The 144,179-nt window shown below is 49.6% G+C and overlaps 1 protein-coding gene and 3 pseudogenes across 1 annotated transcript; 2 read left to right on the forward strand and 2 right to left on the reverse strand.

Moving 5' to 3' along the window:
* The first annotated feature begins 23,414 nt into the window (after positions 1-23,414).
* LOC135965518 (complex I assembly factor TMEM126B, mitochondrial pseudogene) lies at positions 23,415-24,134 on the forward strand (annotated as a pseudogene).
* An 8,195-nt stretch (positions 24,135-32,329) lies between these two features.
* Positions 32,330-35,111, reverse strand: LOC135965517 (mediator of RNA polymerase II transcription subunit 28 pseudogene; annotated as a pseudogene).
* Positions 35,112-37,285: 2,174 nt separating this feature from the next.
* LOC135965520 (uncharacterized) lies at positions 37,286-71,413 on the reverse strand. Its single transcript, XM_074003211.1, is given in 6 exon segments — positions 37,286-38,951; positions 39,673-40,825; positions 54,884-54,979; positions 55,315-55,441; positions 58,105-58,180; positions 71,288-71,413. Coding segments are annotated over 5 exon segments (2,268 nt in total). The 5' UTR covers positions 58,153-58,180; positions 71,288-71,413; the 3' UTR covers positions 37,286-38,107.
* Positions 71,414-124,068: 52,655 nt separating this feature from the next.
* On the forward strand, positions 124,069-141,272 carry LOC135965268 (uncharacterized; annotated as a pseudogene).
* The last annotated feature ends 2,907 nt before the right edge of the window (positions 141,273-144,179 follow it).

Raw genomic sequence — 144,179 nt, forward strand, 5'->3', positions numbered from 1 at the left:
GGTAGAAGAAATGAGGTACACGAGCAGCAGTGGGTGAGGTTGGTGGCTGGTCCACCTGCTCCTGGCACACCCTTGCAGAGGTGGCTGGTTGCTCTTTGAGCCAGCTTGGCCTTGCCTGGCATGCACAAGCCTCAGTGCAACAATTGTCTTACAAATGGAGCCATATTGAGGAAAAGAGCAGCAGGCTCAGGAGCAGGGTATGAGATGCCTTTAGGGCTCCAGTCAATGCCTCAGTGCTCAGATGGCACTGCGGGCTTCTTCTTTGCCAAGAGGCAGACCACAGGCCATCTTGAGGAGGACTTTATTATATTCAAGTGCAGAAAGCAGAAAGAATTTCCACCCAGGGGCCTAGGTCTTCTGTGGCCCTGACCAGACTTAGAGTTTGGCCTCAGGCAGGACAAGCTCACCTGGAGCAGGTGGAGCAGCTGCCAACCTCACCCACTCAAGGAAGCAGCGATGGCCAGTTTCCAACAGCCTGAGTGGCTGCCACCTGATGGCTGATGGAGCAGAAGCCTGAGGAAAAGCAGATGGCACTGGGGCCCTACCTCTATGGTAGAACTGATGTACCATGAGCGGCAGTGAGTGAGGTTTGTGGCTGGTCCACTGGCTCCTGGCACACCCTTGCAGAGGTGGCTGGTTGCTCTTTGAGCCAGCTTGGCCTTGTGTGGCATGCACAAGCCTCAGTGCAACAATTGTCTTACAAATGAAGCCGTATAGTGGAGAGGAGTAGCAGGCTCAGGAGCAGGGTGTGCACTGCTTTTAGGGCTCCAGTCAATTCCTCAGGGCTCAGATGGCACTGCGGGCTTCTTGGTTGCAAATAGGGAGACCACATGACGTCTTGAGGAGGACTTTATGTTCAAGTGCAGAAAGCAGCCAGGATTTCCACCCAAGGAACTCGGCCTTCTGTGGCCCTGGCCAGACTTAGAATTTGGCCCCAGGCAGGACAAGCTCTCTCAGAGCAGCACTTTGGTACCTGCAGTCTGTGCATGCCAGGCAAGGCCAAGCTGGCTCAAAGGGCCACCAGCCATCTCTGCAAGGGTGCACCCGGAACAGGTGGAGCAGCCATCAACCTCACCCACTCAAGGAAGCAGGGATGGCCGGATTCCAACAGCCTGAGTGACTGCCACCTGATGGCTGACGGAGCAGAGACCTGAGGAAAAGCAGATGGCACTGAGGCCTTACCCCTGGGGTAGAAGAAATGATGTACCCTGACTGGCAGTGAGATTGGTGGCTGGTCCATGGGCTCCTGGCACACCCTTGCAGAGGTGGTTGGTTGCTCCGTGAGCCAGCTTGGCCTTGTCCTGCATGCACAAGCCTCATTGTGACAATTGTCTTATAAATGGAGCCATATAGAGGAAATGAGCAGCAGGCTCAGGAGCACGGTGTGCCCTGCCTTTAGGGCTCCACTCAATTCCTCAGGGCTCAGATGGCATTCTGGGCTTCTTTCCTGCCAAGGCTCAGATGACAGGCCATCTTGAGGAAGACTTTATGTTCAAGTGCAGAAAGCAGCCAGGGTTTCCACCCAGGGGCCTAGGTCTTCTGTGGCCCTGGCAAGACTTAGAATTTGGCCCCAGGCAGGACCAGCTCACTCAGAGCAGCATGTTGGTGCCTGGGGTCTGTGCATTCCAGGGAAAACCAAGCTGGCTCAAAGAGCAACCAGTCACTTCTGCAAGGGTGCACCTGGATCAGTTGCAGTAGCCACCTACCTCACCCACTCAAGGAAGTAAGGATGGCCAGGTTCCAACAGCCGGACTGTCTGCCACCTGATGGCTGATGGAGCTGAGGCCTGAGGAAAATCGGAAGACACTGGGGCCCTACCTCTAGGGTAGAGGAACTGATGTACCCGACCGGCAGTCAGTGGGGTTGGTGGCTGGTTCACCAGCTCCTGGCACACCCTTGGAGAAGTGGCTGGTTTCTCTTAGAGTCAGCTTGGCCTTGCCCCGCATGCACAAGCCTCAGTGCAATAACTGTGCTACAAATGGAGCCATATAGAGGAAATGAGCAGCAGGCTTAGGAGCAGGGTGTGCAGTGCCTTTGGGGCTCCAGTCCATGCCTCAGGGCTCGTATGGCACTGCGGGCTTCTGGTTTTAAAGAGGCAGACCACAGGCCTTCTTGAGAAGGACTTCATGTTCCAAAACAGAAAGCAGCCAGGATTACCACCCAGAGGACTCGGCCTTCAGTGGCCTTGACCAGACTTAGAATTTGGCCCAAGGCAGGACAAGCTCACTCAGAGGAGCATTTCAGTAGCTGGGGCCTCTGCATGCCAGGTGAGGCCAAGCTGGCTCAAAGAACAACCAGCCACCACTGCAATGGTGCACCTGGAACCGGTGGACCAGCCAGCAACCTCACCTACTGAAGGAAGCAGGGATGGCCAGATTCCAACAGACTGAGTGGCTGCCACCCGATGGCTGATGGAGCAGAGGCCCGAGGAAAAGCAGATGACACTGAGGCCTTGCCACTAGGGTAGAAGAAATTATGTACCTTGACCAGCAGCGAGTGAGGTTGGTGGCTGGTCCACGGGCTCCTGGCACACCCTTGCAGAGTTGGCTGGTTGCTCTTTGAGCCAGCTCGGTCTTGCCTGGCATGCACATACCTCAGTGCAACAATTGTGTTACAAATGGGGCCATATACAGGAAAGGAGCAGCAGGCTCAGGAGCAGGGTGTGCGCTGCCTTTAGGGCTCCAGTCAATTCCCCAGGGCTCAGAATGCACTGCGGGCTTCTTTGTTGTCAAGAAGCAGACCACAGGCCGTCTGAAGGAGAACTTTCTATTCAAGTGAAGAAAGCAGCCAGAATTGCAATCCAGGGGTCTAGGCTTTCTGTGGCCCTTTCCAGACTTAGAATTTGGCCTCAGGCAGGACAACTCACTCAGAGCGGTACGTGGGTAGCTGGGGCCTGTGTATGACAGGCAAGGCCAAGCTGGTTCAAAGAACAGCCTGCCACCTTGGCAAGGGTGTGCGTGTAGCAGTTGGACCAGTCACCAACCTCACACACTGAAGGAAGCAGGGATGGTCAGGTTCCCACAGCCTGAGTGCCTGCCACCTGATGGCTGCTGGAGCAGAGGCCTGAGGAAAGCAGATGGCACTGAAGCCCTACCTCTAGGATAGAAGAAATGATGTATCCTGAACGGCAGTGAGTGAGGTTGGTGTGCTGGTCCACCGGCTCCTGGCACACCCTTGCAGATTTGGCTCATTGCTCTTTGATCCAGCTTGGCCTTGCCAGGTATGCACAAGCCTCAGTGCAACAATTGTGCTGCAAATGGAGCCAGACAGAGGAAATGAGCAGCAGGCTCAGTGGCAGGGTGTGTACTTGCTTTAGGGCTCCAGTCCATGCCTCAGGACTTGTATGGCACTGCGGGCTTCTTGGTTACCTCCACAAGCCATCTTGAGGAAGACTTTATGTTTTAAAATGCAATTCAAATGAGCATAAAATATTTACAGCCTAGGAAAAGGCTTATGGCATTAGAATCCTTATTTATATGATTATTTTGTGTTTTTTTGAGATATGGTCTTTGTCTCTCATCCAGGCAGAAGTGAAGTAATTTTGTCATAATTCACCACCGCCATGAACTCTGAGTCCAATCCATCCTTTTGCCTTGGTCTCCCAATTAGTTGGAGCTGCAAGCATAAGGCACCATGCCTGGCTAGTTTTTTAAATGTGGTTTTGTTGTTGTTGAGAGTATAGTATCATTATGTTGCTCTGGCTGGTCTCAAATTCCCAGCCTAATGTGATCTTTCTGCCACAGCCTCCTAAAGTGCTGGAATTACAGGCATGAGCCACCATGCCTAGCATAGAGTAGTACATTATTTTCAAAGTCTTATTCTAAGATCCATTTATTGACTTTGGCCTAAATAACTCAATATAATATCTCAGAAACTTTTTTTTGACAAATTTTGGGGCATGATGATGAGAGAAGGGGGTTCAAAACTTTCTAATAAGAGTTAACTTGGAGCCATTTAAGGAGGAACAAACACAAATTATCAGAAAAATAAAAGAAAGATCAAGTGCAGAAGTTCTGTGGCAAAGATGATAGTAAAGAATATATGATTGTGACTCATGGTGGCTTTTACTTTCTTCTTGAATTTCTGAGTAATTTAAGGGTTAACATTTAAAGAATGTATGTTATAGATAACATTTTATTGCAAGTAAATATATTTCAAATTTTGTTACTGGTTTTGTATGAGATTATTCTCAGCCTCCTTCATTATCAAGCTGTATTATTTTATTAATGTAGTTTGATGATCTTACAACACAGCTGGGAGCTGTATCTTCAAAATATGTCTATTTGACTAAATAAAATCAAGTTATTCAATGGGAGTTACTATCTATGAAAAAAGTACAACAGGAATGTAAAAAATTTCAGGAGGATAAAAATATGTTGGAAGAAGAAATATTAAATCTTAAGATGTTTATGGAAAAAACACACTGGTGAAGACAAATTGGTGACGTACAAAATTATAAATTGGATCTAGAAGAAAGCGCATTGCAGGCAATAGAAAAATGAGTAGAAATCCCTTTACAGGTTAGTTTGTAAAATCAGGTAAGTTTATTTATAATGTGCTTCTATTTATTTCACTGCAAATTATATTTTGGAGATATATATATATTTCCTCTGCCTCTCTAATAGCAATTTGCCTTGTAGAATTCTAGCAATAAGGTGGCATCTGTTTTTACTTTCAAGTATTTAAATTTCCATCATTATAACAAAATTGATTTTTCAGAGTAATGATTCTCACTGTGGAGTCATTTGATTAATAAGACCCATTGGCATAAGATTACATCCTCTGACTACAAAAATCCTGGAAGAAAAACTAGGAAATATTCTTCTGGACATTGCACTTCGCAATGAATTTGTGGGTAAGTACTCAAAAGCAATTGCCAGAAAAATGAAAACTGACAAGTGGGATTTATTTAAACTAAATAGCTTCTTCTGCACAGCATGAGAAACTATCATGGGATTGAACAGACAGCCTACAGAATGGAAGAAAATATCCACACACTATGCACCTGTAATCCCAGCTACTCGGGGGGCTGAGGCAGGAGAATCATTGGAATCCGGGAGGCGGAGGTTGTAGTGAGCTGAGATCACGCCATTGCACTCCAGGTCGAGACTGCGTCTCAAAAATAAATAAATAAATAAAATAAAAACAAATAAATAAAAGCTAGAAGTTCTATGAAAACATTAATGCACATATAATCTTTTAAAAATGTTCATTGTTTCTCTAGAGAGTTCAATACCTATTCTAGCTTATTACAGTAACCTACAGTTTATATTATATCAACTATGGCATAAAAACCTTAAATTGTATATTTCTGTTTCCTCCCTCCTTTACACTATTTATGTCATGCACTATAGTCTCAAATATTATGAATTCCATGATGTGAAGTTACTCTTTTAAAAAAAAAAATTTAGACAATCCATGATCTTTAGAGCAATGTAAAATAATTGGGCTACATATCTTTATATCTTCCCTGGCACTCTTTATTTCTTTGAGTAGTTTCAACATTCATCTGCTTCCATATTCCTTTTGCCTCAAGAAATCGTTTTGACGTTTATTTTAGTGCAGACCTGTTAGCAAGGGACTCTTCCAGTGTTAATCTGAAAATGTCTTCATTTAATTGTTATTTTAGTTATATAGTTAATGGATATAAGATTGGGGACTGATTTTTTTTTAGTTATTTAAAAATTTTGTATCATTGGTTTGTGACTTGTAGAGTTGCTGACAAGCAGTTCACTGTAATGTTTGTTTTTGTTTATCTCTGTACACAATGTTCCTATTTTTCTGTAACTGAATTCAAGATTTATGCTAATCGTTGGTTTTCATCAGTTAGACTAGTGTGATTATTCTAGCATTCTTTAAATTTTTTATTAATCTTTCTTGGAGCTTTTTGAGGTTGCTTGGGGGCCTCAGTCATCTTTTTCCAATTTTTCTTCTCTCACACTCTGTTTTTAATCTCCTTCTGGAATTCCAATTAATTGTATTTTAGTTAATTTCGTATTGGCAGAGAATTCTTGGACTCACCGGAGTATTTTATTTGCTTGGTTCATTGGTTTATTTTGTTTTCCTCTTTCTTCCCTTTGTGCTGCCATTCAAATAATTTGTGTTGGCCTAGTATAAAATTAGCTGCTTCTTTCTTAACTCTGATGACCAGTCTGCTAATCAGCTTGCTGATGTAATTCTTCATCTCTGTTCTCAAGCTTTCACTTATTTCTAGCTTTTGCCTTTTACTGTTCCCATCTCTGCTGAAATTCCTCATTTTTCGATGCATGTCTTTTTTTTTAACTAGATCCTTTAACATTTTGATCATTATTATTTTAAATTACTTGCATTTAGTTCCAACATCTGAATTATCTCTGAATTTGATTCTGTTGACTTTTTATCTTTTGAAAATATTATAACTCATAACTCAAATTTCTAACTTGCTTTTATGTGTCTCCCAATTTCTAAAAAATGCAAATCATCAGATGTACAAAAACAGTAGTTCATGAGATAATTACTTATGTCAAGATTGTTTTATGTTTCTGTTTCATTTTGGTTTGTGTCATGCTATTAGTGTGGGCAGGAACAAAGGCTGGTTTTTGCTGTGGTGTCTGAAACATTCAGTGAACCATGTAACTTCAATTTCTCCAGCAGTAGGCTGCCATACCTTGTGCCTTGTGTGGGGCCTTAGGCTCTGCAGGGCATATGACAATGCTCCTGTTCCACAGTTACCTTCCGGTAGTCCTTACCACCTATGTCACAGAGAGGGTCTCTCTCCACTTTCTTGTTCCTCTCTAACTGTAGAACATCATTTCTTGTGTGTGTGTGACTACGCAGAAAATTGAGGTTGGGAGCAGAGGGATGATTCATGTTATTTTGGAGCCAGTTTCAACATTAGAGTCTCAGAGAAGGGATATTTTTAGCACTTCGTGACTCTTATTCCAGTGGGAGTCAAACTGTCCCTTATCTGTGTTGGTTTTTCAGGAAGAAATAATATCTTGCCTCCTCCCACCTCAGTGGTAGAAAACCTTTGATTTATATCATTGAAAGTTTTCAAACCCACAATAAGGGCTAACTCTTTTCTTTCTCCTTCCATAGGAACAATGCACCTTTGTCTGTGGTCACTGGATGGAGATTTTCCAACCCTTTACCACAGTAGCACGACTCTGCATTAGTGCAAAATCCTGGGCCCCAAAAAATCCTTGTTCCTCTCCTGATGGAGAAGTATTTTTCCTCCATCCGTGCCCTAGAAGCAGTGATCCTTTGCCTGGTCTCAGGTGGGGTGGAGTAGGGTGTGAGAGGTTTCTTAACCTTCTCTGAAAGCTGATGTGTTTTGCTTCTTCTTATCTCCCAGAAACAGTAGACTTTTGCATGGCTTGTGGACCTAGATGCTTTTAAGCCACAGCAAATTAAGCGTTTTGATTCTTAGGAGAGAAGCAAATGTTCATGTAGTCAATTTTTTTCTTATTTATTTTTTGCTTTGTTTTCTTATTTCAGTCATGATGAGTTGAATATGATCATGATTTTCCAGTTAAGCCGCTTGCATTTCTAAAATTTTATTAGTCCCCCTTTGGCCTTTCAGCACTAAATCAAATGCAGATAATCATCACTTGTGTGAATAAAGTGTTTTTATTGAGAACAGAATTGTTCATATACACACAAATGTGGATATTATCTACTTAGCACAATATGTCATTGTTTCAAAATGTAAAATCTGCTTTAGGCTGAACAAAGAATGGTTCTTGAAACTATTTTCCCTTTGTGATCAATTCAAAAAAACCAGTGCTTTCTATCTCATGGGTAGATTATTAAAATAATTACATACCTGATCTTCATTTTATGTTCTCTCTCTTCGAGATATTTCCTTCAAAACTACTTTGACTGATTAGTCTCTTTTGGATTTCGTTATACTCTGTATTTTCTTCACAAGCTCATCAGGGTAAATCCTGCATTTACGTTTGTTATAAAAATTCTCTCTTTTTTTTTTTTCCAAATCTTATTTGAGCTGAAAGCTCTCCACCAAATGTCTCCTATGCCACAAAGCCTTATTTTACTGATCTCTCCTGTCCTCCTTGCTCAAGCTCATTTAGGAATTTTTTTTATGAAAATATTCAAGGAATACTTTAAAAAAAAAGTATGAACACATAGTATTTTCAATTTGAACACAAAATACTGCTCTACTTGAAAACAAGTTTTAGAAACAATTAAATGTTTCTAGAAGGAGAATCAACAGTGTCATAAATATCACAATCCAATTTTCCTGTTTGTACTAAAACACACATTAGCAAATATTTACTGAGAAATTACTATTTGCCTTAAAGTATAATGCTTTTGATACACGTTATAAAAACTAGGTACTATTATTAGCAGTATTTTAAGAGTAAAAATATCGAGTCTTAGAGATGTTAAGCAATGTGCACAAATAGCATAGGGAAAGTTGGAGTTCTGAAATTGTGACTATGCTGTATGTATGATAGGAGAATCAATTCTTGTCAAATGTAACTGTCAAGTCATTGTGCAGATTCGGAGGTCTCTGATTGCTAGGGTCAGTACACTTAAATCATGTCACAACTTAGTTAAATCTATTTTATTAAAGCAAAATTCCATGTATAATTTCACAAAGATTATTGGCACCAAAAACATTATTTTTCCTTCCTTCCTTCCTTCCTTTCTTTCTCCTTCCTTCCTTCCTTCCTTCCTTCCTTCCTTCCTTCCTTCCTTCCTTCCTTCTTTCCTTCCCTCCTTCCTTCCTGCTTTCTTGCTTTCTTTCTCTTGTTCTTTTGTTCTCTTTCTCTTTCTTTCTTTGAGATAGGGTCTCAGTCTGTTGCCCAAGCTGGAGTGCAGTGACACAATCATGGTGCACTGCAGTCCCAGCTTCCCCAGGCTCACGTGATCCTCCCACCTAATCCTCCTGAGTATCTGGGACTACAGGCAAGCCACCACACCTGGCTTTTTTTTTTTTTTCAAGATTGGGTTTCACTGTACTGCCAAACCTGGTCTGCAACTCCTCAGCTCAAACAATCCACCTGCCTTTGCCTCCTAAAGTATTGGGATTCCAGATGTAAGCCACATGCCTGGCAAATAATGTTATTCGATAAGTTCAATTTAACTATTAGATTTTGGACAATGAGAGATAGAATTTTCTATATCATAATTCATCTTGTGTTCTTATTTGAAGTAATATATAAGGATTTCAATTCCACTCAAATATATTTATTAGCAAATTAAATTTCTTTTTCAGGATTCCAAACTTTTGTTCAAGACATAAATGCTAAATGATGTCACTAATTTTAATTAGATTAACAGAAAGGTATTCTGGTGTTTAATAACAGTGACAGAATGGGCTATTGATTTTAGTTTCTTTCTCTTTGTCTCTTTCCCCTTTTTAAAATATTTTACTTTTTAGTCTCTTTGGAATCCCAAAGATAGAGTTTTAAGAATTAAACAAAACACTCACAGAAACTGCCAATGCTAGGATGAAATATATTGTTACTGTGCTTTGGGATTAAAATAAGGAACTACAGTTTACAGAACTTTTATACTGATACACAGACACTAAAAAGGGAAAGGGTTTGGATGAGAAGTTCTGCTATGCAATCAAGAATCTCAGCCACTCATTTCTGTAGGAGCTGCAGGAGCTCCCTGTAAAGAGAGGTTAGGGAGAATGTAGCTTCAGAGTTTCTCCATTTTTTCCAGAGGTTCCCCCAAAAGGTCATGACAGTTTATAAGAATGCTTCACTTGTGAAAAACAAATATCAAAGTCTTCTTGTAAATTATATTTAAGGACAAATCTTCATTCCATGTTTAATTTATTTAGCATTTTATATGTGCAAATGTGTAAAATATCATCACCTAAAGCTATATAACATGTTCTATTTCTATACTGTGATTACAGGTTTATAATTCTGGAAAGATGTACAGAACAAAAGATTTACGTTTTTAATCACTTTAAGTGCACGGTTTTGTGGCATTAAGTATATTTGCACTGTTGTGCAACAGTCACCACCATAGACCTCCAAAACTTGTCTTCTCCAACTAAAACTCTGTACTCATTGAACACCAACTTCCTATTCCTCTCCCTACCCCTTCCCGTAGCAATCACCATTCTACTTTCTGTCTCTACAAATTTCACAAAGTATCTCACAGAAATGGCATGATATAGAATGTTTGAATTTCTCGAACTGGCTTATTTCACTTGGCATATCTTCAAGTTTCATCTATTTCATAGCATGTTCAGAATGTATTTTAAGGCCGAATATTATGACGTTGCCGTATATACCACATTTTTTTAACTACTCATCCATCAATATTCACATGGGCTGCTCCTTCCCTTTGATTATTGTGGATAATATTGCTCATGGACACACTGCACAAACATCTGTTTGGTCCCTGCACTCATTTATTTTGGATATGGATTTGCATTTTAATACAAAGGAGAAATTATGCAGCTTTTTTGAAGTGTCCAAATGAAAAGGAGCACAGCATCAGTAAAATATTAGAAAGTAGATTATTGGAAAAAGTAGGGAGAGAATTGAACCAAAATTTAATAAGCAGTGTAAGAGAGTTTCAAGAGGAGGGAAAAAATCGACAATATAAACAGAGAATTAAATAGTGAAAGGTCGATGTTTAGAAAATTGTCACATGTACCCATATGTTGCCTGTGAGCTGATATTTACATTATTGTTTTATTCCAGGTTTACAAAAGTCAGTGCAATATGAGAGTTTCATGATGCTAAATAAACTGAAACATGATACATATTTTGATGTATTGTCCTTGAGAGCAGGCTGGTGGTAATTAGTGCAATTTTAAATTATGATATGATAGTGGAGTCAATCTGCCAAACTGAAAAAAATGTATATATACAATGTGTATACGTTTCTCAAAACCCCGTTTTATCATACAATTAAATTATGATTTAAAGCTACCTGACAATTACTGGAGGAAAAAATGAAACATTTACATTAATATTACCATAATTTTGATATTATTGCAAATATCAAAGCGTGTAGTACTTAGGGATAAACCTGCAAGAAAAAGAAACGTTTGAAAACTACGAAACTACAAAATATTGTTAAAATAAATAAGAGACCTCAATCAATGGAATGTATGAGTCATAAATCTCAATACTGTTAAAATGTCTATTCTTCCCACATTGATCTATAAGAATTCCAATCAAATCACAGCTGTATTCCTTATTTTAGAAATTGAGAAACTAAAATTCTGAAATGTATGTCGATGGGTAGAGGACCTATAAAGGCAAATTACTTTGAAAGGAAACAATTACTTAGAATTTTTTTCCTATTTCTGTGAAGAATATCATTGGTATTTTCAGAGGGATTGCATTGAATGCGTAAATTGCTTTGAGTAGTATTGTCATTTTAACAATATTAATTCCTCCACACCATGAGCATGGAATATCTTTTCATTTTTGTCTTCTTCTATTTCTTTCATCAGAATTTTATAGTGTTCCTTTGTTCTTTGTATGGACCCTTCCTTCCTTCCTTCCTTCCTTCCTTCCTTCCTTCCTTCCTTCCTTCCTTCCTTCCTTCCTTTCTTTCTTTCTTTTTTTTTTTTGATGGAGTCTCGCTCTGTTGCCAGGCTGAAGTACAGTGTCACGATCTCAGCTCACTGCAACCTCCACCTCCCAGGTTCAAGCGATTCTCCTGCCTCAGCCTCCTGAGAAGCTGGGACTACAGGCGCATGCCACCATGCATGACCAGCTCAATTTTTTTTTTTTTTGTATTTTTAGTAGAGGCGGGGTTTCACCATGTTGGCCAGGATGGTCTGGAACTCCAGACCTTGTGATCCACCCACCTCCACCTCCCAAAGTGCTGGGATTACAGGTGTGAGCCACCGTGCCCGGCCTTGTATAGATATTTCTTCTCTGATTAGATTGATTCCTAGGTGTCTTATGTATTTTGTAACTATTGTAAATGGGATTGCTTTCTTTCTTTTTTTTTTTTTTCTTTGAGATGGGGTTTTGATCTTGCTGCCCAGGCTGGAGTGCAGTGGCCCGATTTCAGCTCACTACAACCTCCGCCTCCCAAGTTCAAGCGATTCTCCTGCCTCGGCCTCCCGAGTAGCTGGAATTACAGGCATGTGCCACCATGCCTGGCTAATTTAGTATTTTTAATAGAGACAGGGTTTCTCCATGTTGGTCAGGCTGGTCTCGAACTCCTGACCTCAGATGATTTGCCCACTTTGGCCTCCCAAAGTGCTGGGATTACAGGCATGAGCCACCATGCCTGGCCCTGCTTTCTTGATTTCTTTTTCAGATCAGTCACTGTTGACATATATAAATGCTCCTGATTTTTGTATGTTGTTTTGTACCCTGCCACTTTACTAAATTCATTTATCAATTCTAATAGTGTTCTTGGTGGAGTCTTTAGGTTTTTGTAATTATAAGATCATGTCATCTGGAAACAAGGCTAGTTTGACTTCTTCCTTTCCAATTTGGATGCCCTTCATTTCTTCTCTTGCCTAATTGCTCTGGCCAGGACTTCTGGTATTATGCTGAATAATAGCAGTGAAAGTAGGCATCCTTATCTTGTTATAGCCTTTAGAGAAGGGCCTTCAATTTATCTGTATTGAGTATGCTATTAGCTATGGGTGTGTCATACATGGCCTTTATTATTTTGAGGTAGTTTCTCCTATACCCTTTTTGATGAGTTTTTTTTTTTTTTTAAATCATATAAGGATGTTGAGTTTTATCAAATACTTTTTTGGCATCCATTGAAGTAATGGTTTTTGTTATTGACTCTGTTAATGTGATTGTATCATGTTTGTTGGTTTGCATGTGTTGAACCATCTTTGTATCCCTGGAATAAATTCCACTTGATCATGGTGAATGACTTTTTCAATGTGTTGTTGAATTTTGTTTGCTACTATTTTGTTGAGGATTTTTACATTATGTTTATCGTTGATACTGGCATGTAGTTTTCTTTTTTTGGTTGTGTCTTCCTCTCATTTTGGTATTAGGGTAACTTACGCTGCCCTTGTAGAATGAGTTTGGAAGTATTCCTTCCTCTTCGGTTTTTTTGAGGAGTTTGAGTAGGATTGGTATTAGTTCTTTAATGATACAATTCAGCAGTAAATCCATCAGGTTCAAGGCTTTTCTTTGATGGGAGACTTTTTATGATGGCTTGGATCTTATTGGTTTGTTGAGGTTTTCTATTTCTTCATGGTTGAATCTTGGTAGGTTTTATAGGTTCAGGACTTTATCCATTTCTCTTAGGTTTTGAAATTTGTCGTATAGTTGTTCATAATAGTGTTGTAGTCTCAGCGATGCACGAAGATGTAACAGTCTCTTCTTGTCTGAGATAACACCTGGAGTTCTTTGTCCTACCTCCAAGATGATTAAGGAGTACAGACACAAAGGTCAGGTTAGAGCAAAAGTTTAATAAGCGAAAGAAGAAAGCTCTTTGCCAGCAGAGAGGGGGTCAAGTGGGGTGCCCACTATGAGGCTGGGCTCCCAGGTTTTATGGACTGGGAAGGGGAAGGAATGTGCTTAGTTCCTGGGCTGTCTTGGAGAACACGTGACTCAGCTTGGCCCAGGGACCTTGGCCGACCGACCAGTCAGGAGCTGAAATGATGATTCATAGCTGCTGCTCAGCTTGGCCCAGGACCTGTCAGAAGCTGAATTGAAAGCTTGGCCCAGGACCTTAGCCTGGGACCAATCAGGGGTTGAAGTGATAATTCATAGAAGCCGGACTTACAGTCCAAATAAAGGAAAATAGAGTGCCCACTAGAACCCACCGAAACCCACTGTGCCCATGCCCACAAAAGGAGAAGGAACTTTTTCTCAGAACCTGCTGGGTATACAATGGACAAAGGCATTTCTGTGCCAGGCCTTGTTCTCTTATCTGAGTGAGCTGGAGGTTTGTGCAGGTTTGTATCCAAAAGGGCCAGAGGTTTTACTATCTGTGCCACCATGGGCATGTCTCTAGGCACAGCACCCTGTGTTAGTTCCCTTATCAGCCTAAATTTTTTCTCAGGCTGCTTTTTTGCTTTTTTTTTTTACTTTCTTTCTTTTTTTTTTTTTTTTTTTTTTTGAGAGGGAGTCTTGCTCTGTCGCCAGGCTGGAGTGCAGTGGCGCGATCTCAGCTCACTGCAACCTCTGCCTCCCAGGTTCAAGCGGTTCTCCTGCCTCAGCCTCCAGAGTAGCTGGGATTACAGACGCGCGCCACCACGCCCAGCTAATTTTTGTATTTTAATAGAGACGGGGTTTCACCATGTTGGCCAGGATGGTCTCGATTTCTTGACCAGGTGATCCACCTGCCTCCTCCTCCCAAAGTGCTGGGATTACAGGCGTGAGCCACCGCTGGCCTCTCAGGCTGCTTTTTATGTTATGTGAGAATGAGGCATTGACCATGGGCCAGGGATTCTCTGGCACCCTTCCCTTGTTATCTATCTAAGGCAAGCTAAATAACTCCTTTCAAATAGTATCTAATAATCCTTTCTAAGGTCTCAGTTGTTGTATCTCCTTTCTCATTTCTGATTTTATTTATTTGGATCTTCTCTTTTTCTCTTAGTCTAGATAAAGTTTTGTTGATTTTGTTTATCTTTTCAAAAAACAAGGTCAGGCATGGCGGCTCAGGCCTGTAATCCCAGCATTTTGGGAGGTTGAAATGGGCAGATTACTTGAGCTCATGAGTTCAAGACCAGCCTGGGCAACATGGCGAAACCCCATCTCTATAAAAAATGCAAAAATTAGCTGAGTGTAGAGGGGCACACCTGTAGTCACAGCAATTTGGTGGGAGGATGGCTTGAGTTTGGGAGGTGGAGGTTGCAGTGAGCGGGGATGGTGCCACTGTACTCTAGCCTGGGCAATAGAATGAGACCCTGTCTAAAAAACAAAAAACAAAAACAAAAACAAAACAAAACAAAAAACAAACCACCAAACTACCTTTTCATTTTGTTGATTTCTTTTCATTTATTTCTGCTCTGATCTTTATTGTTTCTTTCCTTCTACTAATTTTGGGTTTGGTTTGTTCTTGCTTTTCTAGTTTCTTGAGGTGTATCGTTAGGTTGTTTTATTTGTTTTTCCTCTTTTTTGATATAGGCATTAGTTGCTATAAACTACCCTCTTAGTATTGCTTTTCCTGTATCCCATAGGCTTTGGTATGCCATATTTCCATTTTCATTTGTTTCAAGAAATTTTAAAATTTCCTTTTTCTAGGCCAGGTGTGGTGACTCACTCCTGTAATCTCAGTGCTTTGGGAGGCCAAGGTAGGTGGATCTCTTGAGTCCAGGATTTCGAGACTTGCCTGGACAACATGGCAAAAACAGTCTTTACAAAAATAAAAATAAAAAATTAACCAAGTGTGGTGGCACATGCCTGTGGTCCCAGCTACTCAGGAGGCTAAGGCAGGGAGATCACTTGAGCCTGAGAGTTTGAGGCTGCAGTGAGCAGTGATCACATCACTGTACTCCAGCCTGGGCAATGGAGCAGGACCCTGTCTCAAAAGAGAAAAAAAAATTTATTCTTTTATTTTTTTCTTAAGAGATGATCTTGCTATGTTGCCTATACTGTGTTGCCTGGACATAGCTCATTACTGATCAGCATGCAAGTTTTGACCTGCCCTGTTTCCAACTTGGGCCACTTCCCAGTCTCCTTGGGCAACTTGATGATCCCCTGCTCCCAGGAGGTCACTGTATTGATGCTGAAATTAGTGTGGACACTTAATTGACATACCACACTATAGCCCAGAACTCCTAGATACAAGTGATCCTCCAGCCTCAGCCTCTTGAGTAACTTGTACAAAGGCATGTACCACTGCACCAGCTCTTTCTTAACTTTTTCTTTGACCCATTGGTCATTCAGGAGCATGTTGTTTAATTTCCATGTGTTTGTGTATTTTTCTGAGATTCCTCTTGTTATTGATTTCTGTAGTTTTATTCCATTGTGGTCAGAAAATATACTTGATATGATTTCTATTTTTTCAAATAGAAATCAGACTTGTTTATTTTTAATAGAAATCAGACTCGATACAGACTTGGTTTGTGGCTTAAGGTATGGTCTACTCTGGAGAATGTTCCTTGTACTGGTAAAACTGCTGCATTTGATAGCAGTTGGGTGAATTTTTTTTTTTTTTTTTTTTTGTCACCCAGGCTGGAGTGCAATGGTATGACCTCAGCTCACTGCAACCTTTGCCTCCTGGGTTCAAGCAATTCTCCTGCCTCAGCCTCCCGAATAGCTGGTATTACAGGCATGCACCACTACACCTAGCTAATTTTTTTTTTGTATTTTTAGTAGAGATGGGGTTTCACCATTTTGTCCAAGCTGGTCTCGAACACCTGACATGAAGTGATCCTCCCACCTTGGCCTCCCGAAGTGCTGAGATTACAGGAGTGAGCCACCATGCCCAGCCGAAATTTTCTTTAAATGTCAGTTAGACCTATTAGATCTTGTGTAGTTTAACTGCCATTTATTTGTTAATTTTCCATGTGGATGATCTGTCCATTACTGAGAGTGAGGTGTTAAAAGCCTCTACTATTATTGTATTATAGTCTAACTTTCTCTTTGGAGCTATTAATGTTTGCTTTATATACTTGGGAGCTCTGGTGTTGGGTGCACAAATTTATTTATTTATTTATTCATTTTTATTTTTTTCGAGACAGAGTCTTGCTCTGTCGCCCAGGCTGGAGTGCAGTGGTGCAATCTCTGCTCACTGCCATCTCTGCTCACTGCAAGCTCCGCCTCCCAGGTTCACGCCATTCTTCTACCTCAGCCTCCCAAGTAGCTGGGACTACAGGCACCCACTACCACGCCCGGCTAATTTTTTGTATTTTTAGTAGAGACGGGGTTTCGCCGTGTTATCCAGGATGGTCTGGATTTCCTGACCTCATGATCCGCCCACCTCGACTTCCCAAAGTGCTGGGATTACAGGTGTGAGCCACCGTGCCCGGCCAGGTGCACAGATATTTATAACTGTTATATTCTCTTCCTGAACTGATGCCTTTATCATTACATAGTGACCCTCCTTTTCTTTTTTATAGTCTTTGATTTGTAGCATATTTTATCTTATATAAGTATAGATAGTCCTGCTTTTTAAAATTTTCCATTTGCATGGAATATCTTTTTCCACCCCTTCACTTTCGGTCTACATGTGTCTTTAGAGGTGAAATGGGTTTCCTGAAGGTAGCATGTAGTTGGTTTTTGCTTCTTTATCCATTCAGTCACTCATGTCTTCTAGCTGGAGAAGTGAGAACATTTACATTCAGTGTTATTATTGATAAGTAAGGACTTACTACTGCTATTTTGTTGCTTGTTTTCTGGTTGTTTTGAGACTTGTCTCTTTCTTCCTTTCTTACTGTCTTCCTTTGTGATTAAGTGATTATCTCTTGGCATGTTTTAATTTGTTGCTTTTTACTTGTAGTGGATCTATTATAAAAACTGTGCTGTGGTTACCATGAAGCTTACAAAACAGTTTTTATAGATATGAGTTATTTAAAAGAGATGACAACTTATCTTAGATCCCAAATAACAGAAACAAAAAAGTCCAAAACCCCCACAAAAGTTTTACAGTTTAATTCCTACCCCCACGTTTTAACTTTTAGTTGTCTCAAATTTATACTTTTTTTTTTTGAGATGGAGTCTCACTCTGTCTCCCAGGCTGGAGTGCCGTGGTGCGATCTCAGCTCACTGCAACCTCTGCCTCCCCGGTTAGAGCAATTCTTCTGCATCAGCCTCCCGAGTAGCTGGGATTACAGTTGCCCGCCACCACACCCAGCTAATTTTTGTACTTTTAGTAGAGATGGGGTTTTGCCATGTTGGCCAGGCTGGTCTCAAACTTGTGACTTCAGGTGATCTGCCAGCGTCAACCTCCCAAGCTGCTTGGATTACAGGCATGAGCCAATGCTCCCGGCCAATTTATACATTTTTATGTAAAATAATAAGTTTTCTTTTGCATGTTAGTGTTTTTTTCTTTCAGGCTGAAGAACTGTCTTTAGCATTTCTTGCAAGAAGGGTCTGGTGGTGGTGAATTCTATCTGGGAAATACTTTATCTCCCCTTAATATTTTAATGACAGTTCAGTTGGATACGATATCCTTGGATGACAGTTTTTATTTCTTTGAGTACTGAAAATGTCATTCCACTCCCTCCTGTCCGGTATGATTTCCATTGAGAAGTCTGTTGCCAGACATATTGGAGGTCTTTTATATGTTGTTTCTTATTTCTCACTGGTTTTAGGATCTTCTCTTTGTCCTTGACCCTTGAGGTTTGCTTATTAGATGACTTGGGATAGTCTTGTTGGGTTGAATCTGTTTGATGTTCTAATGCCTTCTTGCACCTGGATATTTACCTCTTTCTCCTGTTTTTGGCATTTTCTGTTATCACTTCTTTGAAGATTTCTACCCCTTGCTCTTGGTCAGCTTCCTCTTGAACATCATTCTTAGATTTGGTCTTTGGAGGTAATTTTCTCTATCTTCTTTCTTTCTTTTATTGAGGCAGAGTTTTGCTCTGTTGTCCAGGCTGGACAACACGTGGCACAATCATGGTTCACTGCAGCCTCAACCTCCTGGGGTCAAGCAATCCTCCCACCTACAGGTGCCAGCCACCACCCCAGCTGAATTATTGTATTTTTAGTAGAGATGGGTTTTCACCACATTGGCCAGGCTAGTCTGGAACTCCTGACCTCAAGTGATCCGCCCACCTCGGCATCCCAAAGCACGGGGATTACAGGCTTGAGTCACCACTTGCCCAGCCAAAACTGCTATTTTGAATTCCTGGTCAGAGAGCTCACAAGTCGCCATCTAGATAGGGTCACGCTCTGGATTTTTGCTTTGCCCTTTTGGGGAGGTCATATTCCTCTGTTTGCTGTTGTTTCTTGTGGGCATATATCTATGTTTTTTGCAATAGAGGATTAGTTATTTATTCTAGTTTTCTCTGGCTTGTTTTGCTTTTTATTGAACATACTTGCTTAGTGAATTGTCACTGCCTCCTGTGGCTCTAGGTGGCGCATTAAGCCCAGGTTTAACTCTTCTAAGTGATCAGAGTTCTGCCTGTCTTAAATGGAGGAGGTCCTAAAGAGATTACCCTAGCAGTGAGGAAAGATTGTCTAGGTGTTCGTGTCCAGGGGACCTGGGGAACTCCCTCCTGCAGCATGGTGCTGGTGAACAGACACCCTGATTTGGCAACCCCTTTGGCTGAGTTACAAAGCGGTTTCTGAGGCTGGGGATGGTAGTCCTGCCTACCCTGTTTGTTTCTGCCTGTCCTTAGGGTTAGTTTTCTGTTCAGGCAGTCACGAGGCTACCCATGGGTTAAAGCATGGAGAGGTCTCCTGCCTGGGAATCCAAGAAGTTGGAGGAGTGGTTGACCACCTCAATTTCACTTTTTCCATTGTAGAAACCATGAGCTGTGGGGAGACTGGTGCCAGGTGTAATAGGGGGAGGGGCATCATGGATATGGAAGTCTAATTCTCCTGTCCTTTGCTTGAAGTTTTTCCCCTTCTCTGTGGCCCTGGGAACGGTCTCGCCCTTGTACCTGAGCTCTGGGTTGTTGCTGGGGAGGATTTTGGAGGTGCATATTTGGTTTTGGTTTTCTGTGGTGGGGATTGACGCCAACTTGGAACTTCTTGTCATGTGTTTTTAAACACATCTATTTATAAGTGTAATATAAATAGTAAAAAAAAAGTATATTTTGTATGTTTTCTTTACATATATAATTTAGTAGATGTTTTAAAATAAAAATGAGACGATATTAAAGAGTATGAAACAGTAGAAAAATTAAAATGAGATGAAATACAAACAGTTGATTTCTGTGTATGTGTATATACATACACACACTTTCCTTTTAGATACTACAGTTTACTCTAAAACATGAAAATTCAGAAGACCTTATTAGGTACTTGGTTTCAAAAATAAACTATAAATTTGAAAAGGCAGAAGTAATGCCTTCCAAATGACACTGACCATAATGCCGAAATTTAAAAGTGAAAGATAACAAAAAATATATCCATTTGGACATTGAAAACATACATTGGAGTCTTAGCTTAAAGAAGAAGTAAAAGTAAAAACTGCAGCATAAAGAAAGGAAATGACATTCAGTGTACAGTTTAGAAACTTAAAGGTATTTTGATAGAAACAAAAAGAAGCAAATAAATGAGTTTAATACAAATGTAAGAAGCTGGAAAAGGACCAAAAGGCCAGGCATAGTGGTTCATACCTGTAATTCCAGCATTATGGGAGCCTGAAGTGGGAAGATCACGTGGAGCAAGGAGTTCAAGACCAGCGTGGGCAACAGAGTGAGACCCTGTCTCTACAAAAAGTACAAAAATTAGTCAAGCGTGGTGGTGCTTGCTTATAGTCCCAGCTAATTGGGAGGTTGAGGCAGGAAAGGATCATTAGAGCCCATAAGTTCGAGGCTGCAGTGAGTTGTGATCACACCATTGTATTCCAGCCTAGGTGACAGAGCAAGACCAAAAAAAAAGAAAAAAGAAAAAAAAAAAAAAGAAAGAAAGGGAAAACAATAAAATAGCTCAAAGAAGTTACCAAGAAAATAAGTAAACATAAAAGTGCAGGTTAACAAACTACAAAACAAAGAAGAGAAGTGAATTAGTGATCAAGGAAACAGAAAGCTAGTTATTTGATGAAAATGAAAATAGAAAAATATTTGGCAAGAATAGTTATAAAATAACATGAGAAACAAAAATGGCTGGGCATGGTGGCTTACACCTGTAATTCTAGCACTTTGGGAGGCCAAGGCAGGAGGATCACTTGGAACAGCCTGGGCAACATAGCAAGTCCCCCATCTCTTAAAAAAAGAGAAAAAGAAAAAGAAAGCCAAAAGTAAGACATAAACACAGATGTGGAGGAGAGTATGTAATTGTAAAGAAATAGAATATAATCTTTGGTAAGAATAAAATTAGGAGAAAGGTATGTGCTTCTCTAGGAAGGACATGCCTGTTATTAAAAAATGTTTAAAGAATAAGGAAAACCTTTGATTCACTAAACTGCAAGTCACTTCTCGGTAGTTTCAAACAGCACTTACTTTTTTGTGTCGGTATTGTTTATTTGGAATTTTCCTCTATAGTTTGTTTAAATATCAGTAAAGATCTGAATGGCACTGTGTTTTTACTTCATCATTTGTACATAGGATGTTCACTCATTGTTGAAGAAAGCATTTTGTTTAGGAGAGAGTGTCTGTGTACTGTGGTGTACGATGGTAGATGTAATTATCACTGAAGGTCACTGAAATGTGAAAATCCCTGGTAATGTCTTGACAGCTGTGTGGAAATAAAACTGTCAAATGGGAACAGTCAGGGCCTACTTAGAAAGTGCTTGCTAAAGCAAGAGAGTCAGCCACTTTTGACAAAGTGGGAAAGCTTTGTAGTGAACAAAAGGGAAGGCGTCAGATGTGCTGTTGACTGCAGGCTATTGACATGGGACACTGGAAGTGTCTAATAAGCATTGAGGCATCTCATATGATTGGCTATGGGAGTACATTTGGCTTTCTCTGCTTGGTCCTGAGTTCAAAGCTGGGGCACAAATTAGAGAAGCTGCATCACTGCCCTTTCCTGACTGGTGTGGGTTGGTTGCTACAGCAGTTTCTGGTTTGCCTTTCTGAGCTGATTGCTGCAGAGGGTGTGGGTCAGACCCTGCTCAGATTCCCACTGACAAATGCAGGCTTGGGAGTGAATGGAGAGGAAGCCATTTAATTGTGGGGCCAATGAGTCTCTGCCTTAATCATGGGATTTGACATTCAGTGTTCTATACACTGATTGACTGATTTCTTTCTTTATTGAAGTCAGATTTATATAATATAAAACTAACCATTGTAAAGAGAATGACTCAGTGGCAGTTGGTAGATTCACAATGTTGCTCAATTATCACTTCCATCTAGTTCCAAACAATTCCATGTCAAAATATAGCTGTGTACCTACCTGTTAAGCAGCTCCTTCTTATTTCTCACTCCTCCTAGCCCCAGACAACTACCAGTGTTCTTTTCATCCATATGGATTTACTTACTCTGAATGTTTTAAATGGAATCATACAATATGTGACCTTTTGTGTCTGTCTCTTTTCCCTAAGCATAATGTCTTCAAGGTTCATCCATATTGTAACAGATGTTATGATTACTTTCTTGTAATTTTCTTTCTCTTTCTCTTTTCTTTTCTTTCCTTTTTTTTTTTTTTTTTTTTTTTTTTTTTTTTTTTTTTTTTTGACACAGGATCTCACTGTGTACTCAAGCTGGAGTGCAGTGGTGCAATCTTGGCTCACTGCAGCTTTGACCTCCCAGGCTCAAGAAATCCTCCCACCTCAACCTCCTGAGTAGCTGGGACTACAGGTACATACCACTACACTTGACTAATTTTTTTTGTTTTTTTGTAGAGACAGGGTTTCACGATGTTGCCTAGGCTGGTCTCGAACTCCTGAGCCCAAGTGATCCTCCTACCTTGAACTCCCAATGTGCTGGGATTACAAGCATAATAAGCCACTGTGCCTGGCCACTCTCTTGTAATTTCCTTTCAACCTTTAAGTATATTTTTCTCCTGGGAGTATGGGAAGAACAGTATGGTGATCTGGGCACTCTTTTTGTTTGGAAACATCTGGAATTATCCAAAAACATGAAAGGTAAGGCACTGGTTCCAAGCTTTCTAGGTACAGACTGGAAACTAGTCAAAGCGTTAAGACATACGGGACTCAATGACCCTACTATTAATGCTTTTGCTTTTGGAGCCATTCCCAATCCTGCATACATTTGTTAGTGACAAGTCTGGTGGGTTGCCCAGGATATGTCTATTTTGAGAGATTCTGCAGTGGGCCTGGGACAGAGAGGGAAGCACTGAGCCTTGGGAGGGTGAACCAGAGGGTGCAGTCTGCTCTCCTGTCCTTTCAGGGAACTTTCCAGTTCTATCTGTTGCATGCCTCCCATTTAGAATCTAATGATCCAGAATTCATATTTATTTAAGTACTTACCATTTGAGTTCTCATGTAGTATGGCAGTTTTATGTCTCCTGTAAAGCATTCAAAAATTTAAAGACCACTAAATCAAACTTTAAAACTTCTGTGTATCACCGGATATGGTGGCTCATGCCTGTAATCACTTGAGGTAGATCACCTGAGGTCAGGAGTTCAAGACCAGCCTGGCCAACATGGTGAAACCCTGTCTCTACTAAAAATACAAAAAATTAGCTGGACGTGGTAGCACATGCCTGTAATCCCAGCTACTCAGAAGGCTGAGGCAGGAGAAATGCTTGAACCTGGGAGGCGGAGGTTGCAGTGAGCCGAGATTGCACCACTGTACTTCAGTCTGGGCAACAGAGTGAGGTTGTCTCAAAAAATAATAAATAAATAAATAAATAAATAAAACCACTGTGTATCAAAGAATATAATTTATAAAGTGAAAAGGCAACATACAGTGTAGGAGAAAATATTTACAAATCATATATCTGATAAGGGGTTTATGTGCAGAATGTATAAAGAATACCAAAATGGCAGTGTTCGGGTATGAGGCTGGGGCTAAGCTGAGGGATTCAGGTGTGGTGCGGGTAGGAACTGAGGAAGCGCCCAAGGATGTCAAGATGACCGCATCTATGCATGGTCAACCCAGTCCTTCTCTAGAAGATGCAAAACTCAGAAGATCAGTGATCATAGAAATCATAGAAAAACATTTTGACTACCTTAGAAAAGAAATGACACCAAATATATATCAAATGGCATCATTTGGGACAACAACTGGTTTCTCTGGAATATTCTCAAACTTCCTGTTCAGATGCTGCTTCAAGATAATATAAGCAAGGAAAACTGTGTTTTCAGAAGCTCACTGATTGGCATAGTTTGTGGTGTTTTCTACCCCAGTTCTTTGGCGTTTACTAAAAATGGACGTCTGGCAACCAAGTATCATACCGTTCCACTGCCACCAAAAGGAAGGGTTTTACTCCATTGGATGATGCTTTGTCAAACACAAATGAAATTAATGGCGATTCTTCTAGTCTTTCAGATTATGTTTGGAATATTAAATGGTCTACACCATTATGCAATATTTGAATGGACACTTGAGAAAACTATACATGAAGAGTAACCAAAAAAATGAATGGTTGCTAACTTAGTAGAATGAAGTTTTTATAAAGAGGACTCAGGCATTGCTGAAAGAGTTAAAAGTAACTGTGAACAGATAATTTGTTTCTGTGCCTTTTGCCTGGTATATAGCAAATACTAAAAAAAATTCAATAATTCAATCAATATAAGTTTCATCTTACATATAAGTTACAGGTTTTATCTCCTGATAGTGTGTCCATTTTGCTTGGTACATAACAGATAATAAATATTCAGTATCAATAAATGTAATAATAATTTAAAAAAAGAATTACAACTCAACAACAAATAACATTAAAAATAGCAAAGGACTTGAATAGACATTTCATCAAAGATGATATACAAATGGCCCAGAAGCATATGTAAAGATGCTGACCATCACTGATCATTAAAGACATGCAAGCCAAAATTCTGTTGGGATACCACCTCATACCTATTAGGATGGCTACTACAAGAAAAACAGAAAATAACAAGTTTTGGTGAGGACGTGAGCATATTACAACCCCGTGCGCCTTTTTGGGGATTGTAAATGGTGCCACTGCTTTGGAAAGCAACATGGAAATTCCTCAAATAATTAAAACTGCCATATGATCCAACAATCCCACTTCTGGGTGTATACCCAAAATAATTGAAAGCGGGGTATTGAAGGGATGTTTACACACCCATGTTATAGCAGCACTATTCAGAACAGCTAAGAGACAGAAGCAACCCAAATGTCTATCAACATATGAATGGATAAGCAAAATGTGACACATTTTTCCCTCAGTATCTGTAGGGGATTAATTCCAGGATACTCTGCAGATACAAAAATCCACAAATGCTCCAATCCCTTATATAGTGTGGCATAGTATTTGCATATAATCTAGGCACATTTTCCCATATACTTTAACAGCGGTCCCTAACTGTTTGGCACCAGGGACCGGTTTTGTGGAAGACAATTTTTCCACAGACAGGGTCAGGGGGATGGTTTTTGGATGAAACTGTTCCACCTTAGATCATCAGGAATTAGTCTGATTCTCATGAGGAGTGTGCAGCCTAGATCCCTTGCGTGTGCAGTTTAGAATAGGGTTCATGTTCCTATGAGAATCGAATGCCACTGCTGATGTGACTGGAGGTGAGGCTCAGGCGGTAATAATTGCTGGCTTCTTTGTTCATCTCCTGCTCTGTGGCCCGGTTCCTAACAGGTTAAGAACTGGTACCCATCCATGGCCTGGGGCTTGGAACCACTGCTTTGAATCCTAGGTTACTTATAATACCTAGTACAGTGCCTACATATAACTTTATTAGTGTGGATTTGACTTAGTATTTGACTCAGGGAAAATTCAAGTTTTGCTTTTTGGAACTTTGTGAAATTTAATGTATTTTTGAATATTTTAAATCTGAGTTTGGTTAAATCCACAGACACAGAACCCATGGATATGGAAGGCCCATAATATATACACAATGGAATATTATACAGACTTAAAAAGGAAGGTAATCCTGTCTCATGCTCCAACATGGATGAATCTTGAGTGCTAAGTGAAAGAAGCCAGTCACAAAATGACTGTTTGATTTCACTTACATGAGTAATCTAAAGTAGAAAAATTCATAGAAACAGAAAATAGAATGGTATTTACTAGGGTGTGGAGGGAAGGGGAAAAATGGAGAGTTGTTTAATGGCTATAGAGATTCCATTTTGCATGATGCAAAAGTTCTGGGGATCTGTTCCACAACATTGTGAATGTATTTAATGGTACTAAAATATATGCTTAAAAATGACCAAGTTGGTAAATTTTGTTGTGTGTTTTAATATAATTTTTTTTGAAACAGGGTCTCACTCTGTTGCCCAGGCTGGAGGACAGTGGCACCATCTTGGCTGACTGCAACCTCAGCCTCCTGAGCTCAGGCGACCCTCCCACTTCAGCCTCCCAAGTAGCTGGGACTACAGGCATGCACCACCACACCCAGCTAATTTTTATATTTTTTTGTAGAGATGAGGTTTTGCTATGTTGCCCAGGTTGGTCTTGAATTCCTAGGCTCAAGCAATCCTGCCTCAGCTGGGATTACAGGCATGAGCTACTGCATCCAGCCTGCAATTTTTAAAACATCAAAATAAATGTAAAGGCTACGTCTTAGATATTTTTTTTAACCAATTAAAAATAGTAAAATTTTCTCTTATAGCACAGTGGTCATGCCTGTAATCCTAACACTTTTGGAGGCTGAAGTGGGAGGATCACTTGAGCCCAGGAGTTTGCGACCAGCCTGGGCAACATAGGGAGACCCTCGTCTCTACAAAAAATGCAAAAATTAGCCAGGCATGGTGGCGTGTGCCTGTAGTCCCAGCTACTTGGGAGGCTGAGGAGGGAGGATCACCTGAGTTTAGGAGGTCAAGGCTGCAGTGAGCCAAGATTGCACCACTGCACTCCAGCCTGGGTGACAGAGCAAGTCCCTGTCTCAAAAAATAAAGTAGTTTAAAAAGTATAAGCCAAATTGTGAGTGAATGAGAGAGAGACAAGTGGGGGTTGGGTGGGAGATGTGTGTGTGTGTCTAGATAAATATTTGATCAGTTTGTGGAGGCAAATGAATTTCATCATCAGGGAAGATTTATTGGAGAAAGTTTTGCCATGGTGAGGGTATTTCCTTGGGATAGGAATGAAGTAGGGAAATACTAATTTGTGACTCTGGTTATTTAAATTATTCAATGACAATCTGTTTAGATGTCTTTGCATAGATAATGCAAATTAGATTGGGAATTGCCAGAATTTGGTGCCTGAACTATATAATTTTTAAATTTTTTAGATGAGAACATAATTTCTATTTCCAGCTCTATTCAGACACTGAAGACTTAGGTTGGCCAATTCAAGGTCACTTCTTTTTTTTTTTGAGACGGAGTCTTACTCTGTCACCCCGCTCTGTCACCCAGGCTAGAGTGCAGAGTGCAGTGGCACGATCTTGGCTCACTGCAAGCTCCACCTCCTGGGTTCACGCCATTCTCCTGGCTCAGCCTCCCAAGTAGCTGGGACTACAGGCGCCTGCCACCACACCTGAATAATTTTTTGTATTTTTAGTAGAGACGGGGTTTCACCATGTTAGCCAGGATGGTCTCGATCTCCTGATCTTATGATCCGCCCACCTCGGCATCCCAAAGTGCTGGGATTACAGGCGTGAGCCACTGCACCTGGCCACCTCTTTTTTTTGTATTTGCATTTTGCAACTTTGTTGAATTTATTTATTAGTTCTAACAGTTTTTTTGTGTGGAATCTTCTACATATAACATCATAATTACAAACAGAGATGATTTTTCTTCCTTTCAAAATTGGATACCTTTTCTTTTTCTTGCCTAATTGCTCTGGCTAGAAATTCCAGTACTATGTTGAATAGAAGAGATAAAAGCGAACATTCCTGCCTTGTTCCTGCTCCTAGAGGAAAAACTTTCGTCTTTCACTGTTAAGAATGATGTGAGCTGTGGGTTTTTATAGATGGCCTTTATTATGTTTCCTTTACAGAAACTACCTTCCCATGACATAGTTTCCTTTTATTCCTAGTTTATTTAATTTTTTTAATCATAAAGAGGTGTTGAATTCTGTCAAATGATTTTCTTGCATCAATGGAGATGTTTATGTGGTTTTCTCCCTTCAATTTGTTAATGTAGTATATTGCATTGATTGATTTTTGTATACTCAATTATCCTTGCATTCCAGGAATAAATCCCACTTGGTCATGGAGTATAATCCTTTTAAATTAATTTATTTATTTATTTGAGACAGGGCCTCGCTTTGTCACCCAGGCTGGAGTGCAGTGGCACCATCTTGGCTCACTGCAACCTCCATCTTCCGAGTTCAAGCGATTCTCATACCTCAGCCTCCCAAGTAGCTAGAACTATAGGCGTGCACCACCATGCCCAGCTAATTTTTGTATTTTTAGTAGAGATATGGTTTCGCCATGTTGACCAGGCTGGTCTTGAACTCCTGAGCTCAAGTGATTCGCCCGCATTGGCCTCCCAAAGTGCTGGGATTACAGGCGTAAGCCACTGTGCCTGGCCTAATCCTTTTTTAAAAATAACATTTTATTGAGGTATAATTTACATACTTTGAAATTTAACCATGGAAAGTATTCAGTTTGATGAGTTTTAGTTCATACAGTTGTGCAGTGATCATCATAATTTAGTTTAGAGCACTTCCTTCACTCCCAAAAGTTCACTTTGTAGTCATTCTTCATCTGACCTTCCCACCCCTAGGCAACAACTAATATACTTTCTATTTTTAAGATTTGCCTTTCTGGAAATTTAGTAAGTAAACTCATACAATTTGAGGTATTTTATGTCTGGTTTCTTTGTTTAGCATAATAGTTTCCTTTAAAAGTTTTATTGATACATAATAATGATACATATTTATGAAGTACATGTGATATTGGAATGTATACATACAATACGAAATGATTAAATCAGAGTACTTAGGCTGTTTTTGTCTACGTTTACTGTTTTTGTGTTGGGAACATTTCAAATCTTCTTTTTTAGCTATTATGACATATACAATATATTGGTGTTAACTATAGCCAACCTACTGTGCTATCAAACACTAGAACATATTCCTTCCATCTAACTCTATGTTCCCATGCATTAACCAATGACTTTTCATTCCCCTAGGCCTGCCCTGTTCCCAACCTCTGGTAACCATCATTTTACTTTCTACCTCCATGAGATCAACTTTCTTGTCTCCTACATATGAGTAAGAATATGTGATGCTTGTGTTTCTGTCCCTGGCTTATTTCACTTAACATAATGACCTCCAGTTCCATCCATTTTGGTGTAGAATAACAGGATTTAATTATGTTTTTATGGCTGAATAATATTCCACTGTGTATATATAGGATATTTTATTCATTCATCCACTGATGGATACTTAGGTTGATTCCATGTTTTGGCTATTGTGAACAGTGCTACTACAATAAATATTAGGGTGCATGTATTCCTTTGGTATACTGATTTCTTTTTTTTTTTTCTTGAGAAGGAGTCTTGCTCTGTCACTCAGGCTGGAGTGCAGTGGCACGATCTTGGCTCACTGCAACCTCAGCCTCCCAGGTTCAAATGATTTTCCTGCCTCAGCCTCCCAAGTAGCTGGGATTACAGGTGTGCGTCACCACATCTGGCTATTTTTTGTATTTTTAGTAGAGACAGGGTTTCACCATGTTGGCCAGGCTGGTCTCGAACTCTTGACCTCAAGTGTTCCACCAGCCTCAGCCTCCCAAAGTGCTGGGATTATAGGCATGAGCCACCATACCCCGCCTGATTTCCTTTCCTTTGAATAGATACCAAGTTGTAGGATTGCTTCATTGTATGGCAGTTCGATTTGTAGTTTTAAAAAGAACCTCCGTATCATTTTCCATAATGGCTGTACTAATTTATCTTGCCTTTTTTTTTGTCACTTTATTGAATTTGTTTATTCTAAGTTTTTTGGTGAAGTCTTTACAATGTTCTATATTTAAGATCATCTTGTCTGTAAAGAGGTATAATTTGCCTTTCTGTTTTCCAATTTGGATGCCTATTTCTTTATCTTGCTTGATTCTAAGACTTCCACTACTATGTTAATAAGAGAGGTGAAAGTAGGCATTTGATTCATGTTTCAGTTCTTAGAGGAAAGACTTTCAGCTTTCCCCTATTCATTATGATGTTAGCTGTGGGTTTGTAATATGTGGCCTATATTATGTTGAGGTATGTTTTTTCTATGCCTAATTTGTTGACAGTTTTTATCAGGACGGAATGTTAACTTATATCAAATGCTTTTCCTGCATCTATTGAGAAGATCACAGTTTTTGTCTTTCAATCTGTTGATGTGATATATCACATTTATTGATTTGCATATGTTCAACCTCTTTTGCATCCCTGAGGTAGAGCCCATTGATCATGGTATCTTTTTGATGTGTTGCTAGGTTCAGTTTGCTAGTACTCTTGAAGATTTTTACTGTATGTTCGTAAGGGACTTTTTGGCTGTTGTTTCCTTGGTATCAGAGTAATGCTGGTCTCATAGATTAAGTTTGAAATAATTTCTGCCTCTTCATGTTTTTGGAATAATTTGAGAATTAATGTTAGTTGTTCTTTTGAAGTTGAATGTAGCAGCAATGCCATCTGGTCCTAGATTTTTCACTCTTGGGAGACTTTTTATTATGGATTCAATCTCGTTACTTATTATTAGTCTGTTCAGGTTTTTGTATGCCTTTTTTTTTTCAAGATTGAAAAATTTCTATTTATTTTAAAAAAACTTCTGAATTAAATAGGGAAATGGCAATAACTGGTATATACATTAATTCAAAATATTTTCACTGAGCACTAAATAGTTCACTGAGAATAGTTTCCAATCTTTTCACTAAAAACCCCTTTTAAAGAATGCCTAAAACTGGCCAGGCGTGATGGCTCAGGCCTGTAATCCCAACACTTCGGGAGGCTGAGATGGGCAGATCACGGTCAGGAGTTTGAGACCAGCCTGGCCAACACAGTGAAACCCCATCTCTACTAAAAAATAGAAAAAAAAAAAATTAGCTGGGCATAGTGGCAGGCACCTGTAATCCCAGATACTCAGGAGGTTGAGGCAGAATTGCTTGAACCTGGGAGGCTGAGATTGCAATGAGCCGAGATGGCATCATTGCACTCCAGCCCTGGCAACCGTGTGAGACTCTGTCTCAAAAAAAAAATAATAATAAAATAAAGAAAGGCCGAGTGCGTTGGCTCATGCCTGTAATCCCAGCACTTTGGGAGGCCAAGTTGGGTGGATCACAAGGTCAGGATTTCAAGATCAGCCTGGCCAAGATGGTGAAACCCCGTCTCTACTGAAAATACAAAAAATTAGCCAGGCGTGGTGGCACGTGCCTGTCATCCCAGCTACTCTGGAGGCTGAGGCAGAGAATTGCTTAAACCTGGAGGGACGGAGGTTGCAATGAGCCAAGATCGCGCCATCGCACTCCAGCCTGGGCAACAGAGTGAGACTCCATCTCAGAAAAAAAAAAAAAAAAAAAAAAAAGCCTAAAACTTAGTTTATTTAGGTCTTTAATCAAGAAATCTAAAGCTGCTAATCAGATTTTTGAATCACCATTAGATGACTAGGCTAACAACCTTGAGGTAATATAATGTGGGTTTTAAAAGCTTTGTTTAAACTATACATTCTAACAGACGGGATTCATTGGTCTCAGGCAATTAATCATAGGTTCAATGCCAGATACTGTATATACACAGACAAAACAGAGTAATAGCTATCATTTATAAGGATAAATAACATATGGTCCTGGTATATTCAAAGGGAATAATGTCTAATATTTATGGGTGTACAATTAGTGATGGGCAGGGAGACAGATACAAATGACTAACCCACAAGGGAGAACCTAAAAAGGACGATAGAAGAGATAAAAGTCCTGTGCCCTAGGGATGCAGCAGAAAAGGTGCTGGGAGGCTTTAGGGACCAGGTGGCATCTAGGTCAGATCAAGAGATGAATGGATGTCAGTGTGTGTGGGAGGGACCTTCAAGGCTGGAGAAAACAAAGTGAGCCAAACACTGAGCCACAGGAGTACTCCCTGCTCAGATGACAGTGAAGCATTTGTTCTGAGTAAAAAGACGTAATCTAATAAAAGACTGCATAAAACACTGGAAAACCTCACGCAATGAGAGCCTGAAACAATGCTTGTATTTCTTAACAGCAATTCAACAGAGTATCTGAGGTGGCCTGTGGAACGAACGAGAGAGCAAAATATCTTCCCAAAGGCAGAGGCGCCGCATGCTCTTGGTGGAGGTTAAGTAGCCAAGGATCGCACCCGCAAGCCCACCTCCACCCTGAGACCCCGGTCCCTTGGAATCAACTCCACAGCAAAAATCTTCTTAATGGAAAATCTCTCTCTTCCCAAAATGTAAAATAAAAACAATATAAGCAAACAAAACTGAAAACAAAAAAAGATAATCAGAGCAAGCTTTAGCCTCTCATACTTCACCTATGCCCCAACTGTCATGTTACTGAGAACAGGGTCTGCCCCATTACTTAAATGGATTCCTTATTGCAGAACATGACAAAATTTAGCATATCACTGATCCTACTATGTCCCTCCCTATAAAAAAAAAAAAAAAAAGTAAACCAACACCACACAAAATATAACCTTACCCTGAATAAAAGTCAGCCTCAACCTAAGGATCCTACCGTAATGTGACTACCCTAACCCAGGAAACCTTAATCCTATTCTGACCTATTCACACAAAAAATCCCCATTCTAAGAGCTTTGGACGCATTACAAACATGGTTGCATTAGATTCCTCTTCTGAAGTATTCTGAAGTCTTGAAACAGCAAATTTACATATTTTTCTATACTACCACTGAAGGGTAATTATCATAAAAGGCCTACAACCAAAATCCTAATCCCCTGATTCTCAGGCTATTGCAATTTTTTTTCCCTCAGATCAAATAATAGGAAATACACACAAAAAAATGAAAAGTCATACAAACATAAAAACACAGAATCTATAAGTGTCACCACACTGACAGTCTTAACTGTGCTAAAGAGAAAAAGAATTTGGTTTACTCAAGCTCTGGGCATTGTGTAAAGTACTTAAGACATTAACAGCTTATAAAAATAGTGAAAAAAATTTAGGTGGGAGCATAAAACTAACTCCTTCATTCAAAATCCCAAGTTCACGAGAAGGGATTTGTGGCTAACTGTCTGCACAGGGCGGCCTCAGACACCAGCCCAATCTTGGGCTGATGGCCTTGACCTTTGTGCTCAGGTCAGCTTCTGGGGTGCAGGGATGTTGGCAGATGCCTGCTTGAGGTACACGGAGGAGCCCTGAGGGCTGCTGGCTGGTGTTCTGTGCTGCACATTTGATGCCCTTCAGCCCCTGTTGCCAATGCCTCAGCTTTGTCAAGTGCTTCTGGACAGCGTGTGTTTCTGTTGTAATTCATTCCTTAGTTCTGAGATATCCTCTTTGGTAACTTGCTCTGGTGTCTGGACAAATAATTGCAATCGTTTTCTGTAGGAAAACATTCTGCCTGTGTTGCAATATCCAGAAACTCCTAGATATACTGATCAACACCAGTTTAAATGTTTTCCTGATCAATGCCATTGACATAGTAGTCCTCACTCACCAGAGAAGCTAAGCAAGCCTTGAAAGATGACTCCAACTCATCCACCCGGTACTGTTAGAAGGTCTCAGAGTATCTGGTGCTGCCTGAAGAAGTGAAGCCTGGCCCCGGAGCTCCAGTGTGGGTGGTGGGATCCCTGGTAGCTGCTAAGAGAACATATCACCTAGTGGAGCCACCATGTCTTGAATAGCCTGTATTTCTTTATGATTCAATCTTGTTATATAAAATGCATCTAGGAATTTATTCGTTTCCTCTAGGTTTTCCACTTTGTTAGTGTGTAGTTGCTTATAAGAGTCTCTAATGATCCTTTGCATTTTTGTGGAATCAGTTGTAATGTTTTCTTTTTCATTTCTAATTTTATTTATTTGAGCTTCCTCTTTGTATTGTTGGTTAGTCTGGCTACTGGTTTATTGATTTTCTTTATCTTAAAAAAAAATAAAACAAACAAACAAAAAAAACACACAACTTTCCCTGTGATTGTTTCCTTGTAGATTTTGTCTCTATTTTGTTTTATTCTGCTCTGATCTTTATTCTGTCTTCCTTTTACTAATTTGGGGTTTGGTTTTTCTTTCCTTGAGGTGTCTCATTAGGTTATTTGAAGTCTTTCTGCTTTTTGACTCTAGTTATTAATTGTTACAAATTTCCCTCATGGCAATGCTTTTGTTGTATCCCATAGGTTTTGAGATGTGTGTTTCCAACATTTTTTACTTGAAGAAATGTTTTTATTTCCTTCTTAATTTCTTCATTGACCATCATTCAGGAATATGTTAATTTTCATGTATTTGTAGTTTCTAAAGTTCCTCTTGTTATTGATACGTAGTTTTATTCCATTGTTGTCTGAGAAGATACTAGATGTGATTTAAATTTTTTTTTTTTTTTTTTTTTGAGATGGAGTCTCGCTCTATCGCCCACACTGGAGTGCAGTGGCGGATCTTGGCTCACTGCAAGCTCCACCTCGTGGGTTCATGCCATTCTCCTGCCTCAGTCTCCTGAGTAGCTGGGACTACAGGTGCCCGCCACCACGCCCAGCTAATTTTTTGTATTTTTACTAGAGACAGGGTTTCACCATATTAGCCAGGACGGTCTTGAACTCCTGACCTTGTGATCTGCCCGCCTCAGCGTCCCAAAGTTCTGGGATTACAGGCCTCAATTTTTAAAAATTTGTTGAGGCCAGGCTTGGTGGCTCATGCCTGTAATCCTGGTGTTTTGGGAATCTGAAGCTCCTCAAGTGGGAGGATTCTTTGAGGCCCAGAGTTTGAGACAAGACTGGGCAACATAGTGAGACACTGTCTCTACAAAACGTTGAAAATTAACTAGGCATTGTGGTGTGCACCTGTAGTCCTTATTACTTGGGAGGCTGAAGAGGGGATCATTTGAGCTCAAGAGTTCAAGGCTGCAGTGAGCTATGATAACAGCACTGCACTCCTGCCTGGATGACAGAGCGAGACCCTGTCTTTAAAAAAAAAAAAAAAGTTGAGACTTGTTTTGTGGCCTAATGTATTAGGTTTACCCTGGAGAATGTTCCATGTGATGATGAGAAGAATGTGTGTTCTATAGCTGTTGGATAAAAGATTCTGAAATATCTGTTAGGTCCATTTGGTCTAAAGTGCAGTTTAAATCCAATGTTTGTTGATTTTTCTGTTTAGATGATCCAATGCTGACAGTGGAGTGAAGTTCTCAATAGTTATTGTCTTGGAATCTTTATTTTTTATAGTATTTGCTTTATGTATCTGAGTGCTCTGTTGTTGGATACATATATATTTAGAGTTGTTATCTACTCTTACACTCCGATAGCATTTTTGCTATGAAGTGAATCTCCTGGGTTGGATGTTATATTACTTGGTATTTCATGTCTTTGGATCAGGCATGAGTAATAGTGCTGGCTGAGCCTTACAGGACTAGAAAGGCAAATCCATGTTTGGAATAAATCCAGGTATTTATCCCTGTGAGGCTGAATCACTGTTTTTTAGAGGCTGGCAGGTGGCTGATGTAGTCAGTTTGTCCCCAGGTAAATAGTTTATTTTCTTGAGGAATACTGTCATATTAGGGACTCAACTTTCTGCTGATACATGCTGGGTAGTTCTTGGCAATTTTTTTTTTTTTAGATGGAGTCTCGCTCTGTCACCCAGGCTGGAGTGCAGTGGCGCGATCTTGGCTCACTGCAAGCTCCACCTCCCGGGTTCACACCATTCTGCCTCAGCTTCCCGAGTAGCTGGGACTACAGGCACCCGCCACCACACCTGGCTAATTTTTTGTATTTTTAGTAGAGACTAGGTTTCACCATGTTAGCCAGGATGGTCTTGATCTCCTGACCTCGTGATCCACTTGCCTCGGCCTCCCAAAGTGCTGGGGTTACAAGTGTAATCCCAAATATAATTATGTATTTATATAATTATATTATATATATGTGTGTGTGTGTACATATGTATTTGTCGAGCTTTCCTGTTCATCATTATATTGTGCATTGCCCATTTAATCAGCACAATCAGTGAAATGACAGTTTCTACTTTGTTGCTCCTATTAGGATGTGTTTTTTTTTTAGAATGTTAGAAATGTTGCAGAAACTAATTCAACCTTTTGTTTTTGTTTTTGTTTTTGTTTAGACAAGGTCTCACTCTGTTGCCCAGACTTGAGTGCAGTGGTGTGGTCACAGCTCACTGCAGCCTCAACTCCCCAGCCTCAGGTGATCCTCCCATCTAAGCCTCCCAAGTAGCTTGGACTACAGGCATGTGCCACCACACCTGGCTAGTTTTTTGTAGAGATGGGATTTTGCCACTTTAGCCAGGCTGGTCTTGAACTCCTGCACTCAAGCGATCCACTCAACTTGGCATCAGAAAGTGTTGGGATTATAGGCATGAACCACTGTGTCTAATCTCTAATTCAACTGTTTTACTTCACTTCTCCATATGCACATTCTACCAGTGCACTAACTTCATGTTGAGTAAGAAACAGGGAAAAAGTAGCTATGAGTTGCCTTATGTTTCCAATCCCATCTGTGTGATCATTTTCCTGCTCAAAAGGAACTTGAGCAGGAAATGCGTTGACCAGGTTCCTTGGCTGTTTATGCTAAGATGTTGTCTTCTGAATTCAAATCAAATTCTGGGTCCAAATGGACAGTGGTGTCTCTTGGGGCTGTCAGTGTCCCTGATTACTCAGATGTAAATGTGTTTAATACGGAAGAGAAGCACAGAATTCTGGTGAACCCACAATGTATAGTGAAACTCAAAATGAGTATGAGGAAAGTTATGGAAGTTGAAGGGCAAGCATCACAAATACCGTTTACAAAAGGATAGGCATATTGCATGTATCTTCCCCGTGCTGGACAGGGGTTGTGTACAGCTATGTAGGGCACATGTGCATTAAGCTGGCCTTAATTGTGAAGGTTCTGTGGTAATGAATGGTGGAAATGCTATTCATAAGGAAGGATGGGACATTTCTACACACTCAGATGGTCTGTGGCTGGGAGCATGGCAGAGGCAATCTTGGGCATCCATGGAGATGTTCCTGTATCATTTTTCAGGATCCCAGATTTTCCTCACAAAGGGTCTGACCTCTACAAAATAGACATGCATTGGCTAAGCATTCCAACATCTGTAGAGCTCTGCCACTGTAACTACAAGGCCTTCAGCCTACATATTTGGGCAATGATTCTGCCTTCTATCCAAGAAAATAAAGGCCTCGTAAGCACTCATCAAGGAGTCCTGGTTTACTTAACCACTGTTTGCTAATGGCTGAATGACGTCTTCAATTTCTCAAGGTCCTTCTGCAGGTGGTAATGCAGATCAGCGATAATCAGTCTACTCCGCTCTTTGTAGGCACTTTCTCTACATTTTCTAAGGCCTGCATCATCACACATGCCACAGCATTCTCTATCATTGAAGCATTTTCTCAGGAAATCACCTGTGAAATATTTTGCAGCTAACCACCTACCTGTGCCCCACTAGCCAACCTGCTTTACTCCTGCCAGGCAGGTGAGTGGTCCCCAGATCCCTATTTTACCACCTGTTTTGTCAGACTGTTCTTGGTATCACTGTGTTGGAGGGAGTTCTCTGCAAAGACCAAGATGGGACTGCATGTACAGAGATTTTATTTCAAGATATGATTGTGAGAGAATGATGAGGGGAGCAGTTACTTAGTCTATTTGAGCTGTTATAACAAAATACCACTGGCTAGGAAATGTATAAAGAGGACTTTATTTTCCCAGAGTTCTGGAGGCGAAGTTCATCATCAAAATATCAGTAGGTTCAATTGTCTGTTGAGGGCTCATGTCTGTTTCTAAGATGATGCCTTCATGCTGCATCTTTTGGAAGGGAGGAGCATTGTGTCCTCACAGAGCAGAAAATAGAAGGGCCACAGGACAAACTCCCTCTATCAAGCCTTTTCATAAGGGCACCTGATCCCATTCACAAAAACTCTATCTTCATGACTTGACTTAATCACTTCCCAAAGGTCCCACTTCCTAATACTGTCACACTGTTTCAACAGTAAACAGTTTATGTAGCGTTTCAACATAAATTAAGGAGGGGACAAAACATTCAAACCAAGGAAGGCTGGGAGGGCAGCCAGAGCGAAGGAAAGTGCAAGAAGAGGTTTGGTGGAGGTGTCCTAGATTGCCTGCAGTCCAAGGAGGTTGGGGAGATTGTCAGTAACAGACTTCCCTTGGTATCCCTGCTCTGCAGTCACTGGCTAAGAGCAGTCCTTAGAAAAAACAGCCTGGCACAAATACAAGAACATGTGCTCAGTAGGAAAGAGACCATATTTCCCCAATAGCCCAGATAATGCCCTCCCCTCAACTGGCATCTCTGTTCCTTAAACATTGACCTCTTTTCTCCGAATCTCTTGGGGACACATGGGTTGAATTCAGGTTCTCTGTGGCCCTCTGGATTCTGTCTGCCTTTGTTATATCTTCACAAACAAGTTATGCAGCCTCAACTGAAGCTTGTAACAAAGCAAAGTTACTCTCCTGTGTGTGTCCTCTGATGGCTGGTGAGATATGGCTTCAAGATGAAGCCTCACCCACACTCCCTGTACAAAAACCCTTCTCACGTAAGTGTCTCTTTAAGTGCTTACTGTAGTATGACTTATTGCTAAACTTTCGTCCACACTCTTGGCATTCATAAGGCCTCTCTCCTGTGTGTATTCTTTCATGCACAGTGAGGTCTGACTTACTGGTATAGCCTCGCTTACACTCCTGGCACACAAAAGGCTTCTTGGAGTGTATCCGCCAGTGGTGTCTGGTGAGACTTCTCTTCCAGCTGAAGCCTTGTCCACACACATTACACACGAAGGGCTTCTCCCCTGAGTGTGTCCTCTGGTGTGTGAGGAGATTTCCCTTCCAGTTGAAGCCTCGACCACACTCCTTGCATACAAAAGGCTGCTTGCCAGAATGTGCAAGCTGGTGTTTCACAAGGTTTGACTTCCAGATAAATCCTTGCCCACATTCACTACAGATGAAAGGCTTCTCCCCCGAGTGTGTCTTCTGGTGGAAGAGGAGAGTTGACTTTAGGATGAAGCCTCGCCCACAATCCTAGCAATTAAATGGCCTTTCCCCTGAGTGTGTCCACTGATGCCTAAGATTTGCCTTCAAACTAAAACTTTTCTCACACTGCTTGCACATGAAGGGTTTCCCTCCTGAGTGTGTCCTCTGATGTATGGTGAGATTTGGCTTCAAGGTAAAGCCTCGCCCACAATCCCTGCAGAAAAAACGTTTCTCTCCCAAGTGTGCCCTCAGGTGCTTGTTATACGAGGACTTATCCCGAAACCTTCGCCCACACTCCCGACATCCATAAGGCTTCTCCTCTGAGTGTGTCCTCTGGTGTAATGTGAAGGTTGACTTTTGGATATGTGGGGAAAAGGAAGAGATCAGCCTGTTACTGTGTCTATATAGAAAGAAGTAGACATAAGAGACTCCATTTTGTTCTGTATTTGTGATGCTGTTAATCTGTGACCCTACCCCCAACCTTGTCCTTTGCAAGAGACATGTGTTGCGGTGACTCAAGGTTTAATGGATTTTGGGCTGTGCAGGATGTGTCTTTGTTAAACAAATGCCTGAAGGTAGCTTGCTGGTTAAAAGTTATCACCATTCTCTTAATTTCAACTACCCAGAGACACGTACACGGCCAAAGGTCGCAGGGACCTCTGCCTAGGAAAGCTAGGTATTGTCTAAGGTTTCTCCCCATGTGATAGACTGAAACTATGCTGCCAAAAGGTTTATGGAGATGTTTACATATGCATCTCAAGGCACAGCATTGTCCTTTGAACTTATTCATGTCACAGAGGTTTTTGTTCATATGTCTTACTGCCGATTTCCTCTTTTTTCTTTGATCCTATTGTCCTGCCACTCCCCTGTCTTTAAGATGGTAAAGATAATTATCAATAAATACTAAGGGAACTCAGAGACTGGGGCCGGCGTGGGTCCTCTGTAAGCTGAGCGCCGGTCCCCTGGGCCCCCGCTTTTCTTTCTCTATACTTTGTCTCTGTGTCTTATTTCTTTTCTCAAGTCTCTCGTTCCACCTTACGAGAAACACCCACAGGTGTGGAGGGGCAGGCCACCCCTTCAGGATAAAGCCTCGTCCACAGTCCTTGCACACAAAAGGCTTCTCCTCTGAGTGTGTGATCTGATGTTTCATGAGGGTTGACTTCTGAATAAACCCTTGCCCACATTCTCTACAAACGAAAGGTTTCTCCCCTGAGTGTGTTCTCTGGTGGTAGATGAGAGTTGACTTTTGGCTAAAGCTTCGCTCACAATCCTTGCACACAAAAGGCTTCTCCCCTGAGTGTGTTCTCTGGTGTCTGAGGAGACTTCCTTTCACGCTAAAACTTTGCTCACACTGCCTGCACGCGAAGGGCTTCTCCCCTGAGTGTGTCCTCTGGTGTGTGATGAGGTGTGACTTATTGCTAAAGCCTCGGCCACACTCCTGGCATCTGTAAGGCTTCTCTCCTGAGTGTATTCTCTTGTGCACAACGAAGTATGACTTATTAGTATAGCCTCGCCCACACTCCTTGCACACAAAAGGCTTCTCCCCTGAATGTGCCTTCAAGTGCTTGTTGTATGAGGACTTATCATTAAACCTTCGCCCACACTCCTGGCATTCATAAGGCTTCTCTCCTGTGTGTGTTCTCTCATGCACAGTGAGGTATGACTTACTGGTGTAGCCTCGTCCACACACCTTGCACAGAAAAGGCTTCTCTCCTGAGTGTGTCCTCTGGTGTCTGAGATTTGCTTTGAGGCTGAAGCCTCGCCCACACTCACTGCATACATAGGACTTCTCTCCTGTGTGTGTCTTCTGGTGCAAGAGCAATGCTGACTCATTTCTAAAGCCCTGGTGACACTCCCTGCATGTAAAAAGTTTCTGCCTGGAATGTGCTTTTTTGTGTATGATTACTATCGTCTTCTGGCTGAAGTCTTGCCCACGCTCTGCACACCTGAATGCTCCCCATCTTGAATTTTCTATTCCTTTCAATACTTTGTCTATTTCTGTAGGATTTTCCCTCTGGCCTTGACTAGACTCTATTTCCACTACACTGTTCCTCCTCCTTGAGCTTACTGCATGTCTTAGGGGTGGGCTGGAAAATGCCATGGGCTTAGAGCTTTTTTCTTTCTCTTGACCTTCAGCTGTGTCACTCTGGAAGCTTTGATCAGAAAATTGTAGTTGCTGTTGCCTCTGATGTGCAAGTCCAAGATTCTTGGGCCGCAGGACATGTTCTGCATATATTCCTGGAGAACAGACCAACAATGAGACTGAATCAGTAATGAAAAGTCTTCTATCAAATAAAAACCTAGGACCCAATTGCTTTACTGCTTAATTCTAGTAAACTCATAGAGAACAACAAACATCAATTCTTCTCAAACTATTCCAAAAACCTGAAGCGGGGCGGGGAGGAATTCTTCCTAACTCATTCTACAAGACCAGCATTATCCTGATACCAAAAACAGACAAGAACACAACAAAAACAGAGAACTACAGGCCAATATCCCTGATGACGCTAAATGGAAAAATCCTCAACAAAATACTAGCAAACCCAATCCAGTAACACAGAAAAGATAATACACCATTACCAAATGAGATTTATCCCAGGTATGCAATCATGATTCAACATACACAAATCAATACTTGTGATACATCACATCAACAGAGTGAAGGACCAAAAGACATATGATCATCTCAACAGATACAGAAAAGGATTTGATATAATTCAAAATCCCATTATGATAAAAACTTTTGTTTTTTTGAGACAGGGTCTCACTCTGTTGCCCAGGCTGGAGTGCAGTGGCATGATCATGGTTCACTGCAGCCTCGACCTCCCAGGCTTACACGATCCTCTCACCTTAACTTCCCGAATAGCTGAACTCCAGGTGCCTGCCTGTAGTCAAGCCACAGGTGCCACTGCCTGGCTAATTTTTGTATTTTTTGTAGAGATGGGATTTCGCCATGTTGTCCAGGAAAAGTACTCCAAAACTTGTCGCATATATGATTATATGAGCTTTCCTACATCATCTGTATAATTTCTAATTTTTCTGATCACTCGGATAATGAGAGTTAAGTTTGCTGATTCTGTAAAGTTACAGGGTAACTTACAATGGTGTTATTTTGGCACTACCCACATACACCCCATCTTCTCATACCTGCACTGAACCAGCTTTGTCATTCTGCCAGTAACCTCACTTATGAGTTAAATAAAATCCTAACATGTACTCCCATTACATTAAACATTCACACTTTCAGAAGTCAGTGGTAGACAAGAAGCCTTTTATTTTAATTGACAGACAAATCAGCAAGCAATTAATATGGGGGCGAGAGAAGGGAGTTGATAATGGACTGAACGTTAGCATCCCCCCCAAACTCATATGTTGATGCCTTAACCTCCAATGTGATGGTATTTGGAGGTGGAGTTGTTGGGAGATAAACAGGTTTAGTTGAGATCATGGGGTGACCATGAGAGGACACAGCAAGAAGGTCGCAGCCTGCGAGCCAGGATGGGGACCCTCACAATGAAGCAAAGGTGCCAGCACCTTCATCTTGGAATTCCCAGATTCTAGAACTGTAAGAAATAAATGTCTGCTGTTTAAGCCTCCCAGTCTATGATATTTTGTCATTTCTATGATATTTGAGATGACTAAGAAAGGAGTCTCTTCCCACCTATGCAAACTGAGGGAGTGGCACCGATCATAAATCCAAAAGCAGAGACTTCATACCCATGAAAACACAGACCGGCTCCAAATTTCTCAGTGGATGCCCCCACATTTTTTATGGGGTGGTGGGAAGCAAGGAATGAGAAAGAACTCCACAGTCTGTATGAACCTGCTTTTTTGGGAAACAACAGGACAAAGTCAATAACAATAACCATAAAAAAAAAATCAACCTGCTAATTTTCTGACAGAGAGTATACTGTGTAATTCCACTTACAAGAAGTTCTAAGATAGGTGAAATTAAGGCATATTGAACAAAATCCAAATAGTGATTTTCTCTGGTGGATGTGGGGGCAGGAAATGACTGGAAAAAGGCATAAGAGTACTTCTGGGGTGAAAGTAATTGTTATGTGTTGTCATAGGGGTCCAGATTACATAAAGATATGCATATGTCAAAGCTCACTGAATGTTACACTTAAGATTTATGCATCTTACATAAGTCCTAAGAAGAACCACAAAGAAACATTATAATATTACTTATTGATATGCATGCTGAAGTGTTTATCAGTAAAGGATAATGATGTCTCCAATATTAAAGAGCATCAAAAGGAAGATGGACTTATGGAGAGAGCAATGTACAGCTGGATAAGTAAGTGATAAAGAATATGGAGCACAGAGCTAAATGCTGACTGTAGGTGGTAGACTGACAGGTGTTCATTCTATAAGCCTTTCAACTTTTTAGTATCCACCAAAATATAATTGTTTAACATTTGCTTCACAAAAAAATGCTGGAAGAAAGAAAGTATTATAGGATGTAAACTCAAAATATACATGCCATGAAATAAGGAAAGTTAAATGAGCATTACAGTCACCAAAAATATCTTAAGAACTAATATTAATATTAAATGAAATAGATAATAATATAGTAACTATTATTATGTTTTACAAATGAAATATGATGACCAGGATTTGCTTCAAAATAATCCAGGAATGGGAGATGAGGGTGAAAGTACAGAGGACACAAGATTCCCTGTAAGCCAATAAAATTATAATTCTAACCTTGCATGTATTTAATAGTAGACTAAAATATATAAAGTAGGTCCTACAAAACTTAGTAGATATAGAACAATCCACTATGAATATAGAAGATGTAAAAACCATCTTTTCAAGTATTGGATAGTTCAAACTGCCCTCCCTAAAAAAAATCTGTAAAGACACAGAAGAGTTAAGCAACAACAACAAAAATTTTTATATATAATTGGCCAAGCATGGTGGCTCATGTCTGTAATCCCAGCACTTTGGGAGGCCGAGGCGGGTGGATCACCTGAGGTCAGGAGTTCAAAACCACCCTGGCCAACATGATGAAACCCATCTCAAGTAAAAATCCAAAAAAAATTAACCAGGGGTGGTGGTGAGCACATGTAATCCCAGCTACTCAGAAAGCTAAGACAGGAGAATTGCTTGAACCTGGGAGGCGGAGGTTCCAGGGAGCCAAGATCGTGTCACTGCACTCCAGTCTGGGTTACAAGAGTGAAACTCCGTCTCAAAACAAAACAAAACAAAACAAAACTTTATATCTTTAAATCTTTGTATCTTTATAAACTTGATCTACGAAGGGTTTCTTAAACAAGACATAAAGAGACTTCTAAGTACTCGAGGAGAACTGCAGCTAAGTAAGGCTACATCTGTCCACACATTCACTAAATAGGATATAAAGGTCAATAGAAACAGATGACCCTGAAACTGACACAAAACAAGACAGAGAGAACTAAATTTATCATTGTCATAAGCAGAAAACTTAACATCACTTTTTAGCAGTCTCCTGTGGTCTCACTGTGAGGAGTGAGGGAAGCCAGTAAACTAGAATGAAAAGAGAAGAGAGGAAAACAGGGCCTAACTGTGAACTAAAACTGCTCCAAGAGAGAACAAGTCCACCCTAGAGGCAAGAATCATCATCATCATCGTCGTCGAGGCAAGAATCATCATCATCATCATCATCGAGTCCTGATGATCATCATTATCATGATCATCATGAGTCCTGATCATCATCATCATCATCATGAGTCCGGATCATCATCATCATCATCATGAGTCCTGATCATCATCATCATCATGAGTCCTGATCATCATCATCATCATCATCATGAGTCCTGATCATCATCATCATCATGAGTCCTGATCATCATCATCATCATCATCATCATGAGTCCTGATCATCATCATCATCATCATGAGTCCTCATCATCATCATCATGAGTCCTGATCATCATCATGAGTCCTGATCATCATCATCATCGAGTCCTGATCATCATCATCATGAGTGCTGATCATCATCATCATCATCATGAGTCCTGATCATCATCATCATCATGAGTCCTGATCATCATCATCATCAGTCCTGATCATCATCATCATGAGTCCTGATCATCATCATCATGAGTCCTGAGCATCATCATCATCGAGTCCTGATCGTCATCATCATCATGAGTCCTGAGCATCATCATCATCGAGTCCTGATCGTCATCATCATCATGAGTCCTGATCATCATCATCATCATCATCATCATGAGTCCTGATCATCATCAACATCATGAGTTCTGATCATCATCATCATGAGTCCTGATCATCATCATCGAGTCCTGATCATCATCATCATCAGTCCTGATCATCATCATCCTCATCATCATGAGTCCTGATCATCATCATTGAGTCCTGATCATCATCATCATGAGTCCTAATCACCATCATCATCATGAGTCCTGATCATCATCATCATCATCATGAGTCCTGATCATCATCTTCATCATCATCATGAGTCCTGATCATCATCTGCATCATCATCATGAGTCCTGATAATCATCATCATCATGAGTCCTGATCATCATCATCGAGTCGTGATCATCATCATCATCATGAGTCCTGATCATCATCATCATCATGAGTCCTGATGATCATCATCATCATCATGAGTCCTGATCATCATCGAGTCCTGATCATCATCATCATGAGTCCTCATCATCATCATCATGAGTCCTGATCATTATCATCATCATCATCATCATGAGTCCTGATCATCATGGAGTACTGGTCATCATCATCATCTTCATCATCATGAGTCCTGATCATCATCTTCGAGTCCTGATCATCATCATCATCATGAGTCCTGATCATCATCATCATGAGTCCTGATCATCATCATCATCGTTAATCATCATCATGAGTCCTGATCATCATCATCATCATGAGTCCTCATCATCATCAGTCCTGATCATCATCATCATCATGAGTCCTGATCATCATCATCATGAGTCCTGATCATCATCATCATCGTTAATCATCATCATGAGTCCTGATCATCATCATCATCATCATGAGTCCTCATCATCATCAGTCCTGATCATCATCATCATCATGAGTCCTGATCATCATCATCGAGTGCTGATCATCATCATCATCATGAGTCCTGATCATCATCATCATCGAGTCCTCATCATCATCATGAGTCATGATCATCATCATCATCGAGTCCTGCTTATCATCATCATCATGAGTCCTGATCATCATCATCATTGAATCCTGATCATCATCCTCATCATCATGAGTCCTGATCATCATCATCATCATCATCATCATCAGTCCTGATCATCATCATCATCATCATCATCAGTACTGATAATCATCATCCTCGTGATCAGGACTCATGAGTCCTGATAATCATCATCATCATCATGAGTCCTAATCATCATCATCATCATGAGACCTGATCATCATCATCATCAGTCCTGATCATCATCATCAACATCATGAGTCCTGATCATCATCATCATCGTCATGAGTCCTGATCATCATCATCATCATGAGTCCTGATCATCATCATCATCATCATCATGAGTCCTGATCATCATCAACATCATGAGTTCTGATCATCATCATCATGAGTCCTGATCATCATCATCATCAGTCCTGATCATCATCATCCTCATCATCATGAGTCCTGATCATCATCATTGAGTCCTGATCATCATCATCATGAGTCCTAATCACCATCATCATCATGAGTCCTGATCATCATCATCATCATCATGAGTCCTGATCATCATCTTCATCATCATCATGAGTCCTGATCATCATCTGCATCATCATCATGAGTCCTGATAATCATCATCATGAGTCCTGATCATCATCATCGAGTCGTGATCATCATCATCATCATGAGTCCTGATGATGATCATCATCATCATCATGAGTCTTGATCATCATCATCATCATGAGTCCTGATCATCGAGTCCTGATCATCATCATCATGAGTCCTCATCATCATCATCATGAGTCCTGATCATTATCATCATCATCATCGAGTCCTGATCATCATGGAGTACTGGTCATCATCATCATCTTCATCATCATGAGTCCTGATCATCATCATCATGAGTCCTGATCATCATCATCATCAATGTTAATCATCATCATGAGTCCTGATCATCATCATCATCATCATCATGAGTCCTCATCATCATCAGTCCTGATCATCATCATCATCATGAGTCCTGATCATCATCATCAACATCATGAGTCCTGATCATCATCATCATCATCATGAGTCCTGATCATCATCATCATCATGAGTCCTGATCATCATCATCATCATCATCGAGTCCTGATCATCATCATCCTCATGAGTCCTGATAATCATCATCATCATGAGTCCTCCTCCTCCTCATCATCATCATCATCATCGTGGGTCCTGATCATCATCATGAGTCCTGATCATCATCATCATCGAGTCCTGATCATCACCATCATCATCATGAGTCCTGATCATCATCATCATCATCATGAGTCCTGATCATCATCATCATCATAAGTCCTGATCATCATCATCATCATCATGAGTCCTGATCATCATCATCATCGAGTCCTCATCACCATCATTATCATGAGTCCTGATCATCATCATGAGTCCTGATCATCAACATCATCATGAGTCCTGATCATCATCATCATCATCATGAGTCCTGATCATCCTCATCATCATCATCATGAGTCCTGATCAAAATCATCATCGAGTCCTGCTTATCATCATCATGAGTCCTGATCATCATCATCATCATCATCATGTGTTGATCATCATCATGAATCCTGATCATCATCATCATCATCGAGTCCTCATCATCATCATCATCATCATGAGTCATGATCATCATCATCATCGAGTCCTGCTTCTCATCATCATCATGAGTCCTGATCATCATCGAGTCCTGATCATCATCATCATCATGAGTCCTGATCATCATCATCATCATCGAGTCCTGATCATCATCATCATCATCATCATCATCATCATGAGTCCTGATCATCATCATCATCATCAGTACTGATAATCATCATCATCCTCATGATCAGGACTCATGAGTCCTGATAATCATCATCATCATCATGAGTCCTAATCATCATCATCATCATTGAATCCTGATCATCATCATCATCAGTCCTGATCATCATCATCAACATGAGTCCTGATCATCATCATCATCATGAGTCCTGATCATCATGAGTCCTGATCATCATCATCATCAGTGTTAATCATCATCATGAGTCCTGATCATCATCATCATCATCGAGTCCTGATCATCATCATCGAGTCCTGATCATCATCATCATCATCATGAGTCCTGATCATCATCATGATTCCTGATCATCATCATCATGTGTCCTGATCATCATCATCATCATCTTGAGTCCTCATCATCATCATGAGTCCTGATCATCATCATCATGAGTTCTGATCATCATCATCATCATCGAGTCCTGATCATCATCATCATCATGAGTCCTGATCATCATCATCATGAGTCCTCATCATCATCGAGTCCTGATCATCATCATCATGACTCCTGATCATATCATCATCATCATCATCATGAGTCCTGATCATCATCATCATCATCATCATCATGAGTCCTGATCATCATCATCATCAGTCCTGATCATCATCCCCATCATCATTAGTCCTGATCATCATCGAGTCCTGATCATCATCATCATCGTGAGTCCTGATCATCATCATCATCATCATCGAGTCCTGATCATCATCATCATCATCATGAGTCCTGATCATCATCATCATCATGATTCCTGATCATCATCATGTGTCCTGATCATCATACTCATCATCTTGAGTCCTCATCATCATCGAGTCCTGATCATCATCATCATCGAGTCCTGATCATCATCATCATCATCATCATGAGTCCTGATCATCATCATCATCATCATGAGTCCTGATCATCATCATCATCATCATGATTCCTGATCATCATCATCGAGTCCTGATCATCATCCTCATCATCTTGAGGCCTCATCATCATCATCATGAGTCCTGATCATCATCATTATGAGTCCTGATCATCATCGAGTCCTGATCATCATAATCATCATGAGTCCTGATCATCATCATCATCATGAGTCCTCATCATCATCATTGAGTCCTGATCATCATCATCATCGAGTCCTGATCATCATCATCATCATCATGAGTCCTGATCATCATCATCATCATTATCATAAGTCCTGATCATCATCATCATCATCATCATCAGTACTGATAATCATCATCATCCTCATGATCAGGACTCATGAGTCCTGATAATCATCATCATCATCATGAGTCCTAATCATCATCATCATCATGAGTCTTGATCATCATCATTATCAGTCCTGATCATCATCATCAACATCATGAGTCCTGATCATCATCATCATCTTCATGAGTCCTGATCATCATCATCATCATGAGTCCTGATCATCATCATCATCATGAGTCCTGATCATCATCATCATCATCATCGAGTCCTGATCATCATCATCATGAGTCCTGATAATCATCATCATCATCATGAGTCCTCCTCCTCATCATCATCATCATCATCGTGGGTCGTGATCATCATCATGAGTCCTGATCATCATGATCATCATGAGTCCTGATCATCATCATCATCATAAGTCCTGATCATCATCATCATCAAGAGTCCTGAGCATCATCATCATCAGTCTTGATCATCATCATCATCATCACGAGTCCTGATCATCATCATCTTCATGAGTCCTGATCATCATCATCATCATGAGTCCTGATCATCATCATCATCATGAGTCCTGATCATCATCATCATCATCATCATGATTCCTGATCATCATCATCATGTATCCTGATCATCATCCTCATCATCTTGAGTCCTCATCATCATAATAAGTCCTGATCATCATCATCATCATTAGTCCTGATTATCATCATCATCATTATCATGAGTCCTGATCATCATCATCATCATCATGAGTCCTGATCATCATCATCATCATGATGCCTGATCATCATCATCATGTGTCCTGATCATCATCCTCATCATCTTGAGTCCTCATCATCATCATGAGTCCTGATCATCATCATCATGAGTCCTGATCATCATCATCATCATGAGTCCTGATCATCATCATCATCATAATGAGTCCTGAGCATCATCATCATCATCGAGTCCTGACCATCATCACCATCATCGAGTCCTGATCATCATCATCATCATGAGTCCTGATCATCATCATCATCATCATGATTCCTGATCATCATCATCATCATGATGCCTGATCATCATCATCATGTGTCCTGATCATCATCCTCATCATCTTGAGTCCTCATCATCATCATGAGTCCTGATCATCATCGAGTCCTGATCATCATCATCATCATGAGTCCTGATCATCATCATCATCATAATGAGTCCTGAGCATCATCATCATCATCGAGTCCTGACCATCATCACCATCATCGAGTCCTGATCATCATCATCATCATGAGTCCTGATCATCATCATCATCATCATCATCATGATTCCTGATCATCATCATCATGAGTCCTGATCATCATCGAGTCCTGATCATCATCATGAGTCCTGATCATCATCATCATGAGTCCTGATCATCATCATCGAGTCCTGATCATCATCATCATCAGTCCTGATCATCATCATCCTCATCATCATGAGTCCTGATCATCATCATTGAGTCCTGATCATCATCATCATGAGTCCTAATCATCATCATCATCATAATGAGTCCTGAGCATCATCATCATCATCATGAGTCCTGATCATCATCTTCATCATCGAGTCCTGATCATCATCTGCATCATCATCATGAGTCCTGATCATCATCATCATCATGAGTCCTGATCATCATCATTGAGTCGTGATCATCATCATCATCATGAGTCCTGATCATCATCATCATGAGTCCTGATCATCATCATCATCATCATGAGTCTTGATCATCATCATCATGAGTCCTGATCATCATCGAGTCCTGATCATCATCATCATGAGTCCTCATCATCATCATCATGAGTCCTGATCATTATCATCATCATCATCATCATGAGTCCTGATCATCATGGAGTACTGGTCATCATCATCATCTTCATCATCATGAGTCCTGATCATCATCTTCGAGTCCTGATCATCATCATCATCATGAGTCCTGATCATCATCATCATGAGTCCTGATCATCATCATCATCAATGTTAATCATCATCATGAGTCCTGATCATCATCATCATCATGAGTCCTCATCATCAGTCCTGATCATCATCATCATCATGAGTCCTGATCATCGAGTGCTGATCATCATCATCATCATGAGTCCTGATCATCATCATCATCGAGTCCTCATCATCATCATCATGAGTCATGATCATCATCATCATCATCATCATCATCATCATCAGTACTGATAATCATCATCCTCATGATCAGGACTCATGAGTCCTGATAATCATCATCATCATCATGAGTCCTAATCATCATCATCATCATCATGAGACCTGATCATCATCATCATCAGTCCTGATCATCATCATCAACATCATGAGTCCTGATCATCATCATCATCATCATGAGTCCTGATCATCATCATCATCATGAGTCCTGATCATCATCATCATCATCATCGAGTCCTGATCATCATCATCCTCATGAGTCCTGATAATCATCATCATCATGAGTCCTCCTCCTCCTCCTCATCATCATCATCGTGGGTCCTGATCATCATCATGAGTCCTGATCATCATCATCATCGAGTCCTGATCATCACCATCATCATCATGAGTCCTGATCATCATCATCATCATCATGAGTCCTGATCATCATCATCATCATAAGTCCTGATCATCATCATCATCATCATGAGTCCTGATCATCATCGAGTCCTCATCATCATCATGAGTCCTGATCATCATGAGTCCTGATCATCAACATCATCATGAGTCCTGATCATCATCATCATCATCATCATGAGTCCTGATCATCCTCATCATCATCATCATGAGTCCTGATCAAAATCATCATCGAGTCCTGCTTATCATCATCATCATGAGTCCTGATCATCATCATCATCATCATCATGTGTTGATCATCATCATCATGAGTCCTGATCATCATCATCATCATCATCATCATGTGTTGATCATCATCATCATGAGTCCTGATCATCATCATCATCATCGAGTCCTCATCATCATCATCATGAGTCATGATCATCATCATCATCGAGTCCTGCTTCTCATCATCATGAGTCCTGATCATCATCGAGTCCTGATCATCATCATCATCATCATCATGAGTCCTGATCATCATCATCATCATCATCGAGTCCTGATCATCATCATCATCATCAGTACTGATAATCATCATCATCCTCATGATCAGGACTCATGAGTCCTGATAATCATCATCATCATCATGAGTCCTAATCATCATCATCATCATTGAGTCCTGATCATCATCATCATCAGTCCTGATCATCATCAACATCATGAGTCCTGATCAACATCATGAGTCCTGATCATCATCATCATCATCATCATGAGTCCTGATCATCATCATCATCATCATCATCGAGTCCTGATCATCATCATCATCATCAGTACTGATAATCATCATCATCCTCATGATCAGGACTCATGAGTCCTGATAATCATCATCATCGAGTCCTAATCATCATCATCATCATTGAGTCCTGATCATCATCATCATCAGTCCTGATCATCATCAACATCATGAGTCCTGATCATCATCATCATGAGTCCTGATCATCATCATCATGAGTCCTGATCATCATCATCATCATCATGAGTCCTGATCATCATCATCATCAGTGTTAATCATCATCATCATGAGTCCTGATCATCATCATCATCATGAGTCCTGATCATCATCATCATCGAGTCCTGATCATCATCATCATCATCATGAGTCCTCATCATCATCATCATGATTCCTGATCATCATCATCATGTGTCCTGATCATCATCATCATCATCTTGAGTCCTCATCATCATCATGAGTCCTGATCATCATCATCATCGAGTCCTGATCATCATCATCATGAGTCCTGATCATCATCATCATCATGAGTCCTCATCATCATCATTGAGTCCTGATCATCATCATCATGAGTCCTGATCATATCATCATCATGAGTCCTGATCATCATCATCATCATCAGTCCTGATCATCATCCCCATCATCATTAGTCCTGATCATCATCGAGTCCTGATCATCATCATCGTGAGTCCTGATCATCATCATCATCATCATCGAGTCCTGATCATCATCATCATCATCATCATGAGTCCTGATCATCATCATCATCATGATTCCTGATCATCATCATAATGTGTCCTGATCATCATACTCATCATCTTGAGTCCTCATCATCGAGTCCTGATCATCATCATCATCGAGTCCTGATCATCATCATCATCATCATGAGTCCTGATCATCATCATCATGAGTCCTCATCATCATCATTGAGTCCTGATCATCATCATCATAATCATCATGAGTCCTGATCATCATCATCATCATCATCGAGTCCTGATCATCATCATCATGAGTCCTGATCATCATCATCATCATGAGTCCTGATCATCATCATCATGAGTCCTGAGCATCATCATCATCATCATGAGTCTGATCATCATCATCATCATCATCATCATGAGTCCTGATCATCATCATCATCGAGTCCTGATCATCATCATCATCATGAGTCCTGATCATCATCATCATCATCATGAGTCCTGATGAACCACTGCAGTGACTAAGGGGACTTAAGAGAGTGCACAATTCTAGACCACAGCCCCACTCAGGCAGTACTTCTGGGGGAAATGGGGGAAGGAGGAAGGTGAAGTGACCTCTGGCAACAGTAGTACTGCTTAAAACATTAAAAGACAAGGAAAAAAGCTATGGGAATTGAAGAAGAATAATGGACAGAGGTTTTAAGAAGCTAAAATAGAACTTAAACAAATTTACAAAAAAAAAAAAAACCCCATCAAAAAATGGGCAATGGATATGAACAGACACTTCTCAAAAGAAGACATTTATGCAGCCAACAAACTTAGAAAATATGCTCATCATCACTGGTCATTAGAGAAATGCAAATCAAAACCATAATGAGATACCATCTCATGCCAGCTAGAATGGCAATCATTAAAAAGTCAGGAAACAACAGGTGATGGAGAGGATGTGGAGAAATAGGAACGCTTTTACACTGTCAGCGGGAGTGTAAATTAGTTCAACCATTGTGGAAGACAGTGTGGCGATTCCTCAAGGATCTAGAACTAGAAATATCATTTGACCCAGCAATCCCGTTACTGGGTATATACCCAAAGGATTATAAATCATTCTAGTATAAAGACACAGGCACATGTATGTTTATTGCAGCACTGTTCACAATAGCAAAGTCTTGGAACTAACCCAAATGCCTATCAATGATAGACCAGATAAAGAAAATGTGGCACATATATACCATGGAATACTATGTGGCTATAAAAAAGGATGAGTTCATGTCCTTTGCAGGAACATGGATGAAACTGGAAACCATCTTTCTCAGCAGAGTCACATAAGAAGTGAAAAATCAAACACTGTATGTTCCCACTCATAAGTAGGAGTTGAACCATGAGAACACATGGACACAGGGATGGGAACATTATACACTGGGGAATGTTGGGGGTTGGGGGGCAGGGGGAGGGATAGCATTAGGAGAAATACCTAATGTAAATGATGAGTTGATGGGTGTAGCAAACCAATATGGCACATGTATACCTATGTAAGAAACCTGCATGTTGTGCACATGTATCCCAGAACTTAAATTAAAAAAAAAAAGAAAATCAGTATATAGAAGAATGAGATCCAAATTATGTCAAAAAATTTATATTTACTTATACGGAAAAATAAATAAAAAACAAAACAAAACAAAAAGAAGCTAACATAGGAATACCCTGACAGTATCAGGAAGGGGCGACAGACTTAGGCTTGCAGTCGGGCAGTCACGAGGAAAGTCACAAATGAGGAGACTGAGTGGGAGAAAGAAGCCTAGCAAGTAGGGGGAAAGGAGGCTTCCTGGGAGAAGGAGTCCAGGGGCCCCAAGAGAACCCCTCACTCAGCAAGGACTGAAAGGCAGGCAGGGCCAGGTGGTCTGAAGAGCAGCCAAGGAGGCCAGAACAGCTTCCAGGTCCCCTGGCCTCAGAGAAGCCTCCTCCCTCCTGAAAGGCTGAGTGCCTTGTGCTCTGTCTGCCCTGTCTATCCCCTCACCTGCACGGGGGCCTGGCCGGCATCTTCTCTCTTCTCCCCAGGGCGCTTCCCCTTGCCCTAGCCACCTGATGAGTTCTGGTTTAGGATGGAGAATTCCTGCTCACAGGGAAAAAAACCATAAGGTGACTCCTGGTTGTAGGCTCCAGGGGCCATTTGCTGGAGCCACCCAGGGCAGGAAGGGAGGGAGACTCAGAGGGGGAAGGCTCAGGAGGACCCTGTCTACCATGCTCAGAGTACAAACCCCCAGGGGGAGCCGCAGGGTGGGGAAAGAGGCCTGCAGGTGCCCAGTGGCAGTCAGTATGAAACTTTACCAAAGGTAGACCTTCCTCAGGGGAATAGAGAAAACAACATTCTTGTCTCTGAACCTAACCCTATGGCAACATCAGAGGCGCCACAGGTCAAATGTTAGGCTCGAGGGAAGCCACGCTTACCTAGTGAGACCAGGTGGCTGTAGTTCTCCAGTGTCACCTCCCTGTACAGGGCTCTCTGAGCAGGATTCAGCAGCCTCCAATCCTTCTGGGTGAAATCCACAGTGACATCCCCAAATGCCAAGAAAGCCTGTAACACAAAACCCAGGCATGCTCACCAGGGACAGTGTTGCACTCAGGCAGTTGGAGGATTCCAGGTTCTGCCACCTGTGCCTGGAGTTCCAAGACCTCCGTCTCTGCCTGGCCCCAGTATTTATGGTGCTAGGTAGTCTTAATGGGGCTTCCTAGAAGCACAGAGAGTTTCAACTGCATGGAGCTTTAAACCTAGGCAGGGAGAAGAGGGAAACTCAAAAAATTAAGTAACAGTGTTTCCTACAAACATATGAACAGTAAATAACACATTACTAAAGTTTTACGGTACCCTGAGCCATGTTCTGAGTTAGATACTCCATGAATTTCTAAATGAGCAAGACACAGCTCTCATGGATCTTCTGATAAAATGACAACCGATCATTTGGGACCTGCGCTGGAAAATGTAAATCTCCACTGCAGGATCCCAGAATTCAGATCCAGGTTAGATCTGATTTCTACCAAAAATCCAGTGCTGTATAGGGCAGTCTGAGCACATCTGAATTAGTGGATGGAGCACTTTTGAAAGAGCCCTTCTCACAGTACATCTGTTCTGCAACTACGCACGTGACCAGTTTGGCATCTCTGTAGGTGCCTGATGAATTTAAATTCCATTTGTGGCCAGGCACGGTGGCTTGTGCCTGTAATCCCAGCACTCTGAGAGGCTGAGGCGGGCGGATGACTTGAGGCCAGGAGTTTGAGACCAGCCTGGCCAACACGGTGAAACCCTGTCTCTACTAAAAATATAAAAATTAGCCAGGTGTGGTGGTGCATGGCTGTAATCTCAGGTGCTTGGGAGGCTGAGGCAGGAGAATCGCTTGAACCTGGGAGGAGGTTACAGTGAGCTGAGATTGTGCCACACCACTCCAGCCTAGGCGACAGAGCAAGACTCTGTCTCATAAATAAATAATCAATTCGTGAAGCTCATCAGACTACTAGACTCATGAGTCAGAAAGCCTCTCCTTTGACCCTTAACTGTCAATCCCTATTTCCCCCAGCACTGATCTATCATGTCACACCTACTGTAAAGATCCTCAAAATCCAGGCAGGCTGGGCATGCTGGCTCATGCCTATAATCCTAGCACTTTGGGAGGCTGATGCAGGATTGCTTGCATCCAGGAGTTTGAGACCAACCTGGGCAAAATAGCGAGACCCCAACTCCACATACACAAAAATAAAAAATTAGTTGAGCATGGTGGCAAGTGCCTGTAGTCCCAGCTAGTTGGGAGGCTGAGGTGTGAGCACTGTTTGAGCCTGGGAGGTCAAGGCTGCAGTGAGCTATTATTGTGCCACTGCACTTAGCCTGGGCAACAGTGAGACCCTGACCACCATCCCCCCAAAAAACCCAAAAGAAAAACCAAGAAAACCCCAGACAGCTTAAAGACCAAGTTGGGCTCCTCAGGCTGGCATCCAGGCCTCTGTCCTCAGGAGGGTCAGAGGTAGCCAGCAGTCTTTAGGAATAATCAGATGACAGGGGCCAATGAGGGAGGTAGGTGGGAGCTATCTCAGCAGTTTAGGCCACGCTGTGAGGAGTCTGCAGGAAGTGGCAGAGCTATGGGAGGTGGCAATCCTACACTGTCAAACCGTGAGGACCCTGGTGAGCTTGGGCATCTGTGGCCAACTGACAATGCAGGCTCGGCACAGGGCAGTGACTGCTCCTCAGAGACGTGGCCGATCCAGGGCTGTAGGTGCAATCTCCCAGTTTGGTAATGCTGAAAGCCCATCTAACCATCCAACATGCTGTCTGCCAAACCAGAGATATTCAGGTGCCCTGTGTGACTCTGCACCTCCACTAGAACACACAGAAAATCAGCTGTGGCCACCCCAAGCCAGCACCTGGCAGACTTCTGAGTTGGGAGCCTAAAGGACCACAGTCCACTCCTGCACCCACATCTAGGCCATGCTTCTCGCAGCTGTTCCAGGCAGTGGCCATGCATTTTAAGGACATCAAGGCAAGCCCCTTCCGATCCAGGCGCTCCTCTGATGGCCCACTATGGCTTGAAGACCTGCTGGCCTGGCTGAGCCTCCCAAGGCTGTACTTGGTCTCCGATACTTCCACGCAATTTTATCCCCCTCTCCTCACTGGAGTCTGATGAGGCTCCAGTCATCCCCTTTTCTCTCTTGCAGGCCTTTCCTCTAACATGAGCCCAGCCCATCTCATTGCATCTTGGGATCTGCTTCTCCTAGGACCTGGATTCATCCACCAGCCGTCTGTGAGAACGTTGACTGCTAAAACCCTTCGTCCCTGCAGTTGAGCAGTCTGCCCAGTGGCGGCCTGAGATTGAGCACACTTCTGCCTCTTCCCCATCTCCTGTACTTGCCACATCTCTCGCAACTGCCCAGGGAGCCCCTCCCACTGGAGGCCTTTGTGACCTCCCTCTCTGCCCTACCTTTCATTGACACCAACCCAACATCATCACTGGACACCTGAGTGTGGAGATTCCTGTCTTTGGCTGTAAATGCTCCCTGGGTGTTGTACACAGATCACTACTTGATAAGTGACACCCACAGGCCAGTCACTTGCTGGAGGACGCCAGGAAAGACAGATCACTCCCCAGGAGCGGTGCTGGCCTTGGTCCTGTGCTAACAATGTGACTGCTAGGGCCAGTGAAGGAAATGAGCCTATCCTGTGACAGCAAGAAGGACAGTTCTGGGAAGTCTCACCTGTCTCCTGGCTCCCTGGGGTCCCATGACTGTCTTCCTGCTCTCCATGGAGAAGGGAAGCTTGCAGATGGCTGATCTGTGGGAGGAGAGAAGTCAAAGGGTGGCTGGGTGCAGCTGCCCTCCCCACATGTGACACAGGCCTGATTCCAATACCAACTGGGGATCTGGGGAGAGCACATCTGCACAATCCCCCTGTGGGGGTCTGGCCAAAAGGTCTAGGGAGCCAGGCTCCCTGCAAATCCAGGACAAGCTCATCTGGGAGTGAAGACCCTGTGTCCCAGGAGCTGGGTGAGGTTTGTTGCTTACATCACTGAGGGGCTAAAAGGATGTGCAACACCTGCAGATGAGGTCTTGAGTTTAAGGTTAGGGCTCAGAGTTGCAGGTGTTCTTTGCATTGGACAGAACACACAAAAGCTGTCTGCCTCTTCTAGCCTCCGTCTACCTGGGTTTAAAGTCAGGATAATCACAGGGGCAGACAAACTTAAGAAGGCCACAGGCAGATGGCATTGGCAGTTATTAAGTACTGTACAACACCAAAGCCTGTAACAAATTAATAGCATGGGGAGTGTGAGCCTTCAAGAATAAAAGTCCTCAGACATGTGGTCAATCTAAGGCAGTGAGTGATCCAATGCAATTTGGATCCTGATTGCGACAAAGAATACGTGAGGAGTTTTAGCAGCCAGTGAAATCTGAACACTAATTGGATATTAGATTATCAAACATTGATTTTGTTGTTATAAAAATATTTTGGGTTTTAAAAGCATGAGCCCTTCCTTGTATACAAACTTTCAGAACATTCATGAGTGAAAATGATGTCTGGATGTGCTTAAACACCCCTTCTCACCCTCAAAAGTCAATTGAGCATTATTGGCCACACTTGATAATTTTTAGAACTGAATAATGTGTACTGGGTTCATTGTACTATTTTCTCTGAATTTTTGGAAAATAATTCCAGTAGAAATACAGGAAAAGAATTAATTGTAAATTAAAGTGGTGAGTACAATGATTTCATTAGAGTACTCACTATACTTTTTAAGTGAATGTTTTGATAAAAAAAAAAATTCAAAGTAAAAACAGACATACAAGGGTGAAAAGAAGGAAATGTGAAGGAACAAAGATGCTATCGTGGTGATTATGATGAACACAGCATACATCCACTGGCCAGCAACTTTGAGACAGAAGAAGTGAACAAATACTACGGTGTTATGAAAGGAAAATAAAACTAGGGACCCCAGTCCACTATGCCAAAAGGAAAGCATGTAAGAAGCTGCCTTTTCTTTTGTTCCAAAGGAAATAGCTACAGATAAAAGGTTAAGTATCTCCATAGTAGCTGCTCTATGCACACCTTATCTTACATAAAGTGCTGATTTACTGAGTGTGAGATGAATACATAACTGATTATTCTCCTACCTGCTCCTTTTCTCTTGCCACAGGTGGATTACCATACCCTCCCTCTTTCCCCTCCAGCCTACTTTTCCCTTTTAAACAATGAAGCTCTCAAACTCATCTTTGGGGAAAGCCACTGACCTCTCTCTGGGGCATGTGCTCAACCTTGGCAAAATAAACATCTATTAGCACATCAAAAAGCTTATCCACCATAATCAAGTGGGCTTCATCCCTAAGATGCAAGGCTGGTTCAACATATGCAAATCAATACATGTAATCCAACATATAAACAGAACCAAAGAAAAAAACCACATGATTATCTCAATAGATGTAGAAAAGGCCTTTGACAAAATTCAACATCCCCTCATGCTAAAAACTCTCAATAAATTCGGTATTGATGGAATGTATCTCAAAATAATAAGAGCTATTTATGACAAACCCACAGCCAATATCATACTGAATGGGCAAAAACTGGAAGCATTCCCTTTGAAAACTGGCACAAGACAGGGATGCCCTCTCTCACCACTCCTATTCAACATAGTGTTGGAAGTTCTGGCTAGGGCAATCAGGCAAGAGAAAGAAATCAAGGGTATTCAGTTAGGAAAAGAAGAAGTCAAATTATCCCTGTTTGTAGATGACATGATTGTATATTTAGAAAACCCCATCGTCTCAGCCCAAAATCTCCTTAAGCTGATAAGCAACTTCAGCAAAGTCTCAGGATACAAAATCAATGTGCAAAAATCACAAGCATTCTTGGCCGGGCGCGGTGGCTCAAGCCTGTAATCCCAGCACTTTGGGAGGCCGAGGCGGGCGGATCACAAGGTCAGGAGATCGAGACCACAGTGAAACCCCGTCTCTACTAAAAATACAAAAAATTAGCCGGGCGCGGTGGCGGGCGCCTGTAGTCCCAGCTACTCAGGAGGCTGAGGCAGGAGAATGGCGGGAACCCGGGAGGCGGAGCTTGCAGTGAGCCGAGATCGCGCCACTGCACTCCAGCCTGGGCAACAGCGTGAGACTCCGTCTCAAAAAAAAAAAAAAAAAAAATCACAAGCATTCTTATATACCAGTAACAGACAAACAGAGAGTCAAATCATGAATGAACTTCCATTCACAATTGCTTCGAAGAGAATAAAATACCTAGGAATCCAACTTAAAAGGGATGTAAAGGACCTCTTCAAGAACTACAAACCACTGCTCAGTGAAATAAAAGAGAACACAAACAAATGGAAGAACATACCATGCTCATGGATAGGAAGAATCAATATTGTGAAAATGGCCATACTGCCCAAGGTAATTTATAGATTCAATGCCATCCCCATTAAGCTACCAATGACTTTCTTCACAGAATTGGAAAAAACTGCTTTAAAGTTCATATGGAACCAAAAAAGAGCCCACATTGCCAAGACAATCCTAAGTCAAAAGAACAAAGCTGGAGGCATCACGCTACCTGACTTCAAACTATACTACAAGTCTACAGTAACCAAAACAGCGTGGTACTGGTACCAAAACAGAGATATAGACCAATTGAACACAACAGAGTCCTCAGAAATAATACCACACATCTACAGCCCTCTGATCTTTGACAAACCCGAGAAAAACAAGAAATGGGGAAAGGATTCCCTATTTAATAAACAGTGCTGGGAAAATTGGCTAGCCATAAGTAGAAAGCTGAAACTGGATCCTTTCCTTACTCCTTATACGAAATTAATTCAAAATGGATTAGAGACTTAAATGTTAGACCTAATACCATAAAAACCCTAGAAGAAAACCTACGTAGTACCATTCAGGACATAGGCATGGGCAAGGACTTCATGTCTAAAACACCAAAAGCAACGGCAACAAAAGCCAAAATTGACAAATGGGATCTATATTAAACTAAAGAGCTTCTGCACAGCAAAATAAGCTACCATCAGAGTGAACAGGCAACCTACAGAATGGGAGAACATTTTTGTAATCTACTCATCTGTCAAAGGGCTAATATCCAGAACCTACAAAGAACTCAAACAAATTTACAAGAAAAAACCAAACAACCCCATCAAAAAGTGGGCAAGGGATATGAACAGACATTTCTCAAAAGAAGACATTCATACAGCCAACAGACACATGAAAAAATGCTCATCATCACTGGTCATCAGAGAAATGCAAATGAAAACCACAATGAGATACCATCTCACACCAGTTAGAATGGCAATCATTAAAAAGTCAGGAAACAACAGGTGCTGGAGAGGATGTGGAGAAATAGGAACACTTTTACACTGTTGGTGGGATTGTAAACTAGTTCAACCATTATGGAAAACAGTATGGTGATTCCTCAAGGTTCTAGAACTAGAAGTACCATATGACCCAGCCATCTCATTACTGGGTATATACCCAAAGGATTATAAATCATGCTGCTATAAAGACACATGCACACGTATGTTCATTGTGGCACTATTCACAATAGCAAAGACTTGGAATCAACCCAAATGTCCATCAGTGACAGACTGGATGAAGAAAATGTGGCACATATACACCATGGAATACTATGCAGCCATAAAAAAGGATGAGTTCATGTCCTTTGTAGGGACATGGATGCAGCTGGAAACCATTATTCTCAGCAAACTATTGCAAGAACAGAAAAGCAAACACCGCATGTTCTCACTCATAGGTGGGAACTGAACAATGAGATCACTTGGACTCGGGAAGGGGAACATCACACACAGGGGCCTATTATGGGGAGGGGGGAGGGATTGCATTGGGAGTTATACCTGATGTAAATGACGAGTTGATGGGTACAGCACACCAACATGGCACCAGTATACATATGTAACAAAACTGCACATTATGCACATGTACACTAGAACTTAAAGTATAATAATAATAATAAAAACATCTAAATTGGTACTTGATTCTGATACTTTTTGGTTTACACGCAGTTAGAGAAGAAAAGCAGTGAAATTTCTTCTTCTGATGGCAGTTGAAAGGCGATTTATAACATTTATTTTTGTTGTTTCTGTACACTTAAATAGTTTACATCCTTGCATGTCTCATCTGTGCTATCTTTACCTATTCCAAAGTCACAAAGATATTCTCCTACATTCAGTCTTAGAAGTTTAAACATTTTGTTTTTGGTGGTAGTATAAATATGTATTTCATTTTTTAACTGTTTGCTGCTAGGTTACAGAAATACAAGTGCTCTTTAAAAATACTGACCTTATTTTCTCAAGTTCCTAAACTGTGTGTTACTAGTATCTAGTTGTTTAACTACAGATTCTTCCATGTACACACTCACATCTGTGAATAAAAAGTTTTTCTTGTTCTATTTCAACGTTTATGCCTTTTATTCCTTTTTAATACCTTAACAAATTACCTTGATATTCTAAGATAATGCTAAAGAGTGATGAGAATCAACATTAATGCTTGTTCCTGATCTTAGTGTGAACACACTTCACCATTAAATATGATGATTGCAGCCAGGCTGTCACACATAACCTTTGTTTTATTAAGGGAAATTCTTTCTATTCCTCATCTGCTGAGAATTTTTACCCTGAATAGGTGTGAAATGTTATCAAATATTTTTCTGCATTAAGATACTCGTGTAGGTTTTTCTCTTTTGCTCCCTGAAAGCAGTGAAAGGAAAATAAAAACGTGGGAACTCAAACCACTCTGCCAAAAGAAAAATATTAAGCTGAAAGCTGATTCATGCAAGAAGCTGCCTTTCCTTTCCTTCCTGAGCTGAGAACCACAGATAAAAGGTAAAATATCTCCGCCGGGCTCAGTGCGGTCGGTGGCTCACGCCTATAATCCTAGAACTTTGGGAGGCGGAGGCGGGTGGATCATGAGGTCACCATCCTGACCATCCTGGCTAACACGGTGAAACCCCCTCTCTACTAAAAATACAAAAAAATTAGCTGGGCGTGGTGGCAGGCACCTGTAGTCCCAGCTTTTAGGGAGACTGAGGCAGGAGAACGGCGTGAACCCAGGAGCAGGCGGAGCTTGCAGTGAGCGGAGATCGCGCCACTGCACTCCAGCCTGGGTGACAGAGCGAGACTCTGTCTCAAAAAAAAAAAAAAAAAAATAGCCGGGAGTGGTGGAGGGCGCCTGTAGTCCCAGCTACTCAGGAGGCTAAGGCAGGAGAATGGTGTGAACCTGGGAGGCGGAGCTTGCAGTCAGCAGAGATTGTGCCACTGCACTCCAGCCTGGGCGACAGAGACTCAGTCTCAAAGAAAAAAAAAAAAAATTAGCAGGGCATGGTGGCAGGTGCCTGTAGACCCAGCTACTCGGGAGTCTGGGGCAGGAGAATGGTGTGAACCCACGAGGCGGAGCTTGCAGTGAGCGGAGATCACGCCACCGCACTCCAGCCTGGGGACAGAGCAAGACTCCGTCTCAAAAAAAAAAAAAAAAAAAAAAAGTTAAATATCTCCACAGGTAGCTTACTCTATGTTCACCCTATCGTTGGTTTTTTAGGCACAAACTCCATTTGGCTAGAATATATCATCCTTTTCATGCATTGCTGGATGCTACTTGTCCATATTTTGGTGAGAATTCTTGACTATTTTCCTCTAGAGTAATTACATATAAGGGCACATGAGAACTCTGTTGAAATGTTCTGTATCTTGATTGAGGTGATAAGTGACCTGTGTCAAAACTCATTAAAGTATACAGTTAAAAGCAGTGCTTCTTATGGTACCCAAGTTACACCTCAACATTGATTAAAAATCCTCTCAGAGACCAAATATATATGGGTAAAATAACAAGACATCTGGATTTGTTTAAAATACTTTGGCACATAAACAGGGGGAAGGGATAAATCTAACAAAACTATCTATGGTTTTAAAATTTATCGAATCTGGATGAAGGCAACATGGGGATTCATATTACCATTCTCCCAATTTTGCTACCCATTTGAGATTTTTCATAATACTAGTTTACAGAAAAAGCATTAATCATATTGCTAATTCTATGCTTACCAAAAAATTGCCTAAAATAATCTTATAGGAACAAACTTCATTTGAAAATACTCAAAAGTCCCCAGTATTCAAGAAACTGCCCAATCAAGAAAAAGCCACATTAGAAACAGGAGGCAGTTGGCTGGGCACAGTGGCTTTCCTGTAATCCCAGCACTTTGGGAGGCTGATGCATGTGGATCGCTTGATCCCAGGAGTTCAAGACCAGCCTGGGCAACATGGCAAAGGCTTGTCTCTACAAAAAATATAAATATTAGCCATGTGTGGTGGCACGTGCCTGTAGTCCTAGCTACTCCTGGCTTGAGCCCAAGAGGTTGAGGCTGCAATGAGCTTTGTCACTCCAGCCTGGGCAACAGAGCAAGACACAGTCTCAGGAAAACAACAACAACAACAACAACAACAACAACAAAAACAAAACAGGAGACAGTCATATTTGCAACCCAATACTCCTTATTCCCAGTGTTCTATCCTGTCCAAGTGCTGCCTAACGGAAAAATCTCATGGTGAACTTGCCTATAGATCCCTGGGGCAAAAAATTACAGGTGCAGAATACAACAGAGCTTCTAAAGCAGCATCCCAGTTTCCACTTCCTTCCCTCAAATCCGAGAAAGCAGAGTAGACCTTTCTTACAAGGTTCTAAGCTGTTGGAGGCTGCCTGAGGGACTGCTCTCTCTGTTTTGAGGATCTCACACCTTAGGGAGGAAAAGCACTGGATCATGCTTGGCAAAGATGCAGACAGACTGAAAAGCAGATGCCTGGGGCAAGATATTATGGGTAGAGACATGCAACAGACCATCAAGGGCCCAGAGGAGAGACTCTTGGGACAAATAAGTATTTAAAAGCAGTTGCCTATGAGCAAATGGAAAAAGCCACAAGCAAAGGTAAGATCCATGCTCAAAAAAGGCCTGAGAAAATCTTAAACCTTCTCCTCAGACTGATCCCAAAGCTTAGAACCAATGCCAAGGTAATAGCAAAAATCCTCCCTGGAAAAGAGTCAGTCTGCAAAAATTGGAAAAGGAGGTTGTTTTTTCCCACAATGCCTAATTTCTAACAACAACAACAACAACAACAAAAACAACTCAGAAAACATGGACCAATAGTGGAAGAAAATAAAGTGATGCAAACCTTCCCTGGAGAAACATAAGCTTCAGGCATACTAGACAGATTTTAGACTGTCTAAAATATTCTCAAAAACTCATGTAAACACATATAGAGAAAAGGAAATCAGGAAAATATATATGAACAAAATAAAAATATCAACAGAGATTACAAAAAGGAAGCAAACGAAAATTCTGGACCTGAAAACATAGTAACTGAAAAATTCAGTAGAGGGGTTTAACAGCAGATGAGCAGGCAAAAAAAAATAATCAGTAAACATACAGGGAAGAAATTACAGAGACAGAGAAGCAGGAAGAGAAAACAATGACATAAAGTAAACAGAGCCAAGAGAGTTATAAGGCACCATTAACTGGACATATATATGGGTGTCTAGGAGAAGATGCTGATAGATTACTGAAGAAATAATGGCCAACACTTCAAAATTTGAAGACAGACATGAATCTACAAGGCCAGCACACTCAACAAACTCCAAGAATAAATTCAAGGAGGTCCCTACCCACACTTCACAACTACGCTTACATGAAACCAGCTTCAGGAACACAGGACTGGCGGGGGGAGAGAAGTTAAGAATAGTGGCATCATGCCTCTCTCAGGGATAAACTGTCACAATAGACTGAGAACTGGAGAGGGAGAGGGTTCCATCTTGTCATTTTCACAGCCCATAGTGGAGTTTCTCTCAGAGCGGACCAAAATGGGGGTGGGGAGGGTAGCAGTTTGTGTGTCAAATGTTACAGACTCTCACTGTTCTCAGAAAGGCTCGGTTGATTTTTCTGAATAAATGTTTCTCTAAATTCCTGAGTGGTCTTAAGACAAATTCTGTGTAGTTTAAATGGTTGTTTTTGGTTTTCTAAATTACAAGTTACGGTGTTTTACTGGAGATATAGTCCACATAGCTCCTCACTGCCATTTCAGAATCCACATTTCTGATTATAGTTGGGACCAGAACTAGGGCCAGGCAATTAGGTAAGTGGCTGTGATCATTATTTGTCCTCATGGGCAGAGAGGCAAAAGACAGTGGAGAAGTAGAATTAGGAGATGAGCCTGGCAGGCAGAAGGAGGAAGCGGAGGAAAAAGCCATGACAAGGAAAGCATGAACAAGCCTCAGCACCTAAGCAAGCAGATGGGTAGTTTGCCAAGGTAGGGAAACTTCCTTTACCTAGATCACAAAGAGAGAAGTAAAACAGACAGGGGGCACTACTGAGCTGGTTTCTAGATGTTTCTTCTCTCATGCTTCCCATCTTAATGAACCTGAGTGTGAAATCTGAATTGTGAGGAGAAATTTTTGAGACCTGGACAATTTCCGCATAAACTGGGTAATGGGTGAAATTAATAAATTGCTAATTTTGTTGAGTGTGATTCTGGTACTCTAGTTATGTTAAAAAGCAAAACAATAACAACAAAAATAGTCCTCAGAGAAGCAGCTGCAGTAAATTTACAGATAAAATGGTGTCTTGGATTGGCTTCAAGATGCTCTATCCTGAAAACAGAAAGCGTGGGGTGGGGAGGGGGTTGGATGAAGTAAGAAGAGCAAAGTGTTAAGGTGCAAGTAGGGAACAGAGAGATTTGTTATATATTCTCTCTACTTTAGTTCCTTCTTCAATATTTTTCATTGTAAATTTGAAAAAAAAAATTGAATATCCCTTCCAAGATAATTTGGAGAGGAAAAACAGAGGAAACCTTCATTTCCAGGGTGTGAGTGGAGAACACTGCAAACTGTTTGATCTCACTCCTGCCATCTGTTGACATCTGTGGGACTTAATATCCAGTAGGAACAGAAACTGAGAGCCAGAAGAAAGTGGTTTAAATTAGTTACCAATAAATTAGATATGAACATAAGGCAAACTTGAAACATTTAGCTCCTCCACATACATTTCATTAAAATTTTCCTAAGATTAAAAAACAGCTCCTACATTTTTGGGGATGAAAAATGTTCATATGTTGATTTGAAGATCAAGACTTCACTATATACATTTCTTAAAACTCATTAACTAGAACTTAAAATGTGAGAAATTTTGTCTCAATTATACCTCAGTGAAGCTAATTCTTAACAGAAACCCCCAAAATCCCAGCTTTCTCCACAACCCAGTCCACTTGATCCCAGATATGTTACATAAAGTAAAAATTATTATTTTTTGAGACAGAGTCTCAGTGTCCCCCAGGCTGTAGTGCAGTGGCATGTTCTCTGCTCACTGCAACCTCCATCTCCTGGATTCAAGCAATTCTCTTGCTTCAGCCTCCAGAGTAGTTGGGATTACTGGCGTGAGCCACCATGCCTGGCTAATTTCTGTATTTTTAGTAGAGACGAGGTTTCACCATGTTGGCCAGGCAGGTCTCGAACTCCTGAGCTCAGGTGACCTGCCGACCTTAGCATCCCAAAGTGCTGGGATTACAGGTGTGAGCCACCATGCTCAGTCGTGAAAATTATTTCAACTGATTAACACACTACTTCTTAGTCTGGGAAATGGGGATTCCAATTCTTAACTTCCATACTGGTTGAAGAGATGAATATGGCAATGACTATAAAGCCCTGTCCCTGGGACAGGACAATGGCTCAGCACATGCTGACAGAATAATTTTTTACAAGACCTGGTCTGCACCATGAATGCAGCAGCCTGAATAAAGCACTGAGAGAAGAAATGTAGGGACAATGATGGAAGTGCCCTGAATGAGGGCATCAGATCTGGGGAACCTTCCCCACGAGGAGAACCAGCTGAGAGGTTCTGAGCCTCAGACGGGACAGTGTAGGGCACAAGATGTCAGACATTAGCAAAGGAAACCCATGATGGTTTAGGGCAGAGAAGGCACTGCAGGAAGGCAATACATAAGAAGTCCCCACCTGGGGTTGGGCTGTCCTCCCTTACCCTGCAGGCAGTCCTCTCATGGGTAACATGGGAGTAGAGGAAGAGGAGCTGGGGACTACAATAGTTCTAAAATTAGCTCTGTGATCCTCAAAGGTGGCCTTGGAAATCCTCAGTACCAGGGTAGAGCCTCTTCTTGTTAAAAAAAAGGACCCAAAGTCTTCCAGAGAAGAAAACCATTGTAGGCAGGTTCCCAGGAACAGATTCCGAGTGTGGGCATCACAACAGAGCCTGTCCTGAAACGATGCTTACACTAAACACAGCTTATCCTGTCGGTGCTTCCAGAATAAGGAAGTGTTGATATTCATTATAATATTTAACACATTGAGAATTTAATATATGCCAGGGACGGTTCCAGGCATGGCACAAATTTTTCTGCATTCAATCTTCACAAATGTTCTATGAAGTGACTATTACCCACCAATTTCAGATGATGAAACAGGCACAAAACATTTAAATACCTTTCTCAAAGCAACACAGCCAAGAAAGTGATAGAGCCTGGGTTTCAGTTCTCACTGTAAAGGGTTATGTCTTAACCAGTAGGCAGGGCTCTGACATTTCTCAATGAATCTGCACAGGTTAGGAGGGGATCTGGGTCAAGCTAGATTAGCTTGCAAGGTCATGAGGTATATCTTGACTGATGGGTCTCTCTACCATGGGGTTCTGCTTACAATTTTTCCATAATGAAATGATTAAAATCAGTTATTTGGCCAGTCCACAGCCCCAGAGGCATTTAAAAAAACTGCTGGGCCCAATGGTTGCTGTTACTCCCACTCCACTAACCAAGGAAGCCCTACCAACCTGGTGAGGATGAAACTCACCTTTTTTCCCTTGCCCAAATGTGTATATATGGGGCTTGGGGAGTCCTGTCCTAGAAACCATAAAATCTAATCAGATGAGTTTTATTACTCTTATATAATGTGGCTCACTTTCCAACCTGACTCTGGTACAGCATCACATGACAGCAGATGCTGAAGGAATTTATTTTAGCCCAAAATATACTTCTTTGACAAGTTTTGAAGTGGCTGCCACAGGCGCAACATACTGAAATGGATAGCCCCGCAAAGCTGCCTTTAGTGGGAAAATTTGCATCTGTAGCAAATCTCCACTAATGTAGCCAGATCTCCTTCGTTCTAAGCCTTTCCTAGGCTGGAAGAGACAGCCAGTTTGACGCATGGTGGCTCACACCTGCAATCCCAGCACTCTGGGAGGCCGAGGCAGGTGGATCACCTGAGGTCACGAGGTCAAGACCAGCTTGAGCAACATGGTGAAACCCCATCTCTACTAAAAATACAAAAATCAGCCAGGCGTGGTGGTGGGCATCTGTAGTCCCAGCTACTCAGGAGGCTGAGGCAGGAGAACTGCTCAAACCGGGGAGGTGGTAGTGGCAGTGAGCTGAGATCACGCCACTGCACTCTAGCCTGGGCGACAGAGCAAGACTCTCTCTCAAAAAAACAAAAACAAACAAAGAAACAAAAATAACTGAAAACATACATTTACCATCTATTCTGTGTGCTGCCAACTAAGAGGCTTCATCTACATAACAAGAACTTTGATCTATGCAATCCCCTTAACTCTGGCATACTTCTGATTCCAGTCTTTAGGCAACAGCTTAAGTCTCTCAACCAATTGTCCACTAAAGAATACCTAAGTGCCCCCATGAGGTGTAAACCCGTTTGGAGATACTGGATTTTTGGGAGGAACCCATGTGTATCTTTCTCACATTGATTTATGATTTTCTGAGGCAGGATCTCGCTGTGTTGCCCAGGCTGGCATGCAGTGCAGCCAACATAGCTCGTTACAGCCTCCACCTCCCGGACTCAACTGACTGGGCCACCGAAGTAGCTGAGACCACAGGCATGGGACACTACGCTCTGCTAATTTTTTTTTTTTTCTAATTTCACGTAGAGACAGGGTGTCTCGCTGTGCCACCCAGGCTGCTCTGGAACTCCTGACCTCCCACAGTGCTCAGGCTGATTTATGATTTTACCTGAAATTCCTGTCTCCCTGGATTGTATAAGATTAACCTGCAAGCCGACCACCTCGGGCACTTTCTCAGGACCTCTTGAGACTGAATAACCTGGGCCACAGTCACTCACACTGACTCAGAATAAACCTCTTTAAATATATTTTGCCATCATTAGCAGGGCTCCAGGGAAGAGGCCACCTGGGTCCCCACAGCTACCTCACCTCCCGCGGACGCTGCCCCACGCAGAGCCCCCCACACACGTCTAGAAGTGCCCGTGCCAGGACATCTGGTCCCGGCCTACCCTCCCACCCAAGGAAGATAGTCCCAAGGCGGGCTGCCCCCAACCCAAAGCAGCGACCCTTCCCCAAAACACGCGGGCGAAGTCCTCCCCGGTCCCGCCTCCCACAACAAAGTCTGGAGCATCAAGAGTCGGAGGGAACCCGAGTCGGACCTAGTCCATCAGTCTCTGGGCTGTAAGCCCCACCCAACCGGTGGACCCAGTCTGTGGCCGAGTCCCCCACCACCTCCAGCCAAACGACCCCCGTGGCAGCTACCTAGGCCGCTGGCCCGTCCCCACTCGAGGAGCGGCGACCCTGGCACACGGAGACCTGGGTTGCTCGGCGCCCCTGTGAAATCCTGGCTGCCTAACCGCCTAACCACTACACGCAACCGGGGACGGAGACTGAGTAGCGGCCCAGACCCGGGGCGCTCGGCGAGCCGCAGCACCACAGCCCACTCCAAGGCGCGGCCTGGGTCTCCGCCCCTCCCCAGAACATGGAGACGCCGGGCCTGAGGGAGGGCGCGCTACGACCCCAGCAGCGCCCTGGCGTCCCAGGCCTTCCCGGCCCTTCTTCCTGCGCAGGAAGGGCGGGCTGGAGAGAGGGACCCGCAGGAGCGCGACTCACCAAGGCGGCTGACGGCGAACGGAGGAGGTGAGGTCACCGACGGTGGACTACCCACCTCCCAGCTCGGTGACGCCCAGGGATCTGGACCGCTCGGCGCCGCCCGGGCTACGCTACGCAGAAGCCTCTGCGCGGCCGGGATTACGCTACCCAGAATCCTCGGCGCGACCCGTGGCTCTGCGACCCTCCGCTTCGCATCCCGGCAGTGGACTACACTCCCCAGAGTCCTCGGCGAGTCGTCCAGGTACACGCCCCAGAATGTTGGTCAAAGCCGTCCACAGGGGACTGCGCGACCCGGAATCCTTGGAAGAACTCCCCTGACCGCGACCCTGTGGTCTTTTGGACGCGGAGGGATCCTTTCAGAACCAGCGATTTCTTTTATTTATGTAGCCCTGTACATACAATAAGAATATTTGTCCATTTCTATGATATAGGTAAATAATTTTCCCACGGTCTTTTGATTATTGTTACATCTTTTTTTCTTTTCTTTTCTTTTTTTTTTTGCTATGTAGTCCTTTTGATCTCTGAGAGATTTTCCTACGGATTTTGTGGTTTTATCATTTGCATTTAGATCTCTCAATGGTTTTTCTCCAGGTATACACTGTGAATATATACTTATTTTTAAATTTTCCAATATTTTATTTTCCCATTAAATTTATTAAAAATATAGTCTTTTACCAAATAATTTAAGGTTTCAGCTACATCACTGAGTATACTAAAAATTTACATTTGCATTTCAGTTTCTAATTTTCCCCCATATATCTAATTATGCATCAGTGCCACTTCAGGGCAAGACCCTGGCCCTGAAGTGGATTTGAAGGGATCCTGTCCCTGGTTTAATCTTGCTCTGCCTTCGCCCGTCCCTCTCCTGGCCCTACCATGGCCCTGCCCCTTCCCTGGCTCTGCCCTGGTCTTGTGCTTACCCTGAGCGAGAACTTGACCCTGCCCCAGCCTTGTCCCAGACCTGGCCATGGCCCTGCCCCTGCCCTGGGCCGGCGCTGGCACTGGCATGGACCCTGGACCTGGCTCTTGGCTACTTAAGGCCATACCCTGGCCCAGACCTCCTCCTGACCCTGTCCTGGCCCTAATTTGCCCTGGCCCTATCCTGGCATGCTATTCTGGCCCCACCCCAGACCCTGTCTCTGTCCTGGCTCTAGCTAAGTTGGCTATGGCCGTGTTCCTGACATTGCCCTTTCCTGGTCCTGGCCCTGGCCCTGGCCCTGCCCTGCCTGTACCCTGTTCTATCCTGGGCTGGCCCTGCCGTTGTCTGGTCTTGCTATTGCCCTGCCCTAGCCTGCCTTGCTTGTGCCCTAGATCTGCCCCGGCCTTTGCTCTTGTCTTGGTTCTAGCACTGAGTCAGCCCTGGACCTTCCCTGACCTTGCCTCAGCCCTGGCACTGCCCTGGCCTTGCCTTGGCATTTGCCCTACTCTCTCTAATGCCTGGCTCTGGTCCTGCCTTGCTCTGCGCTTGTTCTATCCTGGCACAGCCCTGGCCCTGGTCCTGCCCTTATGCAGGCCTGACCCTGCCACTGCTCTGGCTTTGACCTGAACCGTGGCCATACAGTGACCCTGCCTTGACCCTTTCCTGGCCCTGGCCTGGAACGTGGCCCTGCCAAGGACTCGCCCTGGCTCTGTCATGGCCCTGGCGTTTTCTTGGATTTGGATGTGTCCTGTCCCTTATTTGCCCCAGCCCTTCCCTGGCTCTGCCCTTCCACTTCTCTGGGGTAGGGGGACAGGGTCAGGACCAGGCCAGGGCAGGGTCAGGACCAGGGTAGGGCTTTGGTAAGGCCTGAAGATGGGAAGGGCCAGGGCAGCGGCAGGGCCAGGGAAGGGTGTTAAGTTGAGGCTCTTAATGCTACCACCCCTCGCATCTTTCTCTAGGCTTTTGTGGCTTTGCCCGCCCAGCTGCTCTGTGCCAGGAGGAGGAGGAGACACCTGGAGCCTGAGACACCACGGCTTGCCTCGCTGAGGGTGGGTGGCAGTGACGGAGACTGCAGCGTGCTGGAACGGTAGGAGAGTGACCACGCTAGGAGGTCAGGCGGCTGCAGCCAGGGTTGGGGGTGAGGCTTACAGCGATGGCCGGGCTGCGGCAGTGGCTAGGTGGTAGAAGCCTTGTAGGGTGGGCTGTTGCATTGGCAATGGGCCTGGTTTTGCCCTGCCACTGCTCTGGACCTGGCCCTAGCCCAGACCTGGCCCTGACCCTGGCCCTGGCCTTTGTCCTTCATAGCCCTGGGCCTGAAATGGACTTGGAGGTGTCCTGGCCCTGGAGTGACCTGGCTCTGCCTTGGCCTGTCCTTGCCCTGCCCCTACCATCAGCTTGCCCTGTTCTGCCCTGTCCTAGTACTGACCCGGCTGTGTCATTGCCCTGCCCTACCCTGCCTTGGCTGTGCCCTGGCTCGATTCCGGCCCTGGCCCCGCCCTGTGCATGCCATGACACTACCTCAGCCTTGGCACTAGCCTGGTCCTTTCCTGGCATCAGCCCTGCTCTTTCTATGGACCGCCTTTTGTCGTGTCCTGTGCTGGCCATTCCATGCCCTGCCCTGCCCTGACTCAGCCCTGGCCTTGGCATTGCCCTTGGTCCTGCCATATTTCTTGCCCTGTCCCTATCCTGGCCTTGGCCCTGACCCTTACCTTGCTCTGGCCCTGCCCTTGCCCTTACGCAGCCCCTGGCCCTGTCATGGACCTGCCCTGGACCTGTCCTGGCCCTGGCCCTGCCCTGCTTCAGACCTTGCCCTGTTTCTCCCCTGGCCCTGACCGTGAAATGCCTGGCCCTACCCTGGCCTTGCACTGCCCTGGCCCTTGCCCTGACTCTGGTCCTGTCACTGGAAAAGCCCCAGCCCTGTTGCTCGTCTTCCCATGGCCCAGACCCTGCCTTGGCCCTGCCCTGACACTGTCCTGGACGCTGGCTGTGCCAAGAACCTGCACTGTTGTTGCCCTTGTTTTGCTCCTGTCCCGAACCTGGTCCTGCCCAGGCCATGGCCATGGCCCTGTCCCTGCCCTGGCTGTTCCCTGGCCCTGCTCAGGTCTTGGCACTGTCCCGGCCCTGCCCTGCCTTGGCCCTATGCTTTCCTGGCCCTGCCTTGCCTGCCCTGGCCCTGCCTTGCCTGCCCTGGTCCTGCCTTGGCCGTACTCTAGCTTTGACCCTGCGCTGGCCCTACCTTGGCCTTCACCCTAGCCTTGCCTGGGCACTGTGCTGGACCTGGCCATAGCACAGACCTGGTTGTGGCCCTGGCCCTGCCATGGCCCTGTCCCAGACCCTAGCCCTGCCAGGTACCTGTCCTGGCCCTGCTCTGGGCCTGGCTTTGTCCTTGGTTCTTAGATGACCCTGGCCCTGCCCCTGCCCTTGCCCTGGCACTGGCCTTGGACATGTCCGTGGTCCTAACCCCGGCCCTGCCCTGGAGCTGTCACTGTCTTGGCCCTGCCTTGGCCCTGGCCCTGGCCCTGGCCCTGGCCCTGCCACAGCCATAGACCTGCCCTGGTTGGTGATGCCCTGCCTTTACCCAGTGCTACCCTGGGCCTGCTCCACCCTGCCCTGGCTCTGCCTTGCCTTTGGCCCCGCCCTGACCCCACCTTGGCCCTCACACTGGCCCTAGTGCAAACCTGGTCCTTGCTCTGGCCTTGGCCCGGAATTGACCATTGCTCCTGACCCTGGTCGTGCCGTGGCCCTGGCCCTGCCAATGATCCTGACAGTCCTGGCCCTGGCCCTGTCTTGGCCCTGTCCTGGCCCTGGCCCTGGCCTGACCCTGGCCCTGAAGTGGATTTGAAGGGATCCTGTCCCTGGTTTAATCTTGCTCTGCCTTCGCCCGTCCCTCTCCTGGCCCTACCATGGCCCTGCCCCTTCCCTGGCTCTGCCCTGGTCTTGTGCTTACCCTGAGCGAGAACTTGACCCTGCCCCAGCCTTGTCCCAGACCTGGCCATGGCCCTGCCCCTGCCCTGGGCTGGCGCTGGCACTGGCATGGACCCTGGACCTGGCTCTTGGCTACTTAAGGCCATACCCTGGCCCAGCCCTCCTCCTGACCCTGTCCTGGCCCTAATTTGCCCTGGCCCTATCCTGGCATGCTATTCTGGCCCCACCCCAGACCCTGTCTCTGTCCTGGCTCTAGCTAAGTTGGCTATGGCCGTGTTCCTGACATTGCCCTTTCCTGGTCCTGGCCCTGGCCCTGGCCCTGCCCCGGCCCTGGTCTGAACCCCGGCCCTGCAATGGACCTGCCTTGGCCCTGCCTATACCCTGCCTCTGGCCCTACCTCTGCCCTGGCCATACCCTTGCCCTGGCCTGGACTCTGATCCTGGTCCTTGTCCTGCCACAGCTGTGGCCCTGGCCCTGCCCTGCCTGTACCCTGTTCTATCCTGGGCTGGCCCTGCCGTTGTCTGGTCTTGTTATTGCCCTGCCCTAGCCTGCCTTGCTTGTGCCCAAGATCTGCCCTGGCCTTTGCTCTTGTCTTGGTTCTAGCACTGAGTCAGCCCTGGACCTTCCCTGACCTTGCCTCAGCCCTGGCACTGCCCTGGCCTTGCCTTGGCATTTGCCCTACTCTCTCTAATGCCTGGCTCTGGTCCTGCCTTGCTCTGCGCTTGTTCTGTCCTGGCACAGCCCTGGCCCTGGCCCTGGTTCTGCCCTTATGCAGGCCTGACCCTGCCACTGCTCTGGCTTTGACCTGGACTGTGGCCATACAGTGACCCTGCCTTGACCCTTTCCTGGCCCTGGCCTGGAACGTGGCCCTGCCAAGGACTCGCCCTGGCTCTGTCATGGCCCTGGCGTTTTCTTGGATTTGGATGTGTCCTGTCCCTTATTTGCCCCAGCCCTTCCCTGGCTCTGCCCTTCCACTTCTCTGGGGTAGGGGGACAGGGTCAGGACCAGGCCAGGGCAGGGTCAGGACCAGGGTAGGGCTTTGGTAAGGCCTGAAGATGGGAAGGGCCAGGGCAGCGGCAGGGCCAGGGAAGGGTGTTAAGTTGAGGCTCTTAATGCTACCACCCCTCGCATCTTTCTCTAGGCTTTTGTGGCTTTGCCCGCCCAGCTGCTCTGTGCCAGGAGGAGGAGGAGACACCTGGAGCCTGAGACACCACGGCTTGCCTCGCTGAGGGTGGGTGGCAGTGACGGAGACTGCAGCGTGCTGGAACGGTAGGAGAGTGACCACGCTAGGAGGTCAGGCGGCTGCAGCCAGGGTTGGGGGTGAGGCTTACAGCGATGGCCGGGCTGCGGCAGTGGCTAGGTGGTAGAAGCCTTGTAGGGTGGGCTGTTGCATTGGCAATGGGCCTGGTTTTGCCCTGCCACTGCCGTGGACCTGGCCCTGTACTGCCCTGCCTTGCCCTGGCCCTGCCCTACTGTTACCTGGACTGTCTCGGCCCTGCCCTGCTCCGATCCCATCCTGGTTTTGCCTTTGCACTGGCCTTTCCCTGAACCTGTGCTGGTCCGGCCTTGGCTCTGGCCCTGCCTCTTGTCCTGACCCTGGTCCTGTCATGGCACTGGCCCTGCTAGTGGTCATGGTCCTGCTCCTGTTCTGGCCTTGACCTGGCCTTGGACGTGTCCTGGCCCAGATTTGTTCTGGCCCTGCCTTGGCCCATCCCTGCCCTGGCCCCACCGTGGCCCTGCGTGTTGTGCCCTCTCCTGGCACTGACTTTGCCCTGTCATGGCACAGTGGTGCCATTGACCTGCCTTGCACTGCCCTGGTTGTGCCCTGGCCCTGCCTGGCACTGGCCTCTCCCTGGATCTGCTCTGACCCTGCCTTGGCCTTTGCCCTGTCCTCACTATGTCCTGGCCCTGGCCTTGTTCTGGCTTAGCCCGGGCCCTGGCCCTAGCCCTGGTCCTACTGTATCCCTGGCCTTGCCCTTATCCAGACCCTGCCCCTGCCTCTGCCCTGGCCCTGGCCTGGAACCTGGTCCTGTCAAGGACTTGCCCCGACTCTGCCATGGCCCTGGCCCTGCTCTGCCTTGGTCCTGGCCCTGACCCAGACCCTTTCCTGGCTGTGCCCTGGCCATGGCCTTTCCTTGGCCCTGAGTTGGCAGTGGTCTGCCCCTGGTCTTGCCACCACCTTACCCTGCCATGCACTGGATGTGTCATCAGCCTGCCCTGGCCCTACCTTGTCCCTCACCCTAGTCTTCGCTAGGCCCTGCTCTGGACCTGGCCCTAGCCCAGACCTGGCCCTGACCCTGGCCCTGGCCTTTGTCCTTCATAGCCCTGGGCCTGAAATGGACTTGGAGGTGTCCTGGCCCTGGAGTGACCTGGCTCTGCCTTGGCCTGTCCTTGCCCTGCCCCTACCATCAGCTTGCCCTGTTCTGCCCTGTCCTAGTACTGACCCGGCTGTGTCATTGCCCTGCCCTACCCTGCCTTGGCTGTGCCCTGGCTCGATTCCGGCCCTGGCCCCGCCCTGTGCATGCCATGACACTACCTCAGCCTTGGCACTAGCCTGGTCCTTTCCTGGCATCAGCCCTGCTCTTTCTATGGACCGCCTTTTGTCGTGTCCTGCGCTGGCCATTCCATGCCCTGCCCTGCCCTGACTCAGCCCTGGCCTTGGCATTGCCCTTGGTCCTGCCATATTTCTTGCCCTGTCCCTATCCTGGCCTTGGCCCTGACCCTTACCTTGCTCTGGCCCTGCCCTTGCCCTTACGCAGCCCCTGGCCCTGTCATGGACCTGCCCTGGACCTGTCCTGGCCCTGGCCCTGCCGTGCTTCAGACCTTGCCCTGTTTCTCCCCTGGCCCTGACCGTGAAATGCCTGGCCCTACCCTGGCCTTGCACTGCCCTGGCCCTTGCCCTGACTCTGGTCCTGTCACTGGAAAAGCCCCAGCCCTGTTGCTCGTCTTCCCATGGCCCAGACCCTGCCTTGGCCCTGCCCTGACACTGTCCTGGACGCTGGCTGTGCCAAGAACCTGCACTGTTGTTGCCCTTGTTTTGCTCCTGTCCTGAACCTGGTCCTGCCCAGGCCATGGCCATGGCCCTGTCCCTGCCCTGGCTGTTCCCTGGCCCTGCTCAGGTCTTGGCACTGTCCCGGCCCTGCCCTGCCTTGGCCCTATGCTTTCCTGGCCCTGCCTTGCCTGCCCTGGTCCTGCCTTGGCCGTACTCTAGCTTTGACCCTGCGCTGGCCCTACCTTGGCCTTCACCCTAGCCTTGCCTGGGCACTGTGCTGGACCTGGCCATAGCACAGACCTGGTTGTGGCCCTGGCCCTGCCATGGCCCTGTCCCAGACCCTAGCCCTGCCAGGTACCTGTCCTGGCCCTGCTCTGGGCCTGGCTTTGTCCTTGGTTCTTAGATGACCCTGGCCCTGCCCCTGCCCTTGCCCTGGCACTGGCCTTGGACATGTCCGTGGTCCTAACCCCGGCCCTGCCCTGGAGCTGTCACTGTCTTGGCCCTGCCTTGGCCCTGGCCCTGGCCCTGGCCCTGGCCCTGCCACAGCCATAGACCTGCCCTGGTTGGTCATGCCCTGCCTTTACCCAGTGCTACCCTGGGCCTGCTCCACCCTGCCCTGGCTCTGCCCTGCCTTTGGCCCCGCCCTGACCCCGCCTTGGCCCTCACACTGGCCCTAGTGCAAACCTGGTCCTTGCTCTGGCCTTGGCCCGGCATTGACCATTGCTCCTGACCCTGGTCGTGCCATGGCCCTGGCTCTGCCAATGATCCTGACAGTCCTGGCCCTGGCCCTGTCTTGGCCCTGTCCTGGCCCTGGCCCTGGCCTGACCCTGGCCCTGAAGTGGATTTGAAGGGATCCTGTCCCTGATTTAATCTTGCTCTGCCTTCGCCCGTCCCTCTCCTGGCCCTACCATGGGCCTGCCCCTTCCCTGGCTCTGCCCTGGTCTTGTGCTTACCCTGAGCGAGAACTTGACCCTGCCCCAGCCTTGTCCCAGACCTGGCCATGGCCCTGCCCCTGCCCTGGGCCGGCGCTGGCACTGGCATGGACCCTGTACCTGGCTCTTGGCTACTTAAGGCCATACCCTGGCCCAGCCCTCCTCCTGACCCTGTCCTGGCCCTAATTTGCCCTGGCCCTATCCTGGCATGCTATTCTGGCCCCACCCCAGACCCTGTCTCTGTCCTGGCTCTAGCTAAGTTGGCTATGGCCGTGTTCCTGACATTGCCCTTTCCTGGTCCTGGCCCTGGCCCTGGCCCTGCCCCGGCCCTGGTCTGAACCCCGGCCCTGCAATGGACCTGCCTTGGCCCTGCCTATACCCTGCCTCTGGCCCTACCTCTGCCCTGGCCATACCCTTGCCCTGGCCTGGACTCTGATCCTGGTCCTTGTCCTGCCACAGCTGTGGCCCTGGCCCTGCCCTGCCTGTACCCTGTTCTATCCTGGGCTGGCCCTGCCGTTGTCTGGTCTTGTTATTGCCCTGCCCTAGCCTGCCTTGCTTGTGCCCAAGATCTGCCCTGGCCTTTGCTCTTGTCTTGGTTCTAGCACTGAGTCAGCCCTGGACCTTCCCTGACCTTGCCTCAGCCCTGGCACTGCCCTGGCCTTGCCTTGGCATTTGCCCTACTCTCTCTAATGCCTGGCTCTGGTCCTGCCTTGCTCTGCGCTTGTTCTGTCCTGGCACAGCCCTGGCCCTGGCCCTGGTTCTGCCCTTATGCAGGCCTGACCCTGCCACTGCTCTGGCTTTGACCTGGACTGTGGCCATACAGTGACCCTGCCTTGACCCTTTCCTGGCCCTGGCCTGGAACGTGGCCCTGCCAAGGACTCGCCCTGGCTCTGTCATGGCCCTGGCGTTTTCTTGGATTTGGATGTGTCCTGTCCCTTATTTGCCCCAGCCCTTCCCTGGCTCTGCCCTTCCACTTCTCTGGGGTAGGGGGACAGGGTCAGGACCAGGCCAGGGCAGGGTCAGGACCAGGGTAGGGCTTTGGTAAGGCCTGAAGATGGGAAGGGCCAGGGCAGCGGCAGGGCCAGGGAAGGGTGTTAAGTTGAGGCTCTTAATGCTACCACCCCTCGCATCTTTCTCTAGGCTTTTGTGGCTTTGCCCGCCCAGCTGCTCTGTGCCAGGAGGAGGAGGAGACACCTGGAGCCTGAGACACCACGGCTTGCCTCGCTGAGGGTGGGTGGCAGTGACGGAGACTGCAGCGTGCTGGAACGGTAGGAGAGTGACCACGCTAGGAGGTCAGGCGGCTGCAGCCAGGGTTGGGGGTGAGGCTTACAGCGATGGCCGGGCTGCGGCAGTGGCTAGGTGGTAGAAGCCTTGTAGGGTGGGCTGTTGCATTGGCAATGGGCCTGGTTTTGCCCTGCCACTGCCGTGGACCTGGCCCTGTACTGCCCTGCCTTGCCCTGGCCCTGCCCTACTGTTACCTGGACTGTCTCGGCCCTGCCCTGCTCCGATCCCATCCTGGTTTTGCCTTTGCACTGGCCTTTCCCTGAACCTGTGCTGGCCCGGCCTTGGCTCTGGCCCTGCCTCTTGTCCTGACCCTGGTCCTGTCATGGCACTGGCCCTGCTAGTGGTCATGGTCCTGCTCCTGTTCTGGCCTTGACCTGGCCTTGGACGTGTCCTGGCCCAGATTTGTTCTGGCCCTGCCTTGGCCCATCCCTGCCCTGGCCCCACCGTGGCCCTGCGTGTTGTGCCCTCTCCTGGCACTGACTTTGCCCTGTCATGGCACAGTGGTGCCATTGACCTGCCTTGCACTGCCCTGGTTGTGCCCTGGCCCTGCCTGGCACTGGCCTCTCCCTGGATCTGCTCTGACCCTGCCTTGGCCTTTGCCCTGTCCTCACTATGTCCTGGCCCTGGCCTTGTTCTGGCTTAGCCCGGGCCCTGGCCCTAGCCCTGGTCCTACTGTATCCCTGGCCTTGCCCTTATCCAGACCCTGCCCCTGCCTCTGCCCTGGCCCTGGCCTGGAACCTGGTCCTGTCAAGGACTTGCCCCGACTCTGCCATGGCCCTGGCCCTGCTCTGCCTTGGTCCTGGCCCTGACCCAGACCCTTTCCTGGCTGTGCCCTGGCCATGGCCTTTCCTTGGCCCTGAGTTGGCAGTGGTCTGCCCCTGGTCTTGCCACCACCTTACCCTGCCATGCACTGGATGTGTCATCAGCCTGCCCTGGCCCTACCTTGTCCCTCACCCTAGTCTTCGCTAGGCCCTGCTCTGGACCTGGCCCTAGCCCAGACCTGGCCCTGACCCTGGCCCTGGCCTTTGTCCTTCATAGCCCTGGGCCTGAAATGGACTTGGAGGTGTCCTGGCCCTGGAGTGACCTGGCTCTGCCTTGGCCTGTCCTTGCCCTGCCCCTACCATCAGCTTGCCCTGTTCTGCCCTGTCCTAGTACTGACCCGGCTGTGTCATTGCCCTGCCCTACCCTGCCTTGGCTGTGCCCTGGCTCGATTCCGGCCCTGGCCCCGCCCTGTGCATGCCATGACACTACCTCAGCCTTGGCACTAGCCTGGTCCTTTCCTGGCATCAGCCCTGCTCTTTCTATGGACCGCCTTTTGTCGTGTCCTGCGCTGGCCATTCCATGCCCTGCCCTGCCCTGACTCAGCCCTGGCCTTGGCATTGCCCTTGGTCCTGCCATATTTCTTGCCCTGTCCCTATCCTGGCCTTGGCCCTGACCCTTACCTTGCTCTGGCCCTGCCCTTGCCCTTACGCAGCCCCTGGCCCTGTCATGGACCTGCCCTGGACCTGTCCTGGCCCTGGCCCTGCCGTGCTTCAGACCTTGCCCTGTTTCTCCCCTGGCCCTGACCGTGAAATGCCTGGCCCTACCCTGGCCTTGCACTGCCCTGGCCCTTGCCCTGACTCTGGTCCTGTCACTGGAAAAGCCCCAGCCCTGTTGCTCGTCTTCCCATGGCCCAGACCCTGCCTTGGCCCTGCCCTGACACTGTCCTGGACGCTGGCTGTGCCAAGAACCTGCACTGTTGTTGCCCTTGTTTTGCTCCTGTCCTGAACCTGGTCCTGCCCAGGCCATGGCCATGGCCCTGTCCCTGCCCTGGCTGTTCCCTGGCCCTGCTCAGGTCTTGGCACTGTCCCGGCCCTGCCCTGCCTTGGCCCTATGCTTTCCTGGCCCTGCCTTGCCTGCCCTGGTCCTGCCTTGGCCGTACTCTAGCTTTGACCCTGCGCTGGCCCTACCTTGGCCTTCACCCTAGCCTTGCCTGGGCACTGTGCTGGACCTGGCCATAGCACAGACCTGGTTGTGGCCCTGGCCCTGCCATGGCCCTGTCCCAGACCCTAGCCCTGCCAGGTACCTGTCCTGGCCCTGCTCTGGGCCTGGCTTTGTCCTTGGTTCTTAGATGACCCTGGCCCTGCCCCTGCCCTTGCCCTGGCACTGGCCTTGGACATGTCCGTGGTCCTAACCCCGGCCCTGCCCTGGAGCTGTCACTGTCTTGGCCCTGCCTTGGCCCTGGCCCTGGCCCTGGCCCTGGCCCTGCCACAGCCATAGACCTGCCCTGGTTGGTCATGCCCTGCCTTTACCCAGTGCTACCCTGGGCCTGCTCCACCCTGCCCTGGCTCTGCCCTGCCTTTGGCCCCGCCCTGACCCCGCCTTGGCCCTCACACTGGCCCTAGTGCAAACCTGGTCCTTGCTCTGGCCTTGGCCCGGCATTGACCATTGCTCCTGACCCTGGTCGTGCCATGGCCCTGGCTCTGCCAATGATCCTGACAGTCCTGGCCCTGGCCCTGTCTTGGCCCTGTCCTGGCCCTGGCCCTGGCCTGACCCTGGCCCTGAAGTGGATTTGAAGGGATCCTGTCCCTGATTTAATCTTGCTCTGCCTTCGCCCGTCCCTCTCCTGGCCCTACCATGGGCCTGCCCCTTCCCTGGCTCTGCCCTGGTCTTGTGCTTACCCTGAGCGAGAACTTGACCCTGCCCCAGCCTTGTCCCAGACCTGGCCATGGCCCTGCCCCTGCCCTGGGCCGGCGCTGGCACTGGCATGGACCCTGTACCTGGCTCTTGGCTACTTAAGGCCATACCCTGGCCCAGCCCTCCTCCTGACCCTGTCCTGGCCCTAATTTGCCCTGGCCCTATCCTGGCATGCTATTCTGGCCCCACCCCAGACCCTGTCTCTGTCCTGGCTCTAGCTAAGTTGGCTATGGCCGTGTTCCTGACATTGCCCTTTCCTGGTCCTGGCCCTGGCCCTGGCCCTGCCCCGGCCCTGGTCTGAACCCCGGCCCTGCAATGGACCTGCCTTGGCCCTGCCTATACCCTGCCTCTGGCCCTACCTCTGCCCTGGCCATACCCTTGCCCTGGCCTGGACTCTGATCCTGGTCCTTGTCCTGCCACAGCTGTGGCCCTGGCCCTGCCCTGCCTGTACCCTGTTCTATCCTGGGCTGGCCCTGCCGTTGTCTGGTCTTGTTATTGCCCTGCCCTAGCCTGCCTTGCTTGTGCCCAAGATCTGCCCTGGCCTTTGCTCTTGTCTTGGTTCTAGCACTGAGTCAGCCCTGGACCTTCCCTGACCTTGCCTCAGCCCTGGCACTGCCCTGGCCTTGCCTTGGCATTTGCCCTACTCTCTCTAATGCCTGGCTCTGGTCCTGCCTTGCTCTGCGCTTGTTCTGTCCTGGCACAGCCCTGGCCCTGGCCCTGGTTCTGCCCTTATGCAGGCCTGACCCTGCCACTGCTCTGGCTTTGACCTGGACTGTGGCCATACAGTGACCCTGCCTTGACCCTTTCCTGGCCCTGGCCTGGAACGTGGCCCTGCCAAGGACTCGCCCTGGCTCTGTCATGGCCCTGGCGTTTTCTTGGATTTGGATGTGTCCTGTCCCTTATTTGCCCCAGCCCTTCCCTGGCTCTGCCCTTCCACTTCTCTGGGGTAGGGGGACAGGGTCAGGACCAGGCCAGGGCAGGGTCAGGACCAGGGTAGGGCTTTGGTAAGGCCTGAAGATGGGAAGGGCCAGGGCAGCGGCAGGGCCAGGGAAGGGTGTTAAGTTGAGGCTCTTAATGCTACCACCCCTCGCATCTTTCTCTAGGCTTTTGTGGCTTTGCCCGCCCAGCTGCTCTGTGCCAGGAGGAGGAGGAGACACCTGGAGCCTGAGACACCACGGCTTGCCTCGCTGAGGGTGGGTGGCAGTGACGGAGACTGCAGCGTGCTGGAACGGTAGGAGAGTGACCACGCTAGGAGGTCAGGCGGCTGCAGCCAGGGTTGGGGGTGAGGCTTACAGCGATGGCCGGGCTGCGGCAGTGGCTAGGTGGTAGAAGCCTTGTAGGGTGGGCTGTTGCATTGGCAATGGGCCTGGTTTTGCCCTGCCACTGCCGTGGACCTGGCCCTGTACTGCCCTGCCTTGCCCTGGCCCTGCCCTACTGTTACCTGGACTGTCTCGGCCCTGCCCTGCTCCGATCCCATCCTGGTTTTGCCTTTGCACTGGCCTTTCCCTGAACCTGTGCTGGCCCGGCCTTGGCTCTGGCCCTGCCTCTTGTCCTGACCCTGGTCCTGTCATGGCACTGGCCCTGCTAGTGGTCATGGTCCTGCTCCTGTTCTGGCCTTGACCTGGCCTTGGACGTGTCCTGGCCCAGATTTGTTCTGGCCCTGCCTTGGCCCATCCCTGCCCTGGCCCCACCGTGGCCCTGCGTGTTGTGCCCTCTCCTGGCACTGACTTTGCCCTGTCATGGCACAGTGGTGCCATTGACCTGCCTTGCACTGCCCTGGTTGTGCCCTGGCCCTGCCTGGCACTGGCCTCTCCCTGGATCTGCTCTGACCCTGCCTTGGCCTTTGCCCTGTCCTCACTATGTCCTGGCCCTGGCCTTGTTCTGGCTTAGCCCGGGCCCTGGCCCTAGCCCTGGTCCTACTGTATCCCTGGCCTTGCCCTTATCCAGACCCTGCCCCTGCCTCTGCCCTGGCCCTGGCCTGGAACCTGGTCCTGTCAAGGACTTGCCCCGACTCTGCCATGGCCCTGGCCCTGCTCTGCCTTGGTCCTGGCCCTGACCCAGACCCTTTCCTGGCTGTGCCCTGGCCATGGCCTTTCCTTGGCCCTGAGTTGGCAGTGGTCTGCCCCTGGTCTTGCCACCACCTTACCCTGCCATGCACTGGATGTGTCATCAGCCTGCCCTGGCCCTACCTTGTCCCTCACCCTAGTCTTCGCTAGGCCCTGCTCTGGACCTGGCCCTAGCCCAGACCTGGCCCTGACCCTGGCCCTGGCCTTTGTCCTTCATAGCCCTGGGCCTGAAATGGACTTGGAGGTGTCCTGGCCCTGGAGTGACCTGGCTCTGCCTTGGCCTGTCCTTGCCCTGCCCCTACCATCAGCTTGCCCTGTTCTGCCCTGTCCTAGTACTGACCCGGCTGTGTCATTGCCCTGCCCTACCCTGCCTTGGCTGTGCCCTGGCTCGATTCCGGCCCTGGCCCTGCCCTGTGCATGCCATGACACTACCTCAGCCTTGGCACTAGCCTGGTCCTTTCCTGGCATCAGCCCTGCTCTTTCTATGGACCGCCTTTTGTCGTGTCCTGCGCTGGCCATTCCATGCCCTGCCCTGCCCTGACTCAGCCCTGGCCTTGGCATTGCCCTTGGTCCTGCCATATTTCTTGCCCTGTCCCTATCCTGGCCTTGGCCCTGACCCTTACCTTGCTCTGGCCCTGCCCTTGCCCTTACGCAGCCCCTGGCCCTGTCATGGACCTGCCCTGGACCTGTCCTGGCCCTGGCCCTGCCGTGCTTCAGACCTTGCCCTGTTTCTCCCCTGGCCCTGACCGTGAAATGCCTGGCCCTACCCTGGCCTTGCACTGCCCTGGCCCTTGCCCTGACTCTGGTCCTGTCACTGGAAAAGCCCCAGCCCTGTTGCTCGTCTTCCCATGGCCCAGACCCTGCCTTGGCCCTGCCCTGACACTGTCCTGGACGCTGGCTGTGCCAAGAACCTGCACTGTTGTTGCCCTTGTTTTGCTCCTGTCCTGAACCTGGTCCTGCCCAGGCCATGGCCATGGCCCTGTCCCTGCCCTGGCTGTTCCCTGGCCCTGCTCAGGTCTTGGCACTGTCCCGGCCCTGCCCTGCCTTGGCCCTATGCTTTCCTGGCCCTGCCTTGCCTGCCCTGGTCCTGCCTTGGCCGTACTCTAGCTTTGACCCTGCGCTGGCCCTACCTTGGCCTTCACCCTAGCCTTGCCTGGGCACTGTGCTGGACCTGGCCATAGCACAGACCTGGTTGTGGCCCTGGCCCTGCCATGGCCCTGTCCCAGACCCTAGCCCTGCCAGGTACCTGTCCTGGCCCTGCTCTGGGCCTGGCTTTGTCCTTGGTTCTTAGATGACCCTGGCCCTGCCCCTGCCCTTGCCCTGGCACTGGCCTTGGACATGTCCGTGGTCCTAACCCCGGCCCTGCCCTGGAGCTGTCACTGTCTTGGCCCTGCCTTGGCCCTGGCCCTGGCCCTGGCCCTGGCCCTGCCACAGCCATAGACCTGCCCTGGTTGGTCATGCCCTGCCTTTACCCAGTGCTACCCTGGGCCTGCTCCACCCTGCCCTGGCTCTGCCCTGCCTTTGGCCCCGCCCTGACCCCGCCTTGGCCCTCACACTGGCCCTAGTGCAAACCTGGTCCTTGCTCTGGCCTTGGCCCGGCATTGACCATTGCTCCTGACCCTGGTCGTGCCATGGCCCTGGCTCTGCCAATGATCCTGACAGTCCTGGCCCTGGCCCTGTCTTGGCCCTGTCCTGGCCCTGGCCCTGGCCTGACCCTGGCCCTGAAGTGGATTTGAAGGGATCCTGTCCCTGATTTAATCTTGCTCTGCCTTCGCCCGTCCCTCTCCTGGCCCTACCATGGCCCTGCCCCTTCCCTGGCTCTGCCCTGGTCTTGTGCTTACCCTGAGCGAGAACTTGACCCTGCCCCAGCCTTGTCCCAGACCTGGCCATGGCCCTGCCCCTGCCCTGGGCCGGCGCTGGCACTGGCATGGACCCTGTACCTGGCTCTTGGCTACTTAAGGCCATACCCTGGCCCAGCCCTCCTCCTGACCCTGTCCTGGCCCTAATTTGCCCTGGCCCTATCCTGGCATGCTATTCTGGCCCCACCCCAGACCCTGTCTCTGTCCTGGCTCTAGCTAAGTTGGCTATGGCCGTGTTCCTGACATTGCCCTTTCCTGGTCCTGGCCCTGGCCCTGGCCCTGCCCCGGCCCTGGTCTGAACCCCGGCCCTGCAATGGACCTGCCTTGGCCCTGCCTATACCCTGCCTCTGGCCCTACCTCTGCCCTGGCCATACCCTTGCCCTGGCCTGGACTCTGATCCTGGTCCTTGTCCTGCCACAGCTGTGGCCCTGGCCCTGCCCTGCCTGTACCCTGTTCTATCCTGGGCTGGCCCTGCCGTTGTCTGGTCTTGTTATTGCCCTGCCCTAGCCTGCCTTGCTTGTGCCCAAGATCTGCCCTGGCCTTTGCTCTTGTCTTGGTTCTAGCACTGAGTCAGCCCTGGACCTTCCCTGACCTTGCCTCAGCCCTGGCACTGCCCTGGCCTTGCCTTGGCATTTGCCCTACTCTCTCTAATGCCTGGCTCTGGTCCTGCCTTGCTCTGCGCTTGTTCTGTCCTGGCACAGCCCTGGCCCTGGCCCTGGTTCTGCCCTTATGCAGGCCTGACCCTGCCACTGCTCTGGCTTTGACCTGGACTGTGGCCATACAGTGACCCTGCCTTGACCCTTTCCTGGCCCTGGCCTGGAACGTGGCCCTGCCAAGGACTCGCCCTGGCTCTGTCATGGCCCTGGCGTTTTCTTGGATTTGGATGTGTCCTGTCCCTTATTTGCCCCAGCCCTTCCCTGGCTCTGCCCTTCCACTTCTCTGGGGTAGGGGGACAGGGTCAGGACCAGGCCAGGGCAGGGTCAGGACCAGGGTAGGGCTTTGGTAAGGCCTGAAGATGGGAAGGGCCAGGGCAGCGGCAGGGCCAGGGAAGGGTGTTAAGTTGAGGCTCTTAATGCTACCACCCCTCGCATCTTTCTCTAGGCTTTTGTGGCTTTGCCCGCCCAGCTGCTCTGTGCCAGGAGGAGGAGGAGACACCTGGAGCCTGAGACACCACGGCTTGCCTCGCTGAGGGTGGGTGGCAGTGACGGAGACTGCAGCGTGCTGGAACGGTAGGAGAGTGACCACGCTAGGAGGTCAGGCGGCTGCAGCCAGGGTTGGGGGTGAGGCTTACAGCGATGGCCGGGCTGCGGCAGTGGCTAGGTGGTAGAAGCCTTGTAGGGTGGGCTGTTGCATTGGCAATGGGCCTGGTTTTGCCCTGCCACTGCCGTGGACCTGGCCCTGTACTGCCCTGCCTTGCCCTGGCCCTGCCCTACTGTTACCTGGACTGTCTCGGCCCTGCCCTGCTCCGATCCCATCCTGGTTTTGCCTTTGCACTGGCCTTTCCCTGAACCTGTGCTGGCCCGGCCTTGGCTCTGGCCCTGCCTCTTGTCCTGACCCTGGTCCTGTCATGGCACTGGCCCTGCTAGTGGTCATGGTCCTGCTCCTGTTCTGGCCTTGACCTGGCCTTGGACGTGTCCTGGCCCAGATTTGTTCTGGCCCTGCCTTGGCCCATCCCTGCCCTGGCCCCACCGTGGCCCTGCGTGTTGTGCCCTCTCCTGGCACTGACTTTGCCCTGTCATGGCACAGTGGTGCCATTGACCTGCCTTGCACTGCCCTGGTTGTGCCCTGGCCCTGCCTGGCACTGGCCTCTCCCTGGATCTGCTCTGACCCTGCCTTGGCCTTTGCCCTGTCCTCACTATGTCCTGGCCCTGGCCTTGTTCTGGCTTAGCCCGGGCCCTGGCCCTAGCCCTGGTCCTACTGTATCCCTGGCCTTGCCCTTATCCAGACCCTGCCCCTGCCTCTGCCCTGGCCCTGGCCTGGAACCTGGTCCTGTCAAGGACTTGCCCCGACTCTGCCATGGCCCTGGCCCTGCTCTGCCTTGGTCCTGGCCCTGACCCAGACCCTTTCCTGGCTGTGCCCTGGCCATGGCCTTTCCTTGGCCCTGAGTTGGCAGTGGTCTGCCCCTGGTCTTGCCACCACCTTACCCTGCCATGCACTGGATGTGTCATCAGCCTGCCCTGGCCCTACCTTGTCCCTCACCCTAGTCTTCGCTAGGCCCTGCTCTGGACCTGGCCCTAGCCCAGACCTGGCCCTGACCCTGGCCCTGGCCTTTGTCCTTCATAGCCCTGGGCCTGAAATGGACTTGGAGGTGTCCTGGCCCTGGAGTGACCTGGCTCTGCCTTGGCCTGTCCTTGCCCTGCCCCTACCATCAGCTTGCCCTGTTCTGCCCTGTCCTAGTACTGACCCGGCTGTGTCATTGCCCTGCCCTACCCTGCCTTGGCTGTGCCCTGGCTCGATTCCGGCCCTGGCCCCGCCCTGTGCATGCCATGACACTACCTCAGCCTTGGCACTAGCCTGGTCCTTTCCTGGCATCAGCCCTGCTCTTTCTATGGACCGCCTTTTGTCGTGTCCTGCGCTGGCCATTCCATGCCCTGCCCTGCCCTGACTCAGCCCTGGCCTTGGCATTGCCCTTGGTCCTGCCATATTTCTTGCCCTGTCCCTATCCTGGCCTTGGCCCTGACCCTTACCTTGCTCTGGCCCTGCCCTTGCCCTTACGCAGCCCCTGGCCCTGTCATGGACCTGCCCTGGACCTGTCCTGGCCCTGGCCCTGCCGTGCTTCAGACCTTGCCCTGTTTCTCCCCTGGCCCTGACCGTGAAATGCCTGGCCCTACCCTGGCCTTGCACTGCCCTGGCCCTTGCCCTGACTCTGGTCCTGTCACTGGAAAAGCCCCAGCCCTGTTGCTCGTCTTCCCATGGCCCAGACCCTGCCTTGGCCCTGCCCTGACACTGTCCTGGACGCTGGCTGTGCCAAGAACCTGCACTGTTGTTGCCCTTGTTTTGCTCCTGTCCTGAACCTGGTCCTGCCCAGGCCATGGCCATGGCCCTGTCCCTGCCCTGGCTGTTCCCTGGCCCTGCTCAGGTCTTGGCACTGTCCCGGCCCTGCCCTGCCTTGGCCCTATGCTTTCCTGGCCCTGCCTTGCCTGCCCTGGTCCTGCCTTGGCCGTACTCTAGCTTTGACCCTGCGCTGGCCCTACCTTGGCCTTCACCCTAGCCTTGCCTGGGCACTGTGCTGGACCTGGCCATAGCACAGACCTGGTTGTGGCCCTGGCCCTGCCATGGCCCTGTCCCAGACCCTAGCCCTGCCAGGTACCTGTCCTGGCCCTGCTCTGGGCCTGGCTTTGTCCTTGGTTCTTAGATGACCCTGGCCCTGCCCCTGCCCTTGCCCTGGCACTGGCCTTGGACATGTCCGTGGTCCTAACCCCGGCCCTGCCCTGGAGCTGTCACTGTCTTGGCCCTGCCTTGGCCCTGGCCCTGGCCCTGGCCCTGGCCCTGCCACAGCCATAGACCTGCCCTGGTTGGTCATGCCCTGCCTTTACCCAGTGCTACCCTGGGCCTGCTCCACCCTGCCCTGGCTCTGCCCTGCCTTTGGCCCCGCCCTGACCCCGCCTTGGCCCTCACACTGGCCCTAGTGCAAACCTGGTCCTTGCTCTGGCCTTGGCCCGGCATTGACCATTGCTCCTGACCCTGGTCGTGCCATGGCCCTGGCTCTGCCAATGATCCTGACAGTCCTGGCCCTGGCCCTGTCTTGGCCCTGTCCTGGCCCTGGCCCTGGCCTGACCCTGGCCCTGAAGTGGATTTGAAGGGATCCTGTCCCTGATTTAATCTTGCTCTGCCTTCGCCCGTCCCTCTCCTGGCCCTACCATGGGCCTGCCCCTTCCCTGGCTCTGCCCTGGTCTTGTGCTTACCCTGAGCGAGAACTTGACCCTGCCCCAGCCTTGTCCCAGACCTGGCCATGGCCCTGCCCCTGCCCTGGGCCGGCGCTGGCACTGGCATGGACCCTGTACCTGGCTCTTGGCTACTTAAGGCCATACCCTGGCCCAGCCCTCCTCCTGACCCTGTCCTGGCCCTAATTTGCCCTGGCCCTATCCTGGCATGCTATTCTGGCCCCACCCCAGACCCTGTCTCTGTCCTGGCTCTAGCTAAGTTGGCTATGGCCGTGTTCCTGACATTGCCCTTTCCTGGTCCTGGCCCTGGCCCTGGCCCTGCCCCGGCCCTGGTCTGAACCCCGGCCCTGCAATGGACCTGCCTTGGCCCTGCCTATACCCTGCCTCTGGCCCTACCTCTGCCCTGGCCATACCCTTGCCCTGGCCTGGACTCTGATCCTGGTCCTTGTCCTGCCACAGCTGTGGCCCTGGCCCTGCCCTGCCTGTACCCTGTTCTATCCTGGGCTGGCCCTGCCGTTGTCTGGTCTTGTTATTGCCCTGCCCTAGCCTGCCTTGCTTGTGCCCAAGATCTGCCCTGGCCTTTGCTCTTGTCTTGGTTCTAGCACTGAGTCAGCCCTGGACCTTCCCTGACCTTGCCTCAGCCCTGGCACTGCCCTGGCCTTGCCTTGGCATTTGCCCTACTCTCTCTAATGCCTGGCTCTGGTCCTGCCTTGCTCTGCGCTTGTTCTGTCCTGGCACAGCCCTGGCCCTGGCCCTGGTTCTGCCCTTATGCAGGCCTGACCCTGCCACTGCTCTGGCTTTGACCTGGACTGTGGCCATACAGTGACCCTGCCTTGACCCTTTCCTGGCCCTGGCCTGGAACGTGGCCCTGCCAAGGACTCGCCCTGGCTCTGTCATGGCCCTGGCGTTTTCTTGGATTTGGATGTGTCCTGTCCCTTATTTGCCCCAGCCCTTCCCTGGCTCTGCCCTTCCACTTCTCTGGGGTAGGGGGACAGGGTCAGGACCAGGCCAGGGCAGGGTCAGGACCAGGGTAGGGCTTTGGTAAGGCCTGAAGATGGGAAGGGCCAGGGCAGCGGCAGGGCCAGGGAAGGGTGTTAAGTTGAGGCTCTTAATGCTACCACCCCTCGCATCTTTCTCTAGGCTTTTGTGGCTTTGCCCGCCCAGCTGCTCTGTGCCAGGAGGAGGAGGAGACACCTGGAGCCTGAGACACCACGGCTTGCCTCGCTGAGGGTGGGTGGCAGTGACGGAGACTGCAGCGTGCTGGAACGGTAGGAGAGTGACCACGCTAGGAGGTCAGGCGGCTGCAGCCAGGGTTGGGGGTGAGGCTTACAGCGATGGCCGGGCTGCGGCAGTGGCTAGGTGGTAGAAGCCTTGTAGGGTGGGCTGTTGCATTGGCAATGGGCCTGGTTTTGCCCTGCCACTGCCGTGGACCTGGCCCTGTACTGCCCTGCCTTGCCCTGGCCCTGCCCTACTGTTACCTGGACTGTCTCGGCCCTGCCCTGCTCCGATCCCATCCTGGTTTTGCCTTTGCACTGGCCTTTCCCTGAACCTGTGCTGGCCCGGCCTTGGCTCTGGCCCTGCCTCTTGTCCTGACCCTGGTCCTGTCATGGCACTGGCCCTGCTAGTGGTCATGGTCCTGCTCCTGTTCTGGCCTTGACCTGGCCTTGGACGTGTCCTGGCCCAGATTTGTTCTGGCCCTGCCTTGGCCCATCCCTGCCCTGGCCCCACCGTGGCCCTGCGTGTTGTGCCCTCTCCTGGCACTGACTTTGCCCTGTCATGGCACAGTGGTGCCATTGACCTGCCTTGCACTGCCCTGGTTGTGCCCTGGCCCTGCCTGGCACTGGCCTCTCCCTGGATCTGCTCTGACCCTGCCTTGGCCTTTGCCCTGTCCTCACTATGTCCTGGCCCTGGCCTTGTTCTGGCTTAGCCCGGGCCCTGGCCCTAGCCCTGGTCCTACTGTATCCCTGGCCTTGCCCTTATCCAGACCCTGCCCCTGCCTCTGCCCTGGCCCTGGCCTGGAACCTGGTCCTGTCAAGGACTTGCCCCGACTCTGCCATGGCCCTGGCCCTGCTCTGCCTTGGTCCTGGCCCTGACCCAGACCCTTTCCTGGCTGTGCCCTGGCCATGGCCTTTCCTTGGCCCTGAGTTGGCAGTGGTCTGCCCCTGGTCTTGCCACCACCTTACCCTGCCATGCACTGGATGTGTCATCAGCCTGCCCTGGCCCTACCTTGTCCCTCACCCTAGTCTTCGCTAGGCCCTGCTCTGGACCTGGCCCTAGCCCAGACCTGGCCCTGACCCTGGCCCTGGCCTTTGTCCTTCATAGCCCTGGGCCTGAAATGGACTTGGAGGTGTCCTGGCCCTGGAGTGACCTGGCTCTGCCTTGGCCTGTCCTTGCCCTGCCCCTACCATCAGCTTGCCCTGTTCTGCCCTGTCCTAGTACTGACCCGGCTGTGTCATTGCCCTGCCCTACCCTGCCTTGGCTGTGCCCTGGCTCGATTCCGGCCCTGGCCCCGCCCTGTGCATGCCATGACACTACCTCAGCCTTGGCACTAGCCTGGTCCTTTCCTGGCATCAGCCCTGCTCTTTCTATGGACCGCCTTTTGTCGTGTCCTGCGCTGGCCATTCCATGCCCTGCCCTGCCCTGACTCAGCCCTGGCCTTGGCATTGCCCTTGGTCCTGCCATATTTCTTGCCCTGTCCCTATCCTGGCCTTGGCCCTGACCCTTACCTTGCTCTGGCCCTGCCCTTGCCCTTACGCAGCCCCTGGCCCTGTCATGGACCTGCCCTGGACCTGTCCTGGCCCTGGCCCTGCCGTGCTTCAGACCTTGCCCTGTTTCTCCCCTGGCCCTGACCGTGAAATGCCTGGCCCTACCCTGGCCTTGCACTGCCCTGGCCCTTGCCCTGACTCTGGTCCTGTCACTGGAAAAGCCCCAGCCCTGTTGCTCGTCTTCCCATGGCCCAGACCCTGCCTTGGCCCTGCCCTGACACTGTCCTGGACGCTGGCTGTGCCAAGAACCTGCACTGTTGTTGCCCTTGTTTTGCTCCTGTCCTGAACCTGGTCCTGCCCAGGCCATGGCCATGGCCCTGTCCCTGCCCTGGCTGTTCCCTGGCCCTGCTCAGGTCTTGGCACTGTCCCGGCCCTGCCCTGCCTTGGCCCTATGCTTTCCTGGCCCTGCCTTGCCTGCCCTGGTCCTGCCTTGGCCGTACTCTAGCTTTGACCCTGCGCTGGCCCTACCTTGGCCTTCACCCTAGCCTTGCCTGGGCACTGTGCTGGACCTGGCCATAGCACAGACCTGGTTGTGGCCCTGGCCCTGCCATGGCCCTGTCCCAGACCCTAGCCCTGCCAGGTACCTGTCCTGGCCCTGCTCTGGGCCTGGCTTTGTCCTTGGTTCTTAGATGACCCTGGCCCTGCCCCTGCCCTTGCCCTGGCACTGGCCTTGGACATGTCCGTGGTCCTAACCCCGGCCCTGCCCTGGAGCTGTCACTGTCTTGGCCCTGCCTTGGCCCTGGCCCTGGCCCTGGCCCTGGCCCTGCCACAGCCATAGACCTGCCCTGGTTGGTCATGCCCTGCCTTTACCCAGTGCTACCCTGGGCCTGCTCCACCCTGCCCTGGCTCTGCCCTGCCTTTGGCCCCGCCCTGACCCCGCCTTGGCCCTCACACTGGCCCTAGTGCAAACCTGGTCCTTGCTCTGGCCTTGGCCCGGCATTGACCATTGCTCCTGACCCTGGTCGTGCCATGGCCCTGGCTCTGCCAATGATCCTGACAGTCCTGGCCCTGGCCCTGTCTTGGCCCTGTCCTGGCCCTGGCCCTGGCCTGACCCTGGCCCTGAAGTGGATTTGAAGGGATCCTGTCCCTGATTTAATCTTGCTCTGCCTTCGCCCGTCCCTCTCCTGGCCCTACCATGGGCCTGCCCCTTCCCTGGCTCTGCCCTGGTCTTGTGCTTACCCTGAGCGAGAACTTGACCCTGCCCCAGCCTTGTCCCAGACCTGGCCATGGCCCTGCCCCTGCCCTGGGCCGGCGCTGGCACTGGCATGGACCCTGTACCTGGCTCTTGGCTACTTAAGGCCATACCCTGGCCCAGCCCTCCTCCTGACCCTGTCCTGGCCCTAATTTGCCCTGGCCCTATCCTGGCATGCTATTCTGGCCCCACCCCAGACCCTGTCTCTGTCCTGGCTCTAGCTAAGTTGGCTATGGCCGTGTTCCTGACATTGCCCTTTCCTGGTCCTGGCCCTGGCCCTGGCCCTGCCCCGGCCCTGGTCTGAACCCCGGCCCTGCAATGGACCTGCCTTGGCCCTGCCTATACCCTGCCTCTGGCCCTACCTCTGCCCTGGCCATACCCTTGCCCTGGCCTGGACTCTGATCCTGGTCCTTGTCCTGCCACAGCTGTGGCCCTGGCCCTGCCCTGCCTGTACCCTGTTCTATCCTGGGCTGGCCCTGCCGTTGTCTGGTCTTGTTATTGCCCTGCCCTAGCCTGCCTTGCTTGTGCCCAAGATCTGCCCTGGCCTTTGCTCTTGTCTTGGTTCTAGCACTGAGTCAGCCCTGGACCTTCCCTGACCTTGCCTCAGCCCTGGCACTGCCCTGGCCTTGCCTTGGCATTTGCCCTACTCTCTCTAATGCCTGGCTCTGGTCCTGCCTTGCTCTGCGCTTGTTCTGTCCTGGCACAGCCCTGGCCCTGGCCCTGGTTCTGCCCTTATGCAGGCCTGACCCTGCCACTGCTCTGGCTTTGACCTGGACTGTGGCCATACAGTGACCCTGCCTTGACCCTTTCCTGGCCCTGGCCTGGAACGTGGCCCTGCCAAGGACTCGCCCTGGCTCTGTCATGGCCCTGGCGTTTTCTTGGATTTGGATGTGTCCTGTCCCTTATTTGCCCCAGCCCTTCCCTGGCTCTGCCCTTCCACTTCTCTGGGGTAGGGGGACAGGGTCAGGACCAGGCCAGGGCAGGGTCAGGACCAGGGTAGGGCTTTGGTAAGGCCTGAAGATGGGAAGGGCCAGGGCAGCGGCAGGGCCAGGGAAGGGTGTTAAGTTGAGGCTCTTAATGCTACCACCCCTCGCATCTTTCTCTAGGCTTTTGTGGCTTTGCCCGCCCAGCTGCTCTGTGCCAGGAGGAGGAGGAGACACCTGGAGCCTGAGACACCACGGCTTGCCTCGCTGAGGGTGGGTGGCAGTGACGGAGACTGCAGCGTGCTGGAACGGTAGGAGAGTGACCACGCTAGGAGGTCAGGCGGCTGCAGCCAGGGTTGGGGGTGAGGCTTACAGCGATGGCCGGGCTGCGGCAGTGGCTAGGTGGTAGAAGCCTTGTAGGGTGGGCTGTTGCATTGGCAATGGGCCTGGTTTTGCCCTGCCACTGCCGTGGACCTGGCCCTGTACTGCCCTGCCTTGCCCTGGCCCTGCCCTACTGTTACCTGGACTGTCTCGGCCCTGCCCTGCTCCGATCCCATCCTGGTTTTGCCTTTGCACTGGCCTTTCCCTGAACCTGTGCTGGCCCGGCCTTGGCTCTGGCCCTGCCTCTTGTCCTGACCCTGGTCCTGTCATGGCACTGGCCCTGCTAGTGGTCATGGTCCTGCTCCTGTTCTGGCCTTGACCTGGCCTTGGACGTGTCCTGGCCCAGATTTGTTCTGGCCCTGCCTTGGCCCATCCCTGCCCTGGCCCCACCGTGGCCCTGCGTGTTGTGCCCTCTCCTGGCACTGACTTTGCCCTGTCATGGCACAGTGGTGCCATTGACCTGCCTTGCACTGCCCTGGTTGTGCCCTGGCCCTGCCTGGCACTGGCCTCTCCCTGGATCTGCTCTGACCCTGCCTTGGCCTTTGCCCTGTCCTCACTATGTCCTGGCCCTGGCCTTGTTCTGGCTTAGCCCGGGCCCTGGCCCTAGCCCTGGTCCTACTGTATCCCTGGCCTTGCCCTTATCCAGACCCTGCCCCTGCCTCTGCCCTGGCCCTGGCCTGGAACCTGGTCCTGTCAAGGACTTGCCCCGACTCTGCCATGGCCCTGGCCCTGCTCTGCCTTGGTCCTGGCCCTGACCCAGACCCTTTCCTGGCTGTGCCCTGGCCATGGCCTTTCCTTGGCCCTGAGTTGGCAGTGGTCTGCCCCTGGTCTTGCCACCACCTTACCCTGCCATGCACTGGATGTGTCATCAGCCTGCCCTGGCCCTACCTTGTCCCTCACCCTAGTCTTCGCTAGGCCCTGCTCTGGACCTGGCCCTAGCCCAGACCTGGCCCTGACCCTGGCCCTGGCCTTTGTCCTTCATAGCCCTGGGCCTGAAATGGACTTGGAGGTGTCCTGGCCCTGGAGTGACCTGGCTCTGCCTTGGCCTGTCCTTGCCCTGCCCCTACCATCAGCTTGCCCTGTTCTGCCCTGTCCTAGTACTGACCCGGCTGTGTCATTGCCCTGCCCTACCCTGCCTTGGCTGTGCCCTGGCTCGATTCCGGCCCTGGCCCCGCCCTGTGCATGCCATGACACTACCTCAGCCTTGGCACTAGCCTGGTCCTTTCCTGGCATCAGCCCTGCTCTTTCTATGGACCGCCTTTTGTCGTGTCCTGCGCTGGCCATTCCATGCCCTGCCCTGCCCTGACTCAGCCCTGGCCTTGGCATTGCCCTTGGTCCTGCCATATTTCTTGCCCTGTCCCTATCCTGGCCTTGGCCCTGACCCTTACCTTGCTCTGGCCCTGCCCTTGCCCTTACGCAGCCCCTGGCCCTGTCATGGACCTGCCCTGGACCTGTCCTGGCCCTGGCCCTGCCGTGCTTCAGACCTTGCCCTGTTTCTCCCCTGGCCCTGACCGTGAAATGCCTGGCCCTACCCTGGCCTTGCACTGCCCTGGCCCTTGCCCTGACTCTGGTCCTGTCACTGGAAAAGCCCCAGCCCTGTTGCTCGTCTTCCCATGGCCCAGACCCTGCCTTGGCCCTGCCCTGACACTGTCCTGGACGCTGGCTGTGCCAAGAACCTGCACTGTTGTTGCCCTTGTTTTGCTCCTGTCCTGAACCTGGTCCTGCCCAGGCCATGGCCATGGCCCTGTCCCTGCCCTGGCTGTTCCCTGGCCCTGCTCAGGTCTTGGCACTGTCCCGGCCCTGCCCTGCCTTGGCCCTATGCTTTCCTGGCCCTGCCTTGCCTGCCCTGGTCCTGCCTTGGCCGTACTCTAGCTTTGACCCTGCGCTGGCCCTACCTTGGCCTTCACCCTAGCCTTGCCTGGGCACTGTGCTGGACCTGGCCATAGCACAGACCTGGTTGTGGCCCTGGCCCTGCCATGGCCCTGTCCCAGACCCTAGCCCTGCCAGGTACCTGTCCTGGCCCTGCTCTGGGCCTGGCTTTGTCCTTGGTTCTTAGATGACCCTGGCCCTGCCCCTGCCCTTGCCCTGGCACTGGCCTTGGACATGTCCGTGGTCCTAACCCCGGCCCTGCCCTGGAGCTGTCACTGTCTTGGCCCTGCCTTGGCCCTGGCCCTGGCCCTGGCCCTGGCCCTGCCACAGCCATAGACCTGCCCTGGTTGGTCATGCCCTGCCTTTACCCAGTGCTACCCTGGGCCTGCTCCACCCTGCCCTGGCTCTGCCCTGCCTTTGGCCCCGCCCTGACCCCGCCTTGGCCCTCACACTGGCCCTAGTGCAAACCTGGTCCTTGCTCTGGCCTTGGCCCGGCATTGACCATTGCTCCTGACCCTGGTCGTGCCATGGCCCTGGCTCTGCCAATGATCCTGACAGTCCTGGCCCTGGCCCTGTCTTGGCCCTGTCCTGGCCCTGGCCCTGGCCTGACCCTGGCCCTGAAGTGGATTTGAAGGGATCCTGTCCCTGATTTAATCTTGCTCTGCCTTCGCCCGTCCCTCTCCTGGCCCTACCATGGGCCTGCCCCTTCCCTGGCTCTGCCCTGGTCTTGTGCTTACCCTGAGCGAGAACTTGACCCTGCCCCAGCCTTGTCCCAGACCTGGCCATGGCCCTGCCCCTGCCCTGGGCCGGCGCTGGCACTGGCATGGACCCTGTACCTGGCTCTTGGCTACTTAAGGCCATACCCTGGCCCAGCCCTCCTCCTGACCCTGTCCTGGCCCTAATTTGCCCTGGCCCTATCCTGGCATGCTATTCTGGCCCCACCCCAGACCCTGTCTCTGTCCTGGCTCTAGCTAAGTTGGCTATGGCCGTGTTCCTGACATTGCCCTTTCCTGGTCCTGGCCCTGGCCCTGGCCCTGCCCCGGCCCTGGTCTGAACCCCGGCCCTGCAATGGACCTGCCTTGGCCCTGCCTATACCCTGCCTCTGGCCCTACCTCTGCCCTGGCCATACCCTTGCCCTGGCCTGGACTCTGATCCTGGTCCTTGTCCTGCCACAGCTGTGGCCCTGGCCCTGCCCTGCCTGTACCCTGTTCTATCCTGGGCTGGCCCTGCCGTTGTCTGGTCTTGTTATTGCCCTGCCCTAGCCTGCCTTGCTTGTGCCCAAGATCTGCCCTGGCCTTTGCTCTTGTCTTGGTTCTAGCACTGAGTCAGCCCTGGACCTTCCCTGACCTTGCCTCAGCCCTGGCACTGCCCTGGCCTTGCCTTGGCATTTGCCCTACTCTCTCTAATGCCTGGCTCTGGTCCTGCCTTGCTCTGCGCTTGTTCTGTCCTGGCACAGCCCTGGCCCTGGCCCTGGTTCTGCCCTTATGCAGGCCTGACCCTGCCACTGCTCTGGCTTTGACCTGGACTGTGGCCATACAGTGACCCTGCCTTGACCCTTTCCTGGCCCTGGCCTGGAACGTGGCCCTGCCAAGGACTCGCCCTGGCTCTGTCATGGCCCTGGCGTTTTCTTGGATTTGGATGTGTCCTGTCCCTTATTTGCCCCAGCCCTTCCCTGGCTCTGCCCTTCCACTTCTCTGGGGTAGGGGGACAGGGTCAGGACCAGGCCAGGGCAGGGTCAGGACCAGGGTAGGGCTTTGGTAAGGCCTGAAGATGGGAAGGGCCAGGGCAGCGGCAGGGCCAGGGAAGGGTGTTAAGTTGAGGCTCTTAATGCTACCACCCCTCGCATCTTTCTCTAGGCTTTTGTGGCTTTGCCCGCCCAGCTGCTCTGTGCCAGGAGGAGGAGGAGACACCTGGAGCCTGAGACACCACGGCTTGCCTCGCTGAGGGTGGGTGGCAGTGACGGAGACTGCAGCGTGCTGGAACGGTAGGAGAGTGACCACGCTAGGAGGTCAGGCGGCTGCAGCCAGGGTTGGGGGTGAGGCTTACAGCGATGGCCGGGCTGCGGCAGTGGCTAGGTGGTAGAAGCCTTGTAGGGTGGGCTGTTGCATTGGCAATGGGCCTGGTTTTGCCCTGCCACTGCCGTGGACCTGGCCCTGTACTGCCCTGCCTTGCCCTGGCCCTGCCCTACTGTTACCTGGACTGTCTCGGCCCTGCCCTGCTCCGATCCCATCCTGGTTTTGCCTTTGCACTGGCCTTTCCCTGAACCTGTGTTGGCCCGGCCTTGGCTCTGGCCCTGCCTCTTGTCCTGACCCTGGTCCTGTCATGGCACTGGCCCTGCTAGTGGTCATGGTCCTGCTCCTGTTCTGGCCTTGACCTGGCCTTGGACGTGTCCTGGCCCAGATTTGTTCTGGCCCTGCCTTGGCCCATCCCTGCCCTGGCCCCACCGTGGCCCTGCGTGTTGTGCCCTCTCCTGGCACTGACTTTGCCCTGTCATGGCACAGTGGTGCCATTGACCTGCCTTGCACTGCCCTGGTTGTGCCCTGGCCCTGCCTGGCACTGGCCTCTCCCTGGATCTGCTCTGACCCTGCCTTGGCCTTTGCCCTGTCCTCACTATGTCCTGGCCCTGGCCTTGTTCTGGCTTAGCCCGGGCCCTGGCCCTAGCCCTGGTCCTACTGTATCCCTGGCCTTGCCCTTATCCAGACCCTGCCCCTGCCTCTGCCCTGGCCCTGGCCTGGAACCTGGTCCTGTCAAGGACTTGCCCCGACTCTGCCATGGCCCTGGCCCTGCTCTGCCTTGGTCCTGGCCCTGACCCAGACCCTTTCCTGGCTGTGCCCTGGCCATGGCCTTTCCTTGGCCCTGAGTTGGCAGTGGTCTGCCCCTGGTCTTGCCACCACCTTACCCTGCCATGCACTGGATGTGTCATCAGCCTGCCCTGGCCCTACCTTGTCCCTCACCCTAGTCTTCGCTAGGCCCTGCTCTGGACCTGGCCCTAGCCCAGACCTGGCCCTGACCCTGGCCCTGGCCTTTGTCCTTCATAGCCCTGGGCCTGAAATGGACTTGGAGGTGTCCTGGCCCTGGAGTGACCTGGCTCTGCCTTGGCCTGTCCTTGCCCTGCCCCTACCATCAGCTTGCCCTGTTCTGCCCTGTCCTAGTACTGACCCGGCTGTGTCATTGCCCTGCCCTACCCTGCCTTGGCTGTGCCCTGGCTCGATTCCGGCCCTGGCCCCGCCCTGTGCATGCCATGACACTACCTCAGCCTTGGCACTAGCCTGGTCCTTTCCTGGCATCAGCCCTGCTCTTTCTATGGACCGCCTTTTGTCGTGTCCTGCGCTGGCCATTCCATGCCCTGCCCTGCCCTGACTCAGCCCTGGCCTTGGCATTGCCCTTGGTCCTGCCATATTTCTTGCCCTGTCCCTATCCTGGCCTTGGCCCTGACCCTTACCTTGCTCTGGCCCTGCCCTTGCCCTTACGCAGCCCCTGGCCCTGTCATGGACCTGCCCTGGACCTGTCCTGGCCCTGGCCCTGCCGTGCTTCAGACCTTGCCCTGTTTCTCCCCTGGCCCTGACCGTGAAATGCCTGGCCCTACCCTGGCCTTGCACTGCCCTGGCCCTTGCCCTGACTCTGGTCCTGTCACTGGAAAAGCCCCAGCCCTGTTGCTCGTCTTCCCATGGCCCAGACCCTGCCTTGGCCCTGCCCTGACACTGTCCTGGACGCTGGCTGTGCCAAGAACCTGCACTGTTGTTGCCCTTGTTTTGCTCCTGTCCTGAACCTGGTCCTGCCCAGGCCATGGCCATGGCCCTGTCCCTGCCCTGGCTGTTCCCTGGCCCTGCTCAGGTCTTGGCACTGTCCCGGCCCTGCCCTGCCTTGGCCCTATGCTTTCCTGGCCCTGCCTTGCCTGCCCTGGTCCTGCCTTGGCCGTACTCTAGCTTTGACCCTGCGCTGGCCCTACCTTGGCCTTCACCCTAGCCTTGCCTGGGCACTGTGCTGGACCTGGCCATAGCACAGACCTGGTTGTGGCCCTGGCCCTGCCATGGCCCTGTCCCAGACCCTAGCCCTGCCAGGTACCTGTCCTGGCCCTGCTCTGGGCCTGGCTTTGTCCTTGGTTCTTAGATGACCCTGGCCCTGCCCCTGCCCTTGCCCTGGCACTGGCCTTGGACATGTCCGTGGTCCTAACCCCGGCCCTGCCCTGGAGCTGTCACTGTCTTGGCCCTGCCTTGGCCCTGGCCCTGGCCCTGGCCCTGGCCCTGCCACAGCCATAGACCTGCCCTGGTTGGTCATGCCCTGCCTTTACCCAGTGCTACCCTGGGCCTGCTCCACCCTGCCCTGGCTCTGCCCTGCCTTTGGCCCCGCCCTGACCCCGCCTTGGCCCTCACACTGGCCCTAGTGCAAACCTGGTCCTTGCTCTGGCCTTGGCCCGGCATTGACCATTGCTCCTGACCCTGGTCGTGCCATGGCCCTGGCTCTGCCAATGATCCTGACAGTCCTGGCCCTGGCCCTGTCTTGGCCCTGTCCTGGCCCTGGCCCTGGCCTGACCCTGGCCCTGAAGTGGATTTGAAGGGATCCTGTCCCTGATTTAATCTTGCTCTGCCTTCGCCCGTCCCTCTCCTGGCCCTACCATGGGCCTGCCCCTTCCCTGGCTCTGCCCTGGTCTTGTGCTTACCCTGAGCGAGAACTTGACCCTGCCCCAGCCTTGTCCCAGACCTGGCCATGGCCCTGCCCCTGCCCTGGGCCGGCGCTGGCACTGGCATGGACCCTGTACCTGGCTCTTGGCTACTTAAGGCCATACCCTGGCCCAGCCCTCCTCCTGACCCTGTCCTGGCCCTAATTTGCCCTGGCCCTATCCTGGCATGCTATTCTGGCCCCACCCCAGACCCTGTCTCTGTCCTGGCTCTAGCTAAGTTGGCTATGGCCGTGTTCCTGACATTGCCCTTTCCTGGTCCTGGCCCTGGCCCTGGCCCTGCCCCGGCCCTGGTCTGAACCCCGGCCCTGCAATGGACCTGCCTTGGCCCTGCCTATACCCTGCCTCTGGCCCTACCTCTGCCCTGGCCATACCCTTGCCCTGGCCTGGACTCTGATCCTGGTCCTTGTCCTGCCACAGCTGTGGCCCTGGCCCTGCCCTGCCTGTACCCTGTTCTATCCTGGGCTGGCCCTGCCGTTGTCTGGTCTTGTTATTGCCCTGCCCTAGCCTGCCTTGCTTGTGCCCAAGATCTGCCCTGGCCTTTGCTCTTGTCTTGGTTCTAGCACTGAGTCAGCCCTGGACCTTCCCTGACCTTGCCTCAGCCCTGGCACTGCCCTGGCCTTGCCTTGGCATTTGCCCTACTCTCTCTAATGCCTGGCTCTGGTCCTGCCTTGCTCTGCGCTTGTTCTGTCCTGGCACAGCCCTGGCCCTGGCCCTGGTTCTGCCCTTATGCAGGCCTGACCCTGCCACTGCTCTGGCTTTGACCTGGACTGTGGCCATACAGTGACCCTGCCTTGACCCTTTCCTGGCCCTGGCCTGGAACGTGGCCCTGCCAAGGACTCGCCCTGGCTCTGTCATGGCCCTGGCGTTTTCTTGGATTTGGATGTGTCCTGTCCCTTATTTGCCCCAGCCCTTCCCTGGCTCTGCCCTTCCACTTCTCTGGGGTAGGGGGACAGGGTCAGGACCAGGCCAGGGCAGGGTCAGGACCAGGGTAGGGCTTTGGTAAGGCCTGAAGATGGGAAGGGCCAGGGCAGCGGCAGGGCCAGGGAAGGGTGTTAAGTTGAGGCTCTTAATGCTACCACCCCTCGCATCTTTCTCTAGGCTTTTGTGGCTTTGCCCGCCCAGCTGCTCTGTGCCAGGAGGAGGAGGAGACACCTGGAGCCTGAGACACCACGGCTTGCCTCGCTGAGGGTGGGTGGCAGTGACGGAGACTGCAGCGTGCTGGAACGGTAGGAGAGTGACCACGCTAGGAGGTCAGGCGGCTGCAGCCAGGGTTGGGGGTGAGGCTTACAGCGATGGCCGGGCTGCGGCAGTGGCTAGGTGGTAGAAGCCTTGTAGGGTGGGCTGTTGCATTGGCAATGGGCCTGGTTTTGCCCTGCCACTGCCGTGGACCTGGCCCTGTACTGCCCTGCCTTGCCCTGGCCCTGCCCTACTGTTACCTGGACTGTCTCGGCCCTGCCCTGCTCCGATCCCATCCTGGTTTTGCCTTTGCACTGGCCTTTCCCTGAACCTGTGCTGGCCCGGCCTTGGCTCTGGCCCTGCCTCTTGTCCTGACCCTGGTCCTGTCATGGCACTGGCCCTGCTAGTGGTCATGGTCCTGCTCCTGTTCTGGCCTTGACCTGGCCTTGGACGTGTCCTGGCCCAGATTTGTTCTGGCCCTGCCTTGGCCCATCCCTGCCCTGGCCCCACCGTGGCCCTGCGTGTTGTGCCCTCTCCTGGCACTGACTTTGCCCTGTCATGGCACAGTGGTGCCATTGACCTGCCTTGCACTGCCCTGGTTGTGCCCTGGCCCTGCCTGGCACTGGCCTCTCCCTGGATCTGCTCTGACCCTGCCTTGGCCTTTGCCCTGTCCTCACTATGTCCTGGCCCTGGCCTTGTTCTGGCTTAGCCCGGGCCCTGGCCCTAGCCCTGGTCCTACTGTATCCCTGGCCTTGCCCTTATCCAGACCCTGCCCCTGCCTCTGCCCTGGCCCTGGCCTGGAACCTGGTCCTGTCAAGGACTTGCCCCGACTCTGCCATGGCCCTGGCCCTGCTCTGCCTTGGTCCTGGCCCTGACCCAGACCCTTTCCTGGCTGTGCCCTGGCCATGGCCTTTCCTTGGCCCTGAGTTGGCAGTGGTCTGCCCCTGGTCTTGCCACCACCTTACCCTGCCATGCACTGGATGTGTCATCAGCCTGCCCTGGCCCTACCTTGTCCCTCACCCTAGTCTTCGCTAGGCCCTGCTCTGGACCTGGCCCTAGCCCAGACCTGGCCCTGACCCTGGCCCTGGCCTTTGTCCTTCATAGCCCTGGGCCTGAAATGGACTTGGAGGTGTCCTGGCCCTGGAGTGACCTGGCTCTGCCTTGGCCTGTCCTTGCCCTGCCCCTACCATCAGCTTGCCCTGTTCTGCCCTGTCCTAGTACTGACCCGGCTGTGTCATTGCCCTGCCCTACCCTGCCTTGGCTGTGCCCTGGCTCGATTCCGGCCCTGGCCCTGCCCTGTGCATGCCATGACACTACCTCAGCCTTGGCACTAGCCTGGTCCTTTCCTGGCATCAGCCCTGCTCTTTCTATGGACCGCCTTTTGTCGTGTCCTGCGCTGGCCATTCCATGCCCTGCCCTGCCCTGACTCAGCCCTGGCCTTGGCATTGCCCTTGGTCCTGCCATATTTCTTGCCCTGTCCCTATCCTGGCCTTGGCCCTGACCCTTACCTTGCTCTGGCCCTGCCCTTGCCCTTACGCAGCCCCTGGCCCTGTCATGGACCTGCCCTGGACCTGTCCTGGCCCTGGCCCTGCCGTGCTTCAGACCTTGCCCTGTTTCTCCCCTGGCCCTGACCGTGAAATGCCTGGCCCTACCCTGGCCTTGCACTGCCCTGGCCCTTGCCCTGACTCTGGTCCTGTCACTGGAAAAGCCCCAGCCCTGTTGCTCGTCTTCCCATGGCCCAGACCCTGCCTTGGCCCTGCCCTGACACTGTCCTGGACGCTGGCTGTGCCAAGAACCTGCACTGTTGTTGCCCTTGTTTTGCTCCTGTCCTGAACCTGGTCCTGCCCAGGCCATGGCCATGGCCCTGTCCCTGCCCTGGCTGTTCCCTGGCCCTGCTCAGGTCTTGGCACTGTCCCGGCCCTGCCCTGCCTTGGCCCTATGCTTTCCTGGCCCTGCCTTGCCTGCCCTGGTCCTGCCTTGGCCGTACTCTAGCTTTGACCCTGCGCTGGCCCTACCTTGGCCTTCACCCTAGCCTTGCCTGGGCACTGTGCTGGACCTGGCCATAGCACAGACCTGGTTGTGGCCCTGGCCCTGCCATGGCCCTGTCCCAGACCCTAGCCCTGCCAGGTACCTGTCCTGGCCCTGCTCTGGGCCTGGCTTTGTCCTTGGTTCTTAGATGACCCTGGCCCTGCCCCTGCCCTTGCCCTGGCACTGGCCTTGGACATGTCCGTGGTCCTAACCCCGGCCCTGCCCTGGAGCTGTCACTGTCTTGGCCCTGCCTTGGCCCTGGCCCTGGCCCTGGCCCTGGCCCTGCCACAGCCATAGACCTGCCCTGGTTGGTCATGCCCTGCCTTTACCCAGTGCTACCCTGGGCCTGCTCCACCCTGCCCTGGCTCTGCCCTGCCTTTGGCCCCGCCCTGACCCCGCCTTGGCCCTCACACTGGCCCTAGTGCAAACCTGGTCCTTGCTCTGGCCTTGGCCCGGCATTGACCATTGCTCCTGACCCTGGTCGTGCCATGGCCCTGGCTCTGCCAATGATCCTGACAGTCCTGGCCCTGGCCCTGTCTTGGCCCTGTCCTGGCCCTGGCCCTGGCCTGACCCTGGCCCTGAAGTGGATTTGAAGGGATCCTGTCCCTGATTTAATCTTGCTCTGCCTTCGCCCGTCCCTCTCCTGGCCCTACCATGGCCCTGCCCCTTCCCTGGCTCTGCCCTGGTCTTGTGCTTACCCTGAGCGAGAACTTGACCCTGCCCCAGCCTTGTCCCAGACCTGGCCATGGCCCTGCCCCTGCCCTGGGCCGGCGCTGGCACTGGCATGGACCCTGTACCTGGCTCTTGGCTACTTAAGGCCATACCCTGGCCCAGCCCTCCTCCTGACCCTGTCCTGGCCCTAATTTGCCCTGGCCCTATCCTGGCATGCTATTCTGGCCCCACCCCAGACCCTGTCTCTGTCCTGGCTCTAGCTAAGTTGGCTATGGCCGTGTTCCTGACATTGCCCTTTCCTGGTCCTGGCCCTGGCCCTGGCCCTGCCCCGGCCCTGGTCTGAACCCCGGCCCTGCAATGGACCTGCCTTGGCCCTGCCTATACCCTGCCTCTGGCCCTACCTCTGCCCTGGCCATACCCTTGCCCTGGCCTGGACTCTGATCCTGGTCCTTGTCCTGCCACAGCTGTGGCCCTGGCCCTGCCCTGCCTGTACCCTGTTCTATCCTGGGCTGGCCCTGCCGTTGTCTGGTCTTGTTATTGCCCTGCCCTAGCCTGCCTTGCTTGTGCCCAAGATCTGCCCTGGCCTTTGCTCTTGTCTTGGTTCTAGCACTGAGTCAGCCCTGGACCTTCCCTGACCTTGCCTCAGCCCTGGCACTGCCCTGGCCTTGCCTTGGCATTTGCCCTACTCTCTCTAATGCCTGGCTCTGGTCCTGCCTTGCTCTGCGCTTGTTCTGTCCTGGCACAGCCCTGGCCCTGGCCCTGGTTCTGCCCTTATGCAGGCCTGACCCTGCCACTGCTCTGGCTTTGACCTGGACTGTGGCCATACAGTGACCCTGCCTTGACCCTTTCCTGGCCCTGGCCTGGAACGTGGCCCTGCCAAGGACTCGCCCTGGCTCTGTCATGGCCCTGGCGTTTTCTTGGATTTGGATGTGTCCTGTCCCTTATTTGCCCCAGCCCTTCCCTGGCTCTGCCCTTCCACTTCTCTGGGGTAGGGGGACAGGGTCAGGACCAGGCCAGGGCAGGGTCAGGACCAGGGTAGGGCTTTGGTAAGGCCTGAAGATGGGAAGGGCCAGGGCAGCGGCAGGGCCAGGGAAGGGTGTTAAGTTGAGGCTCTTAATGCTACCACCCCTCGCATCTTTCTCTAGGCTTTTGTGGCTTTGCCCGCCCAGCTGCTCTGTGCCAGGAGGAGGAGGAGACACCTGGAGCCTGAGACACCACGGCTTGCCTCGCTGAGGGTGGGTGGCAGTGACGGAGACTGCAGCGTGCTGGAACGGTAGGAGAGTGACCACGCTAGGAGGTCAGGCGGCTGCAGCCAGGGTTGGGGGTGAGGCTTACAGCGATGGCCGGGCTGCGGCAGTGGCTAGGTGGTAGAAGCCTTGTAGGGTGGGCTGTTGCATTGGCAATGGGCCTGGTTTTGCCCTGCCACTGCCGTGGACCTGGCCCTGTACTGCCCTGCCTTGCCCTGGCCCTGCCCTACTGTTACCTGGACTGTCTCGGCCCTGCCCTGCTCCGATCCCATCCTGGTTTTGCCTTTGCACTGGCCTTTCCCTGAACCTGTGCTGGTCCGGCCTTGGCTCTGGCCCTGCCTCTTGTCCTGACCCTGGTCCTGTCATGGCACTGGCCCTGCTAGTGGTCATGGTCCTGCTCCTGTTCTGGCCTTGACCTGGCCTTGGACGTGTCCTGGCCCAGATTTGTTCTGGCCCTGCCTTGGCCCATCCCTGCCCTGGCCCCACCGTGGCCCTGCGTGTTGTGCCCTCTCCTGGCACTGACTTTGCCCTGTCATGGCACAGTGGTGCCATTGACCTGCCTTGCACTGCCCTGGTTGTGCCCTGGCCCTGCCTGGCACTGGCCTCTCCCTGGATCTGCTCTGACCCTGCCTTGGCCTTTGCCCTGTCCTCACTATGTCCTGGCCCTGGCCTTGTTCTGGCTTAGCCCGGGCCCTGGCCCTAGCCCTGGTCCTACTGTATCCCTGGCCTTGCCCTTATCCAGACCCTGCCCCTGCCTCTGCCCTGGCCCTGGCCTGGAACCTGGTCCTGTCAAGGACTTGCCCCGACTCTGCCATGGCCCTGGCCCTGCTCTGCCTTGGTCCTGGCCCTGACCCAGACCCTTTCCTGGCTGTGCCCTGGCCATGGCCTTTCCTTGGCCCTGAGTTGGCAGTGGTCTGCCCCTGGTCTTGCCACCACCTTACCCTGCCATGCACTGGATGTGTCATCAGCCTGCCCTGGCCCTACCTTGTCCCTCACCCTAGTCTTCGCTAGGCCCTGCTCTGGACCTGGCCCTAGCCCAGACCTGGCCCTGACCCTGGCCCTGGCCTTTGTCCTTCATAGCCCTGGGCCTGAAATGGACTTGGAGGTGTCCTGGCCCTGGAGTGACCTGGCTCTGCCTTGGCCTGTCCTTGCCCTGCCCCTACCATCAGCTTGCCCTGTTCTGCCCTGTCCTAGTACTGACCCGGCTGTGTCATTGCCCTGCCCTACCCTGCCTTGGCTGTGCCCTGGCTCGATTCCGGCCCTGGCCCCGCCCTGTGCATGCCATGACACTACCTCAGCCTTGGCACTAGCCTGGTCCTTTCCTGGCATCAGCCCTGCTCTTTCTATGGACCGCCTTTTGTCGTGTCCTGCGCTGGCCATTCCATGCCCTGCCCTGCCCTGACTCAGCCCTGGCCTTGGCATTGCCCTTGGTCCTGCCATATTTCTTGCCCTGTCCCTATCCTGGCCTTGGCCCTGACCCTTACCTTGCTCTGGCCCTGCCCTTGCCCTTACGCAGCCCCTGGCCCTGTCATGGACCTGCCCTGGACCTGTCCTGGCCCTGGCCCTGCCGTGCTTCAGACCTTGCCCTGTTTCTCCCCTGGCCCTGACCGTGAAATGCCTGGCCCTACCCTGGCCTTGCACTGCCCTGGCCCTTGCCCTGACTCTGGTCCTGTCACTGGAAAAGCCCCAGCCCTGTTGCTCGTCTTCCCATGGCCCAGACCCTGCCTTGGCCCTGCCCTGACACTGTCCTGGACGCTGGCTGTGCCAAGAACCTGCACTGTTGTTGCCCTTGTTTTGCTCCTGTCCTGAACCTGGTCCTGCCCAGGCCATGGCCATGGCCCTGTCCCTGCCCTGGCTGTTCCCTGGCCCTGCTCAGGTCTTGGCACTGTCCCGGCCCTGCCCTGCCTTGGCCCTATGCTTTCCTGGCCCTGCCTTGCCTGCCCTGGTCCTGCCTTGGCCGTACTCTAGCTTTGACCCTGCGCTGGCCCTACCTTGGCCTTCACCCTAGCCTTGCCTGGGCACTGTGCTGGACCTGGCCATAGCACAGACCTGGTTGTGGCCCTGGCCCTGCCATGGCCCTGTCCCAGACCCTAGCCCTGCCAGGTACCTGTCCTGGCCCTGCTCTGGGCCTGGCTTTGTCCTTGGTTCTTAGATGACCCTGGCCCTGCCCCTGCCCTTGCCCTGGCACTGGCCTTGGACATGTCCGTGGTCCTAACCCCGGCCCTGCCCTGGAGCTGTCACTGTCTTGGCCCTGCCTTGGCCCTGGCCCAGGCCCTGGCCCTGCCACAGCCATAGACCTGCCCTGGTTGGTCATGCCCTGCCTTTACCCAGTGCTACCCTGGGCCTGCTCCACCCTGCCCTGGCTCTGCCCTGCCTTTGGCCCCGCCCTGACCCCGCCTTGGCCCTCACACTGGCCCTAGTGCAAACCTGGTCCTTGCTCTGGCCTTGGCCCGGCATTGACCATTGCTCCTGACCCTGGTCGTGCCATGGCCCTGGCCCTGCCAATGATCCTGACAGTCCTGGCCCTGGCCCTGTCTTGGCCCTGTCCTGGCCCTGGCCCTGGCCTGACCCTGGCCCTGAAGTGGATTTGAAGGGATCCTGTCCCTGATTTAATCTTGCTCTGCCTTCGCCCGTCCCTCTCCTGGCCCTACCATGGCCCTGCCCCTTCCCTGGCTCTGCTCTGGTCTTGTGCTTACCCTGAGCGAGAACTTGACCCTGCCCCAGCCTTGTCCCAGACCTGGCCATGGCCCTGCCCCTGCCCTGGGCCGGCGCTGGCACTGGCATGGACCCTGGACCTGGCTCTTGGCTACTTAAGGCCATACCCTGGCCCAGCCCTCCTCCTGACCCTGTCCTGGCCCTAATTTGCCCTGGCCCTATCCTGGCATGCTATTCTGGCCCCACCCCAGACCCTGTCTCTGTCCTGGCTCTAGCTAAGTTGGCTATGGCCGTGTTCCTGACATTGCCCTTTCCTGGTCCTGGCCCTGGCCCTGGCCCTGCCCCGGCCCTGGTCTGAACCCCGGCCCTGCAATGGACCTGCCTTGGCCCTGCCTATACCGTGCCTCTGGCCCTACCTCTGCCCTGGCCATACCCTTGCCCTGGCCTGGACTCTGATCCTGGTCCTTGTCCTGCCACAGCTGTGGCCCTGGCCCTGCCCTGCCTGTACCCTGTTCTATCCTGGGCTGGCCCTGCCGTTGTCTGGTCTTGTTATTGCCCTGCCCTAGCCTGCCTTGCTTGTGCCCAAGATCTGCCCTGGCCTTTGCTCTTGTCTTGGTTCTAGCACTGAGTCAGCCCTGGACCTTCCCTGACCTTGCCTCAGCCCTGGCACTGCCCTGGCCTTGCCTTGGCATTTGCCCTACTCTCTCTAATGCCTGGCTCTGGTCCTGCCTTGCTCTGCGCTTGCTCTGTCCTGGCAAAGCCCTGGCCCTTGCTCTGGTTCTGCCCTTATGCAGGCCTGAACCTGCCACTGCTCTGGCTTTGACCTGGACCGTGGCCATACAGTGACCCTGCCTTGACCCTTTCCTGGCCCTGGCCTGGAACGTGGCCCTGCCAAGGACTCGCCCTGGCTCTGTCATGGCCCTGGCGTTTTCTTGGATTTGGATGTGTCCTGTCCCTTATTTGCCCCAGCCCTTCCCTGGCTCTGCCCTTCCACTTCTCTGGGGTAGGGGGACAGGGTCAGGACCAGGCCAGGGCAGGGTCAGGACCAGGGTAGGGCTTTGGTAAGGCCTGAAGATGGGAAGGGCCAGGGCAGCGGCAGGGCCAGGGAAGGGTGTTAAGTTGAGGCTCTTAATGCTACCACCCCTCGCATCTTTCTCTAGGCTTTTGTGGCTTTGCCCGCCCAGCTGCTCTGTGCCAGGAGGAGGAGGAGACACCTGGAGCCTGAGACACCACGGCTTGCCTCGCTGAGGGTGGGTGGCAGTGACGGAGACTGCAGCGTGCTGGAACGGTAGGAGAGTGACCACGCTAGGAGGTCAGGCGGCTGCAGCCAGGGTTGGGGGTGAGGCTTACAGCGATGGCCGGGCTGCGGCAGTGGCTAGGTGGTAGAAGCCTTGTAGGGTGGGCTGTTGCATTGGCAATGGGCCTGGTTTTGCCCTGCCACTGCCGTGGACCTGGCCCTGTACTGCCCTGCCTTGCCCTGGCCCTGCCCTACTGTTACCTGGACTGTCTCGGCCCTGCCCTGCTCCGATCCCATCCTGGTTTTGCCTTTGCACTGGCCTTTCCCTGAACCTGTGCTGGTCCGGCCTTGGCTCTGGCCCTGCCTCTTGTCCTGACCCTGGTCCTGTCATGGCACTGGCCCTGCTAGTGGTCATGGTCCTGCTCCTGTTCTGGCCTTGACCTGGCCTTGGACGTGTCCTGGCCCAGATTTGTTCTGGCCCTGCCTTGGCCCATCCCTGCCCTGGCCCCACCGTGGCCCTGCGTGTTGTGCCCTCTCCTGGCACTGACTTTGCCCTGTCATGGCACAGTGGTGCCATTGACCTGCCTTGCACTGCCCTGGTTGTGCCCTGGCCCTGCCTGGCACTGGCCTCTCCCTGGATCTGCTCTGACCCTGCCTTGGCCTTTGCCCTGTCCTCACTATGTCCTGGCCCTGGCCTTGTTCTGGCTTAGCCCGGGCCCTGGCCCTAGCCCTGGTCCTACTGTATCCCTGGCCTTGCCCTTATCCAGACCCTGCCCCTGCCTCTGCCCTGGCCCTGGCCTGGAACCTGGTCCTGTCAAGGACTTGCCCCGACTCTGCCATGGCCCTGGCCCTGCTCTGCCTTGGTCCTGGCCCTGACCCAGACCCTTTCCTGGCTGTGCCCTGGCCATGGCCTTTCCTTGGCCCTGAGTTGGCAGTGGTCTGCCCCTGGTCTTGCCACCACCTTACCCTGCCATGCACTGGATGTGTCATCAGCCTGCCCTGGCCCTACCTTGTCCCTCACCCTAGTCTTCGCTAGGCCCTGCTCTGGACCTGGCCCTAGCCCAGACCTGGCCCTGACCCTGGCCCTGGCCTTTGTCCTTCATAGCCCTGGGCCTGAAATGGACTTGGAGGTGTCCTGGCCCTGGAGTGACCTGGCTCTGCCTTGGCCTGTCCTTGCCCTGCCCCTACCATCAGCTTGCCCTGTTCTGCCCTGTCCTAGTACTGACCCGGCTGTGTCATTGCCCTGCCCTACCCTGCCTTGGCTGTGCCCTGGCTCGATTCCGGCCCTGGCCCCGCCCTGTGCATGCCATGACACTACCTCAGCCTTGGCACTAGCCTGGTCCTTTCCTGGCATCAGCCCTGCTCTTTCTATGGACCGCCTTTTGTCGTGTCCTGCGCTGGCCATTCCATGCCCTGCCCTGCCCTGACTCAGCCCTGGCCTTGGCATTGCCCTTGGTCCTGCCATATTTCTTGCCCTGTCCCTATCCTGGCCTTGGCCCTGACCCTTACCTTGCTCTGGCCCTGCCCTTGCCCTTACGCAGCCCCTGGCCCTGTCATGGACCTGCCCTGGACCTGTCCTGGCCCTGGCCCTGCCGTGCTTCAGACCTTGCCCTGTTTCTCCCCTGGCCCTGACCGTGAAATGCCTGGCCCTACCCTGGCCTTGCACTGCCCTGGCCCTTGCCCTGACTCTGGTCCTGTCACTGGAAAAGCCCCAGCCCTGTTGCTCGTCTTCCCATGGCCCAGACCCTGCCTTGGCCCTGCCCTGACACTGTCCTGGACGCTGGCTGTGCCAAGAACCTGCACTGTTGTTGCCCTTGTTTTGCTCCTGTCCCGAACCTGGTCCTGCCCAGGCCATGGCCATGGCCCTGTCCCTGCCCTGGCTGTTCCCTGGCCCTGCTCAGGTCTTGGCACTGTCCCGGCCCTGCCCTGCCTTGGCCCTATGCTTTCCTGGCCCTGCCTTGCCTGCCCTGGCCCTGCCTTGCCTGCCCTGGTCCTGCCTTGGCCGTACTCTAGCTTTGACCCTGCGCTGGCCCTACCTTGGCCTTCACCCTAGCCTTGCCTGGGCACTGTGCTGGACCTGGCCATAGCACAGACCTGGTTGTGGCCCTGGCCCTGCCATGGCCCTGTCCCAGACCCTAGCCCTGCCAGGTACCTGTCCTGGCCCTGCTCTGGGCCTGGCTTTGTCCTTGGTTCTTAGATGACCCTGGCCCTGCCCCTGCCCTTGCCCTGGCACTGGCCTTGGACATGTCCGTGGTCCTAACCCCGGCCCTGCCCTGGAGCTGTCACTGTCTTGGCCCTGCCTTGGCCCTGGCCCTGGCCCTGGCCCTGGCCCTGCCACAGCCATAGACCTGCCCTGGTTGGTCATGCCCTGCCTTTACCCAGTGCTACCCTGGGCCTGCTCCACCCTGCCCTGGCTCTGCCCTGCCTTTGGCCCCGCCCTGACCCCGCCTTGGCCCTCACACTGGCCCTAGTGCAAACCTGGTCCTTGCTCTGGCCTTGGCCCGGCATTGACCATTGCTCCTGACCCTGGTCGTGCCATGGCCCTGGCTCTGCCAATGATCCTGACAGTCCTGGCCCTGGCCCTGTCTTGGCCCTGTCCTGGCCCTGGCCCTGGCCTGACCCTGGCCCTGAAGTGGATTTGAAGGGATCCTGTCCCTGATTTAATCTTGCTCTGCCTTCGCCCGTCCCTCTCCTGGCCCTACCATGGGCCTGCCCCTTCCCTGGCTCTGCCCTGGTCTTGTGCTTACCCTGAGTGAGAACTTGACCCTGCCCCAGCCTTGTCCCAGACCTGGCCATGGCCCTGCCCCTGCCCTGGGCCGGCGCTGGCACTGGCATGGACCCTGTACCTGGCTCTTGGCTACTTAAGGCCATACCCTGGCCCAGCCCTCCTCCTGACCCTGTCCTGGCCCTAATTTGCCCTGGCCCTATCCTGGCATGCTATTCTGGCCCCACCCCAGACCCTGTCTCTGTCCTGGCTCTAGCTAAGTTGGCTATGGCCGTGTTCCTGACATTGCCCTTTTCTGGTCCTGGCCCTGGCCCTGGCCCTGCCCCGGCCCTGGTCTGAACCCCGGCCCTGCAATGGACCTGCCTTGGCCCTGCCTATACCCTGCCTCTGGCCCTACCTCTGCCCTGGCCATACCCTTGCCCTGGCCTGGACTCTGATCCTGGTCCTTGTCCTGCCACAGCTGTGGCCCTGGCCCTGCCCTGCCTGTACCCTGTTCTATCCTGGGCTGGCCCTGCCGTTGTCTGGTCTTGTTATTGCCCTGCCCTAGCCTGCCTTGCTTGTGCCCAAGATCTGCCCTGGCCTTTGCTCTTGTCTTGGTTCTAGCACTGAGTCAGCCCTGGACCTTCCCTGACCTTGCCTCAGCCCTGGCACTGCCCTGGCCTTGCCTTGGCATTTGCCCTACTCTCTCTAATGCCTGGCTCTGGTCCTGCCTTGCTCTGCGCTTGCTCTGTCCTGGCAAAGCCCTGGCCCTTGCCCTGGTTCTGCCCTTATGCAGGCCTGACCCTGCCACTGCTCTGGCTTTGACCTGGACCGTGGCCATACAGTGACCCTGCCTTGACCCTTTCCTGGCCCTGGCCTGGAACGTGGCCCTGCCAAGGACTCGCCCTGGCTCTGTCATGGCCCTGGCGTTTTCTTGGATTTGGATGTGTCCTGTCCCTTATTTGCCCCAGCCCTTCCCTGGCTCTGCCCTTCCACTTCTCTGGGGTAGGGGGACAGGGTCAGGACCAGGCCAGGGCAGGGTCAGGACCAGGGTAGGGCTTTGGTAAGGCCTGAAGATGGGAAGGGCCAGGGCAGCGGCAGGGCCAGGGAAGGGTGTTAAGTTGAGGCTCTTAATGCTACCACCCCTCGCATCTTTCTCTAGGCTTTTGTGGCTTTGCCCGCCCAGCTGCTCTGTGCCAGGAGGAGGAGGAGACACCTGGAGCCTGAGACACCACGGCTTGCCTCGCTGAGGGTGGGTGGCAGTGATGGAGACTGCAGCGTGCTGGAACGGTAGGAGAGTGACCACGCTAGGAGGTCAGGCGGCTGCAGCCAGGGTTGGGGGTGAGGCTTACAGTGATGGCCGGGCTGCGGCAGTGGCCAGGTGGTAGAAGCCCTGTAGGGTGGGCTGTTGCATTGGCAATGGGCCTGGTTTTGCCCTGCCACTGCCGTGGACCTGGCCCTGTACTGCCCTGCCTTGCCCTGGCCCTGCCCTACTGTTACCTGGACTGTCTCGGCCCTGCCCTGCTCCGATCCCATCCTGGTTTTGCCTTTGCACTGGCCTTTCCCTGAACCTGTGCTGGCCCGGCCTTGGCTCTGGCCCTGCCTCTTGTCCTGACCCTGGTCCTGTCATGGCACTGGCCCTGCTAGTGGTCATGGTCCTGCTCCTGTTCTGGCCTTGACCTGGCCTTGGACGTGTCCTGGCCCAGATTTGTTCTGGCCCTGCCTTGGCCCATCCCTGCCCTGGCCCCACCGTGGCCCTGCGTGTTGTGCCCTCTCCTGGCACTGACTTTGCCCTGTCATGGCACAGTGGTGCCATTGACCTGCCTTGCACTGCCCTGGTTGTGCCCTGGCCCTGCCTGGCACTGGCCTCTCCCTGGATCTGCTCTGACCCTGCCTTGGCCTTTGCCCTGTCCTCACTATGTCCTGGCCCTGGCCTTGTTCTGGCTTAGCCCGGGCCCTGGCCCTAGCCCTGGTCCTACTGTATCCCTGGCCTTGCCCTTATCCAGACCCTGCCCCTGCCTCTGCCCTGGCCCTGGCCTGGAATCTGGTCCTGTCAAGGACTTGCCCCGACTCTGCCATGGCCCTGGCCCTGCTCTGCCTTGGTCCTGGCCCTGACCCAGACCCTTTCCTGGCTGTGCCCTTGCCATGGCCTTTCCTTGGCCCTGAGTTGGCAGTGGTCTGCCCCTGGTCTTGCCACCACCTTACCCTGCCATGCACTGGATGTGTCATCAGCCTGCCCTGGCCCTACCTTGTCCCTCACCCTAGTCTTCGCTAGGCCCTGCTCTGGACCTGGCCCTAGCCCAGACCTGGCCCTGACCCTGGCCCTGGCCTTTGTCCTTCATAGCCCTGGGCCTGAAATGGACTTGGAGGTGTTTTGGCCCTGGAGTGACCTGGCTCTGCCTTGGCCTGTCCTTGCCCTGCCCCTACCATCAACTTGCCCTGTTCTGCCCTGTCCTAGTACTGACCCGGCTGTGTCATTGCCCTGCCCTACCCTGCCTTGGCTGTGCCCTGGCTCGATTCCGGCCCTGGCCCCGCCCTGTGCATGCCATGACACTACCTCAGCCTTGGCACCAGCCTGGTCCTTTCCTGGCATCAGCCCTGCTCTTTCTATGGACCGCCTTTTGTCGTGTCCTGCGCTGGCCATTCCATGCCCTGCCCTGCCCTGACTCAGCCCTGGCCTTGGCATTGCCCTTGGTCCTGCCATATTTCTTGCCCTGTCCCTATCCTGGCCTTGGCCCTGACCCTTACCTTGCTCTGGCCCTGCCCTTGCCCTTACGCAGCCCCTGGCCCTGTCATGCACCTGCCCTGGACCTGTCCTGGCCCTGGCCCTGCCCTGCTTCAGACCTTGCCCTGGTTCTCCCCTGGCCCTGACCGTGAAATGCCTGGCCCTACCCTGGCCTTGCACTGCCCTGGCCCTTGCCCTGACTCTGGTCCTGTCACTGGAAAAGCCCCAGCCCTGTTGCTCGTCTTCCCATGGCCCAGACCCTGCCTTGGCCCTGCCCTGACACTGTCCTGGACGCTGGCTGTGCCAAGAACCTGCACTGTTGTTGCCCTTGTTTTGCTCCTGTCCCGAACCTGGTCCTGCCCAGGCCATGGCCATGGCCCTGTCCCTGCCCTGGCTGTTCCCTGGCCCTGCTCAGGTCTTGGCACTGTCCCGGCCCTGCCCTGCCTTGGCCCTATGCTTTCCTGGCCCTGCCTTGCCTGCCCTGGTCCTGCCTTGGCCGTACTCTAGCTTTGACCCTGCGCTGGCCCTACCTTGGCCTTCACCCTAGCCTTGCCTGGGCACTGTGCTGGACCTGGCCATAGCACAGACCTGGTTGTGGCCCTGGCCCTGCCATGGCCCTGTCCCAGACCCTAGCCCTGCCAGGTACCTGTGCTGGCCCTGCTCTGGGCCTGGCTTTGTCCTTGGTTCTTAGATGACCCTGGCCCTGCCCCTGCCCTTGCCCTGGCACTGGCCTTGGGCATGTCCGTGGTCCTAACCCCGGCCCTGCCCTGGAGCTGTCACTGTCTTGGCCCTGCCTTGGCCCTGGCCCTGGCCCTGGCCCTGCCACAGCCATAGACCTGCCCTGGTTGGTCATGCCCTGCCTTTACCCAGTGCTACCCTGGGCCTGCTCCACCCTGCCCTGGCTCTGCCTTGCCTTTGGCCCCGCCCTGACCCCACCTTGGCCCTCACACTGGCCCTAGTGCAAACCTGGTCCTTGCTCTGGCCTTGGCCCGGCATTGACCAGGGCTCCTGACCCTGGTCGTGCCATGGCCTTGGCCCTGCCAATGATCCTGACAGTCCTGGCCCTGGCCCAGTCTTGGCCCTGTCCTGGCCCTGGCCCTGGCCTGACCCTGGCCCTGAAGTGGATTTGAAGGGATCCTGACCCTGATTTAATCTTGCTCTGCCTTCGCCCGTCCCTCTCCTGGCCGTACCATGGCCCTGCCCCTTCCCTGGCTCTGTCCTGGTCTTGTGCTTACCCTGAGCAAGAACTTGACCCTGCCCCAGCCTTGTCCCAGACCTGGCCATGGCCCTGCCCCTGCCCTGGGCCGGCGCTGGCACTGGCATGGACCCTGGACCTGGCTCTTGGCTACTTAAGGCCATACCCTGGCCCAGCCCTCCTCCTGACCCTGTCCTGGCCCTAATTTGCCCTGGCCCTATCCTGGCATGCTATTCTGGCCCCACCCCAGACCCTGTCTCTGTCCTGGCTCTAGCTAAGTTGGCTATGGCCGTGTTCCTGACATTGCCCTTTCCTGGCCCTGGCCCTGCCCCGGCCCTGCCCCGGCCCTGGTCTGAACCCCGGCCCTGCAATGGACCTGCCTTGGCCCTGCCTATACCCTGCCTCTGGCCCTACCTCTGCCCTGGCCATACCCTTGCCCTGGCCTGGACTCTGATCCTGGTCCTTGTCCTGCCACAGCTGTGGCCCTGGCCCTGCCCTGCCTGTACCCTGTTCTATCCTGGGCTGGCCCTGCCGTTGTCTGGTCTTGCTATTGCCCTGCCCTAGCCTGCCTTGCTTGTGCCCTAGATCTGCCCCGGCCTTTGCTCTTGTCTTGGTTCTAGCACTGAGTCAGCCCTGGACCTTCCCTGACCTTGCCTCAGCCCTGGCACTGCCCTGGCCTTGCCTTGGCATTTGCCCTACTCTCTCTAATGCCTGGCTCTGGTCCTGCCTTGCTCTGCGCTTGTTCTGTCCTGGCACAGCCCTGGCCCTGGCCCTGGTCCTGCCCTTATGCAGGCCTGACCTTGCCACTGCTCTGGCTTTGACCTGGACCGTGGCCATACAGTGACCCTGCCTTGACCCTTTCCTGGCCCTGGCCTGGAACGTGGCCCTGCCAAGGACTCGCCCTGGCTCTGTCATGGCCCTGGCGTTTTCTTGGATTTGGATGTGTCCTGTCCCTTATTTGCCCCAGCCCTTCCCTGGCTCTGCCCTTCCACTTCTCTGGGGTAGGGGGACAGGGTCAGGACCAGGCCAGGGCAGGGTCAGGACCAGGGTAGGGCTTTGGTAAGGCCTGAAGATGGGAATGGCCAGGGCCGCGGCAGGGCCAGGGAAGGGTGTTAAGTTGAGGCTCTTAATGCTACCACCCCTCGCATCTTCCTCTAGGCTTTTGTGGCTTTGCCTGCCCAGCTGCTCTGTGCCAGGAGTAGGAGGAGACGCCTGGAGCCTGAGACACCACGGCTTGCCTCGCTGAGGGTGGGTGGCAGTGATGGAGCCTGAGCGTGCTGGAACGGTAGGAGAGTGACCACGCTAGGAGGTCAGGCGGCTGCAGCCAGGGTTGGGGGTGAGGCTTACAGCGATGGCCGGGCTGCGGCAGTGGCCAGGTGGTAGAAGCCTTGTAGCGTGGGCTGTTGCATTGGCAATGGGCCTGGCTTTGCCCTGCCACTGCCGTGGACCTGGCCCTGTACTGCCCTGCCTTGCCCTGGCCCTGCCCTACTGTTACCTGGACTGTCTCGGCCCTGCCCTGCTCAGATCCCATCCTGGTTTTGCCTTTGCACTGGCCTTTCCCTGAACCTGTGCTGGCCCGGCCTTGGCTCTGGCCCTGCCTCTTGTCCTGACCCTGGTCCTGTCATGGCACTGGCCCTGCTAGTGGTCATGGTCCTGCTCCTGTTCTGGCCTTGACCTGGCCTTGGACGTGTCCTGGCCCAGATTTGTTCTGGCCCTGCCTTGGCCCATCCCTGCCCTGGCCCCACCGTGGCCCTGCGTGTTGTGCCCTCTCCTGGCACTGACTTTGCCCTGTCATGGCACAGTGGTGCCATTGACCTGCCTTGCACTGCCCTGGTTGTGCCCTGGCCCTGCCTGGCACTGGCCTCTCCCTGGATCTGCTCTGACCCTGCCTTGGCCTTTGCCCTGTCCTCACTATGTCCTGGCCCTGGCCTTGTTCTGGCTTAGCCCGGGCCCTGGCCCTAGCCCTGGTCCTACCATATCCCTGGCCTTGCCCTTATCCAGACCCTGCCCCTGCCTCTGCCCTGGCCCTGGCCTGGAACCTGGTCCTGTCAAGGACTTGCCCCGACTCTGCCATGGCCCTGGCCCTGCTCTGCCTTGGTCCTGGCCCTGACCCAGACCCTTTCCTGGCTGTGCCCTGGCCATGGCCTTTCCTTGGCCCTGAGTTGGCAGTGGTCTGCCCCTGGTCTTGCCACCACCTTACCCTGCCATGCACTGGATGTGTCATCAGCCTGCCCTGGCCCTACCTTGTCCCTCACCCTAGTCTTCGCTAGGCCCTGCTCTGGACCTGGCCCTAGCCCAGACCTGGCCCTGACCCTGGCCCTGGCCTTTGTCCTTCATAGCCCTGGGCCTGAAATGGACTTGGAGGTGTCCTGGCCCTGGAGTGACCTGGCTCTGCCTTGGCCTGTCCTTGCCCTGCCCCTACCATCAGCTTGCCCTGTTCTGCCCTGTCCTAGTACTGACCCGGCTGTGTCATTGCCCTGCCCTACCCTGCCTTGGCTGTGCCCTGGCTCGATTCCAGCCCTGGCCCCGCCCTGTGCATGCCATGACATTACCTCAGCCTTGGCACCAGCCTGGTCCTTTCCTGGCATCAGCCCTGCTCTTTCTATGGACCGCCTTTTGTCGTGTCCTGCGCTGGCCATTCCATGCCCTGCCCTGCCCTGACTCAGCCCTGGCCTTGGCATTGCCCTTGGTCCTGCCATATTTCTTGCCCTGTCCCTATCCTGGCCTTGGCCCTGACCCTTACCTTGCTCTGGCCCTGCCCTTGCCCTTACGCAGCCCCTGGCCCTGTCATGGACCTGCCCTGGACCTGTCCTGGCCCTGGCCCTGCCGTGCTTCAGACCTTGCCCTGTTTCTCCCCTGGCCCTGACCGTGAAATGCCTGGCCCTACCCTGGCCTTGCACTGCCCTGGCCCTTGCCCTGACTCTGGTCCTGTCACTGGAAAAGCCCCAGTCCTGTTGCTCGTCTTCCCATGGCCCAGACCCTGCCTTGGCCCTGCCCTGACACTGTCCTGGACTCTGGCTGTGCCAAGAACCTGCACTGTTGTTGCCCTTGTTTTGCTCCTGTCCCGAACCTGGTCCTGCCCAGGCCATGGCCATGGCCCTGTCCCTGCCCTGGCTGTTCCCTGGCCCTGCTCAGGTCTTGGCACTGTCCCGGCCCTGCCCTGCCTTGGCCCTATGCTTTCCTGGCCCTGCCTTGCCTGCGCTGGCCCTGCCTTGCCTGCCCTGGTCCTGCCTTGGCTGTACTCTAGCTTTGACCCTGCGCTGGCCCTACCTTGGCCTTCACCCTAGCCTTGCCTGGGCACTGTGCTGGACCTGGCCATAGCACAGACCTGGTTGTGGCCCTGGCCCTGCCATGGCCCTGTCCCAAACCCTAGCCCTGCCAGGTACCTGTCCTGGCCCTGCTCTGGGCCTGGCTTTGTCCTTGGTTCTTAGATGACCCTGGCCCTGCCCCTGCCCTTGCCCTGGCACTGGCCTTGGACATGTCCGTGGTCCTAACCCCGGCCCTGCCCTGGAGCTGTCACTGTCTTGGCCCTGCCTTGTCCCTGGCCCTGGCCCTGGCCCTGGCCCTGGCCCTGCCACAGCCATAGACCTGCCCTGGTTGGTCATGCCCTGCCTTTACCCAGTGCTACCCTGGGCCTGCTCCACCCTGCCCTGGCTCTGCTCTGCCTTTGGCCCTGCCCTGACCCCGCCTTGGCCCTCACACTGGCCCTAGTGCAAACCTGGTCCTTGCTCTGGCCTTGGCCCGGCATTGACCGCTGCTCCTGACCCTGGTCGTGCCATTGCTCTGGCCCTGCCAATGATCCTGACAGTCCTGGCCCTGGCCCTGTCTTGGCCCTGGCCTGGCCCTGGCCCTGGCCTGACCCTGGCCCTGAAGTGGATTTGAAGGGATCCTGTCCCTGATTTAATCTTGCTCTGCCTTCGCCTGTCCCTCTCCTGGCCGTACCATGGCCCTGCCACTTCCCTGGCTCTGCCCTGGTCTTGTGCTTACCCTGAGTGAGAACTTGACCCTGCCCCAGCCTTGTCCCAGACCTGGCCATGGCCCTGCCCCTGCCCTGGGCCGGCGCTGGCACTGGCATGGACCCTGGACCTGGCTCTTGGCTACTTAAGGCCATACCCTGACCCAGCCCTCCTCCTGACCCTGTCCTGGCCCTAATTTGCCCTGGCCCTACCCTGGCATGCTATTCTGGCCCCACCCCTGACCCTGTCTCTGTCCTGGCTCTAACCAAGTTGCTTGTCCTGTCATGGCTGTGTTCCTGACATTGCCCTTTCCTGGTCCTGGCCCTGGGCCTGCCCTGTCCCTGCTCTGGCCCTGGTCTGAACCCCGACCCTGCAGTGGACCTGCCTTTTCCTGCCTAGAGCCTGCATCTGGCCCTACCTCTGCCCTGGCCGTACCGTTGTCCTGGCCTGGACTCTGATCCTGGTCCTTGTCCTGCTCCAGCTGTGGCCCTGGCCCGGCCCTGCCTGTACCCTGTTCTATCCTGGGCTGGCCCTGCCGTGGCCTGGTCTTGCTATTGCCCCGCCCTAGCCTGCCTTGCTTGTGCCCTAGATCTGCCCTGGCCTTTGCTCTTGTCTTGGCTCTAGCACTGACTCAGCCCTGTCACTGCCCTGGCCTTGCCTTGGCATTTGCCCTTCTCTCTCTAATGCCTAGCTCTGGTCCTGCCCTGCTCTGCTCTTTTTCTGTCCTGGCACAGCCCTGGCCCTGGCCCTGCCTTATCCCTGGCCGTGATCCTGCCCTTATACAGTCCTGACCCTTCCACTGCCCTGGTTTTGACCTGGACCTTGGCCATACAGTGACCCTGTCTTTACCCTTTCCTGGCCCTGCCAAGGACTCGTCCTGGCTCTGTCATGGCCCTGGTGTTTTCTTGGATTTGGATGTGTCCTGTCCCTTATTTGCCCCGGCCCTTCTCTGGCTCTGCCCTTCCACTTCTCTAGGGTAGGGACAGGGTCAGGATCAGGCCGGGGCAAGGTCAGGACCAGGGTAGGGCCTTGGTAAGGCCTGAAGATGGGAAGGGCCAGGGCAGCGGCAGGGCCAGGGAAGGGTCAGGGCCAGGGATATGGTGAGACTAGGGGCAGAGCCAGCGCTAGGGCTGTGCCAGGGCAGAGCAGGTGAGATTACATTAGGCTATTATTTACAAATTTTGTTTTATATTTTTAAGGTAACTATAGTATAATAATAATATCTGTATTATGTTGTTTGTAATAGCAGTAGTATTTGTAGTAAATCATTACTAAATTTTAACTTATACTTTCTTTGCTTTCGGTAGTGTTCTATGAGTATAATTTTATAAATACGTATATTTGTGAGGCATCGATTCTCACAATTACTCTCTGTGCTAGGTACTTATGGCATCCCCATTTTCCTAACATAGGAAACAGACCTAACGAGGTTAAGTACTTGGCCAGATTACTCCCAGCACTTTGGGAGGCCAAGGCAGGGGGATGGCTTGAACTCGGGAGATTGGGACCAGCCTGGACAACACTGTGAAACCCCATCTCTACTAAAAATGCACAAAAATAGCTTATTAAAGTTTCTTGTATCATTCTGGTTACAAAACACTGTTCAAATACACAGGGCATGGTTTGGGCAGGGCCGGGGACAAGGTCAGGCCAGGAATGGGCCAGGGCCAAGGCAGGGCCAGAGCTAGACTTGGAGGTGTCCTGGCCCTGATTTGCCCTGCCCCAACGTTGGCCCAGCCCTGCTCTGGCACTTCCTGCCATGCCCTGTCCCTGGCCTGAGCATTGGCCCTGGCCCTGTCCTGCTTCTGGCCCTGTCCTGGAGTTGACCAGGCGTTGCCATGGCCCAGTCCTGCCATCGCCTTGCCCCCTGTCCTGGTGTTGCCGTGGCCCTGCCTTGGCCCTAGCTCTGCCTCAACCCTCGACCTGCCCTGACCCTGCTCAGCCCTGGAACTACCCTGACTCTGCCTTGGCGCTGGTCCTCTCCTCTCTATGGCCTGGCTCTGGCCCTGCCTTGTACATGCTCTGACCTGCATGTCCCAACCTGGGTCCAGCCCTGGTCCTACCGTGTTCCTGGCCTGGCTGTACCCTTGTTCTCGCCCTGACCCTGCCCTGGCCCTCTTCTGGCCCTTCCTTGGTCCTGCTCTGCCCTTCCATGTCCTGGCCTTGCCCTCACCCTGCACTGGCCCTGCACTGGTCCTGCTCAGCCCTGATACTGCCTTGACCCCGACCCTGCCTTCTCCCCAGCCTTGTCCTTGCCCTGCCCTGGCCTGACCCTGGGCCTGCCATGTCCATGACATGGCCCTGGACCTGCCTTGCCATTCTCTGTCCTGGTCCTGTATTGTCCCCACCATGCTCTGGTCCAGCCCTTGCCCTGGCCCTGTTGCCAGTACTGCTACTACTATAGCCCTGCTCTGTATTTGGCCATGCCCTGTGTTACCGTACCCCTGCCCTGCGTTGGCCCTGGCCCTACCCTGGCCTCCTCTTATCCAGGCCTGTCCCTACCCTGGCCTTTTCCACCCTGGCCTTTTCCACCCTGGCCTTTTCCACCCTGGCCTTTTCTACCCTCGCCTTACCGTTCCCTGGCCTTGTCCTGCCCTGGCCCTGTGCTGTCTTAGTCCTGCCCTGGCCCTACCCTCACCCTACCCTGACCCTGCCCTACCCTGGCCTTGCCCTGCCATGACCTTGCCTTTGGCATGCCCTGGCTCTGGTTCTGCCCTGGCCCTGCCCTTGCCCTGGACCTTCCCTGGCCATGTTTTTTCCCTGGTCCTTCTCTGGCCTTGCCCTGGCCCCTTTCTGGTCCTGCCGTGTTTCTGGCCTGCCCTGTCCATGTCCCAGACCTGGCTCTGGTCCTGGACTTACCTGTCCCTGCCCTGCCATACGCTGACCCATTCCTTGCTCTACACTGAACCTGGCCTGCCTTGGCCATGTGCTACCCTTGCCCTTCCCTGACCCTCTGCTGGCCCTGGCCCTGCCGTGGGCCTGGCCCTGCCATGTCCCTGCCCCGGCCCTGGTTCTGCTGTGCTTTGGTCCCTGGCCTTGGTCCTGACTTGTCGCTGGCTGTGACCCTGCCCCTGGTTTTTCTTTGGCCGTGACCCTGTCCCCATTCTGTCCTAGTCCTGGCCCTGTCCCAGTTCTGGTCCTGCCCTGGCCCAGCCCTGACTGGTCACTGCACTACCTTGGCCCTGCCCTGCCCAACGCTGCCCATGCCGGCGCCCTGACTTAGCCATGCCCATGGCCCTGCCCCGGGTCCTGCCATTGTCCTTACCCTGCCACTGGTCCTGCCATATCCCTGACCCTGACTTGGCCCTGGTCCTCATCTGGCTCTGGTCCTGCCCTGCTTCTGGCCCTGCCCTGGCACTACCTTGGCCCTGGCCCTGCCAAGGCTCCCACTTTCCCTGGCCTTTCCTTGACCTTGTGCTACCCTGGCCCTGCCATGCCATGGCCCTGCCTCTGCCTTGGCCCTGCTCTGGGCATGGCCTTGGCATTTGGCCTGGCCCTGCCCTCCCTGCCCTGGACCTGCCCTACCACTACCTGGCCTGTCCCAGCCCTGCCCTGGCCCCCTCCTGGCTCTGTCTTGGCCCTGTGCTACCCTGTCACCCTGTCCCTGCCCTGTCCTGGCCCTGCCCTTGCACTGGCCTTTCCCTGGCCCAGGCCCTGGATTAACAAAGCTGTACAATCATCAATCACCACTGATTCTGTGCAGAACATTTTCATCTTCCCACAAAGAAACCTGTTAGTAGTCACTCCCCGTCCCTCTCCCCTCGCAGCCCTTGGCAACCACTATTGTAATTTTTTGTCTCTGTGGATTTACTTACTCTCAACTAGACATTTCGTATAAATGGAAACATTCACATGCCTTTTGTCTGGCATGTACCAAGATTTTTGAAGTATACTTTTTAATTTTTGTCTGATGTTTTCTAGATTTTAAAATTTAGATTTTTTAATCTTTCTGGATTTAGATTTTTTTGTTTTTGGGTTGTTTTTTTTTTTTTTTTTTTTTTTGAGACACAGTTCTTGTTGTTCAGGCTAGAGTGCAATGGCGTGATCTTGGCTCACTGCAACATCTGCCTTTGAGGTTCAAGCAGTTCCCCTGCCTTGGTCTCCCTGATTTAACCTGGCTCTGCCTTGGCCTGTGCCCGCCCTACCCCTACCATGGCCCTGTCCCTCCCCTGGCTCTGCCCTAGTCCTGTGCTGACCCTGACCCAGACCTTGGCCCTGCCCCAGCCTTGTCCTAGACCTGGCCATGGCCCTGCCCCTGCCCTGGACTGGCGCTGGCACTGGCATGGACCCTGGCCCTTGCCCTGGCCCTTTGCTAGTTAAGGCCATACCCTGGCCCAGCCCTGGTCCTGATGCTGTCTTGGCCCTAATTTGCCCTGGCCCTACCCTGACCCTGCTATTCTGGCCCTGGCCCTGGCCCTGTCCTGGCCCTAGCCCCATTGCTGGTCCTGCCATGGCCCTTGTCTTGACATTGCCCTTTCCTGGTCCTGGCCCTGGCACTGCCCCAGCTCTGGCCCTGGTCTGAACCCTGGCCCTGCAGTGGACCTGCATGTAATCCCTAATAGCTGGGATTGCTGGCATGTGCCACCATGCCTGGCTAATTTTTTATTTATAGTAGAGATGGGGTTTCTCCATGATGGTAAAGCTGGTCTTGAACTCCCACCCTCAGGTGATCCGCCTGCCTTGGCCTCCCAAAGTGCTGGGATTACAAGTGTGAGCCACCATGCCTGGCTAAAAAATGTGTTTTAAAAAATGTATTACAAAAAAGAAAAAAAAAATGTAGCTAGATGTAGTGGCAGGCACCTGTGATCCCAGCTACTCGGAGGCTGAGGCAGGGAGAATTGCTTGAACCCGGGAGGTGGAGGTTGTAGTGAGCTGAGATCATGCCACTGCACTCTAGACTGGGCAACAGAGCGAGACTCCATCTCAAAAAAAAAAAAAAAGCTTATCATAGGGTTAAACTTTGGAAAGGATTTTCCATAAGAATCTTAACATAAAGATTCTTGAATGACATAATGTACAAGGTCTTTGATAGCAATGCGACCCAAAGCACAAAGATGTTTTACTAGTCTTGTTGGTGTCTCAGATTGGCTCTCGGTAAGTAATCGGGACATACTGTGAAATTTTAATTCTGTATAGACAGTTCAACTTAACAGGTTCGAGTGATACAGTCCAAATAGATGACTTTCTTCTGGTCTGGCTTAACATAAACCTTGAAAAATCTGATAGAATAAATATTTAATATATCCTCAGTTCTTAACCACACTTCTTCCCCTTTTAGACAGCATCACAGGCAGGACACCCTTCCAATGGTACACACAATATTATGTACAGTTCTCACACAAGAAAGCACATAATCTCAGTGAGAATGATGTTCTCACAAGGTCAGTGATACTCAGTGTGCACAGTTGTCCGAGTGTAGGTATGAAACCAAATCATTGGCAAGAACCCCAGTCTGATTGTTAATAATAAGAATCTACTTGTGACACAGCTTTTCTTTGTTGAAACAAAATATTGTTTTGACATCATGGTTGAAACATTGGTCTTAGGCCAACACTCTCTTTTATCTGTTGTTGTTGCCTAGCCTTTGAGCGGTATTTTATGTAGGGCAAAAGGCTCCTTCCTGTCTCTTTGGTCAAAGCAAAGGAGGAGTACAGATGACTGAGAGAGTGATCACGCTGCTGTGCCCACCTGTGAGATAGCCCTTGTTCCTGGGTTGCGAGATATTTTATGGTCAGGGTGCAGTAGAAAGAGCACACAGGTAGCAGTAAAGAGAGGTTACCCTGACTGCAGCTCTGCCTCTAACTTCCTGAGTAACCTCAGGCTAGTCACACAGTGACTGCTCCCCACATTCCTTTTTGTAAGCTCCAAGGATCGAATCAGACAGTAGCCTTTAAGTTTCTTCTGAACTTTGATACTCAACAATGCCAATGATGTTGGCAGCAAGAGCTTCATAGATTATGGGCCTAGTGAAACATGAAAATACATGGCTCCTTGTTCAAAAATTAAGAATTTCAAGATGCAACAGCAGAGCATTGTAAACCAAGTGCACAACCCCTCTGAGACCAGGGCTCTCTGCAACTGCCCAGTCATAACCCTTGAAGACAGCCTGGTGTCAGCTTCCCATTACAAAGCTGATTTGTCACTCAGGGCTCAGAAGTTGGATCTTCCAGGCTGAAAGTGGGAGGAGAGCACATGCTATGCTAGTGACAGCCAGAGATAATACAAAGAGGACTTAACAAGGGCCCAGGCACAACACACATTGTTACACAGAAGAAAAGAGGGCCACCTACGGACTCAACACAAAAATGACCCTCTGTCCACATCTCCTCTCCAGGTTTCAGTCATGGTAAGGACTGTCCCAGATTTCAGAGCCTTCAAAGAAGATCTTAACTCTGAAATCTGGGCAAAATCTGGGGATAGCAGTTTGTGTGCCACCTCACTCTCCTGTCTCTTTCTCTCTGAATTAACATCTTTTATTAGGAAGCCCAGCAGAATACAGTCAAAAAGCATATAGGTGACTGCCATTCCCCTCTTGCTGAAATCGCAGCCACTTAGGATCAGCGTGATGGTGATCAGTGGTGGCTCAGGCCTTGAACATGTGAGAATAGACTGTGTTGTCAAGGCACTGATGCAACACACTTCTGCCTGACTTGGTGCATTTTCTCAGGTCTCAGCACTCACAGCGGATGCTCATAATCCTACACACAATCCCCAGATGTCAATGAGGATCACTGGCCAGCCATACCTCAGTGCATGGGGGGTAGTAGGGATATCCACTAAGGCCCTACCTTCCACCACCCAAATGCTTCCGATCAGAGGGTTGAGCTTGGGTAATTTTGGGATGCGTGACAGGATGGTGTCAGCAGATTGGCCAAATCCACATTCAGTATTTCCCATCATGAGATCTTTGGTGTCAGTTGACATTAAAGACTGAGAGTGGTGAAAAAACACCTCTGGTGAACCACTTTCCAATAGGCTGAGAATGCAGCTTTCAAATCACTTCCATTACTTGGCTTAAAGAAAATGGAAACCTAAGTGAAAGACAGAACACAGGGCTGATGGTCAGAGGACCTAAGATCCTGCTCTCAATTCCCACTTACAGACTGAATGACCAAAGGGAAGTCATTTGCCCTCGTGTATGTCTGCTTTCCCATTGAAAAATGGCAACAAACTACTTGCTTCGTTGCGACCCTGTGACCAGAAAATGAGGCATCCTATAAAATATACATTTAAATATAAAATCACTGCCAGGTGTGGTGGCTCACACCAGTAATCCCAGCACTTTGGGAGGCCAAAGCGGGTGGATCACCTGAGGTCAAGAATTTGAGACGAGCCTGGCCAACATGATGAAACCCCATCTCTACTAAAAACACAAAAAATTAGCTGGGCATGGTGGTGAGTACCTGTAATCCCAGGTACTCAGGAGGCTGAAGCAGGAGAATCGCTTGAACCTGGGAGGTGGAGGTTGCAGTGAGCTGAGATCCTGCAGCTCTACTCCAGCCTGGGTGACAGAGAGAGACTCCGTCTCAAAATAAATAAATAAAAATAAAATCACTCTGCAACTAGTGGGTACAAGGGTACAACCTGAGTTTCTTTTTTTTTGTATGTGTATGTCTGTTGCCCAGGCCATCGCCCAGGCTGGTGTAATCTCGGCTGTCGGAGTAGATAGGATTATAGGAGTCCATCGCCATGCCCGGCTAATTTTTGTATTTTCAGTAGAGACAGGGTTTCACCATGTTGGCCAGGCTGATCTTGAACTCCTGACCTCAAGTTATCCACCCACCTCAGCCTCATGGGATTAGAGGTGTGAGCCACCATATGTCCCCATCATATTCTATTATTGGGCAAAACAAAATGTAAACCACGTACTCAAAACATCAAATATTGTGGGTGACAGCGACACTGGTATTCAGAAAGATGAAGAAGTGTAATTAAGAAACCAGACAAAGAAGTAAACATGCCATGTAACTTTCAAAAGACCAGCCACATTGTGTTTATTTTAATATTGTTTAATGGTAACACCTAATAAAGAGAGCGTCATGATGGTATGAACTAAATTTTCAGTCATAATGAATGCTACAAAACTTAACCTCCCAAGTTTAAATAGGCTACAATGTCTTGGGAAAAATGCAAGAAGAATTACTGATAAAGGTGACGGTTTTTCACACCTGAAAATAATGTTTTTCCTCCAGCCTATCTTGATCAACAACCAGCAGCAACATATTGCAGTGGCATGTGCTTGTCACTACATGCCTAACTTACTATAGACTGAGGATCATGGAGATTTTGAACGTAACTTCCCACATGACAGGAGATTAAATAGACCACATTGGAAGAAGGCAAGAAGAAGCTAGGTGTCTGGAGTACCAAAAGTAAACCAGCCAGTTCTAGAAGCAGGAAAACAGCAGAAAATATACTTTCAGATGGGCTACTTTCTCAATAGTTCTTGCTTGCAAGAGCTCTAGGGAACGTATGAGTTACTGGGTAAGAATGTGATAGAAAAGGGGCCAGCCTTGGGAAAATATGCAACGGAAGAAAACCAGTGTCTCCTCATTTACAACTGTCTTTCTTCTCTTCCTTTGTAATGCTTCCTTTCTTGGGCTATTCCTTCCCCTAGAATACCCTGCCTGTCACCCCATGAGAACCTGCTCTTGAGATGGCATTTCTAATACCTATAATGAGATGTTAGATCAATGCCTTATCTCTCAGTGCGTGTATATACATATTAAGCTTTCTGTCTATGCTGTGCTTTCTCATGCAGGGATATCAGACATTAATGAACCAGTTAAGAAGATACTGGGATGCAGAAGAACTTTCCCAGTGTCCCGGGAGCCGTTCTACACAACATCCTACACCATGGCTTTGGATCTGCTGTGCTTCGTTTCTTTACTTGTGAAAACAGAGTAACAGTAGCACCTGCCTCACAGGATGGTTCTGAAGATTAGAGGGTTCTTTCATGCAGAGCTCTAGAGCAGCTTGAATGGTATTGGTATATAGAAATACTACTAATTTTTGTACATTGACTTTGTATCCTGAAACTTTACTGAATTCATTTGAGTTCTGGGGGTCTTTGGGAAGAAACTATGGGGTTTTCCAGTTATAAAATCATATTACCAGCAAAGAGAGAAATTTGACGACTTCTTTTCATATTTGGAAGACTTTTATTTCTTTCTCTTGCCTGATTGCTTTGGCTAGAACTTTCAGTACTCTCTGGAATAGAAGTATATATAGAGAGAATCCTCATCTTGTTCCTGTTCTTAAGGGAAGTGCTTCCAGTTTTTGCCCATTCGGTATTGTGTTAACTGTGGTTTTGTCATAGATGGTTCTTATTATTTTGAGGTACATTCTCTTTGATGCTTAGTTTGTTGAGGGTATTTATCATAAAGGAAGATTGGATTTTATTGAAAGCCTTTTCTGCATTGACTGAAATTATCATATAATTTTCATTTTTAATTCTGTTTATGTGTTGAATTATATATATTGATTTGCATGTTGAACCAACTTTGAATCCCAGGAATGAAGCCTTCTTGATTGTGGTAAATGAACTTTTTGATGTGCTGCTGAATTCAGTTTGCTATTATTTTGTTGAGAATTTTTGCATCTATATTCATCAGAGATATTGGTCTGTAGTTGTCTTTTTTTGTTGTTGTATCTTTGCTAGATTTTGGTATTAGGATGATGCTGGCTCCATAGAATGAGTTAGGGAGGTATCCCTCCTCTTCAATTTTTTTGGAATAGTTTCAGTAGAATTGTTACAGCTCCTTGTACATCTGGTAGAATTCATTGTGAATCCATCTGGTCCAGGGCTTACTCATTGGTAGGTTTTTTACTACTGATTCAGTTTTAGAACTTGTTATTTGTCTGTTCAGGATTTCAAGTTCATTCTGATTTAATCGTGGGAGGTTGTTTGTTTCCCAGAATTTATTGATTTCCTCTAGGTTTTCTAGTTTTTGTGCATAGAGGTGTTCATAATAGTCTCTGCGGATGTTTTGTTTTTCTTGGGTTTGGTTATAATGCCACTTTTGTCATTTTTGTTTATGTTTATTTGGATCTTCTCTCTTTGTTTTTCTTTGTTAATCTAGCTAGCATTCTATTGATCTTGTTTATCTTTTCAAAGGAACTAACTTTTGTTTCTATTGATCCTTTGTATGGATTTTTGGGTTACAGTTTCTTCATTTAGCTCTGCTCTGATTTTCCTTCTTTTCTTGTGCTAGCTTTGGACTTTGTTGGTTGTTGGTTTGTTCTTGTTTTCCTAGTTTTTTGCTTAGGTGTGAGGTTAGATCACTAATTTGAAATCTTTCTAACTTCTTGATGTAAGTGTTTAGTGGTATACACTTTCCTCTTTATACTGCCTTTGCTTCATCCTAGAGATTTTGGTGTATTGTGTCTCTGTTTTCATTTATTTCAAAGATTTTTTTTATTTTACCTTAATTTTGTATTTTAGTGAAATATGCATGTGGGGAAGAGGCTTGCTAAGGGAGATGTAATGTCATAGGAGACCATTTATTTTTAAGATCAAAGGTCACATGTTTGATTGTAGCATTTCTTATAGATGTTTGATTGGGAAAGAAGCCAGGGTGAAGATTTAGGAGAAAAGAAGTAATAGAGTAGAATTAAAGTCTCTGAGACTTTGGGGGAAATTTTAGAACACAGCCTGGGAATGGGCCATGGTTAGAGAGAGTAACAGCACTTCCTTTGAGATTGAAGGGGCTAAAAATGGATAAGCTTGGTAGAGATTGGTTATCTATGGTCTTTTGGGGGAGTTGATGGAGGACAGAAAGTGGATAACTAGGTATTGAGGGAGTTCATACATTGTTATGAATATGTATCAGAGAATTATAGAATATGAAACTGTAGCATTGAAAAAGACTTTGAAAGTTGTTGAAGATTGGGATATTGGTACCAATTCTTCATTTCCTGTGACAGTATATTGATACCATTTGCTGTGTAGTATTACCGTGCTTTTCTATTGGGGATAGAATGTAGATCTTTGAAAATGGGCTTTGCCATGTGACTTGCATTGGACATTGAGATGCTAGAAGATATGATGTGAGCAGGAGCCTTATATGTGCTTGTGTTTGGCTTCATCACCACGACTCGGACATTCCATGAACAGCCACCACTTTTTCATTCTGGACTCCAGAATGAACATACACAAAGCAGAACTTATTTCAACCCAAAGGTGTGGATCCCAATGAATACCCTTTAAGGAGATGTACCAAACAAATATGGGCATATAGGGAGGGCAGAGGTGGAGGTCATTTTCAGCTGGCAAGCAAGCTCATGAAGATTTAGAAGCCATTGAATTGACCAGACTCAGTGTTCCTCTGTCTAGTCACTAGATCCATAAATGTTAAAAGGTAGTGGTGGTCGTGACAGCAATTCTAACTCTCTGATCTCTGGATTGTAGTTATGATGGAAGTTCTTCAAATTGGCTAAGTGGCGGCTTCTGGACTTGTTGCACATTATTCTTCCTTCCACCATTTCTGTCTGCACTAAATTCTCTGTTTTAAATCTTTTTCTGCATTAAATGTCTACAGTGAGTTCTGTTTCCTACATTGAACCCTGACTGACTCACTCTGTAAACCTTCCTCCTTCCGTTTATTTTTGGTGTACGCCGATTTCAGTGCTACCCATAGTGTGGTCTCTGGTTGGCCAACTGTTTGCAACCAGTTTGCATCAGGGTGTAAATTAATTTAGCCATTAAGCATGCTTTTCAATTCATCTGATTTATGTATTTGTTTATTTATTTTGGTAGCAAGGCTTGCTCATAGAAGAAAGTAGTGTATTAGTTTCTATTCCATCACAGGTTCCTGATCTCATTGTGAATGGGTACTTGGAGCATCACTGGCTTACTCAAAGGTCACACACAGTCCACATATTCTGTAGTTTCTTCCTCTAGGCATTAAAATGGCTTCTTCTTATTTTGTTTTTGTAGATATTTCAGTTTTATCCCAGGGAGCACGTGTGTCCTGGCATTGGATTACCTCTCTGTAATAAAAATTATTTTGAAAAATTATGTGACATTTTAGAAGTCATTTTTGCTTCTTATTTTAAAATAAATTTTAAGTAATTACTTCTTCCACTAACAAAGAAATGCACACCCATGATAAAAGTTCCAGCACTTTAATTAAAGTTTAAGCACAGAATAATATAATATGAAAAGAAAAAATTTATTTACCTCCCCAATTTCTTAATCAAATTATCTACGGTAACCATTAACAGTATTTTAATATAAAAAGCTGTTTGTTTCAGTGGAAATAGTCCTCGCCAACCTCAGTTAAGCTTCACAACTACAGTTGTGCCTTTACTTTCCTCACCCAACGTAGACAATGTGAATTTTTTTATTGCATGTCATTGAGATTTTTATCACAATGACCTTTATATGAACCAAAGCACCAAGTAGACTTGGTCTCTACGCTATTGCCTCAGGATAGGGATTTAATTTTAACATCAGTTTTCGATCATATTAGAAATATCTATCTCAACAAGGCAAATGACACTTATTTCGTTCAAATGTTTAAACAATTCCCATTATGAGTAAGATATTGGAATTGGGGACCTAGGTATTCAAATTTCTGTTTGAAATGTTAGCATGGTTAGACTTGCAACATAAATTATTTTAGCTACTTTTGTCCTTCTATTCTAAACAATGACAAAGTTTATTTCCATGCAAAAGACAATACAATTCCGATGATTTCCCTTAATAACTTAAAAATTGATTTAACAAATTTACATACTATTTCTTTTTGTTGTTTTTCTCAATTGAGAAGATACATTTCGATCTTCAGATGTGTGTTTTAAGTTAATTGTCTTGGTTTGGGTAATCGTAGTGGAACATCAACTTTAAATGTGTGGTCATAATCATAGGGACTACCAAAGTAATCATGCACAATATTACTTCCATAGGTTTGGGAAAAATGGACAGAATTTTCTGAGCTCACCACTTGTCAGCACAGAATGCTTTAAAACAACATAAAGCAAAATGTTGCCAAGTATTTCAATAAAAAATAACCTAAAGTAATCAGGGGGAAAATATCTGCTTATGTCAAATACAATGTGGAGAATGCCTACCCTTTGAGAGTTCTTAAAGATTCCACCTTCATAATGTATATGATATTAAACACTGATGTGCTACGTAAATTGATTTGACTGCTATCCTTTTTCATTCAAAGATGCCCTGTTGAATTCTCTTTTGGCCCTTAGAAATGCCGCGCTGAAGAGACTTCAAGGTTTTAATGGAAATTCCATTTCCCGTAAGAAAATTGAATTTTAAATCGAACTATCCTACTTACTAAGTACAAGATATTGGGCAAGTTACTTTACTTTTAAATGCTTCACCTTTTTTCTCTGTAGAATTTTGGGTTGAAATGCCCATCACAAAGGGCTATTATAAAAGTGAGATTGAATGATGGTATAAAGCCAAGAGTATGATGCCTCTTCCATAGTAGTTGCTTAGTTAAGTGTGAACTCTCCTCTTCCTCCTCTGTCTTTGGCCTTGGAGATTAGCTGAGATGCTAAAGAGAGAAGTCCTATTTTATTAATATGTATGTACTGGATAGTGAAGATAAATATCTCAGAGGTGAAGAGGCCTCAGGTTACAAAATCTGTGTTTGTGTTTTAACAATTAGTGGTGATGAACATGTTCTTTCAGTCCTGTTGGGGTATGTATGTAGCATCACATTTGGAGAAAACATTAGAAGTCCAGATTTGCATGAGAATCCTGACTTAACTGACACTCTTGCACTCTCCATGATAGGCCCTGATCACAGGGTCCTTTGTTACATTTCAAAGGTGGATTTTTTAAAAAATACCTCTATTGAGGCATCATTTATTTCACAAAAGTCACCCACTTTAAAAAATGATTCAATTATTTTTAGCGTATTTATAAAACTATCATTGAAATCAGTGTTAGAACATTTCTACCACTCCCAAAATCTTCCTTGTACCTATTTGCAGTCAGTACCTGTTCTCACATCCAGCCCCAGGATAACACTAATCTATTTTATGTCTTTTTAGATTTACCTTTTTCAGAGGTTAATTTTTCTGGAGGCTTTATTCACTTGGATTCACATTGGTTGGAAGAATGCATGAGACCAGATTTGTTGGTAGTACTGACACAGTAATTGCTGTTGGCTTCCTGGTGATGGAAATGAGCTTCTTTGCAGCTGCTCTGGGAGCTCCCAGTCTTATTGATGAGAAATAGTACCAGAAACCAACTAGCCTGGGACCTGTATCAGTCAGGGTCCAGGCAGGAAACAGAAACCACTGCAATCATTTTAACAGAAAGAATTTAATATAGACCATTGCCAAAGGGCATCGAATAATTGAAAGATAAACAGAGAGAATTAAAGTATTATAGAAGGGTACAACAGCAGGAATTAACTACCAGCTCCTGGGTTGAGAAACAAAGGCAAATAATGGAATTATCACAATTTAGAAGTTTGGAGGAGGGTATCTCTGGGGGTGGGACCCATGAACTTGAGGGGATGGAAACAGACAATTGGCGCTGATGCCCCTTAGTGAATGCAAGCTAGATTTAACTGAATTCAAATTCTGCTATTGGAACAACAACTGCTTCTGATTGAACTGAAGCAGTTAACTGCAAGCTAGATTTAACTGAATTCAAATTCTGCTACTGGAACAACAACTGCTTCTGAAGTCATTGTTAAGATGATGCTTATAGTAACGGAAAACCGAAAGGAAACAGACCTCAGTGAACATCTTTCTTTTCCTCTGGCAGAATTTAACGGGGAGCAGAGGGCAAAGCAGAAAGGTGGTTCACAGAGCCTGAGATTGATCATAATATTGAAAGACACAGTCCTACAGGCTATATTCCCAAATGTTGAAATCGCAAAGATCAAAATCTCTAAAGTTTAAAATTCCTGGTGTCTAAAATCCCGATAATCACAGTCACAAGACAGTTGCATCATGTTAGGCGGAGCTATTAACTTGTTACCGTCCTTACACAGAAGAAAATAGATTTCAATTGAATCCCCAAACCATAATGACAGATTTGGAACTAGGAATGACCAAGGCTGCTAAAAGAGAATGTGAAAGTATTACCAGTAAGGTGTGTTTTTTCCATTGAGCCCAAAGCATTTGGCAGAAAATTCAGACGAGTTGATTGACCATGATGTACAGCAATGACAAAAACTTCAGTTTAAAAAATGCATCATTTGCCCGCATTGACATTCCTTTCAGCAGATGACATTTCAGGAACTTTTAATAAATTAAAGCCACATTTGTTGAGGAAGCCAGCAAAGCTACTGGCTGGTTCAAAAATAATTATATGCATGGTAGGATAAGAAGACACTTATACAGTGGTGTTACTATTTGATCACTAGTATTATTTCTGCCAAATTGGTCTATGTATAAATGCATGTAGAATGGATTTCTACATACCCAAAACAACATAGAAGCATGACACTGAAGGTAGGAAGATTTAATAGGGAATGCCTGTTTTGGTGTATATGGAATCATAGAAGAATTTTGAAAAGAGCAGCACCATGTAGAAAATGAATATTCTCTGAGGAAGGCCAAGTCCTAAAAGAAAAAAAGCAGTTGTTCATTGTGATACAAGACTTCAATGTATATTTAATGATCATGAAATCCAGCCATCCCTTAGTGAACTATCTCCCTGCAATTGCCCATAATTTTTCCCTGTAATACACTATTTCATATGTCAGATTTCCTTTTTAGTTTTTCCTTTTCTTTTTCTCACTATTTTAAATTTTCAAAATATATCTTACAATTTGCTATGCTACATATTTTATCTTGCATTATTTTCAATACTGGAAATATAAATTATGTAAGGACTTTTAGAGAGTTCTAATTTGTTTTATGCATTTTTTTTTTTTTGCAAATTTGACTTCATGAAAGTGCTTTATCACAATGTGACTTTGTTTGCAAGCTTTGTGTATGTATGTAAAAATGTTGGAACTGTCTCAATAAATAAAGATATGTCCATACATCTGCATTTGTGTAAGATACAATTTCTCAAAATCTTGGCTCTTCAGACAACTGCATATGTGGTGGTGATTCATCACAACTTTTGCTCCATCTGATCAGAAGACTTGGGTTTTTAGTCACGGTATTTCAGATGACTGTAACTCTAAAGCTGGGTGTACACATTACCAACTATAGTGATACGTGTTTATACCTTTCAATTTTTGACTTATTTCTTTGTGAGTACAGTTCACCTGCTCATAACAGTCATACCCATGTGACTGTCATTGGTATACCTGAGTGCTTATGCTTGCAAAAATATGTATGTTATTTTGACTACTTTATTGTGTAAAGTGATCTATGAAGTGTTTTGTCATGTTTTTATATGTTTCTCAAATCCCCTTTAAAATGCAAGTATCTTTTAAATAATTTTAAAATTATTTTTCCCAGAATTATATTTTTGGACTTGTGATCTTTCAGATTTTTGACATTTGAGATTATGGTGTTTGGGAATTGTGTCCTTCAGGATTATCAGAAGCTCCTAAAATCCACCATTCAGCCCATTACAATGTTCTATAGAGCTGATTCTTTAACCTATGGACCTCCAGTTGCAGTTTCCCACTAGTACCTTGATACAAATCATATCTCACAGAATTAATATAAAATAAAAACTGATTTATATTTTTCAAATATTTTAACTAAACATGCATAATTAGATATGTCATGGGCCAAAGTTAGCTGAGTTAATAATTCTTGAACAAGGTAAATGAGTTTGCATTTGAGTCAATGTTGAGATTGTACACCTATTATTCTGAATAAATGGTTATAAAAATGATGGAGAGTAGCAATTATAAAAATGATCTTTTCTCCTGGAAAATGGAGTTTGTATCTGTAACAAATCCATTTAAAAATAATTTGTTCAGATTTCCTTTCCTCTCTATTTATGCATTCTTCTGTCTCCATTCACCATTTATATCATATTCCAACACAATTATAAAAATTATCAATGTATTACAGTTATTGTGCTAAGCATTAATGAATGAGATATTTTAGTCCTTATTTTACAATTCAGGAAATCAAGAGTTAGGAACTATAAATAATTTTCACTGAGTGACATACTTTAAAACACAAAGTCGATTCTAAAATTCAGGTTTGTCTGATTTCAAAGCCTGTATATTCCATGCTAATAAATTTTACTTTAAAATTAAAATTTAATTTTATTATTGTCTTTTAGAGACCAGGTCTTGCTCTGTTGCCAAGGCTGGAGTGCAGTGGTGCAATTATAGCTCACCAGCAATCTTGAACTCCTGGATTCAAGTGATCTGCCCACCTCATCCTCCCTAGTAGCTGGTACTACAGGTGAATGCCACCACACCAGAGTAATTCAAATTGTTTTTGTTTTTGTAGAAACAGGATCTCACTGGTCTTAAACTCCTGGTCTCAAGCAATCCTCCTGCCACTGCCTACCAATGCACTGGAATCACAGATGTGAGCCATAGTGCCCAGCCCATACTATTTTTATGTTTATATTCTACATCTTGTTTATGAAGTTCCAGACATTGGTATACTTCAGTAATTCAATGTCTCAGTTTTCCACAGATGCAGGCATTGAGAATCAAAATATACAGTTTTCACCCATTTAAAATTCATGCTTTGCTTGATAGATTTCTTGTTTAATCTTTCATCCAAAAATGCCAACTTGGAATCATCTTTTTTTCATCTGAGTTCAAAATTTCCTTGATATTCAAGGTTTCCACAAGCTCCTCATTGAGCTAATCTTGGTGATGAGATAGAGTTTTTGTCTGAAGTTGTCACTGCAAACCCTAATCTACATATTTTCACAGAGAAGTCTTTAGAAGTCAGGGCACATCTTCAAGGTCACACGTTGATAAGCATGGAGATATGTCCCACTACCTTCTCCTGAGATCTCAGACAAAATTCCAAATTTCAAAAGGTCACAGAAGGCAGCTCTCAGGTGCTTTTAAAAAGTAACCCTCTTCCTGGGATACGGAACTTCCCTCTAACCATAACGGATGTTCTGAACTACAATAAACATCAGATGGATCCAGGTTTGTCTGAACTCACTGTGATTGTTTCATTCAGCTGCTGTTTCAATGTGTCTGAAGGGGTAAGTGAGAATTTAGGTGACCTGTATGTTTGGTTGGTTTTATATGAATCTTTAAGGATAGAACAGTACTGACCCTATTCCAAAATCTGTCCTTGATCCCTGATCACACTCCTTCCAGGCCAGCTCCTCCAGCACATTTCCTACCTGGAAGAAGAGGACTCTGGGCTTGCTGAGGGGAGGTCCCAGGAGCAGAACTGAATTATCAGACGGCACAGTCAACATCCTCCTCCCAGGGTGAGCCTAAAAGACTGGGGCCTCCCTCATCCCTTTTCACCTCTCCATACAAAGGCACCACCCACATGTAAATCCTCACTTAGGCACCCAGAAAGAGGCTGCACCAAGAACCAACCCTGCCAGCTACTTGATCTTCCACATTCAGACTGCAGAATTGTAAGAAAATCAATATTTGTTGTGTAAGCCACCCACTCTGTGTTGTCTTCTTATGAAGACCCCAAAAGACTAATACCACATAACTCCATTAGCGCTGTCCCCTGGATGGAGAGAATCAGCCCCCTGAGGCTGGGCGTATCTCTCAGATTTCCACATAAATTAGGCAAAAATAGTAGCTCTGATATAAAAACTTGTCATGTCCCTGTTGGCCATTTTCTGGACAAGGTCTTTTAAACAAGCCCTGGGGCTTTGTCACAAAAGTTGTCTTTTATCTTTTTTTGAACATATCAAATGGACAAAGAGTACCAGCTGGATGGAGACTGACCACTGGCCATCTTCTGCTCTCTCCTTAGTATGTCCACAGAAAACCACACCGACATTATTCTACGTCTTCGACTTTCTAAATTTGCACTGAATCTATTGCTAAATGAGGAGCTACATGGGGTCGGAGTTTTGTTACTGTATTCCCAGTCTTCTGCAAGTGCCAAGGGCAGAAGAGGCTTACAATGGAATTTGGCTGTCAATGCCCCCAACACATCACGTTTTAAGCTCCAAGAACTTAATAAGGGGGACTAGTGAAACACACTTGTAAATGGAAAGCCCTAAAGCACATACAACAGCTGATAGAGTGGCCACTGTGCACATGAAGGCTGAAGAAATGGATGGTAGGGTACGTTCCTCCAAGATGTGCCTGGGTGTGTGATGGTTGGATGCCTCATGCATTTTAAAATAAGGACTGGACTGAAGTATAAACAAGGGCCATATTGCGTAGGAAAACAAAAAAGGGCATCCCTGAAGAGAGTTAATTAGATTTGGTGGGTTTAAAAGGAAATTTTGTTCCAAAGTTTTTAATGTTCTAAGCTAAATATGAATCTTTTCAATAAACTGAGAATCAAAAGGAGAATAGTTAGAAGTTGAAAGAGAAAAATCTCCTGAGAGAGTAGAAGTTAAATCCACACAAAACTGTCATATGACAGAGGCAAAAATGGAGCTGATGCAGCTAGGTCATTACTCTGCAGACCTAGTTGAGACCCTTTGGTGTTTAAGGCAGGCCCAGCAGTGAAGAACTCCTTTAGATTTTGCTTCTCTGGGAAAAGTCTTATCTACAATTTATTTTACAAAAATATTTACATGGTAAAATTTCTTGATTGGCAGATTTTTGTTTGTATTTCAGTTTTTACCCCAGCAATTTGAATACAGTCATGTGTCACAATGTTTCAGTCAATGATAGACCACATATATGTTTTTGGCCACATAACATTGTAATACCATATTTTCACAAACTTTTTCCATGTTCAGATGTGTTTAGATAGACAGATACTCACCATGGTGTTTCAGTTCCTTATAGTGTTCAGTGCAGTAACATGCCGTACAGGTTAGTTGTCTGGGAACACTATGCTATTCCACATAGCCTATGTGTAGGAGGGTATTCCTTGTAGTTTTGTGCAAGTTCACCCTATGATGCTTGAACAATGATTACACTGACTAGGAACACATTTCTCAGAAATAATCTTGTCACTAAACCATACATCATCGAATATAATTCCTCTCCACTCTGAACTTCTGCTGAGAAATCTGAAATCTGCTAAATCTGCTCTTCTTTCTGTTTTTGAAAACCTTTCCTTTTAAAAATGTGATTTCAATCTATCTCAGATTTTTCTCATTGGTTTATCTTATTTAAAATTTATAGAACTTCTTGGATGTGGGTGAATATTTGCTTCTCTAGATTTAGAAAGTTTCTTTGCTATTACATCTTTGAATAGTCTATCTCTCTCTCTCTGTCTCTCTCTCTCTCTCCCCCACCTCCTCTCTTTTTTCCTTCATTACGCCCCCCTCTTTTTTTTTTTTTTTTTTGAGACGGAGTCTCCCTCTGTCGCCCAGGCTGGAGTGCAGTGGTGAGATCTCGGCTCAGTGCAAGCTCCGCCTCCTGGGTTCACGCCATTCTCCTCCCTCAGCCTCCCGAGTAGCTGGGACTACAGGTGCCTGCCACCACGCCAGGGTAATTTTTTGTATTTTTAGTAGAGACTGGGTTTCACCGTGTTAGCCAACATGTTCTCGATCTCCTGACCTCGTGATCCGCCTGCCTTGGCCTCCCAAAGCTCTGGGATTACAGACGTGAGCCACGCACTCGGCCTTCCTTCACTACCCCTTTTGTTTTATATTTGTATGACTCATCAAATGCATAATTTAGTTTTCAGTGCGCTTCCTGACTCATAAGTCTTTAACTTTTTTATTTCTTTCATTTAAATTTTTCTTCTTTGTCTCTATTATTTCAAATGACCTTTCTTTGAGTTTACTGTTCTTTCTATTACTTGATCTAGTCTGGTCTAAAATCTTCTGTTAAAATTTTTGGCTGACTTATTATATGCTTCAGCATCAATATTTTTGTTTAGTCATCTTCTAAATACTTTATCTCTATTGAAATTCTCACATTGTTCTTGATGCTGCCACTAGCTCATTGAATAGGTTTCTAACATTTACTTTAAATTTTCTGCCAGGTAATCCAGATGGTTCCTTTTCATTGATGTCAGTTTCTGGAGCTTTATGTTGTTCTTCTGTTTGGGCCATGTCCCCTGCTTCTTCATTTTCCTTGACTGTCTTTGTTGTTATCAGTTCATTATAATAAAAGAATAAAAGCCATCATACACTCTGCAAAAACTAGGCTCATAGAGATCACCCTCACCAATCAGCCCAGACAGTAATTTTGGATCTGTCAAAACTTCATAGGATTCAAACTTCTGTCTCTGTTCTTAGCAGCCTCCCAGATTTTAGATGATGCTAGATTGTGCCAGGACTCACAGGTAGGGGAGGTACAAACTACTTACTCAAGTAGCCCCTTGAAAAGTTGGACCACTGGACACAGTTTTATTTTTGAATTATAATTCATCAAAATAATAGTTCAAGCTTCTTTCAACCAGTCATTAAACATTGAAATGGTATAATTTCTTATTTGGATCTGGGGCTTATTCTTTGAACATTTAGGTCAAATTACAAATATTTAAAACTGCCTATTTGGCAAAAGGATCTGCTGCAGAATTTTTATTTTCTGTGTTACCTCTTTTTGCATTTAAATCTAAGTCAATATTAGCCATGTGTCTAGAATACAAAAAAAAGTCTTAAAGTTCCTTAATTTACTTAATTTAATGGAGTTTCCATTAAATAACCTTTATTTTTAAAATACCTGATTCCACATTGGTCAATAGTTTCCTTTTAATGTACCTCTCTCCTCTCACATTATCTATAATAGGCAAGGAGAAATGAAGACACACCATCAACAGTTTGCTTACATGTGCCCTCAGCTAAATTTTTAAGTGTCACTTACTAAGTCTAATTTCATCCAATGTAACATAATTCAGATAAATTCCATAACAAGGTACACATATTTTCCAGTTCTACTACCATGTTTGTGATGGCAACAAAGCAGGTGTGCCCTCTGCAAGGAGGTCATCTGAGGTCTGAGATGAAGGGTCACACAGGTACTTT

Source organism: Macaca fascicularis, chromosome 10 (assembly GCF_037993035.2).
Source record: "Macaca fascicularis isolate 582-1 chromosome 10, T2T-MFA8v1.1".
NCBI lineage: Eukaryota > Metazoa > Chordata > Mammalia > Primates > Cercopithecidae > Macaca > Macaca fascicularis.